Genomic DNA, 144,179 nt, shown 5'->3' with positions numbered 1-144,179 from the left:
ATAATAAAAAAAAAGCTCTATTAAAAAAATAAAAAGAACAAAGAAAAACAAAAAAAAATAACTAAAACAGAAAAAAAAAAAGAGTTTTGGCTAAAATATTACCAAAAGGCCATCTCCTATAAACAAACACAGAAAGAGGGAAACTTAAAACCATGTGCAAATACTTTGGTGCCCGTAAGCATAAGAGCCAGAAAACACATGCCCCTTTCCTGGCCTGGCTGTGAATTAGGCCTGGGATCTGCAGAGGTGGTTAGAGCTGAGTGGAGGTGAAGGAATCCACTGTAGCCTGCACAAAAGTCAAGCTCCAGTTAGAGAAGTGAACATGGCGCGAGGAAGGCAACTGGTGAGAAATCTTGAAGGCTAAGGACGATGGAAGAACCTGCTAGAAGGGCCTCACCCGGTCGAGACCATCTCTCTTGGGCACTGCTGCAGTTTGCAGATCTTTCATAGCCTTCAGTCCTCAGGAACAGCTCCAGAGAGGGTTTGGAGGTGATGAAAAGCTTGGAATAAGGTTCCGAGTGACAAGGACACTGAAAGGGAAGAGAGGAGAGTGGCCTGGAGGAAACATGGGGGCCAGAAGGAAGCTGTGGACGTCTCACAGTGCTGGGAGGAGCTGCCAGAGATAGAGAGTGGGAGAAAAAGACCTTGACCATGAACATTTAAAGCTTGCTGAAATCTTGGAGATGGAGTTCGATTGCTCGCTGAATGCGGTGGCCGGGGTCAATCGTTTTGTTTGCTTTTTTGGCCTCCCAAGGGGCTGAATGCCATCCAGGGTCTAGAATGTTTGCTGTATTATTGCAGAGTTGAGAAAAAGCTGCACCCAAAATGGAAAAGACCCGCAAGGCATCAAGGAAGATGGAAGAAGTCAGAAGAAGTGGCGTACGCTTAGCACTTTGTACTTTGTGGTAGGATGCTGTAGGTCATGGCGGCCCAGCGTTCTCACTGCGGTAACTCAAAGGTCCTTGAAGACTTCAAAAATTGTTTTTAAAGGCAAAATAAGGGATGTGTGCAAGCAAAGACAGTAGATGAGTTGGATTCCAGTTCTGAAGTGAACTGGCAATTACTGGCTATTTTCTTTGCTAGGCTAATTTGCCAGTTTGGCTAAAAAAAATAAACAAACCAACCATATGTTGTTGAGACACACTTTAAATAGAATACTGTTCTATGAAAGAGGCACTGTGCTCACAGGGACACAGGAAGACAGGAAAATAAAAGGAATGAAAGGAATATGCTACATAAATATTAACCACAAGGTAGCTGTGTAGCCATATTAAAATCAAATAAAAGAGCTTAAGGTAAGCAATGTTACTAGAATCAGAGATATGAAGGGTAAAAATGATAGAACAGCCACTTCATCGAGATGACATAACTATTTTTAATTTGTATACATTAGTAACATACAAATAAAATATAAAGCAAAAGTTGATTAATCCAGAAATTGACAATCCGCAATTATAGTTGGAGATTTTAATATACCATTCTCTAAGTGGCAGGAGTAAGGAGAGAAAGAAACATTAATCAAAGCTAGGAAGATCTAAACCTGATATACACAGATAGGACCTCATGCCCAGCAACTGTAGAACACACATTATTTTCAGGTTTCCACAGAACATTGACCAAAACAGACCATATGTTGGGTCATAGAGTAACTCAAAAAACTTTCAAAGCACTAAGAACATATAGAAAATATTATCTGGGCACAGTAGAGTTAAACTTGAAATCAATAACAGACAGATAAGTAGAAAATCCCCAACCTCCATGACACATGCATCAGAAAAATGAAACCACAACAGCAGGTCTGAGATGTTCTGGATTGAATAATAATAAAAATGTGGCATATCAAAACTTATGGAATACGATTCCTGATCAAACAGAAATTTGTACCTTTAAATGAATATGGTAGAAAAAGAAAAGTTGAAACTCAATGATTCTAAGGCTCCCTCTTTAAAAAAAAAAAAGCTACAAAATGAAGAGTAAATTCAACTCAAATAGAAGGAAAGAAGAAATAAAAAGCAGAAATCAGTGACATAGAAAGCAAAGCCATAACAGGAACAAAATCAACAATTGGAAGTACAAACCACTTTAAAGGACTATTTGGCAGTAAATACTAGATCTGAAAAACATTCCATGATCCAGCAACTCCATTCCTGTGATATATATATGAAGAATAAAATGAGCAGTTATGTGATTTGAAAGAGAATATGTACAAAATGGACCAGGTATGTCTACAAATGTTTGTAACAGGGGTGGGCATTTAGCCAGCATCTGCATCTCTTATCAAAGCACCTGAGTTTGATTCCCGGCTCTGGCTCCTGTCTCCAGCTTCCTGCTAACGCAGACCCTGGGAGGCAGTAGTGATGGCTCTGTAATTGGGTTCCTGCCAGCCACATGGGAGACCTGGGTTGAGTTTCCAACTTCTGGCTTTAGTCCCATTCCAGTCCCAGCCATTGCAGGCATTTGAGGAGTGAGCCATAGGATGAGAACTCTCACTGTCTCTGCTTCTCTCTGTCTCACAATTAAGTAAAAACATTTGAAAATGTTTACAGCAACATTAATCATAACAGCCAGAAATGGAAACAACCTAAATGCCATTTCTCCATCCATAGAAGGATGGAGAAATAAATAGTGGCATGTGGTCGTCTTGTTGTAGAATGCTATACAGCGATGGAAAAGAAAGACATCTACAACAACAACGTGATGAACCTCACAACACAATGTTGAACGTCACATCAACTAGAATGTTAACTAGAATATTCTATGTTAACTAGAATGCAAAGGGTCCATACTTGTGTTACTTCATTGAAATGAAATTCATGACCGAGCCAAGCCACCCTATGGTAATAGAAGTCAGAACCATGTTTTCAAAGAAGGATTGCTGCTTCAGCTGCTGGGAGTGCTGTCAGCCAATAGCTTCAGCTGTCAGTCATTTCAGGGATGACACAAAGGGCTGCCTCGAACAGGGTCACACCCTCAGCCACAAAGGCCATGTGGGTCTGAGGCAGGACCATCCAGATCCGTGCCTTCAGCTGTAGAGCTGCCCGAGCCCTCAGCCTCAGCCAAGTCCACCTGGCTCTGCTGCTGATGTACACTCCTTGGAGTGATGGCTCACGTAAGCGGGTGCCCTGCCCTCTCCCTCCACCCTGTCCTGCTTCCTTTTCTGTCTCCCAGAGACTCTGATCCTAAAGCTAGTCCATGAAAAATATATCCTGAACACCAGCTTCTATCACAGAGCCTCCTTCCATGAGAACTCAACTCACAACATGAGGACGGAGGGAGACTTCTGCAGTGCCGGGAGTTTTCCATCATTTCTCTTGGGAGTTTGACACACAAGTGAATGCATATTCCATAATTCATTCAACTGGCATTTAAGGTGTGTCTGCTTTATGTAAATCATACGTCAAAAAATGGCAGAGACTTGGGGCTGGCCCTGTGGCATAGTGGGTAGAGCCGCCGCCTGCAATGCCAGCATCCCATATGAGCACCAGTTCGTGTTCCAGCTACTCCACTTCTGATCCAGCTCCCTGCTAATGGACTGGTAAAAGCAGCAGAAGATGGACCAAACACTTGGTGGGAGACCTGGAAGAAGCTCCTGGCTCCTGGCTTCGGCCTGGCCCAGCCCCAGCTGTTGCAGCCATCAGGGGAGTGAATCAGCAGATGGAAGATCTCTTATTCTGTCTCTTCCTCTCTCGCTGTAGCTCTGACTTTCAAATAAATAGATATTTTTAAAAAATGACAAAGATTCAATTTGAGTTTTAAAAAGGAACTATATACTCTTAAATAGTCACACCTCAATATAAATAAAAATGTTTAAAAAATAATATCAAACACAAGACTTTCTTCACTTTCTCTAGAAGCCCCTGAAAATGGCTAAAAGGATACACAGACAGAGGCCGGAGTTGTGGTGCAGCGGGTTAAGCCACCACCTATGATGGTGATGCCACCACCCATATGAACTCTGGTTCACATCCCAGCCACTCCACCTCAAATCCAGCTCCCTGCTAATGAGCCTGGGAGAGCAGCAGAAGATGGCCCAAGTACCTGGGTCCCTGCTACCTACATGGGAGACGCGGTTGGAGTTCCTGGCTCCTGGCTTTGGCCAGGCCAAGTGCTGGCTGTTGAACCAGCAGATGGAAGACCTCCATCTCTGACTCTCCCTTTCTCTCTGGAACTCTACCTTTCAAATAAATGTCTGTATCTTAAATAAAGAAATAGATAAGTAAACTTTTAAAAAGATACGTTTATGAAAATATGCAAATGGCATACATTCCTGCACATATCAAAAGGAAAAGAGCTGGAAGGGATCACAAGGGTGGGCCTATGGGGCAGCGGCGTAGACATCAGTTGGGACGGCTACATCTCTTATCCAAGTACCTGGGTTCCAGTCCTGGCTCTGCTTCTCATTCTGATTCCTGCTAGTGTACACCCTGGCCGTTACGGCACAAGTAAGCGGGTGCCAGCCACCTATGTAGAAGGCTTGGATTGAATTCCCTGCTCCTGGCTGCAGCCTGGCCCAGCTCTGACTACTGTGGGCACTTGGGGAGTGAATCAATGACTTGGGAGAGCACTATCTATCTCTTTCTCTGTCTTTCAGCCTCACAAATAAATAAAATGATTTTTAAGACAAATGTTTTAATAGGAAACAATAGCAAACAAGTTAGATCACTGACATCGTGGAAGCAGAAAACTGGGATTGGCTTCAAGTAAACAGAAAGCTGAAATCTAATTCCATGGGCAGAGAAACCCCTCGAAAGGAAGCCAGTTTCCACACTGGCTTAGCCCCAGGAAAAGCAGAGACTCTCGCTACCGGGTTAGGAAGCCACGCGCATGGGGTGCACCTGACGTTGGGCAGACTGGTTAGAAGTTCCTACAGATGTGGAGCGGTCATGCTGACCCTGCGCTGTCTCGTCACTGCCTCTCCCCGTTTCCAGCAGTCCGGACTTGGGCACGTCAGGTGCACAGCAAGATAGACCTGAGGTTCCATGTTGAAAAGAGAAAGAACAGATACAAGTTGGGGTCTTTTATGGTGCCTCACTTGGGTCTCAGGACCCTGGCAGCCAGTTCTGTCTAGCTGCAGACACTTGGATTCCTTTCTGAAGAGGAAGACTTCTCGTCCTTTCTCACAGAGACTCTTTGTTCTTGGGACCCCCTGAAACCGGTCCAAGTCCTTCCACCCTGCACATCCCCTGGAAGCCTTCTGCCAACCCTGCAGCCTGGCTTCATGCCTTTCCCTGCACCGAGTCATCTGTTGTTTTCTGGGAGAGGACTAGAGGCAGTTTAATTTGAGTGTCACAAAATTTGCTGAATGCACTTGACATCTAGGTCGTACCCACATGAAAAAAAAAGCAGCAAGGTTTTTGTTTTTTTTTTTTTTTTTTTTTTTTTTTTTTGACAGGCAGAGTGGACAGTGAGAGAGAGAGACAGAGAGAAAGGTCTTCCTTTGCCGTTGGTTCACACTCCAATGGCCGCCGCGGTAGCGTGCTGCGGCCGGCGCACTGCGCTGATCCGATGGCAGGAGCCAGGTGCTTCTCCTGGTCTCCCATGGGGTGCAGGGCCCAAGCACTTGGGCCATCCTCCACTGCACTCCCTGGCCACAGCAGAGAGCTGGCCTGGAAGAGGGGCAACCAGGACAGGATCGGTGCCCCGACCGGGACTAGAACCTGGTGTGCCGGCGCCGCAAGGCGGAGGATTAGCCTAGTGAGCCGCAGCGCCGGCTAGCAAGGTTTTAAAAGAAGGCTATTTTATCTTAAAATTGTATTTATTTGTTTATTTGAAAGGCAGAGGGACAGAGAGAGAGGGAGACACAAAGAGAGAAAGAGATCTTCCATCTGCTGGTTTGCTCTGTGAACACACACAGGATTGGGCCAGGCTGAAGCCAGAGGCTTGGAACTCCATCCGGGTCTCCCACATGGGTGGCAGAAGGCCCAATTCCTTGGGCCATCTTCTGCTGCCTTCCCAGGAACATTAGGAGGAAGCTAGATGGGAAGCAGAGCAGCAGGGACTCAAACCTGTGCTCTCATATGGAATGCTGGCAGCTTAGCCCACTGCTCCACAATGCCAGCCCCCAAAAAGCATTATTTTAAAAATTAATAAACTTGCAATGATGTTCAGTACACCCTTGTGTGTATATATATATATATATATATATATTAAAGATTTATTTATTTATTTGAAAGTCAGAGTTACAGAGGAAAAAACAAGAGGCAGAGAGAGAGAGAGAGAGAGGTCTTCCATCTGCTGGTTCACTTCCCAATTGGCCACAATGGGTGGAGCTGCACCAATCCAAAGCCAAGAGCCAAGAGCTTTTTCTGGGTCTCCCTCATGGGTGCAGGGGCCCAAGGACTTGGGCCATCTTCTACTGCTTTCCCAGGCCACAGCAGAGAGCTGGAGCAGAAGTGGAATAGCTGGGACTTAAACCAGCACCCATATGGGAAGCCAGCACTGCAGGCAGTGGCTTTACCTGCTACACCACAGTGCCAGTCCCCCCCACAGTATATTTTTTATTTTTATTTTTTATTTTTTTTAATTTTTTTTTAAATTTTTTTGACAGGCAGAGTGGACAGTGAAAGAGAGAGACAGAGAGAAAGGTCTTCCTTTGCCATTGGTTCACCCTCCAATGGCCACTGCAGCTGGCGTGCTGTGGCCAGTGCACCGCGCTGATCCGATGGCAGGAGCCAGGTGCTTCTCCTGGTCTCCCATGGGGTGCAGGGCCCAAGCACTTGGGCCATCCTCCACTGCACTCCCTGCCACAGCAGAGAGCTGGCCTGGAAGAGGGGCAACCGGGACAGAATCCGGCGCCCCGACCGGGACTAGAACCTGGTGTGCCGGCGCCACTAGGTGGAGGATTAGCCTAGTGAGCCCCACCATAGTATATTTTTTAAATTTTTTATTTAATTATTTTTAAAATATTTAATTTATTTTATTTGAAAGGCAGAGTTACAGAGAGAGAGGGGGAGAGAGAAGGAGAGAGAGGGATAGAGATACACAGAGAGATTGATCTTCTATCCATTTGTTCACTCCCTGAATGGCCACAATGGTCCGGGGCTGCGCTGGGCTGAAGCCAGGAGGCAGGAGCTTCATCTGGGTCTCCAACGTGGGTACAGGGGCACAAGCCATCTTCCAATGCTTTGCCAGGCACTTTAGCAGGGAGCTGGATCAGAAGTGGAGCAGCTGGGATTGAACTGGCGCCCACATGGGATGGCAGCTTCGCTGGCAGTGGCTTTACATGCCATGCCCCAGCGCTGGCCCCAGCACACCCTATTTTAACACATAAATCTTAGTAGAGGTGTTTAACAAAGTCAAAATCTCCTAAATTTCACCAAAAACGATACATACAAAAGACGATCATTTTGAAAGAATTAGGTGAGTAGACTTATCACATAAAATGTTTAAATCAATCATAAGGCTACAGAAATTAAGAGGAAGTACAGGTCAATTAGTGGAACTAAACACGAGACCCTCCATACATAACACAAGTTGCTTTCCCTATTGGGTGGGGATGATACATTCTCCAATGAACTGTCGACGATCGATCATGGGAAAAAGGAAAGCAACATGATCTTACTTCTTTTGCAATGGTTCAGTGATGGGACCATTGTCGAGAGCTGGGTGCCCCAGGTCAAGTTTGGTCACTTCGAGGGCTCCTGGTTGGCCCTCCGGTTAAACAGAACACGGTGGAATAGGCACCTGCCGAGACCTTTCCTAGCTAGAAAGCTCCACAGCCAATCTCAACCCAGATGCTGCTGCTTCTGCTTGCCTTCCTCAAAGCTCAGTGGAGCGGCGGCGTTCGGTCACTCAAAATAGCAAGACAAAAACACAAATAAACGCGTCTGGCTTTCTCGGTGGGAAGAAAGCGGGGGTGGGAGGGGGTGAGACGACTGAGCTGGGGCCCAGGCTGAGCCGCGAGGGCCTGGGGGAGTCTTGTAGCTCGTTGACATGCACTGTTTGTTTTCAATGGGAAATTACTCAAAATGTAATAAGGAAATATTTTGCTGAGCAAATAGATTCGTTTACATCTTGTGGCATGGCCGGTTAAGAAGAATCCTGGCTGTTTGACTCCCTTGGCTCAAGTCCCCAGGCAAGAGAGAGGGAGTTCTCTTTTCACGGGTATTTCTGTCTGTCCAAGGTGGTCTTCCTCCTCCTTTGGAAATCAGATATTCTAAGACACTTGGAATCCCGAGAGGGAAGAGAGGCTTAATTCCACGGCAATGGGCTTGTCTCGCCTCTGTGTTTTGTGGTCCTAGGTGCTGGCGGCAGTGGTGTGGGGTGAGGGGGAGAGGGAGGGGTGTTCTGTGAGGCAGCGTCGGGGCCACAGTGGGACAGGGCCACAGCTGGACTCACGGGGACCTGGGGTTCACCTTGGAAAGACCACGATTATTTAAGAGAAAGAGAGGCGGACAGGACAAGGAGGGTGCTCGGGGGCAAATGGGTGTCTCGGACCATGCAGATTTCCATGGTGAATGCCAACAGTGCAGGGGACCCTGAGAGAAAGAATTGGGGGCAACTGGCTGGGAATGAAAAGGGCAGGTCTCCCCACGTTTCCCAGCAACTGCCTCCCCAAGTAGAATTTGGAGCTGCTTTCCAACCGCTGTTTCAGGTGGGTGTAGTTCTTTGAATCAAAACTCAGGTGCCGAAGCATCACCAGGGAGGGGCCCTGTATGTGGGGGTTGGATCACACGAGCCAAAGGGGCATCACACCTGGTCCTCTCCTCTCGACCTCTTGGCCTTGACATTTTTGCCTGCCCCAGTGTCCATGGTCTCTCTGCAGCTCACTGCTCTTGGCTGATTCCTTAAGTCCTGACACAGATGAAAAATGCCTTCCCTAAAGTAGCAATTTAAGGGTTGGTGTTATGGTGCAATGGGTAAGTGGATGCTTAGGATGCCCGGATCCCGTATCAAAGTCCCTGAGCTCAAGTGCTGCCTCCCCTTTCAATCCAGCTTCCTGCCCATGCACACCCTGGGAGGCAGCAGGTGAGGCTCATGTACTTGGGTCCCTGCCACCCACCTGAAGACTCAGATGGAGCTCCTGGCACCTGGCTTCAGCCTGGCCCAGCCCTGGCTGGTGCAGTCCAGAGAAAATCCGAGTCTGAAAATGCCTATTTCTTTCAAGACAGCTACCGGATCTCCCACCCCCACCGTCCTTCTAATTCTAGAACCCACGTTCTCTCTCTTTTTAAAGTAAAGTTTATTTGATCATATTTCATATCTCAGCTCTATTTGGTTACTAATGGCATTCTTTCTAATCTTCATTCTTTCATGTTCAACCATTTGTGGTTTGGATCTAAAAGGAGTATCTTGTACGAAGCATATAGTTGAATCAGTTTTGAAAAAATACATTTATTTGCATGAAAGACAGAGAGAAAAAGAGAGAGAGAGGGAAGGAGGGAGGGAGAGAGAGGGAGAGAGAGAGAGTCTATTCTTCCACGCTTGGTTCACTCCTCAAATGCTCATCCCAGCCAGGGCTGGGCCAAGCTGAAGCCAGGAGCCTGGACCTCCTCCCGTGTGAGCAGCAAGAACCCAACCAAGCACCGGGAGCGTCACCTGCTGTCCGCAGGGAGTGTACCGGCAGGACGCTGGGTTGGAATGGAGTACCGTTTGGCATTTGGAAAGCTCCAGGTTTCTGATGAGAAATCTGCTGATAATCTTTGAAAATTCCTTGCATCTGATTCACTTTTCTCCTCCTGCATTCAACAGTGTGTTTTGTCTTTTGACAATGTGATTTCAATAGGTTTCAGTGTGGTTCTCTTTGAGTTACCACATCTGGAATTTGTGGAGCTTCTTGGGTGTGCAGACTCGTATTTCTCATAACATGTGGAAAGTTTTTTGCCATTGTTTCTTTTTTTCTTAAGATTTATTGATTTATTTGAAAGAGTTATACACAGAGAGAAGGAGAGGCAGAGAGAGAGAAAGAGAGAGAGAGAGGTCTTCCATCCGCTGGTTCACTCCCCAATTGGCTGCAACAGCCAGAGCTGTGCCGATCTGAAGCCAGGAGCCAAGAGCTTCCTCCGGGTCTCCCACATGGGTGCAGGGGCCCAAGGACCTAGGCCATCTTGTACTGCTTTCCCAGGCCATAGCAGAGAGCTGGATCAGAAGTGGAGCAGCTGGGACTTGAACTGGCACCCATATGGGATGCTGGCGCCACAGGCAGAGGATTAACCTACTGCACCACAGCACTGGCCCCTCAAATTTCTATCTTTAAGTTTACTAATTTTTTGTTCTGCCTGCTTAAATCTGCATTTGAGCCTCTCCAGTGATTTTCAAAATTTCAGGTATTGTCATTTTCAACTCCACAAGTCTTTTGTGTATTTTTAAAAATGTTTTCTGTCTTTTTATTGATATTTACATTTGGTTCACACATAATTTTCTTTATTTTGTCAGTGTCTTATTTTAGCTCTTTGGAGTTTTTTTTTTTTTTTTTTTTGAGATGTAGTTATTTATTTGACAGGCAGAGCAATAGAGAGGGAGAGCAAAAGAGGAAGAGAGATGGATATATAGATAGATGATAGATAATAGATAGATGTTCCATTCTCTGATTCACTCCCCAGATCTCTCCAACAGCTAGGGCTGAGCCAGGCCCAAGCCAGGAGCCAGGGACTCCATCCTCATCTCTCACGTAGGTGGCAGGTGCCCAAGCACTTGGGCTGTCTTTGCTGCTTTCCTAGGCATATTGGCAGGGAGTTGGGTTGGAAGTAAAGCAGCTGGAACTTGAATCAGCGCTCATATGGGATGCTGGCATCGCAGGCAGCCGCTCTAACCACTAAGCCACAACACTGGCTCCCCAATTTGGTTTTGTCTGATGTTTTCAAAGCTACTGGAAGTAACGCTCACTTTGGACCTGGAAGAGAAACATGTCTGGGGAGGTGCGGAGTATTGTTCTCTCCATATCATTACCATAATACCACATGGTTCTTTTTTTTTCTTTTTTAAGAATTTATTTAATTATTTAAGAGGTAGAGTTACAGACAGTGAGAAGGAGAGACAGAGAGAAAGGTCTTCCTTCCACTGGTTCACTCCCCAAATGGCCACAACAACTGTAGCCGAGTTGATCTGAAGCCAGGAGCCAGGAGCTTCTTCCAGGTCTCCCATGCGGGTGCAGGGGCCCAAGCACTTGGGCCATCTTCTACTGCTTTCCCAGGCCTTAGCAGAGAGCTGGACTGGAAGAGGAGCAACTGGGACTAGAACTGGCACCCATATGAGATGCCAGCACAGCAGGTGGGAGATTAACTTACTGCGCCATGGTGCTGGCCCCACCACATGGTTCTTGCTGTTGGGTTTAATATCGAAGAAATGAGAGTAAATCGAGTTGTTCCCATGACGACGGAGGACACTGGGGCTGCCTCCCCGGGTGCATCAGAAGCAGAGAGCCAGGACCTGATATGGGTCCGGGATTCTGATATGGGGCATCGCTGTCCCAAGTGGTGTCTTAACCTGCTGCAATGCTGACCCCCTCTTTTGAGAAATTCTAAGGCAGTTGTTTCCATGTCTCTGTCCAGACACTTTCAGTTGATTTATTTTTTTCCTTTGACAAAACTGGACTTTAGTATGCCTCGTAATTTTTTTGGTTTTTATATAAAACTGCACATTGAATATAATGTGAAATTCCGGTAATCGGATTCAGAATCTTCCCTGGAGTGTGGTGCTTTTCTGCTTTTGCTTTGTTTTTTTCTAATTGTTATGGGTATCTCTGGTGGGATTGGCCTGAGGTGTGAACTTAGGGGTCCTCTTATATCTTCCCTGTGGCTGTTTCTTTCCCTGGGCATGCACAGGACTGTCTACATGCCTCCACACGCACAGTTGCTGTCAAATGTCTTCTACCTTAAATAGGTAATTGTTTCAAGCAGTGAAAAAAGGAGAAACTAAGGCAGGGAAACAGGCTGTGTTTCTTTATCTTCCACGGAAGCCGTGGCGGCTGGCCGACGGGACCTGCAGCGGCGGCAACCTCTGTCTACACCTTCATAGCCAGAAGTAGCCATCGGTCTACGCTAGCCCCTACAAGTTGCTCCAGAAACACTGGCAGGGTGCTCCCTGGGGAAACGGACCAAAATCAATCACGATTTCCAGGACAAGCCTTCAAACAGGCTGCAGAGTTTCCCAACCAGTTTTATATCAGGGAGATTCTGCCAGTGTCACTGTCGCCTGGTTAGAGAGAGTCCCAGCACTCGCCACCTGCTCTGCCTCCAGCCTGATGTCTTTGCTGTGAGAATCGCATGCAGGCATTCCAATGTGAATGCCAGCAACTTTTTTTTTTTTAGAGGTTTATTTATTTGAAAGGCAAAATGAGAGCAAGAGAGAGAGAGAGAGAGAGAGAGAGAGAGAATCTTCCATCCGCTGGTTTACTCCCACATGGCCCCAACAGCTGGGGCTGGGCCAGCCTGAAACCAGGAGCCACCAGCTCCATCTGGGTCTCCCAATTGGGTGGCAGGGACCCAAATATTTGGACCACCTTCTGCTGCTTTCCCAGGGACATTAGCAGAGAACTGGATCAGAAGTAGAGCAGTTGGGACTCCCATATGAGATGTAGGCATTGCAAGTAGCGACTTCACCTGTGACGTCACAACGCCAGCCCCCTGGAGGCCAACATCTTAATTTAGGCCTTAACCGCTATGCCATGTGCCTGTCCTTGGATAATACTTTTTGAATTCTCAAAGAATATTTCCTCAATTTTCTGTACTATTCATAATGTAATGCTAAAAGACACAATGCCCTTTGAATTTTTATACTAAAGATGCCGAACATTCTTAACATTTTCTTCTCATTTTCTTCAATCTAGACCAGATCAGAAAAATTATTTTTGTAAAGAGTCACACAGTAAATATTTTTACTTTGCAGTCTCTGTGGTCTCTGTTGCAACTGCTTAATCTTGTGATTACATCACATATTAGCAACCAACAACATGTAAACATGTCCATGTTCCAATAGAATTCTATTTATAGATGCTAAAATTTGAATTTCATGTAATTTTCACATGTCTCTCCACCCACTCCTCATACACATACCATTAAAAAAGCATAAAAATGAGTCTTAGCTTGTAGATGCTACAAAAATAAGTAGCAGGCTGCATTTGGGTCATAGATTCTTGATCCCTGATGCAGTCAATAAAAAATAATAATAAGCAAATAAAATAAAAGCAAGTCCTAACTCCTAGCATGTGTCAGCTCCCATGGTCTAAATACCACCACCTGGCCAATTTCAAGTTACCAACGGGACGCAGCTGAACATGAAGTTGCACCCCCGTCAGTGTACCACTAAGCCGCCATTCAGTCTTTTCACCATACAGATGCAATAGACAAAGAGAAACTCAAGGGGCAAGGCATTGTGGCTCCGAGGATTAAGCCACCGTTGGGAGCCTATATCCCAGAGCAGTGTCGGTTCAAGTGCTGCCTGCTCCACTTCTGATCCAGCTCACTGCTTGTTTGCCTGGGAGGCAGCAGGTGATGGCTCATGTACTCGAGTTCCTGCCATCTACATGGGAGACCCAGAAGAAGCTCCTGGCTTCAGTTTGGCCCAGCCCCAGCTGTTGTGGCCATCTGGGGAATGGACCAGTGGACAGAAGATGGTGCTCGCTCGCTCTCTCTCTGTCACTTTGCCTTTTAAATGAATAAATAAACAGCTAAAATAAAAGAAACTTGAGAACATAGCTAATAGTAGCATAATAAAAAATAATTCACAAGTAATGAGTTTTGAGTATTACCTTCATTTTTAACATAATTTTAAATTGTGAATGTGTATAGGTTACTTTTTAAAAAATATTTATTTATTTGAAAGGCAGAGAGACAGAGAGAGAGAGAGAGGTCTTCTATCTGCTGGTTCACTCCCCAGATGGCCACAACAGCTGGAGCTGGGCCAGTCTGAAGCCAGGAGCCAGGAGCTTCTTCCTGGTCTCCCATGGGGGTACAGGAGCCCAAGTATTTGGGCCATCTTCCAGTGCTTTCCCAGGCTCATTAGCAGGGAACTGGATCAGAAATGGAATGGCAGGGACTCGAATATATGAGATGCCGGCACCGCAGGTGGTGGTTATGCCTGCTACGCCCCAGCGCCGGCTTATAGGTTAATTTTAATATCAGATGTGTTTCATAACCGGCTCCCCAAACTCCTGTCAATTTAATACACTGGGTTCCTGCAGGCCAGTGAGAAGCTGCTTCTAACACACACAGGTTCTGGGGCTAGCAGGGGTCCTCAGGGGATGGGAGAGCATCCTACACACAGATGCCCCCATCTTGAGGGCAAAGGCACCGCCTGGGGGCTCAGGAACCCTGCCCCTCCCAACGTCTCCCCTGAGCCCTTTAGTAGATGCCTTTGCTGGGCCCTCGCCAGCCCTTCTGTCGGAATGATCCCCACATCACGTCTATCAAATGCTCTCTCGTGACAACTTGGAATTCAACCTGGAGAGGGCCAGTTATTTTCAGCTGTGGCTGAGATTGTACGATGAAGATTCCAGGATCATCAGACAAGAAACCTGAAGGAAAAAGCAAGCATGAATGAGGAGCGGTTGCCCTTGGGCAGGGGATTTCTTTAGGTTGCTGGTGGCTGTGTCAAGTGCCCTGTGGTGTTCTCTTGCCTGTGAGTTCTCTGGGTATATTTCTAATCTCAGGTCTCTCTTTTTCTCTGAATATAATTTTTTTCACCTGCACCCAAAAGAATCTGAACTAATGAGTCTTTCCAAGCAAGAGTAACTCTGCCTCCTCTTAAATTCCATTTATACTTTACCTGGAACTCAGTCCTTCTTACCTTATGTGACAATTGATGATATGCCTTTTTTTTCTCCTCTGTGGTTGCTGAGGGTAAAAACCCAGTACTGATAATATTGGAGCCTTGGTGACGTGCAGGAAAAATGAAATTTATGGTTCCGTTTGAAGATATTTAAGATATTATCTCTTTCCTGCACAATATTACATGTCTATGAGTATTTGAAGACAGAAGGCACGGCACACACACAGGGAGGCTGTAGAGCGAGGCAACGATACAGTCCATCTAAACACCCAGCCGGAAGCCGGAAGTGAGAACTAGAAAGATTGGGTGCATTGTGAGTTTTCTAGAACCATGTATGGGTGAAGAAAAGAAGCAGGGGTGCCGGTGCTGTGGCGGAGCAGGTAAAGCCCCTGCCTGCAGTGCCAGCATCCCATATGGGCACTGGTTCGAGACCCAGCTGCTCCACTTCTGAGCCAGCTCTCTATTATGGCCTGGGAAAGCAGTACAAGATGGCCCAAGTCCTTGGGCCCCTGCGCCTATGTGGGAGACCCAGAAGAAGCTCCTGGCTCCTGGCTTCAGATTGGCACAGCTCCAGCCATTGTGGCCAATTGGAGAGTGAACCATCGGATGGAAGACCTCTCTCTCTGCCTCTCCTACTCTGTGTAACTCTGCCTTTCAAATGAATAAATCTTTCAAATGAATAACTCTTAAAAAAGGAAGAAGGAAGGAAGGAAGGGAAGGAAGGAAGGAAGGAAGGAAGGAAGGAAGGAAGGAAGGAAGGAAGGAAGGAAGGAAGGGAGGGAGGGAGGGAGGAAGGAAGGAAGGAAGGAAGGAAGAAAGAAAGAAAGAAACGAAGCAGGGGGAGTCAGCGCTGAGGATTTGAAAATGGCTGGGACTCAGCAGCTCGGGTCTCCATCTCACACTGGGGAAACGTACACCTACCCACAGTTATGCCGATACTTACAGAGAACCACACGAAGGTTTCTCAGTGTACACAGGGCAGAGGATTTTAATCCTAACTACAGGCCACTGCTCACTCAGCCTTTTGAAATTCTCTTTTGTGCAGCCCTCACAACTATGATGAGACATGCGCTGTGACTGTTTCTTGATTGAAGACGAAGAAATCAAAGGATCAGGCAGTCGAGGCATCTGCCCGCCAAACCAGGAGCACAGGCAGAGCCCAGGCCGAGAGTGTCCTTATATGCTGTGCTCTGCTGCTCCTCTTGGCTCAGGAGTGCCAGGCTGTCTGGGGGGAAGTGAGACTTGTCACTTCTAGCCCCCGTGCTGCAGGGACCAGGCAGAGAGCATCTCACAGCAGGACTGGGGTGTATGGGGATGGACAGGCCCTGGGGCCATCTGGACTCTCAGGAGACATCAGATCCAAGAAGGACTCTCTCAGGCCATGTCAGCAGTGCCTCTAACACCATCGTGGTGTTTTCTCAGGGTTGCATTTGAAAAATTCCTTATACATTTAGGGCCACTATTGTGGCATAGTGGGTTAAGCCCTCACCTGCAATGCTGGCATCCTACCTGGCACCGGTTCAAGTCCTGGCTGCTCCATTTCCAATCCAACTCCCTGCTGATGCACCTGGGAAAGCAGCGGAAGACAAGGCAGATACTCGGACCCCTGCCACCTGTGTGGGTGACCTGGTGGAGCTCCAGGATTCTGGCTCTCATCTGGCCCAGTGACAGCACTGGGCTACGTGTGCTGGGCTTTCTGTCCCTACTTGAGAAAAGCTATTGCAAATAGCAAACAATGTGGGCCACGCCATTCTCCCTCCTAGACAACCTCTAAATTCTGTCTGCCGAGAGTCCTGGGGCTCCATCAGCTGGCTGCCGTTGGGCTCAGCCGCTGGGATTCCTGGCAGGTGATGAGAATGGTAGCAGAGGGAGGTGGGGTGGTCTTTCCCTCCCCCACAGCCCCTCACCTCTTTAACTGCCACAAGCCGTGCCTGCCCCGAGGACCACGGCTTAGCTCCCACCTCTTCTCTTTCAGGGTGCTTCTTTACTTCTGAGGCTTTGGATCTGGAACAACCCTGTCAATCCTTTATCTTGCTTTCTGTGTGATCCCTCTAGGGGCTGGCAGTGCAGTGTAGTAGGGTGAGACTGTTGCCTGCAAAGCCTGCATTCCCATCTGTGCACCTGTTCGTGTCCAGGCCACTTCAGTTTCAATTCAGCTCCCTGCTCATGAGCCTTGGAAAGCAGTAGAAGATGGCCCAAGTGCTTGAGCCTCTGCTACCCACATGGAAGATCTGGAAGAAGCTCCTGGCTCCTGGCTTTGGCTGGCTCCTCCCTGGTTGTTCCGGCTACTTGGGGAGTCAACCAGATCTCTCTCTCTCTCTCTCTCTCTCTCTCTCTCTCTCTCTCTCTCTTGTGTTTGTGTGTGTGTCTCTCCCTCTCTGTAACTCTGCCCAAATAAATAAATAATTGATTGAGTCCCACCTCTGCTCCCAATCCAACTTCCTGCTAATGCACCTGGGAAGGCTCAAGTGATGGCCCAAGTGCTTGAGTTCCTGCCGCCCTTGTGGGAGACCCTGATGGAGTCCCTGGCTCCTGGCTTCGGTCTGGCCAAGCCTTGGCTGTTGCAGTCATTTGGAGAATAAGCCAATGATCAAAGGTCTCTCTCTCTCCTCCATCTCTGTCACTCTGCCTTTCGTCTAAACAAATCAATGAATCTTTTTTCCTAAAAAAGAGAGGAAGAACAAAATAAGGCAGGCAGGAGGGTGAGGTGAAGGTTTAAGGGGAGTAAGAAAATAAAGCAGAGGAGTGAGCACCGTTGGAGACACCACGTGCCTGTGTAGACTATTTCTGGGGACTACAATGGAGGGAAAGAGTAGAAAATGTGGCCCCCGAGACGTGAGCACTGCTGCACCTGCAGGAAGCAGCCGGCTCTGCCGAAGGCTAAGTCGATCAGGAGCCTGGCCTCCAGGATGCGATGTAGATCTCTCTGGAAAGCCTTCGTAAGCCAGCTCAGAGTGGAGACATTTTCTCCAGTGGTTGATGGCAAAAGCATGGAAAATTCTAGACTGTGGATAAACAAAAACCTTCCGACAAATCTGGCTTTGGGGGTGCATTATACATGATGGCTTGGTTTTCAGAAGCAGATGTCCTGCCTCAAAGGAGGAACTGGCTACTGCTAGTAGCCAGTCCCTCTCTCTGCTGCTGCCTGGCTGTGGCTGTCCCTGCCTAGCTCTCACTGCCACTTGGTTGCTTGCCTATGTCACCTGCTCCTGTGGTGCTGCGCACCCAGCCAAGCAGATAAATCCAATCGCATTCTCTTCCATGGTGCTCCCAGCACACAGCTGTGAAGCCTGGACTGACGTGTCCTGACCACGTACAATGCCACACGTGAGTGACAGCTGCATCGGCCTGACAAATGCCACTTCCTGAGAAATCTGAAAGCAAGCTTTGGAGAAAGGCAGAGAGACCAGAGAGAGATGGCACTCCCATCCGCGAGTTCATTCTTCAAATCCCTGTAACAGCTGGAGCTGGGCCAGGCCAAAGCGGGGACTTAGACACTCAACCCAGGCCTCCCACTTGGGTGGCACGATCCCAACCACTTGAGTCATCCGTTCCCTGCTGCCTTCCAGAGTGCATATCACTAGGAATTTGGAATCAGGAGCAGAACTGGGACTTAAACCCAGGCATTTCTGATAGGGATTGCAGATGTCTTTTTTTTTTTAGATTTATTTATTTATTATTTGAAAGTCAGAGTTACACAGAGAAGGAGATGCAGAGAGACAGAGAGAGACAGAGAGAGAGGTCTTCCATCTGCTGGTTCACTTCCCAATTGGTTGCAACAGCCAGAGCTGCACCGATCTGAAGCCAGGAGCCTCCCCTGGGTCTATCCATGCAGGTACAGGGACCCCAAGGACTTGGCCATCTTCTACTGCTTTCCCAGGCCATTAGAAGAGAGCTGGACTGGAAGTGGAGCAGCCAGGACTCGAACTAGTGCCCATATGGGATGCCGGCACTGTAGGCGGCAGCTTTACCCACTATGCCACAGCAGCACCGGCCCCTGCACCTGCAGCTGATTTTTTTTTAACAGGTAGAGTTACAGATAATGAGAGAGAGATAGAGAGAAAGGTCTTCCTTCCATTGGTTCACTCCCCAGTTGGCCACCATGGCTGGCGCTGCACTGATCCGAAGCCAGGAGCCAGGTGCTTCTTCCTAGTCTCCCATGCGGGGGCAGGGGCCCAAGCACTTGGGCCATCCTCCACTGCCCTCCCAGGCCACAGCAGAGAGCTGGCCTGGAAGAGGAGCAACCGGGACTAGAACCCAGTGCCCATATGGGATGCTGGCGCCGCAGGCGGAGGATTAACCTAGTGAGCCACGGCACCAGCCCCTCCTGCAGCTGTTTTAAGTGACATCTTAACTGCTATGCTGAAAGGTCTGTGTGACATTTCTTTTGTTAACTAGGTTTTTCCTACTTGGGTCACTTTTGCACAAACCAAGGATACTTGATGAGACAGACATACAAAACCATGGAAGTAACTGAAGTGTTTTTTTTTTAAACATTTTAAAATTTATTTGATATTTTGTTTTTGTAAAATTTATTTGAGAGTCCGAGTTACGAAGAAAGATGGAGAACCATGTACTGGTTCACTCCCCAGATGGCTGCAACAGCCAGAGCTGGCCCAGGGAACCTCAACCGGGTCTCCCACATGGGTAGCGGGGGCCCAAACACTTGGGCCATCTTTTGCTGCTTTTCCCAGGCCATTAGCAGGGAGCTGGATTGGAAGTGGATCAGCTGGGACACCAACTGATGCCGATATGGGATGCTGGCATTGCAGGCGGTGGCTTTACCCGCTATGCCACAATGCTGGCTTCTGAAATCTTTATCTCAGACTCTTCACATCTCAGGCTGGGGTGCAAAACATCGCTCCCTTAAGGGATCCAATCTTTCTTTCCAACAAGGTCCCCAGCCCCTGCAGAACTGACCACACCTGAGCTTGGGCTTAAGCAAACTTGGAAGAATGGTATGGAAGGGAGTGAACTGTATGGGGAGAGATGGCCCCAAGTCCATTTTGATGTCTGCCCATACCTTAAAGGAAAAGAAATTTTCCTAATTTGTGGTTATTTACAGCACTGTAAATCAAGCAAATGCCATGAAGTGCCAATAATTTTTTTTTTTTTAAATCAGCCTTAAATAGCTAAACTCTTAACAGCAGCTCATAAAGTGAGGCTTGGCAGTTGTTAGGTAGTTATGGTTAAATTGACAGTCCTTTGGGGAGTTAAGATATCCAAGAAGCAGAGGTAGTTAAGACTATAGTGATAAATGGTTGGGCTTGTTGGTTGAAGAGATTTTATAGTGCACATTTAAGCTCATGGCCTGTGAGAAGGTGAACAGGAAATAGAGGCCATCCCTTCTTCTTAGCTACTCCATTCATTACCGACCCCAGGGGGTCTCGTGACACACCAGGAAAGTGGAGACCGGCCTATTGGAACAAGGAACTCATTCCTAGGTAACATGATCTTGTCAGGCAACGCAAGAAATAGCAACATTGTTAGAGAGCTGTGCAGATCCAACAAAGGTGAAGGTTAAAAAAAAAAATGAGCTATGAGAACAAGAATTTTTAAGACCATAGTAAAGAAAACTAATAAGAATGTAATTTCCCCGGAGACTTCTGATGGACGACGGAGGTGCGGAGCTGTACTAACTCTACTGCTGGAGACTGCCACTAACACGAGAGACAAGGAAAACAGAGGGCGGAGCTCTGTCCTTAATAAAACTTGGCTTGGATTCAAGTGTAGAATATGAAACATATCTCTCCCCGGCAGTGAGATGCTGATCAACTCGAGGGATAATATAAGAGCTGATGTATGCTCCTCTATGTCTCATGAAGATATAAATTGCTCTGGGAGTCAGCGAAACAGGACCCTGAATCATCCAATGAATGCTCCCTTACTAAGGAAGACAAGGACTTGAGTCACGAGCTGACCACAAAAAAGGGGAAAGCCCACCGGGAGTTTAGCTTCAGAATCTAGTAGTCAAAGAGAAGCAGGACTCAGACTGATTTTTTTTTTCCTACTGAGAAATGGACTAGAAGTCAGACAGGCTTGAAAAAAGGAGAGAAAACAGTAATCTGTTTTGTGGTCATTGACTTGAATCACATGAGCCAAGAAGGACTCTGTGAAATCCACCGTAATTCACTGCGCACCCCCTGGATTCCTGCCTGGGAGCCGCGCCCAGCCCGAGAGCGAGGGTTCTGGCCTCCCCCGGTCACAGAGCAGATCTGGTGAAAAATTCGTGCCTGCCTGGGCTTGTCCTGGAACGCACACCTGCACTGGAGCTGCCAGGAACACCGTGCCCCTCTGGTTCCCACCACGATTCCTTTATAGCAACTAACTTGCTTGGGAGGCAGAGAGATGGAGACAGACAGACATCTCCCATCTGCTGGTTCACTCTCCAAGCTGGGGCTGGACCAGGCTGAAGCCAGGAGCCTGGAACTCAGTCTGGGTCTCCCTTAAGGGTAGTGGGGGCCCAACCACTTGTGCCATCATCCGCTGCTTCCCAGGGAGCTGGAATCCAGAATGGAGCCAGGAGTCAAATGCAGGCATTCTGATATGGGACTTCGACATTCCAAGACGCATCTTAACCACTGCACCAAATGCCTCCCTCCCTCCCACACACTATTCTTGAGCAAATTGTAGCAAGTTAGGACAAAGGACAGTAAGCAGAACTTGAACGTGATCCTTGGAAAGGAGAAAGCAAATGTTAACAGGCGAGAAGCAATGAAGAACCTGCAGGGAATGTAACTTTCTAAGAAGATAGAATATCAGACAATATCATCAAACAATGTTAGAGAGGAACTAGATTTTGAAAAGCGAGTTCAGAGGGGATACATATAATTAGCAGGGAGGGCCGTGAATCAGAAGTGAGACTTGGTGAGGACAGGAAGGACACAGAAGAGAGTTAAACAAATACAAAACCCCAGTGATGGGAGAACAACCCAAAGAAAACTGGGGATTGCCAAAAGGTACGTCTGAGAGATGGAGATGGATAATATCATTAGAATTCTATTAACTGCATTGCTGAAGGCCCAACACCCAGCTAAGTGCCTGGTAAGTACAGGTACAGAACAAGTGAGAGTGGAATCAGCAAATAACACACATTAATAATGTTGAGAGAGAGAACAGAAAAAAGCAAACGAGGGAATAATTTATGTGAACAAACTTGCTCCAGAACCACATTTCAATCTGCAGGTCCAGGATACAGACTCTTCCTGAGACGTAGCACAGACAAGTTACTGGCCTGTCCATGTGAATAAAGAATTGTATGAGAGCCTTCAGGAAGAATGAAAGCCTGGCAGATAAAGGGTGAGGGCGGAATAAAGAACAGAAGGCTGGCATCAGAGTTCCCCACGGGTACTGGAACAGTCCAACCAATGGTATTAAGTAGAAAAAAATTAAAATAATAAAAAAAAACTTCCTCGACAGTCAGGACAAGGGCTGTTCAAGTCATTGCTTCTCATAGTGTCAATTTCACTTCTACACGTTTCCTTTTAGGTGTTATTACTTATCACAGGTCAGGGAGAACATGTGGTATTTGTCCCTTTATTTTATTTATCATTTATCTTATTTATTTTATTTATTGACTTGCATCTTTTACTAGGTATAATGTTTTCCAGATTCATCCATTTTGTTGCAAATTACAGGATTTCATTTTTTACTGCTGTGTAGTATTCCATAGAGTACATATCCCATAATTTCTTTATTCAGTCTTCATTTGATGGGCATTTAGATTGATTCCATGTCTTAGCTATTGTGAATTGAGCTGCAATAAACATGAGGGTGCAGATAGCTCTTTGATTGATTGATTTCATTTCCCTTGGGTAAATTCCCAGGAGTGGGATGGCCGGGTCATGTGGTAGGTAAGTCTATATTCAGATTTCTGAGGTATCTCCATACTGTCTTCTATAGTACCAGTTTACACTCCCACCAATAGTGGATTAGGGTACCTTTTTCCCCACATCCTTGCCAGCATTCATTGTTAGTTGATTTCTGAATGTGAGCCATTCTAACCGAGGTGAGGTGAAACCTCATTGTGGTTTTGATTTGCATTTCCCTGATTGCTAGTGATCCTGATCATTTTTTCATGTGCCTGTTGGCCTTTTGGATTTCCTCTTTTGAAAAATGTCTATTGAGGTCCTTGGCCCATCTCTTAACTGGGTTGTTTGTTTTGTTGTTGTGAAGTTTCTTGATCTCTTTGTATATTCTGATTATTAATCTTTTTATTCCATTTTCCACACATTGTTTGAATTACTCTTACACACATATCTATTTATCTATCTATCTATCTATCATCTCCATCTCTATATCACACATTTGATAAAGAAGTCAAATCTAGAACATATTAAAGAGCACTTTCAGATCCATAAGAAAAGAACAGACAACCCAGTACAAAAGTGAGCAAAAAGCTTGAACAGGCACTGCCACAATATCCAAATAGTACATAACAGAATGACAGCTTACAGGTGGGTATTTGGACTAGCAGTGAAGGTGCCCCCCATACTGGAGAGCCTGTGTTTGATTCACGACTCCAGCTCTTGACTCAGCTTCCTGCTAATGCAGACTTTGCAAGGCAGTAGGCAATGACTCAAATAAGTGGGTTCCTGTCACCCACATGGGAGACCCAGATTGAGTTTCTGGCTTCTGGCTTCAGCCCCTGTCATTGCAAGCATTTGAGGAGTGAACCAACAGATAGTAGCTCTCTTTTCTGTGTCTCTCTTATGTACATAAATGCATTTTTTTTGACAGTTAGAGTGGACAGTGAGAGAGAGAGAGACAGAGAGAAAGGTCTTCCTTTACCATTGGTTCACCCTCCAATGGCCGCCGCGGCCGGCGCACTGTGCTGATCCGAAGGCAGGAGCCAGGTGCTTCTCCTGGTCTCCCATGGGGTGCAGGGCCCAAGCACTTGGGCCATCCTCCACTGCACTCCCGGGCCACAGCAGAGAGCTGGCCTGAAAGAGGGGCAACCGGGACAGAATCCGGTGCCCTGACCAGGACTAGAACCCGGTGTGCCAGCGCCGCAGGTGGAGGATTAGCCTATTGAGCCACGGCACCGGCCCATAAATACATTTTAAAGACACAAATGAAATATTAAATGTTTGTATTAAATAATATTGGGATATTTGATAAATATTAGTTTTAATATTAAAAACACAAATTCAAGCCACAAGGTACCTCTGCAAATCTACCATTAATGGATAAGACATGAAAAGCTGAAAATATCAAAAACCTGAACATTTGTAGATAAAACAGAACTTTCATACCCTTGCTTGTGGAAAAGTACCCCAGTGCTATACCATGGAAAACTGATAATATGCAGTAAAATGCACATGACTCTAAAAGCCAACTCCTACCTAGCAGAAAATGCTTAGGGGAATTTAGCAAAAGAAATATATAGGAACATTTATAGAGGCATTCATCATATTTCCCAAAAGAAAAGCAGCAGGGGAAAGTATAAATAATTTGTGGTATATTCACAAAATGATGCAATAATATCAATAGCAAAACAATGGCTACTATATACAATAAGATGAATAAATCCTACAAACATAATGTTGAACAAAGAAGATAAAAATATGAATGGAACTCCGGTGATCCTACTTACTTAATTTTTTATAAAGATATTTATTTGAAAGGCTGAATGACAGAGAGAGAGAGAGCACTTCCATTCACTCCTCAGATGGCCACAATGGCTGGAGCTGGGCCTGGACAAAGCCAGAAGCCAGGAGCTCCATCCTGGTCTCTCATGTGGGTGGCAGGGGCCCAAGCACTTGGGCCATCTTTTTCTATTTTCCTAGTGCACATTAGCAGGGAGCTGGATAGGAAGTGGAGCAGCTGGGAGACCAGCCCTCTGCTTACTTAAATTTCAAAAAGAGGCAGAAGTCATTCAAAGGGTGCTCCTGAATACTTGTGTTTTTTTTTTTTAAAGATTTATGTGGGGGGGCTGGCACTGTGGCACAGTAGGTTAATCCTCCGCCTGCGGCACCAGCATCCCATATAGGCGTCGGTTCTAGTCCTGGCTGTTCCTCTTCCAATTCCACTCTCTGCAGTGGCCTGGGAAAGCAGTGGAAGATGGCTCAAGTGCTTGGGCCCCTGAACCTGCATGGGAGACCTGGAATAAGCTTCTGGCTCCTGGCTTCGGATCGGTGCAGCTTGGGCCATTGCGGCCATTTGGGGAGTGGACCAACGGAAGGAAGACCTTTCTCTCTGTCTTACCCTCTCACTGTCTGGGACTCTACCTTTCTTTCTTTTTTTTTTTTTTTAATTTTTGACAGGCAGAGTGGACAGTGAGAGAGAGAGACAGAGAGAAAGGTCTTCCTTGGCCGTTGGTTCACCCTCCAATGGCCGCCGCGGTAGGCGTGCTGCTGCCGGCGCACCGCGCTGTTCTGATGGCAGGAGCCAGGTGCTTCTCCTGGTCTCCCATGGGGTGCAGGGCCCAAGCACTTGGGCCATCCTCCACTGCACTCCCTGGCCAGAGCAGAGAGCTGGCCTGGAAGAGGGGCAACCGGGACAGGATTGGTGCCCCGACCGGGACTAGAACCCGGTGTGCCGGCGCCGCAAGGCGGAGGATTAGCCTACTGAGCCACAGCGCCGGCCAACTCTACCTTTCAAATAAATAAATAATCTTTTAAAAAGATTTATTTGAGAGGCAGAGTTATAGACAGAGAGAAAGGTCTTCCATTGACTGGGTCACTCCCCAGGTGGCCACAATGGCTGAAGCCGCGCCAATCCAAAGCCAGGAGCCAAGAGCTTCTTCCAAGTCTCCCACATAAGTCATCTTCTACTGCTTTCCCAGGCCACAGCAGAGAGCTGAATCGGAAGTGGAGAAGCCAGAACTCAAACCTGCGCCCATATGGGATGCTGGCACCACACACAAGGCTTAGCCTACTACACCACAGTGCAGCCACTTATTACGTTCTTAATCTTGGCCTGGGTATTGGTTATGCAGTTCTACTCTCTGTAAAGATTTCTTGAATTGTGCACTATGGTTTGTGAATTCTTCTGTTATGATTTAATTATAATGCTTGGAAAAAGTCAGTATCTATTCATAATAAAATCTTTGTAAACTCAGAAAGAAAATAATCTTAAAATATGAAAAAGATTGGCTCTTAAATGACATCCATTATCATATAAATAGTTAAACATTATAAGTGGTCCCATTAATGTAAGGGAATACACAAGAGGGTCCACTATCATATCTGTCATTAAAAATTATTCTGGAAATATTATTCAATACCACAAGGTAAAAGAGAGAGATAAGAGAATTGGGGTCAGTGCTGTGGCATAGTGGGTAAAGCCACTGCCTGCAGTGCCAGCATCCCATATGGGTGCTGGTTCAAGTCCTGGCTGCTCTACTTCTGATCCAGCTCTCTGCTGTGGCCTGGGAAAGCAGTAGAAGATGGCCCAAGTCCTTGGGCTCCTGCATCTGTGTGTGAGACCTGGAAGAAGCTCCTGGCTTCAGATTAGCTCAGCTTCAGCTGTTGTGGCCATTTGGGGAGTGAACCAGCGGGTAGAAGACATTTGTCTCTCTCTCAGCCTCTGATTCTCTGTAATTCTGCCTTTCAAACAAATAAATCAATCTTTAAAAATAAAAAAGAAAGAAAGAGGAGAATTGATATTAATGTTGGGGATCAATAAATCTTCATTACTGGGAAATATATGGTTATATACCAGGAAATCTCTGGAAAACCAATCTAAAAAGGATCCTAATTGGATGATTTGTTAGCAAAAGTAATGCTAAAAATTAGTAGAAGGGCTGGTGCTGTGGCATAGCTGGTAAAGCTGTCGCCTGCAAAGCCAGCATCCCATATGGGCACCGGTTTGAGTTCCGGCTGCTCCTCTTCTGATCCAGCTCTCTGCTATGGCCTGGGAAAGCAGTAGAAGATGGCCCAAGTTCTAGGGCCCCTGCATCCACATGGGAGACCTGGAAGAAGCTCCAAGCTCCTGGCTTTGGATCAACCCAGGCCATTTGGGGAGTGAACCAATGGATAGATGATCTGTCTGTCTGTCTCTCTCTCTCTCTTTCTCTCTCTCTCCAACTTTGCCTTTCAAATAAATAAAAAATCTTTAAAAAATAAAAACAATGAGATGTTGCGAGCATAGAATCTGCACAAGATTGTGAAGACAGGACAGAAAAAAACGCAACCTGTCTCATTAATCATTAAAAAAAACCAGTAGCTTGCCTGCAAACAAATGAAAACAGATGATAATGAAGACAATAGGAAAAATGGAAAAAAGTATAAAGACAAATGCAACCCACAAATGGACACCAAAGTAGCAAATGAATAGGAACCATGAAAGAAACAAAAACTCTTGTGAGCATCCAGTGGAGAAAGAAAATTGGATAATAAAACTCAGGCCTGCAAAGTGTAAACGAATCTATATATTCATGCCATCTGCAAATCGCAGTCTGGTTGTGGGGTGAGTAGGGATGGCCAACATCGTGTATTGTGTATGTCTTTCAAAGTTCAGATGAGAAAAGAGCCAGGAAAATTCTGAGGAATACCAATGAAGGCCTTTATACTCCCTACTGCGGAGTAAGAGCCTGAATGAAGAGTTTAGATGCAAATATTTAGACTAGCGGTTTACGGGGTAGACAGTTTAGAGACAGCCAGGTACGCTTTCTTCTGTGGGCAGTGGGGTGGGGTAGAATATTGTGGTGGGGAGCCAGACATTGTATCTAAGGTACTTTTTAAGCCAAAATACATTTACAATGGACGCAAGATTTAAACATACAACGATAAGCCACAGGGGCTGGTGTTGTGGTACAGCGGGTTAAGCCGCCGCTTGCAACGCTGGCATTCCACATCAGAGTGCTGGTTTGGGTGCCAGCTGCTTTGCTTCCAATCAGTTTGCTGCTAATGTTCTTGGGAAAGCAGCCGAGGATGGCTCAAATACTGGGGCCCCTGCCACCCAAGTGGGAGACCTGAATGGGATTCCAAGCTCCTGGTTTCAGTCTGGCCCAGTTCTGGCTATTGAGGGCACTTAGAGAGTGAACCAGCAGATGGAAGATCTCTGTCATTCTGTCTCTCGAACAAACAAACAAACAAACAAACAAGCAAATTGAGGCTGGCGTTGTGGCATAGTGGGTAAAGCTGCTGCCTCTGACGCCGGCATCTCATATGGGCACCAGTTCAAGTCCCAGCTACTCCACTTCCAATCCAGCTCTCTGCTACGACCTGGGAAAGCAGTGGAAGATGGCCCAAGTCCTTGGGCCTCTGCACCCACTTGGGAGACCCGGAAGAAGCTCCTGGCTCCTGGCTCCTGGCTTCGGCTTGGCCCAATCCCAGCCATTGGGGGCAGGGTAAACCAACTCAGTGCAAGTCAACTGGGAGTTCAACCTTTTTCTTTCACAAAGACTTCCTTCATAAAGCACCACATTTGGGCCGGCACTGTAGCCCAGTAGGTTAATCCACTTCCTGGAGTGCCAGCTTCCCATATGGGCGCCGGTTCTAGTCCCGGCTACTCCTCTTCTGATCCAGCTCTCTGCTGTGGCCTGGGAAAGCAGGAGAAGATGGCCCAAGTCCTTGGGCCTCTGCTCCCGCCTGGGAGACCTGGAAGACGCTCCTAGCTCCTGGCTTCAGATTGGCTCAGCTCAGCTCTGGCTGTTGTGGCCATTTAGGGAGTGAACCAGAAGATGGAAGACCTTTCTCTCCATCTCTCCCTCTCACTGTCTGTAACTCTACCACTCAAGTAAATAAAATCTTTTTTTTTTTAATTTTTTAAATTTTTTTTTTTCTTGACAGGCAGAGTGGACAGTGAGAGAGAGAGACAGAGAGAAAGGTCTTCCTTTGCCGTTGGTTCACCCTCCAATGGCCGCCGCGGCTGGCGTGCTGTGGCCGGCACACCGCGCTGATCCGATGGCAGGAGCCAGGTGCTTATCCTGGTCTCCCATGGGGTGCAGGGCCCAAGCACTTGAGCCATCCTCCACTGCTCTCCCTGGCCACGGCAGAGAGCTGGCCTGGAAGAGGGGCAGCCGGGACAGAACCGGCGCCCCGACCGGGACTAGAACCCGGTGTGCTGGTGCCGCAAGGCGGAGGATTAGCCTATTGAGCCACCGCGCCGGCCCAATAAAATGTTTTTTTTTTTTTAAAAAAAATAGAGTACTGCATTGATTTACATTGTGGTGCAAGTTCCTTATCTTGCTGTGAAATAGCACTTTGAGAGCCCCCAGTTTATGATAACTAAAACTGAAAATAACCCAAGTGTCCATCAATGGAGTATTTGCTAAATAAATTGCAGTAGATCCCAAAATAAAATCGTATGTATTCATTTAAAATAATGAAACCTACATATATTGATATACATGTGATAGATGGGGGAAAACTGCAGAGGGGAATGGATACAATAATTAGTGCAAGATGGAAAAGCACGCAATTTCAAGCTCCTGGGAGCACGCGAGACATTGCTGAGCTCGATTCTCTTTGGGATGTGAGACAGAGTGTGGAGAGACATGGAAGGTGGTTGTTGTTTATTTTATTGTTCTTACCTTGTGCCCTTCTACACTGTTTAAATTTTTCTGTAACTAACATAAGTGGTACTTATAATTCTTTAAAATACTAACTACATTTTATAATTTTGCTTACATATCAAGCATTCCAGCCAGATTAGACTTATTTCCAGAAACTGATTTTGGACTGAAATTTGTTTTTGAACATTTATCGAGGCCATCTTTACTTGGGGTGGATTTCTATAGCACCATTTGTGTTAGATGTAAATATATATCAGCTTGTTTTTCCAAACTCGGAAATCTGTTTTTTGCACCTTAAAAATAAAAATTTTTTGAGGCCAGCATTGTGAAGTAGCAGCTATAGCTGCCGCCTGCAACACTGACATCCCATATGGGTGCCAGTTCAAGTATTGGCTGCTCCACTTTGGATCCAACTCCCTGCTAGTGTACCTGGGAAGGCAGCGGAAGATGGCCGAAGTGCTTGGGCCCCTGCACCCATGTGGGAGACCTGGATGAAGCTCCTGGCTCCTGGCTTTGGCCTGGCTCAGGCCTGGTCACTGCGGCCATTTGGGGAGTGAATCAGTGGATGGAAGACTGATTCTCTCTTTCTCTCTAACTCTGCCTTTCAAATAAATAAAAATAAATTTTTAATTGATTTTAAAATTTTTTAAAGAAAAGTTTACGGGGGCCAGCGTTGTGGCACAGAGGGTTAACCTGCCACCCACAACACCAGCACCTCATATGAGCACGGGGTCGAGTCCTGGCTGCTCCACTTTGGACCCAGCTCCCTGCTAATGACACTGGGAAAGCAACAGAAAATGGCCTAAAGTGCTTGGGTCCCTGTCACCCACATGAGAGAACTGGATGGAGTTCCAGTCCAGGCTCTTGGCTTCTACATAGCCCAGCCTGGGTCACTGTGGTCATCTGGGGAGAGAAGCAGCAGATCGCTCAATCTCTCTAATTCTGCCTTTCAAATAAATAAATAAATAAATCTTTTAAAAAATTCATTATGACTAATGCACACATCCCCCAAACCAAATTTTCAGTTGATCTGAAAAATGGGTCTCAGAAGCTCAAAGAGGGGTATTTGAAATTCTGTCCATGGGGTGTGACAATCAGTCATCAAATTCTGATCATATTTGTTGCAAGGAAATATAGGACAAGAAACTGTTGGTGCTCAGAAGGTCCAAAATCGGGGAAACTAGGACAAGTGCTATGACAATACTGGACAATTGAAGGCTCCATGTGCTTTCATGGAAACCCCAACTCAGAGTGCCGAAAGGTGTGGGCTGCGAGCCGTCTCGGGGCGGGTGTGGAACATTCATCGTCCTCACCACCGGCTCAGTGCCGAACTACGTGCAAAGCACTTTTACATCTCACCGCAAACTCGAGACAGACCTTTGGAGAAAGTCCACTTCATGGATCTAATTTTATTGATGCAAACACTGGGCAGAGATGACTTGTTTTTTTTTTTTTTTTTTTTTTTCCCTCAAAGTCTCTAAAGAGGAAAGTGGCAGAGGTGCCAGGACAAGTTCTTAGCTACACTCCACACTGCCTGTCACACGGCCCATCTCCACCACCCAGCCAGAAGGGTCTGGTCCGCTTGCTCTTAGGCGCTGCGTTTATTTGCACGACACGAGATGCCATGGAGCTGGATGAGTTCAAAAGCAGACCAGGGCTATTGCCACTGTTTGTTCAACCCTGCTACTTGGAGCAGGCAGAAGCCAGAAGTTGGAGATTCTTCACAGGCATCTACAGCCCCAAGCAGGACAAGCAGAGGGAAAAGAAATTGTTTATCCAAAAGAAGGACGTTACGGCACACAATGTCTTTTCTTTTCTTGTTTTAAAGATTTATTTATTTATCTGAAAGAGTTACAGAGAGAAAGAGAGAGAGAGAGAGAGAGAGAGAGGTATTCCATTCGCTGGTTCACTCTTCAATTGGCTGCTTCAATTGGCTGCAATGGCTGGAGCTGCACTGATCCAAAGCCAGGAGCCAGTGGCCTCCTCTGGGTCTCCCATGCAGGTGCAGGGGCCCAAGGACTTGGACCATCTTCTACTGCTTTCCAAGGCCACAGCAGAGAGCTGGATCGGAAGTGGAGCAGCCGGGACTTGAACCAGCGCCCATATGGGATGCTGGCGCTACAGGTAGTAGCTTTACCTGCTAAGCCACAGCGCTGGCCCCATGCTGTTTTCTGTCTGTCTGTCCTTCCTAACATTTGCTCTGCTTTATGCTTCCTCCAGGAAGTTCAAAGTGATGCTAATAAACTGGTCATCTCTGAAGTTCTTTATAACAAATTTCATGGCAGCCTTTCATGTCTGACACCGTTGCCTTCCAGAGCTCTCCATTAAGAGACTCATGGCTGGGGTGGACACTGTGGTACAGTGGGTTAAGCCACCACTTGGGACACCTGCATCCTTTATCAGAGTGTCTGGTTCAAGTCCCAGCTACTCTGTTTCCAAGCCAGCTCCCTAGTAACATGCCTGGGAAAACACCAGTTGATGGCTCAAGTATTTGAGTCCCTGCCACCCACGTGGGAGACCCATATGGAGTTCATGGCTCCTGGCTTTGGCCTGGCCCAAATCTGGTTGTTGTGGCTAGTAGGTGAGTGAACCAATGGATGGAATATCTTTCTCTCTCTCTCTCACCTTCTCTGTCACTCTGTCTTCCAACTAAATAAATCTTTTCAAAAAAGACTAACATAAATCACTCATGTCTCATATTCCATTTATATTTTTACTTTCTTGTATATAACTCATATATGCAGGAGTTATTATTATGTGATAATACCAAGCAATTACTAAACACCTCTTGTCTGCCAGGACACTGTGGTAGATGCTTTATAAATCCTTATGTTATCTCAAGCTTCTAGCAGGCTCCACTAGGTGGACTGTCTAGTTCATGGCCAAGGATTTCTCTCCAGTACCGAGTGCTCTGGTGAGGATGCTAATTGTATTAGCTACTGAAAGGTATTTAGTGAATGTGTTCATTTGAAAGTTGTGTATTTTAATAGTCACATCACACTCTCTTTTCGTCGGCTCTCCAAGGTGGTTGGTGGTCTGCGGTGATGAAATTCAAAACCCAGTAGAGACCCAGGGGCCCCCGCATCACACCCCTCACCCACCAAGCAGAATCCCGGCACATAATGCACCCCCTGTGTCCTATGGCTTTCTCCACCTGCTCACCTCCCAAAGGAAAACAAAACCCAGAGGATCGTTGAGGTCTAGAAATTAACTTTATTTTAAATCTGTCAAGAACTCCTGGCACGTCTTAATTTTATTAAAATGATTACATCTGGCAAAACAAAGGAGAGAGGTCACTCTCTTTCTCTACAACATAAATAACGAGTTAGAGCCTCAGCTGCTGACTCAGCATCGTGCGAGAGTCTTTGAAAGAACTTTAATTTCCAGAAAATGTTTAAAGCAGCAAAAGAAAAAATAAATTAAAAGTAATTGCAATGGCAACTATTGCCAAGGATGTGCTAATTATAAAATCTTGATGTGTTTATATGCCAGACGGCATGCTTTGGTATTTAAAAACAAAAATCATTTGAATTGTGGTCCTATACTGGCTTGTCATTTATAGTTCATAACACAAAACACATTTTTGCTTTTTTTTCCAAAAAAAAGATGACAAAAATGAATCATGACTAATTCAAACAAAATACAACCAGCAGTCACTCATCTAACAGAAAAATGTTAAAACAAAAACACTTTTATTATAATAATTCATACCGGAATAACTTACAATAGTATGAAAAAGAGTGAAGTATTTGTCCTTAGTTTTCATTGACGTACTCACATTTTTGCAAAAATTGTTTTGTAAAGATTCCCAAGTGTTTTTTTTAACCATGAACTTCGAACTAGTTAAGGATCTAAACCAAAAACGCATACTTCATCTGTTCATACAGTCATAACTTACATATCTTGCTTTGCATTTACTGTCACTGCAAACAGCGAATTAGAAAACAAAGTAAAAATATATATGTACAAAATATTTTATATCAAATTATCTTCATTACACTAAATAAACCCAAGCCCCCAAAGGCTATGATACATGAAAAAGTGACCTACACTTTATATCAAGACTGATGCTGTCCATACATCAACTGGAGCAACCTTTGGTTTTAAAAACATTTTGCAAAATAAAGAAAAATGCTACCACAGGGCTGCACTACCAGTTCTTATTCACACTCACAAAAATGCTTTCCAGTTTAAAAAAAAAAAAACAATTTAAAAATAGATGACATATCCAGAAAAAAAATCTGACCATAAAAAAGCCCAATCCTTTTTATGTTTCTGTAGCACACGCACTCCGGTACAGTTGGCATTTCCACTGCTTATTCAAGTTTCAAGTCTTCCCAAGTTGATCAGAATATTATTGTTTTATTGGAAAAGATCTTCTTCTTCTGAGATTGATTATTCTCCCTGAATGGTAGTCTAACTTAGAAACAGAACTCTCTTTCTCTGAATGCATGATTTCACTTAATTTTTACTTAAATATCCTCGTTGGCAAAACTCAGAGACTGCTCCAGGTTTTGCTTTCCATATGTTTTAAATTTAAAAATCAATTTTATGCATGTATATGTACTATTCGCATAGATACATTTCTTTCATTGTCTTGTTCTCATTGCAATACAAATCGTCCACCAGCAATTATAATTTGAAATGAACCAAACAAAAAAAGTTTTTAGTCATTCCATATGAAAAACAGCTTTCTCTTCTCAGAAAAAAATACTGAACTCTTAATGCAAACAACATTACAAGTTTTAAAAGTAAACTCTTTTTCTAATGAAAACTTTTGAGTTTTTGTTTTTTTTTTTTTTTTTTTAAACTTCAGCCAAACTTGAGAAAGTGAAAATCCAAATCAATTCTACTGGACATTGTGCTTAAAAACAGGGTTGCTGGTCACCACATATTCACTGCAGTTTTAAATTCATTTGAAGGAATCAACTTTTAAATACACACATTATGCGGCTCGCAGTGCCCCCGCACTGTGGAAGTTTGCGATAGATCAGATCTGCAGGCTAAGGACGTGTGCATAAAATTCTCACTGTCACTGTGAAAGACGCAGTGTCGAAATCTTCTGGAAAGAGCATTTCATGTGGGCTGCACCGATTTCCAAGTTCCAACGTGGGCACTACTGAATATGCTTGCAGGGCTTCTAGCAACTCTGGTTCCAGTCCTGGAAGAGTTAGGTCCGTCTCGGCTTGATGCATGCAGCCTAACGACCATCTGGGGCTGGCATGTGAGACACAACCGCCCCACTCTGCCCACGTTGGTGCTGACTTTCGGGAAATAAGGCACTTACTGTAATGGTAAGACAGGCGTTTTATGCATAGTTTGAGTAACATAAAATAAGTTAATACTTTCGATTAAAATGAGGTTTTTTTTATAATTTATATGTCTTTTATAGAAGCAACTAAATGATATACTTAGGGTAATTAAAAAGAGGAAGAGGTTTGCAAGAGAGTCATTTGCACCCCAGCTTCGGCTCTTAAGGACAAGGACGGCAGAGAAGGCAGGGATAGGATCTGAGAGTGACAAGCCCTTAGAACTGCGGCACCAGGGGGACCCTGACCGTCTTGACTTCCGCTATATGGGATGACTTCTGGATGATGCAGCTGGCGGTCCCTTGCAGAGTGTCCTTCCCTTGGGCCAGGTTTGTGAGAGCCATGGCTGCATTGATCTCCTTCCAATACGTGTCGTCCTTGCTCGGCCGCGTTTTGTTAGCTGCGCTGGATTTAAGCAGAACGGAGAGAAAACCATCAGATTCCCTGCGGCTGGCACCAAGAATGTCATCCTTGCAAAGCACAAATGGCAAAGGAAAACAATTTGTCTCACCCGTCACCCTTGTTGGATCCATTTTCTGGAGTGTCTGTGAAGGGAAGCAAATATTCAATTACTTTTTTGTTTTTTATTTTCTTGGTTTTCATCTCAATAGTTGCACTAGTAATGACCAGGAATAAATGCGCATTAGGACAAACGGTGGATAACTGCTTTTTTTTTTTTTTAAACAAAGAGAAGGCATTTTATATTGACAGATTTTTTTCTGCTAAGAAGCAGGAGGAAGACAAGAATGGACAACAGAGAATGGCGCGTAGCTTTCGTAGACAGTCAAAAACCTGAGGTTCGTTTGCTATGAGAAATCCTGCTGTTGTAAACAAGAGGCGAACAGTACAAGGAAAAGATGCTGGGCTCTGCCTTGTGGGACCACTCACCTGCTGCGTGGTTCTGGGCAGATGGCGAAGCTCCCCGGGGTCTGGGACTCCAGTTTGCTCTACTACAAAGCAATTGCGTTTCTAGAACATCTCGGGTGGCTCTGGCTCCAGATGCCATGGGAACTATCCCTTCGTTTCAGAGAAAGCACTGGCAAACCGCTCCACTGGGTCAGTTAGCAGGTGGAGCAGGTGGCCCTGTCTGCCAGCAATGCAGGGTTCCTGGGGTAGGAGAGAGCTGGGGAGCAGTCTTCAGGCTCCCCAGCTCCCCACTGCTTCCCCTACCCCAGCCCCGCCCGCAACTCGCTGCTGCAACAGGTGCAGTGGAAGACGCATTACCAACTCCTTCTACACCCTGAAGACAAACCTCTCCCAAAGCCACATAAAGAGAAAGATGAAAACAGGTTCTCTTTTTTCTTTTACAACCAAAAAAAAAAAAAAAAAAAAAAAAAAAAACAAAAACAAAAAAAAACCTATATTTCCAAAGATTTCCTTGAAATGCAAAGAGAAAGAGATAGAGAGAGATCTCCCATCTGCTGCTCACTCCCCAAATGCCTGCCAACAACTAGGGCTGAGCCAGGCCATAGCTGAGAGCTGGATGGGAAGAGGAGCAGCCGGGACTCAAACTGGAGCCCATATGGGATGCCACCACTGCAGGCGGCAACTTTACCTGCTATGCCACAGTGTCGGCCCCTAGGGTGCACACTATTAGCAGGAAGCTGGAATCCAGAGCCACACCAGGACTTGAACCAGGCACCCCAACGTGGGACATAGGCATCCCAAGAGGAGTCTTAAACACTGGGCTGAACTCCAGCCAGCCCTGGAAGCAAGATCTTAATCTGTGTTAGATTCCTTTGGGTAGCTCTTTCGTCCTAGAGAATTTGATGGGAGAAACAGCTAGGGACACACCGGAAAGAAAGATGTGTAGGGGTGAGAGGGACTGACTACCCATGTAATCCAAGAAGGGGTAGGGCTGGCAGACTCCAAAGCCAGCCAGGGGTTAGGTCCCTGCCACCATCACTGTGATCATCCACACAGCAGTGACCTTTGGCGAGGAGTGAAGGAGGCACTGTGCCTCCCCTGGGGAAGCACAGAAAATACCACGTCTCCAGTCATGCCCTTTGGAAAAATTATCTTTTCCTCCCTCACTCCTTCCGCCTTCCTTTTGCTCTCCCAACCCAAGCTTTTCCTCCGCTGTGCACAGGGCTAGCCAAGCAGCATAGACAGCACCTTCTGAGCTGGGCTCCAAGAGTCACAGAATGATCAAACCAGGAGGAGAGAAATGTCAGTGTGATCACAGGCCCAGAGCACTCGAGAAGGTTCCAGTCAAATCTGTGCAGCTCGGGGTGGGGGTGGAGGTGGAATCTATGCAGGACTTTTTTTTTCTTTTTTGCACCAGAATAAACTTATCTTCTGATTCCAGGCTTCCAGGGTCTTTCTGAAGACCCTCTCATACAATGCAACCAGGGTCCTGTCTTCCAGGGAAGAGATAGTCATTACAGAGAAAATCGTTACAGGCCCGTGTAGACGAGGACAGGAAAGCCTGCTAAGCTATCCCGAGTGGAGGCTTGCAGTGTAGACCGTGAGACAATAACCGGGCACTGCGAGCTCTTTCCACAATCTTTTCTTCGAGGGATCCAGGGAACTTTAGGAAAAACACGGAGAACCAGTGAGTGTTTGCATCAGTGTTTACTGATGCCCACTCTGGCCCCTTCCGGACCAGCGTGCGTGGTTACCTCCGCTGCTTCTGGTGATTATGGAAATATAAAAGTACTCTGTCAGAGGATAAGGCGATAACTTTGTTCCCAGAACTCTGGCAGCCCTTACAAAGCACTTCCTCTATGCCCGGCTGTGTGCTAAGTACTTTTGCGTTTTAACTTATTGTGTATCCATGGCCTTGACCGTGGCTAGCTAAGTCATTCCTTGTTGAGTACTGTCATCTATATCAGTCTTTACACCCAGGAATGACAGGGACAAGGTGCTACCAGGACAGAGAACAAGTTGGGAAGCAAAGCCAGCATCATTGGACACTTTACAGAGAAAGAGAGGGGGGAAAAAAAAGTTGCCTGCAAATTGCAACAATTCCATTGCCAAAGTGAAGCAATAGGCTATGGAGATATTTGCCCAATGGAAAGGCTTGGCAAAAAGAGAGCCAAGTTTCTTTTTTTTTTTTTTTTAGATTTATTTATTTATTTGAAAGAGGTACACACAGAGAGAAGGAGAGGTAGAGAGAGACAGAGAGAGAGGTCTTCCATCCGCTGGTTCACTCCCCAATTGGCTGCAACGGCCGGAGCAGTGCCGGTCCAAAGCAGGCGCCAGGAGCTTCCTCCGGGTCTTCCCTTGTGGGTGCAGGGGCCCAAGGACTTGGGCCACCTTCTACTGCTTTCCTAGGCCACAGCAGAGAGCTGGATTGGAAGTGGAGCAGCCGGGACTCGAACTGGCACCCATACGGGATGCTGGCACTGCAGACAGCAGCTTTACCCACTATGCCACAGCGCCAGCCCCAGCCAAGTTTTATACACATTAAATGACATTAAGGAAATCACGTAACACAATGTAGGGGGAAAAAAAAAACATATAAACTGACGCTCAACCTCAGAGGGGTAACTGCACTGAAGGGAGCCCCCCGAACACACAGTGCATGCAACCAGCTCCAGGGACACAGCAATGCCAACAGCGCCTGCCTGCAGTCCCTGTGTACACTCACGGGGCGGGAGGGCTTGTCAAGTGCATGTGAGAAGTGACCTTGCACGCCTTGCAGCCCCAGCAAGGCCTGGATGGGGCTGACTGTGCCTGTGGTTGACTCCTTGAACTTGTTCCACGGGGAGAGAAACCCGTTTACTGCAGCCAACTGGGAAATTAAAGGTTCTGCTTGCTTCTGGGTGGAGGTGATTCCCATTCTGGTGCCCAGGAAAATACCTTTGAAGTGTAAAAGCCCAACTCCGGCTTGGGTGGGTATTCCTCAGTTTTGTGACTTGTAACAATGTACGCGGCGGGGTCATTCCTTACTGCTGGAGGATGGGCGCCTCCTTTGTCCTTAGATACAAGTTAGGTTCCTTGCCAGGAACAAGAGGAAAAGCTTCCCAAAAAAGTAACCCGAAGCAACATTTTACTCCCTTATGAATAGTCATTGCTGAAGGGGCAAGTAACAAAACGCCATGTCAGAGACTTCAGACCCACAAGGAAAAGCTGACTCCAATTCCATATTTTCTGGGTAGTCTGTCTGCTAGCCCCCATACTGGTGGGCTGCTGGTGTCACTCCAGGATATCACCCATCGGAGAGTCACCTCCTGCCGTGCTGTCACTTCCCAGAGGCAGCAGCAAAAGGCAGACAGCACAGAGGAGCCCTTGTGTGTGTGTGCGATTTGTAGGAAAGCGAGCGCTCCAAAGATCTGATAGTTTGGGGCACTGTTTTCCTGTGATGCTCAAAGGACATCTGGGAAAATGTCCCAGTTATTTTAGAGAATTGATACTGTTCGCAGAGAACTCGGAAAAAACTGACAATATACTCATTTTACGAAATGGTTGCATAGAATGCTGCCATGCCTTCTTCCTGTGCTGTTTTTCTTCTTAGTAACAACTCACTGGCTCTTAACCTGCTTCCACTGTGCTGTTTCTTTGCAGGCCACGCTCAATATTTAAGGATCAGGTGTGTTTATCATTCTCCATCACCCAGCAGTCATGGGGCTCATGCCTCTGGCTACTCATGGCCAACAGGAGGTCTGCAGCCTGCTCCCCTCCAGATGTGGCACCCAGTGGCACCACAATGTGACAGCAGAAGGATTCTGAATGCTGTGCACAAGAGGGCACCGGGCAGCCAGCGCTGGCTCCTGCGTGCAGTTCATAGCACACACAGGGCTCAACCCGACTGCCCCCTACGTGGCTGCAAAGTAGCTTGGCTGGGCTGCCATACGTTTTTAGATTCTAAGCTTCCAAAAACCAGCTCCTCTGGCAATTACCATAAAAAGCAACTGGTTGGCAGGAACAAAGCACTGAACCAGCCAACAGAGTGTGTTTTAAGATCCCCCCCCCCCAAAAAAAAGTGCGGAGTTAGGGAAATCTTGGACACTGTAAAAACCCAAACCATGTTGAAACTGACAATGGGGCTACCCTCAGTTTGGACATGTGTTTTCTTATAAAGTTAAGTGGAGAAACAATTATACTGAAAACCCAGTTCTGTTGCAACTTGCAAAGAGAGCAGCCCAGAGCTGTGTGGATGAAATGTTCTTCCAATTTTGATAAATGCAATTCAGGAGCACACAACATCTGATATATAATATCTGTGGCCTAAAGAGAGACCAAAATAGGGCCAAATTCCATTCTCTGAGAGCTTTTTTCTTTTCAAATTTAATCAATAAACCCGAAAATTAGAAATGTTTTAAGCCTTTCTCTAAAAACTACTCGCATCACATGAAATGTAAACACAGTTAAGTAAGATTAAGAGTACGAGTAATTTTTTTAAGCGAAATAATCTGAAAATCATGTTGTGTATATTTTTTTAAATTAAAATAGAAAGAGGACAAGGGATGGAGGTCCCTCAGGCACCGTAGCCCCAGGAGGAAAAAGAGAGGTACAGTCTGCCTCTGCATTCACAGCTCTGATTCGACCACCTGCAGACTGGAAACATTAGGGGAAAACCAGGGGCCCCGGGTTAAGCCACCACCTGTGATGCCAGCAGCCCATATGGGCACCGGTTCAAGTCCCGGCTGCTCCACTTCCAATCCAGCTCCCTGCTATGGCCTGGGAAAGCAGCAGTAGATGGCCCAAGTGCTTGGGCTCTTGTACCCACATGGGAGACCCGGATGGAATTCCAGGCTCCCGGCTTCGGCCTGGCCTGGCCCTACCAACTCAACCATCTGAGGAGTGAACCAGTGGATGTAGCAGACTGGAGGATGCGTGGAGATGCTGTACAAACCATGGAGACACGGAGGCTGACGGTATTCATCCCAGCCACCAGACTGGCCTACTGCCTATGCAAAGAAATGAAAAACCTGTGAGCTGTGACAGTGATCAAGGTAGGCCAGGACCCAATGCCTGGACACTGCTCCGCGGGTGGCTTCCAGGTGACGGCCGGCGTGCACAGTCGAGCGCAGTGGGCTTCAGATCTTAGAAGGCAAGGCCGGTGCCTAGAGTCATTCACATACATGAGACGGCTAAGGCAAAGACAGGGACTCCGCTGAGTGGGGTGGCACAAAACCTCACTGCAGAACCAGGCCATTGCCACTCTCACTGTCGCCTTCCCCAAGAGGGGACTTGGAAAAGTTTGTGGGAAATGAAATGAAAAGAGAAATTTATTTTGGTGCAAAAAAACAAACAAACAAACAAACAAACAAACAAAACCAAATTGAAATCCATGCCTTATTTTCTCCTAGGAAGTGTTTCCCATGAACATGGGCAATCACAGACACACCTGCTTAGACGGCCCCAACAGAGGAGGCCCGGCTTTGTTTCCCCTCCCCCAGCCCCCTAGACTGGTTCCAGTGTGACCTCACGTTTCTTCCCTTTTCAACAGAGCATCTGTTTTTCTCTAGTAAGAGAACAACACAGATGCACTGCAGAAAATGATCAGAAACGTGTGTAATAGAAAGTGAAAGGAATTTAGGGATAACTAAGATTATCCTTGGATTTAGGGCCTTTGGAACAAGCATTGCACATATTTAGGGTGGGTGTTACGGTGCAGCTGGTTAAGCAGCGGCTTGGGATGCTTGCGACCCATATAGGAGCGCCTGACTGGAGTCCTGCCCACTCCACTTCAGATCCAGCTTCCTGCTAATGTGCTTGGAAAGCAACAAATCATGGATCAAGTCCTTGGGCCCCTGCCACTCACATGGGAGACCCAGTTGGAATTCTAGCTTCCTGGCTTTGGCCCTGGCTCCACCCTGACTGCTGTTGTCATTTGGGGAGTGAACCAGTGGATAGATGCTCTGGTTCTCTCTCTTTCTCTCCCTCTCTCCCCGTCTTTCAAATAAATAAATAAACGTTAATGTTTTAATGGTGTTTCCTCTGCACACGTATAACATACTTTTTCACTGAATTTCATCACCGGTCATATCCTCTGACGGAGGTAAGATAATCATCTACTGTTTGGCCTTCCCTGGTGTGACATGGGTTTTGTCTATGAGATAGAAGCAGCTTCAAAGAATTCAAAATCCAGCTCCATCCAATTTAAACCTGCCTATTGAGGAAGGTAAGTGTTCTGGAGGGACTGCCTTTAAAAATAGCAATTGCTAACATTTATTGAATGCTTATTCTTGTGCCAGGCGCTATGCCAAGAAGTCTGCAAATGTTATCTGGTTAAATGCACACAGTAACTCTGTCAGCCAGCTCACAGATATCTACCAGTGACACTGTCACTTAGGCCCAGGAAGTCGCAAGGGATGCAGGGGAAGGACCTATGAGACTGAGCTCCAGGTCAGCTCACAGCCAAAGGCTGTTTTGTTTTTTTCCAATGTTTATTTAATTTTCCTTGTTTGAAAGACGGGGCGGGTGCTGCAGTACAGTGGGTTAAACCACTGCTTGCAATGCCGGCATTCTAGATGGACACTGGTTCAAGTCCTGGCTGCTCCATTTCTAATCCAGCTCCCTACTAATGTGACTGGGAGAAGCAGTGTTCCAAGAGCTTGGGCCCCTGCCACCTACATGGGGGCCTAAAGTGAAGCTCCTGGATCCTGGTCCTTGTGGCTCTTTGGGGAGTGAACCAGGGATGGAAGACATCTCTGTGTCTCTCCCTCTCTCCCTATGTCACCATGCCTTTCAAATAAATAAATAAATAAATCATAAAAAGAAAGAGAGAGAGAGAGAGATCCTCCACCTTTGGCTCTCTCCCCTAATGGCCACAAGAGCCAGGGCTGTGCCAGGAGCCTGGAACTCCAGCTCCTATGTGAAGTGGTAAGGACTCAAGGACTTGAGCCAGCACCTGCTGCCTCCCAGGATATGCATCAGCAGGGAGCTGGACTGGAAGTGGAGTAGCAAAGGCTTGAACCCAGGGAGTTGGGTATGGGATTCTGGCATCCCAAGCAGCAGCTTAACTCATTGCACCACCATGCCTGGTCCAAAGGTGCTACTTTTAACCACTGCATTCCGTACTTAAGAGTTCTGCGCTGACAGAGCCACGCAATGACTATGCCGAGACCTGGTTCACGATTCACTTTGGAAGCCTGTGCAATGATAACTGTTTTTCTTTCTAAATATTTATTTATTTATTTATTTGAGAGGTAGAGTTAAAGACAGAGAGAGGGAGAGACAGAAAGAAAGGTCTCCCATTCACTGGTTCACTCCCCAATTGGCCACAAGGGCCGGAGCTGGGCTTATCTGAAGCCAGGGCCCAGGAGCTTCTTCCAGATCTCTCACGTGGGTGCAGGGGCCCAAGGACTTGGGCCATCTTCTACTGCTTTCCCAGGCACATTAGCAGGGAGCTGGATCAGAAGTGGAGCAGCTGGGACTCAAACTTGTGCATGGGATGCTGGCATTGCAAGGGGTGGCTTTACCCACCGCATCACAATACCAGCCCTTTTGGTAGAATTTTCAAACCCAGGGATAAAAACAAATACAAAACAAAAAAACCATTTTGCTTGATATGATTTAATCTATAATGCGAAGGAACCTGTCCAAACTGCAGAACAGGGCCCCTAAGAAGCAAGCTCTTGTGCTCTCCCTCACACTTTGATTTAGAGGGGCCACTTACCTAGCAGCTGTGATCTCCCAATATTTACTCCTGATGGCCATAGCAGGGAGCTAGGAAACAGTCCTAGGGAGCTGTTGCCAAGTGGGCCCCTCAAGGAAAGGTGTGTGACCACCCCCTCTTTGGGATGCCCAAGAGAAATCATCCTAAGTGGCAGGTGCTCAATGCCCTGTGACACTCATGTGCTGACATCCGCCCACCACAGAGAGTTGCACTTGACAGCCAGGGCTGCAAGGTGAGCTCGGGGGGACTGTGCAGTGCACAAGAGTACAGGCCTGGGCGTGGGACATTTTCTCAAGAAGTATTTTATTTATTTGAAAGAGAGATAGACAGAAACCTTCCATCGGCTGGTTGACTCCCCGAGTGCCTACAACTTCTGGGGCCGGGCCAGGCCAAAGCCAGAAGCCAGGACTCCATCCAGGCCTCCTACATGGGAGGCAGGGGCCCAAGCACTTGGGCCATCGCCGAGACAGGGAGCTGGGGCGGGCAAAGGAGCTGAGAGTCTGTTAGCAGTCTCCGTGCTGCAGCCCTGCACTGCTAAAACCCCACCCCCTTCCATGCTGACCCAACATGGCTGCGGGCTAGCACCTCCCCATCATGCACTGAGGCCACGACACCACTGCACTGAAGCCCCGCCCCCAAATCAGCCTCATCTGTAGGTTCCATCAGGGCACCACCCTTGACAGATAAGGGGACGACCCTAACACTGGCTAAGACTGCAGCGTCCCGGTCTGAATGTGTGCTCTCTTTAAGTCCTGTCCTCCTTCTGGTACCTTATCTGTGTCTGCTCCGAATTCTCCCGAGGCAAGACAAGAACTGCAATTAACTCAGCTAAGGACTCCATCTGGTACGCATTAGCAGGAAGCTAGACTCAGGAGCGGAGGTGGGACTTGAACCCGTGCACTCAGAAATGGGAATGCAGGCATCCCAAGCAGTGTCTTAGCCGCTATGCCAAACGTGCACCTGGGAAGATTTGTAAATAGTGAGAACTATAAGCTGCAACCCATGTTGTCTTCATGGATGGATCTAATTGCTTTCTCTTTTGCAAAATACCAGCTAAATTACTTATCCTGGGGTTTGCAAAGTTATTTCAGAGCTGGAAGAAAAACCAAAGCTGGTGTTTCCTGCAGCCATTGTTTCCCCATCTGGCCAAGGACTAACTCCTGCTCCCTGCAACCTCTCCGGGTGGGCTCCCAGCCACCCCATGATGGCTGGTGCCGCCCACCTGTCCTAGGTCCACAGCAGCCCCACCCGCAGCTGCCTGTCAGTGCCTCGTGTCCATGAGGTCCTGCAAAATAATAACTAGATGCTGCATGCCTCTGCTTTGCACCATGAGTGACTCCCTGGTCAGGACGGGCATGTGCCGGCATCTCAGAGCTTCCAAAGCGGGGCATATTTCCACGAATGACAACAACAGAACAACACCTAACCAATGCCACTTGTAGATCTGTCTATGGGCACTTAAAAAAAAAAAAACAAACTCATGGAGAACTGGAAAGAAAAGTTAATTTAGTGCAAAAATTTTGAAACCCATACATAATTTTTTTTCTTTGTACATATTTTCTGCGAATGTTTTGGAGACCACTTGCATGCAGGAATTTAAAAAAAAAATTTGCATCAAAATTAACCGAAATTATAATTCTGTTTTCCGTGAACTCTTTAAAGTTCCCTGTAACAGTGCTACTGGGCTCTTATCCTATAGGGAGCCTAAGCCTTTTTAGCTTTTCCTTCTGATGCAGAGCACAGGGGCTTCAGGCTGGTGGCTCCTGATGGATTCCCTGTTGTGTCTGGGTTCTGGTAGAAGGCATAGCTACTCCGCCCTCCTCTGTCTGGGCCTGGTGGGCCAGAGGTGCAGGAAGTGGGATTTGCAAGTTAAAAGTAACTTCTCAGAACAAACAGAATACCACCCAGTGATACTGTTTCAATTCGCGTCCAACCTTTTTCTGGAAGCAAATGAAATATTCTGGATGCCAAATTAATTCTGCTGGGTCCTCTCTGCCATGATTGCTCCTCTGTGATCTCCAAGGCTCCACGGTCCCCTTCGCCTTAAGTTTTCCATCTGAAATCTCACTTTGAAGATCAAAATGCAGTCACACTCTATGGAGAAGACAGCGGCGGCGGGTGACCAGCCGGGGGGGTCTGGAAACACTCGGTACTCTAGTGGCTGCTCCTGGCTCCTTGCCTGACTACCTCGGTGGTCTGCAGGGAGTCACAGAGGCAGCACAGTGCAAGAACTGGACACCTGCTCTCCCACCTACTACATGCGTGCCCAAGGCACTGGCCCCTGCTGCACTTCTGTGCGCTGTGATGCGTGCAAACAAGGGGATAAGAGCAGCAGACTCCTGGGCCAGTAATCAGGACCACACATCTCAGTGTCTCATACACGCTTACCTGACAGCCCGGGCACACATAACCAAGACTTTACGAGGGCACTTGTAAGTGCACGGGGCCGGGTGTTTGGTGCAGTGGTTAAGATGCTTCTTGGAATGCCTGGGTTTGCGTCCTGACTCTGCTTCTGACTCCAGCTCCCTGGTGACGCACACCCTGTGGGGCAGTAGGTGATGGCTCAAGTACTTGAGTCCCTGCCACCCCGTGGGAGAGCCAGGTAGACTTCCTGGCTCCTGGCTTCAGCCTGGCCCGGCCCTTCGCTATTGCAATCACTTGGGGAGTGAACCAGAACACACAAATACATAAATAAGGCCGATAAGTTCATGGAAATGCATATTAGAAGAAAACTACACATGGATTCAAACATTTTTGAAAAAACTAAATTTATCTTTTAATTATATCCTTTCACTAATTTACTGAAGTGGCCTCATAGAAGTCCTTGTTCAAGAACAGAAAAACAGAAAAAAATTAGCCTCCTCTCTCACTATGTTTCTACATGTAGAAAATGGGCTGGAATGCAGTCACCAGAGAAGTTAGCACTGTTCAGGGATCGGAGCTATAACATGATAACCAAGAGGTAGCGACCAAATATTTTAACTCTGGGCAAAGCTCATCGGCTCCGATGAATGGATGAAGTGTGCCAAATCTATCACCTTCAAAAGCAAAACTGCGTTTCTGGTGACTCTCTGGTTAAAGTTCCGCCACCACCTGCAGAGAGAGAGTTCTGGAACAGCAGGAAGGACTGTCCGCCCGCCCGAAGGGTCCCCTGGATTTCGTTACTCGTTTTCTCAAGGGGAACACTGGAGACATCTCTTCCATGAACGCCATGTCCAGACAATAGCTCAGAAAATGACTTCCTAGCTATGCACAGGTAACTGTTGTGAGTGCCTGTGTGTAGCAAGAAATAGTCACCCTAAAAGCGACTCCCTCAGGTGCCGGTGATGTGGTATATAGCCAGTAAGGCTGCCGCCTGCAACACTGGCATCCCATATGGGTGCCGGTTAGAGTCCCGGCTGCTCCACTTCTCACCCAGCTCTCTGCTAATGGCCTGGGAAAGTACCGGAGGATGGCTCAAGTGCTCAGGCCCCTGCATCCACGTGAGAGACCCGGATGGAGCTCTTGTCTCCTGGCTTCGGCCTGACCCAGCCCTGGCTGTAGTGGTTGATTGGGAAGTGAACCAGCAGATGGAAGATTCTCTCTCTCTCTCCCCCTCCCTCTCTCCCTGTAACTCTGCATTTCAAATGAATAAACTAAAAATCTTTCTTTATAAAAAGTCAATCTACAAAAAGACAAAAAAGCAACTTTTTCAGAGGCCTACATTGTGCCATAGCAGGAAAAGCCAATGCCTGTGACACTGGCTTCCCTTATGGGGCTCAGTTTGTGTTCAGGCTGCTGTGCTTCTGATCCAGCTCCCTGCTTATGGCCTGGGAAAAGCAGTGGAAGATGGTTCAAATGCTTGGGCCCCTGCTACACACGTGGGAGACCCGGATGAAGCACCTGGTTTGTGACCATCTAGGGAGTGAACCAGTGGATAAAAGATATCTCTGGGCCAGCGCCGCGGCTCAATAGGCTAATCCTCCACCTGCGGTGCCGGCACACTGGGTTCTAGTCCTGGTCGGGGTGCCGGATTCTGTCCCCTCTTCCAGGCCAGCTCAAGCACCTGGCTCCTGCCTTCGGATCAGCACGGTGCGCCGGCCGCAGTGCGCCAGCGGTGGCGGCCATTGGAGGGTGAACCAACGGCAAAAGGAAGACCTTTCTCTCTGTCTCTCTCTCTCTCACTGTCCACTCTGCCTGTCCAAAAAAAAAGATATCTCTGACTCTCTCCCTTTCTGTAGCTCTTTCAAATAAATAGATCTTTGGAAAAAAGAACAACTCCTTCCTCTTATTTATTTATTTTCATTTTATTTGAAAGGCAGACAGATGAGAGAGAGAGATAGAGAGATAGAGAGGAATCTCCCCTCCACTGGTTCACTGCCTCAGTGCCTGCAATAGCCCAGGCTGGGCCAGGCTGAAGCCAGGAGCCCAGAACTCCATCCAGGTCTCCCACGTGGGTGGCAGGGGCCCAATGACCGGAGCATTGTCTGCTGCCTCCCAAGGTTTGGGATTTTTAGACATTTGTATTTCTTCATTTTCATTTCATTTGAGACACAGAGAGAGGGGTCAAAGCAGTCCTTTTTAAACGCAAGTTGGTCCACCGGGTTCTAATGCCTGGATGCATTTATAAAGTCTGCTTTTTAGCAAAACCTTAATCGTGTCCTCACCCCCTGCAATTGATGTTCGCCCTCCAAGCTCTCCAACAGCTCGAAGGCCGGTCCTCCGGGGATCTATTCTACAGCTGCTACACTGCCTTTCTCCAAGCTGACTTGTTTAATAAATATGCAGCCGACGGGTTAGGCTGCAGAGTACTGATAGGACTCGCTCAGCAGAAAGGCCTTTCAAATGGAAAAAAACTGTGCATTTATAATCATCAAGGAGTTGGCTGGGAAGTCTGGCTCCATCCCTGTAGTTTCAGACTCCTCAGTATCTCTGAACTTCCCTTTGATACATGAACTGCAGTGTATCTTTGCATTGGCTCGAGGTAGTGCCACGCTGTTCAGATGCCTTGAATTACCATCAATGACCCTGCAGACTAGGAGGGGCTCTTGGTGTTAAACCTGTCTGGATGCATTACCACCCGATATGACATGATAGAAAGAGAGGGCCTCCACAAGCTCTTGGCTGTTTCTGAACAGCAAGTGGCGGTTTCTCTACTCACGGTTCACTGCAAGTCTTGATTTAAGCATTTTACACAGACAATGAACACTATCGCCGCATCTTCCACATTTCAGATACACTCCAGTGTTTCTTTTTTTTTTTTTTTAAAGATTTATTTATTTATTTAAAAGACAGTCACAGAGGACTAGAGGCAGAGAGAGACAGACAGAGAGAGAGGTCTTCCATCCGCTGGTTCACTACCCAGATGGCCGCAATGGCCGAAGCTGGGTCGATCCGAAGCTAGGAGCCAGGAGCCTCTTCCGGGTCCCCCACGTGGGTACAGGGGCCCAGGAACTCGGGCCATCTTCCACTGCTTTCCCAGGCCATAGCAGAGAGCTGGATCGGAAGTGGAGCAGCTGGGACTTGAACCAGTGCCCATATGGGATGCTGGCACTGGAGGCGGCTTTATCCTCTGTGCCACCACAGTGCAAGTCCCTCCAGTGTTCTTAATAAACTGGAACCTTGAATCTGCACTTGGGAGAAGTGGCATTGTGGCACAGCCGCTGCCTGTGACATCTGCATCTTATATGAGCACCATTGGAGTCCAGCTGCTCCACTTCCGATCCAGCTCCCTGCTAATGCACCTAGGAAAGCAGCAGAAGATGGCCCAAGTGCTTGGGCCTCTGCCACCCACATGGGAGACCCAAGATGAAGCTCCTGGCTCCTAGCTTTGGCCTGGCAGAGCCCCTGCCATTGTAGCCAATTAAACCAGGGGTCAGAATCTCTCTGTGTCTCTCCCAGACATCTCTCTGTAACTCTGCCTTTCAAATGAACAAACACATCTTCAAAAGCAAAGAAATCCACACTGTTTGGCATAGCAGCATTCCATCTTCAGGGGTTCTGTAATTTTGAACTCAGTAGCAGTACCACGAGCCTAACAGGGAGGAGGGTGAACTTAAGGATTCCTGCTGAGGGGAGGAGGAGTTAGGAGAAAATGCACACAGAGGCGAGGGGGCACCCTGCCCGTGCAAAGAAGGCTGGGTCTGCAGGTCCCAAGGTAGCCTGATCTGCAGGGTCTCTCCTGATGCCTTCCGAACAAAGCACGTGAAGTAACTGCTCCCCAACCAGAAATACTGCTAGAAAGATGCACTCTTTGGAATGTACCCCCAGAACAAGCAGACGCAAGGCGTCCAGAGAAAGAAAAGCCAAGTCCCCTGGCTGAAATTAGGCCCGTGCCCCTGCTCCCAGAGGTAGAGTTCCTGCCTCCAAGAACGGGTTCCAGCCGAGAAGCCACAGGTGGGTGACAGGACAGCATTTGATTACGTTTCTTTGCTAGTTACTTATTACACATGCGTTTATTAGATTCTGATGGCATACAGACCCGATTCCTGTCTTTTCATCTGAATTTGGAACATGATGGTTCTTATAGTGGTGTCGCCAGGTAAGCCACCACCCGTAATGCTGGCACCTCATGTGGATGCCGGATTGAGTTCTGGCTGCTCCACTTCCCATCCAGCTCCCTGCTAATGTGCCTGGGAAAGCAGAATAAGGTGGTCCAAGTGCTTGGGGCCCTGCCATCCACATGGGAGACCCCAATGGAGTTTCAGGTTCCTCGCTTGGGCTTGACCTAGCCCCGGCCGTTGCAGCCATTTGAGGAGTGAACCAGCAGATGGAAGACCTCTGTTTCTGTCTCTCTCTGTAGCTGTCAACCTGAGGTCTCTGACCCAGATCTGTAGGACCTACAGGAAATAGGGCTGTTTCTTGGGGGGAGCCTCCCAAAGTGCAGGCTGCAGGATCCTCCTTGGAAGCTGTGATTATTTAGGTTCCAGACACAATGGAGCAACCCGCACGGGAGCAAGCTGCTAGGGTGTTCTGGTGCAGGTGGTAAAGAGACACCCATGGGAGAAAACTGTCCTGGGTATCGGAGCCGAGCTTGTAATAAAGAAGCAAGTGGGAATTCTGGCATGAAAAAATTCACTACTACGTTCCTAGTACTGCAACACGGGTCACATGGCAGTCTTTTTTTTTTTTTTTTTTTAAGATTTATCTATTTGAAAGGCAGAGATACAGAGAGAGTAGAAGAGAGAAAGATCTTCCATCCGCTGGTTCACTCCCCAAATGGCCACAATGGCTACAATGGCTACAGCTGGGCCAGGACGAAGCTAGGAGCCAGGAGCTTCTTCCAGGTCTCCCATATGGGTGCAGGGATCCAAACACTTGGGCCATCTTCTGCTGTTTTCCCAGGAGCATCAGCAGGGTGCTGGATGGGAAGTGGAGCAGACAGGACTCGAACCAGTGCCCATATGGGGTGCCGGCACTGCAGACAGAGGGTTAACCTTCTATGCCACAGCACCAGCCCCCAAATATATATATATATATATATATACATATATATATATGTATAATTCTAATACATCTAATTCTTGATTTGCATCTAGTACATCTAATGCATCTAATATATCTAATTCTTTATTTTGCATTCGTGCAAATACTGACAAACATTTCCCCAAGAAAATACTGAAGATACTGCTTGGGAGACCTGCGTTCCATGACCAGAATGCTTGCTTTTAAATCCCAGCTCTGCTCATGTAATTGGGTCCCTGCCATGTACATGGGAGACCTGGACTGAGTTCTGGCTCCTCACTCTGGCCTGGCCCAGCCCCAGAATATAAAATCTCTCTCGCTTTCTCTCTCTTTCAAATGAAGTTTTTCTAAAAGAGAAAATATTGTTTAGAAATGACTGACAAATGGTTGCCTCCACTTTAAAAACTTTTTCATTATCTGTCTTTACTTAATGTTGGATAGGATACAACTAAAAATGCTTTTTGGAGGGAAAAAAATACCTCACTTGATCTGTATTACTTCTGCCAACTTGTTAGAATTTACTGGGCTTTGACCTATCACTCAGCGCTATGACACCTAGTTCAGGGACAGTCATTATTAGCATAAACTTGAGAATAGAAGAACCCAAGAGTTTCAGTATACTCTACCACAGAATAGTTCAGAATCGTCAACTCACTCTCCTCCTTCTAACTGCACTAGCTCTGTCACAATACACCGTTGTACGATCCATGTTTTCTGCTTTGAAAACGAGCCTGCTGGCCCAGCTTACTGCTGCTGTGATGGAAGGCTTTATATTTTTGTAAATCTTCAATTTTTTTTTAAATCTTTCCTTTGGGAAAACAAGGTCACAAGGTGCAATCCCCATGAGGTCATCAAAAGCTAATTACCCAACTGAACACAGTATTTCTTTCTAGGGTAGGAAAACAAGTTTTTACTTTCGGTAGAAAAATAAATAAATAAATGGAGGTGAACTTAAGTTTCTGGTGCCTGTAGCAGAATATTTTATTCAGGGCTGCCTTGGAAAGAGCAGAGCACGTTTTACTGTCCACTGACCTAGCGATCAGGCTGTACAAACAAAGTATTTGGTTCTTTTTGGTCTGTTTTCTTTTCCATCCCCCTTAGGCTATCTCAGGTGCAAGCAGAACAGACTACCAACAGACACCACCAAAACTCCAGACTGTGGCAGAACACTGGGTGGGGGATGCAGTGTTGGACCCAACGGTGGAGGCGCAGGCGCACAGAGAGGATCCTGTAGGGACCTGCTGGGGGCTTTGCCTTTGAACCTCGGAATGTCACAGCACCTGGAATCCAAATTCATGGCTTTGAACCTGAGTTCCCAGGGCAACGCAGGAATGAGTGAGTTTTTGCAACAGCAGGTCCCCTTCCCTCTCACGCTCTTGTTTTTTGCTTCTTTTTTTGTTTGTTAAGGTGTATACTATTTATTTGAAAGACAGAGTTACAGAGAGAAGTGGAGCCAGAGAGAGAGAGAAGTCTTCCATCCACTGGTTCACTCCCCAGATGACCACATCGACCAGAGCTAAGCTGATCTGAAGCCAGGAGCCAGGAGATTCTTCTGGGTCTCCCAGGCGGGTGCAGGGGCCCAAGGACTTGGGCCATCTTCTACTGCTTTCCCAGGCCATAGCAGAGAGCTGGATTGGAAAGGGGGCACCTGGGTCTTGAACCAGCATCTATATGGGATGCGGGCACTGCAGGCCAGGGCTTTAACCCACTGAGCCACAGCACCAGCCTCATCCCTCTCTCTCTTGTGCTCTCTGCCCCTTCTGTCTTCTGCCATGGGGGGCCGGGGCACCTGTAGATGGGACTCCACAGCCTTTGGAATGGGGAGACAGAAATTTCTCTTCTTTACACATCACCTAGTCTGTGGTATCCTGCTGTAGCAGCACAAGGCGGGCTGAGGCAAGGACCAAACTGTTCAAGGTGCCACCTCAAAGCCACCTAACAGGTCCAGGGACAGCTCTTGGAAGGGTGTCCTCGGAAAAGTGGGCTAAGATTACTCCTCTTCCAGACCACAAGGGTCCTGCTATGCTGGGACCATCACACTCAGTGGATGGCCAAGATTAGACACAGGGGCTGGTGCAGTGGTTAAGCCACTGCTTGGGACTACTGGTATCCCTTATTACAGTGCCAGTTTGAGTCCTGGCTTCCAATCCAGCTCCCTGCTACTGCACCTGGGAAAGCAACAGAAGATAGTCCAAGTGCTTGGGCCCCTGCCACCCACGTGGGAGACCCAGATGGAGTTGCAGACTCCTGGCTTCTGCCTGGCCCAGCCCTGGCTGTCGCAGTCATTTGAGGATTGAAACAGTGGATGGAAGCTCACTTGCTCACTCTCTCTCTCTTTCGCTTTCTTTCTCTGCCATTCAGATAAGTAAATCTTTTTTTAAAAATCAGATGCAGCAAGTTTAAAACAGTAAGGCTCCATACCACAGCCTTAAGAAATGGAAATATTCTGTGGGCATTACAAAAGTTTGCAAATATAGTACTTGAACACAAATAAAAGCATTATGAAGAAAGAAAGAGATGGCATCAATGAATGCAGGAAAAAAAAATCCAATGCCAACAAGAAGGATGATTAGAAAGAGAAAAGTACTTGCAAAGCTATTTCGTGGAAATGCAAATAGTTATTTGAAAGGCATAGTGGCAGAGAAGGGAGGCGTGGAGAAAGAGAGAGTGTGCTTCTATTCTCTGGTTCACTCCCCAAATAGCTGCAATGGCCAGGGCAGGGCCAGGGGCCAGGAGCTCTAATGAAGTCCCCCACATGAGTGCAGGGGCCCCAGTACTCAGGGCCATCATCTGCTTCCTTTCTAGGAGCTAATGCAGGGAGCTGGATTGAACGCAGAGCAGCTGGGACTCGAACTGGTGCTCTGACATGGGACGCCAGCTTTGCAAGCAGTGGCTTAACCTGCTGTAACAAAAAGCCAGTGGCTTCATAGAAATTTAAATACCAAGGAATGGCATGTTGGTGTGAGAGGTGTCACAGGCTGTTATAAATAACCAAGATATCTTAAGAAAGGACAGATTCGTTTTAGTCATTACAAGGTATTGATGTCGAGAAAGGGACAATGAACAGAACACATTTTTTGGAACAAAAGCTGTGCTCTGTTCTTGCTTATCTTTCCTACCCTTTGTCATATCTTTGGATGACTTTAAGGAAAAATGCATTTTAATAATGACTAAGAGTATACAATCTTACCAATTTTCAAATAAATGGAAGAAGAAAGAGAGAGAGAGAGAGAGAAAGGGAGAGAAAGAGGCAGAAGGTTGTGGGGAAAAAAAAAAAAGCAAGCAAGTAAAAGAAGAAAAAAAAAAGGTATTTCCAGAATAAGCCACATCCACCTAGCCACACTTTTGGGGTTTGGTGATAGAACATGTTCTAAAATACTCATACTCAAAAGTGATTTAAGAATTAGACCTCCCAATTCTAAGCTTTCTCCAGACAGACACCCAGAAGGCGATGGTGAATGACAAGCAGAACCAGAGAGTAGTTCCGGCCTTGAATCAGTGTGTTCTACAAAACAGCCTGGCTCGCATACACGGGAGTAAGCAGAGTACACATATTTTCATCATAGAAGCACAAACAAATTGCTTTTTTTTCTTCGGTAGTAACAGCCAGGAAAATCATGAGTTCCGTGCAGGACTCCTAGGCTCTTGCAAGCATGTGGCTTTCTCCCCTCCCTGCTAGCACATGGAGGTTCTAGCTAGATTTGCACCACTCTGCGGGAGGAAGCAAGATGGGCTGGAATAGGCCAGCAATGGATTCAAGGGCAGGGAGGGCCCAGAAGCTGGAGACGCACCCCAGCTCCATGGTTCACGTCGGCTTCCACTGTTTCAGAGTCTCTCCAGTCAGATGTACCCCGCGTAATGGCCAGGAGAGCTGTGCCACCCTGTCGTACGCACAGTCCCCACATGGGTCCCAACCCAAGGCACTTGAAGGCATCTACTGCACAGGCAAAGAGAGACGCCAGGCCACTCACAATGGGAGCTGGACGTGTGGCACCCTAACCCTCACACCAACAAGGACGCCACTGTTTCAGGCCCAGGGTGCTGCTTGGTTCCACAGTCCTGAGCCTAGGCAAGAAGAGGAGATGGGAGAGGAGACACAGTTATTAACAAAAGCCTCCCGGTGTGTGTGGGGGGGATTCTCTTATTTTCCAACCTCAGCTTATTTGGTGTTTATAAAAACTCACCCTGTAAGACAGACATTTAACATATAGACTCCTGGCTAGACAGGGAGAGGCACCAAGATACAAAATATTTTCAGACCGAAAGGAGCAAGGACTCTGTATTTTCGTTGAGTTACCAGGGAAGACTTAAAACATGAAGGCTGAGTGAGGATGAAGGGGCCCAGAGGTGAAAGGCTGTCTCTGAATGAATTATTCACATAGCTAATTAGAGTCACAATGAAAATGACCTGCAGGCCTAGGGAAAGGAGCATGTGGGCCAGGACTGGGAAAAGATCACTGCTTTCACTCCAAAAAAGGAAGGAAGGAAAGAGATTCTGGTGGACCAGGCTGTGGCAGCATCTAGGTCACGTCAGGGGCTGGCACTGTGGCTTAGGTTACGCCTCCGCCCACAGCGCCAGCATCCCAATGTGGGCGCTGCTTCGAGTCCCGGCTGCTCCACTTCCCATCCAGCTCTCTGCTATGGCCTGGGAAAGCAGTGGAAGATGTCCAAGTGCTTGGGCCTCTGCACCCACGTGGGAGACCCCTAAGAAGCTCCTGGCTTCAGATGGGTCCAGCTCTGGCTGTTGCGGCCATTTGGGGAGTGAACCAGAAGATGGAAGATCTCTCTCTGTCTCTGTAGCTCTGCCTCTCAAATAAATAAATCTTTTTTTTTTTTTTTTTTTTTTGACAGGCAGAGAGGACAGTGAGAGAGAGAGACAGAGAGAAAGGTCTTCCTTTGCCGTTGGTTCACCCTCCAATGGCCGCCGCGGCTGGCACGCTGCGGCCGGCGCACTGCGCCGATCTGATGGCAGGAGCCAGGTGCTTATCCTGGTCTCCCATGGGGTGCAGGACCCAAGTACTTGGGCCATCCTCCACTGCACTCCCGGGCCACAGCAGAGAGCTGGCCTGGAAGAGGGGCAACCAGGACAGAATCCGGTGCCCTGACCGGGACTAGAACCCGGTGTGCCGGCGCCGCTAGACAGAGGATTAGCCTATTGAGCCGCGGCGCCGGCCAAATAATTTTTTTTTTTTAAAAAAGGTCATTTCAGAATGGGGAGTCAGAGTTTAGGATGAGTGGAACAATTAATTACTGCAAAGGAAATCCAGGCAAACTGTAGTTGTTATTAAGGCACAGAGCCAGAGAATAACCAGTTAGTCTTTCAGAGTTCTAAAGCTGCTTCCTAGTGGCATGCATGCCTTTTTTTGGATTACTTTGAGTTGAATGTTCCTGTTTACTACTAACCAGAGTGAACTGTTGACAGGTGTCATTTATGTAGCCACACCAAATTATTCTGATAGTCAGGTACACCCAAAAGAGAATGGATTTGGAACCAGGGTCAGAGTCAGCTCTAATTGAATATGGTTTGAGACAGCTTACATAACTTCTGGATCCCTTTTTTTCCTCATCTGTTGAAATAGATTTAATAGTGAATGAGGCTAGTGTTGTGAAGTAGGGGGTTAAACCGTCACCTGCAATGCCACCATGCCATAGAAGCGCTGGACTGAGCCTAGACTGCTCCACTTCTGATCCATCTCTCTCTTAATGTCCTGGGAAAGCTGCAGAAGATGGCCCAAGTAGTTGGGCCCCAGTCACCCACATGGGAGACGTGCGTGAAGTTCCAGGCTCCTGGCTTCAGTCTGGCCCAGCTCCAGCCATTGCAGCCACTGGGGAATGAACCAGCTGATGGAAGATCTCTCTCTCTCTCTCTCTCTCTCTCTCTCTCACTCAAGGAATCAGCATTATCAAGTCCACAAGTGCCAAGGCTGTGTTGCTGTGGCGACAAATGTTTGGTGCATGTGGAAGACTTACCTTGGAGTGGGACAGATAACAAGCAACAAACACAACAACTGTGGATGGCTTGCCACTTGAGTTGTCCAGCTAGGTCAAGTCACATGTCTGATGTTCACGACCAACACTTTTCAAAAGAGCAAGACTGCACGCTGTGCAGGTGTCAGTTTTGCCAAGGCTTGGAGAAGGGCACTGGGTTGGTTCGTTGTGCTGCTACAGGAGCAGTAACCCAACATCTTCAGTGACAGCGAGGGTGATCGCCCCAGAACTACATCAGTACTCTTCACTGTGCAACTGGTGCATGCGACAGCTGTGGGGCCAAGGGGCTTACCCGTGTCCCCACTCAGTCGCCCGGGCAGGGTAGAGTCTTTTACTTGCTTCAGAAAATGTTAAATGTGGAAGTCCTTCCTCAAGATTCAGTTTGTGGGAGAATGTTCTGGGAAGTTCCCAAATTTTAAAAGCTCTTTCTCTGATTTGCCAGTATGGGACATGCATCCTCAATTTGAAAATCCAACATCCTCAAAGCTCCAAAATCTATAAACTTTTGAGCACTGATCTGGTGCCACAAGTAGAAAATTCTACACCAGGACACTTTGTTTTATGCATAGACTTATTTAAAATACTGCATACAACTTCCCCAGGCTTTATGCATAACAAATATGAATGAATTTGGTGATTAGATTCGGTTCCCATTTCCAAGATAGCTCATTAGGTCTACGCAAATGTTCCCAAATCCAAAACCTCGGACACTTTTGGTCCCAAAAGTTTCTAATAAAAGATATGCAGGCCGCAAGAATCCTCTATGAAGGTCATCTGGTACACCTGTCCTTACAAAGGAAAAAGAAGCTACTTACAGAATACCCTACCTTAAAGACTTCCACTGTACCACTGTTGCATCCTAAACCAGTGTCTGTCACCCTTCAATTCTCAGACTGACAGGTGCAAGAACATACAGATTACCCCAAATAGGCCTGAGGTTTTACAGACAGACTGACAATCACAAAAGCTCTTCCCACGGCCTCACCGAATGGGACAGACACAGAATTTCCCTTAGAAGTTGTGTTTTGCTTGTCATCTTTGGATGCTTTGGTGGAGAAAGTGCAACCACATGACTCTGCATCTGAACTTATCCAAGAGAAAACCAAATTGTCGTTTTTTGTGTGTCATATGGGAATGACACAGAATCTTGCCTCTCACTCCTTTTTTTTTTTTCTTCTTCTTCTTTTTTTGGTAGAATTGAGGCCCAAGTCGCCTTTAGGGAATTCGTGGTGAGAGGGACGGTATTTACACCAAGCCTTTTGCAAGTCATGCATGTGCTGTTTATCTCCCTTTCTCCTGAGCACTTAAAGTTATTTACAATGTGGAAACAGATTCAGGAAGGCCGACTGACAGCTCCAGGGTCAGTCTGTTAGCAAACGTGGGGGCTGGTACTAGAAGTCCATCGTCGCATTTCAAGTGCATCAGAATTTTCCCTGTATGTTGCCTTCCTGTATTCGCAGGTTCACTGGTTCACTCTGCAAGCATTGACTGAGTGCACGCCATGCACCAGCCACCATGACAGGCCCTAGAGATGCAAATGGCAAATGGATCTCCTCCCTGAAGAAGCTCACAGTCAACTAATGACAACAGCTCATGACTGCTGGAGAGAGGAGTGTCGGGCAAGATGCCCTTCGGGGCAGGTGCCTCCAGCAGTCAGCAGCTTCCTCCATTGGTGCCAGTGCCCTGGCCAACGTGACTATTCTGAGCGCTTCCATACAGCCAAGACAGGAAGCACAGGCCAAGGGAAGAGAAGAGCTGTGCAACACTGGCTTTCTTTGCTAACCTTCCCTATGCTGGTGTAGCTGCAATGGTCTCCAGGTGGGACCACGGCAGGTGGCAAAGGGGTGTAAGTGCAGAGTTCAGATGGAGGAAGCAGCCATGGGGGTGTCAAGGCAGGACTCTCCAACACAGGTGTGTAAGAGTTGGGCAAGCATGAGAGTCTTACAGGCATGGAAAGCCATGACACGGTGGCAAAAACAACCTAAATGAAAGATCCTGGTGAACAAGACCCCAGCAGAAGGAACAGGCCATCAAGGAAGGAGGCGCCTTTCTCCGAAGGGAGGAAGGAACCTCCACTGTGATATGGCCTTGACTAAACAAGTTCAGAGTTGGTGAACTCAAGGGGCTTCCATAGCCTAGACAGCTCATGGCAAGAGCCTCGGGGGATTGCTGACGTCATAAATAAGAGTGCCAATTGTTAAATCAACAATGGGAGTCACTGGGTACATGCTCCCCACGTAGGATCTCCATCCTTAATGTGTTTTACTATGAAACTTAAAGACAACACTACTAGTCGAACAATACCCTATACCTTGAGCGGTTTGTGAGTGCAGCCTGTTGAAATCCTTGCTTAGTATATATTAAGTTGAACTTCAGTATATGAAGGTAATTGAAAATGAAACTCGATGAAGGGCGGGGTGGGAGAGGGAGTGGGAAAGGGGAGGGCTGTGGGAGGGAGGGAGGTTTGGGGGGGGAAGCCACAATAATACAAAAGTTGCACTTTGTAAATTCACATTTATTAAATGAAAAAAAAAAAAGAGTTGGGCAAAAACCAGGCACAGGAAAGAGGCAGAGAACTGCAGCCCTGCACCACCTGAGTTTGTTTTTAGAGAGAGCCAGTCTATCCGTCAACCAATGAAGCTGCAAGATGTCACTGCAAGTCACAGCCATGAGCGTACAATGGATGGAGACGGATGCTGCTTGATCAAGGAGCGTCCTCCTGCTCTCCTACATCCTGGATACTCCCCCAAGCCTTACCATGAAAGCCCTAAAAGTTTCTATACCTTTCTATGAAGCTCTGCTCTTGAGCAGCTCCCAGTTGAGGCTGCTGAGGCGGTGACGCCCCGACTGAATGGACCTTGTGTCCGCTAAGCATTTGAGGGGTCTGAAGGTGATACATTTGCTGGATGACTCCATGGGGTTGGGAAGCAGCCGGTGGGACAGACTGGGTGATTGGCAACGGTGTTTTTTGAGTTAGGGATGAAGGAAGAAGGGCAAGTTTCATGGGCGAGGCAGCAGGACGTACTGAGCAGGTACTGATATGCTGTTAAGAGCCAGTTCTGACCAAGAACGCACTGCAAAACTGGATTATTTCACAACAGATTCAGAACCTTCTCCTCAAAGCATTCCTTTTCAGCTGAAACTTCGGTAGCAGATAGAAAAAAAGAGGCCTATGGATAAACAGCTGTATCTGCATCTAACTACAGACTAACATCTTAACACATGGATCTAAATAGTCTCCCCTATGCTCAGCTAATGTTATCCAACACAGGGTTAAAAAAAATGTAAAATACCAAAGTCTTGCAGGATGACTTATTTGAAAAGCTTTTTATTAGTCACATGCTCTTAGTACATAGTGCACTTGTGCTCAGAAGGAAATACAAGCCCAAAAGGTGAAAGGGAAAGAGAACAGTTTCTTTAAGTAAAGAAGCAGAGAGAGAAGCCTTGGAGGCTGAGGGCCAGCCAGGGGAGACGGAAAAGGGAGAAGTTTCAAGGCAAATCTCTGTTGATCCATCTTTTAGCCAACGTTCTCACTTTAAGTCCCGTATTTTGACATGAAATATTTAAGAGGAACGTTAGCCACAGAGTGCTCTTAAATTTTGTTTTTAATATTGGACTCACTCCTCCACCAAAGAAGGTACCAGGTAAATGAAATGAAGCGGAATTTCTTTTGAGAAACTGGAAGCTAATGGTGACACTCGGTTCCTCTCCTGTTGAGCACAGATGTCATTTGTGACGTTCATCGCTCAGTGGCTTAGGGAACTATAGTCTCAGTCAATTGCAGTGGCGCTAAGAAAAAATAAGCTTACAAAACAAAAATGCCGCTCCCCTCACTTTTTTTTTTTTTTTTTTTTTGAGAAAGCAATTCTGTTTAGTTGGCTTCCCTGTCCTGTTCCAACCCCGGCTGCTCCCCGAGGACGGTGGCCTCGTGTTGGGGTGCGTGCATCATTTTCATTTGTCTTGCCTTTAAAAATTAGAACGTTAACAAGCCCCTAATCATCACTCATTAATTCGAAATAAGAAGAATTCTTTTTTCCATTGAAAGCAGATTGTAGTAAAAAAAAAAAAAAAATCAGCATCCTCCAAGGTCATATGCTGTTGGCAAGGCTCAAAAAAAAAAAAAAAAAAACAACCCTTGTAGTCCAAGTTGCTTATGTTCAGCTGTGTTTACTTAGACTGAACTTGACAAAGTCTGCCTCTGATTACGCACAGCCAACAAATCGATATCACACACACGTTTGGCGGGAATGATACTCGGTCTCCATGTTGCAAGAACTCTCTGTGCACCCTCAGTTTATAACACCGAAATGATTCCCAATACGTTTTTGGGGCCATAAATACTTCTTTTTTTTTTCCACCCAGGGAGGCATCGCCATGACCTGGATGGATTTGGGGTGATCTGCCAACTAAGGATGGTGTGGCTTTGAAAGGTGCGGTGTGGCCTTGAGACAGGCGGTCTCAGGCAACGTTTACTTCAGTCTTTTTAATAACCATCAAGATTTCCAGGAACTTCTGTAAACAAACTGTCACGTAAAGAAAATAACTTTCCATCAAAATTTTTTTTTTTTGCAACAAGTCTCCAGAACAGAACACGCATATAAAAATAACAGTTAAGTAAATTATTTCCAGAGACGACATGCTGGAGTCATGTTTACACTATCGGTAGAAACCAAAGGCTCCGCGTTGCACCACTGTGCCTTATCCTAAATGCAAAACTGTGCTTTTGCAGTAACGTAAACCATTTCCACAGCAGGGAGTCTGTTCCTAATTACCTAAGAATCGACTCTGGCCCCTCGTGTTTGCTCTGTTTGCCGTTCTATTTACATAACAAGACGTAACACACGTTTCTCCAGACTGAGACCCTTTGGAAGTGGAAGTACTTCTGTTCCCCAGTGTTTGATCCACAGACCAATCAGCAGGTTCTCACTGAACTTTGCTAACAACTAATAACACAGTAGTGAGCTACGGGGAGATGGTTTGTGTCATCTGACATTTGTCTAATGAGAAAAAACACCAACGGAACACATACTGGCACGCCCTACGGTGCTCATTTTAATTTCCATTATTCAAGAGATTTCTCCCACCCAACCTAACACATTGTCTTCCCGGACTCCCTTCTTGTTACTGAATTCACATAGGGATAAAACCCTTCATCTGGAATGGTGATCATAAATACTGCGAGGGTCACAGAACCTTCTAGAAGTTCGGGCTGTGCTGTGAAGCGGTTGGTTTTGGGCAGATTCGTTGAGTGCTTTCTACTTTGGCTTTGAGCCTGGTTCACTAAATTTGCTTTGTTAAGTACTCTATAAATGAAGCTGATGTAAATGATGACACTGCTACTGTGGGGACAACTGCCACTTAAGAGTGTAGCAAGCCAGGGGCTGCAAGATTCTTCCTGTAAAGAGATGTAGCATTGTACTTTGCAGTAACTCTCTCATTGTTTCCTCTCATCTCTGAAATCTATCGAGATGATTTTAGATATAGGCTTATTTATATGATTATTAAATATAAGGAAAGATTTTACATATACTAGGATGCTTACAAATCTCATGGAGAAAATGGAATTTAAAATATAAGTGCAGAAAGATTTTGCAAATCCATGCACAGTTTCTGCATAATAGGCAATCACCATGGACTTCTAGGAGACCCTACAAGTTTCAAATTTTTTGGACCACACCCATCTTATCTTTTAATTCCATTCTCCACAAAGTTTTTGCAGTGCCCCCGTATTTCTAAAAGAAGGACCGTGCTTTAAAATGCGTGTGTCTTTAACGACAGTAAGCAAATCTGTAGCATGTGCCAGGGACTGGAGTGTCTGTCTCCTACCGATCTCCACGAGAGAGAACACACCGAGGCCTCATTAGCCCTTAATGCAAAACCGATCCGCGACCATTCCAGAAAGCACGGATTCCTCAGATTCACGGAGTAGTCATGGAACCACGTCCAGGAAAATGAGAGAGTACGAAATTCTCTTCGAAGGCCCCAGAGCCACGGATAGAGAGCCAGACGAGGGAAGAAAGGGGTTTCTGGCCCAGAGCACACTTTCACAGCTTCAGGCTGGGTCCCAGAAGAACTATCTGGAAGGAAGGCAGGGGGGATCAGAGAGCACAGGACCACCCAGAGGGACACACAGCCCACCCGCCCTCATAGGTGACTGCATCGGCCCCCAGGCCCCCAGACGGGCCTGGTCGGGGAGAGCCAGCTGAAACTCACAACTCAAACCGCTTGCTGCGTGGTCTCTTTCAAAGGAAAAAGGCAATTCCCAAATCTAATCAAGATTGGCCCAAGACACTGCACCCTGTACAGGGAACTCATTCGGAAGCTCGTTTTTAAAGAGGGATGCAAAAATCCTACTGTTGCAGCCGGTGTTTTTTTTTTTCCCCCCTTCCTTTCACAGTGGGGGGCTGCCAGGGAGAGAGGTGAAATTGAGCGGCAAGCTCTAGACCCTGCAGCTCCTTCTCCCTCCCAAACTGCTAACTGAGCAGGAGACGAAATCCAAGTGGCAGACCCCTGGCCAGAATCAGTGTGTAGAAGATCTGCTGTTGACTCAAACTTACATGACCTTCTTAACATTCACCAAAGCAGGAGGAGGAAAAAGGAAAAAAAAAAAAAAAAAAAGGCGAGCTCTCAACCAAAAATCTTGAAAATTTTCCTGTATTTTCTGGTTTCGTTTTTCCCAGAACTGAAACACCACAAAATAACACCCTCCACCCCTCCTTCCCCACCCCCACCCCCTGGTACCCTCACTTCCAACTCAGCCAGGAAGTGCTGGGGTACATAAACATTTTTTATTTCACTTTTTTACAAGGAGGTAACCAACATTTTCTTAGCCTTCCAAAAAGCTTCAGGTTTGGAATATATTTTGGTTAAATGTCAGCGAAGGAATTTGCTCATCGTTCAAAAAACACTTTGCCTTTCCAAGCTTGGAATATATGTAGAGACTGTGTTGTGAATGGAATTACAAAAAGGCTTGGAGCCACAGAGGGAAATCCAGTTTTAGACATTCCAAAAAGAGTGTGGCAGGGGAACGTTCCACGAGGAAGGCTCTCAGAGAAGGCACCGGGAACACGTTTAGACAGTCAGTCGGCCACTTCCACCATCACCATCAGGCGATGCTCACAGCAGCCCCAGGGGCCAGGTACTATTCCCGGGCTTTACAGACAGGGAAATCGATCAGAGAAGTTACAAGATCCACCTACCGATCCTCAGTTAGCAAGTGCTAGAGAAAAAACCCTGGAAGTCAGATCTCCACGCTCTGAGTAGCCATTGATTGAAACCCCATGGCCAGCATCTTACATAACAAGGGAAAACACTGGAAGAATTGCTCCAGAGGCGACTCAATGCAATAAGCCATTTGCAAGCAACAGGACTGAACAACTAGACAAAATGAAAAGACTACAGAAATGACACACTTATGGTAGAAGCACACTATTAATACACAGAGGCTTTCATATCTATATCTACTATATGTATATGTATATGTATATGTGTATGTGTATGTGTATGTATATGTATATAGCTATGTACTGGGACAGAGGGCCTGGCTTATAACAGCAGAACAACAAAATAATGGAAGTCCAGTAATAATTTACCTAAAATTAGAACAATTTAGAACAGAAGACTAGTAAGCCACAAAAAAAGATAGGAACTTACATCATACCCAGTTGTTGGATTAGATAATTCTACATCCTCAAAAATACAGATTTTTCTAGAATTTGTAAACATAACACACAGTCTCATTAAGAATAACAAAAGGGCTTTATTTTGTGTGTGCGGATGAGAGGATCCTAAAGTTTATATGGCAAAAAAAAAAAAAAAAGAAAAAAGAAAAAGAAAAGCAAGAACAGCTAGGAAAGCCATGAAAGATGAACATGAGTGAGGGAAGTTAAGTATAACCACTATTAAACATAGGGTAAAGCCTCAACAATTAAAGCAGTGTACTAGTGGCTGCAGCATGATAGAAAAAATCAGCCGAGGACAGAAAGACAAGAGAGACTCGGTTTCAGCTACGGTGTTTCCAACCAGAGAGGGAGAAGAAAGACGGATAGGTAGATGGTGTTAGGATAACTAAATGGAAAAATAGTTGTACAGCTTCAATCATAGAATACTCTTCCACACCTCAAACTAAGACACAATCCAAACACAGAAGATAAAAATTGAGACCATAGAAATACTAGGAGAAAACACGAAACATCCTTTCTAAGTTTTGAAATGAGGAATTTTTCTCTATCATTTAAAATCCAGAAGTCAAAAAAATTTTAAAACATTTTATGTTCTTTAAATATATTTATCTGAGAGCTGGGGAGAGTGGGTACAAAGAGAAAGAGCTCTACTATGCTGGTTCACTCCCCAATTGCCAGCAAAGGCTGGGTCTGGGCCATGGTTGAAGCCAGGAGCCAGGAACTCAATGCAGATCTCCCACAGGGGTGACAGGGTCCTAATGCCATCACTGCAGCTTTCCAGGGTCTGCACTAGCAGGAGGCTGGAGTCAGGAGCTGCAGCTAGGACTCAAACCCAGGCACTCCAACAGGGGACAGCTAACACAGGCATCTTAACTGGCATTGTAACCACCAGCGCGAAGGCAGATCACAGCATCAGAAAATTACTAAGTGCAAATACACTTTAAGAAAGGCTACATGGGAGTGAGGGTGGAGAGAATCCCGGTTTAAATAAACAAGAGTATATATAACTAACTGGAACTAAGTATCTGTTACAAACCCTGCAGGCTAATCTCCCTCTACAAACTGCTCTTCACATTAATAAAACAAGAGTCCATGGCAAAAAGAATATGAAAAATGGGATGAAGGATGGCTCTTAAATACTTAGAGATGCTGATCCTTCACCCATCAGAGGAATAAAATAATTTCTCATTTAAAACACTTAGTACTACTAGTGGATGTGAGAAAACAGAGAGTGTTAGTATGGAAGCAAACTGATGTGAAATCTGTTAAGAGTGAAATGGAATTGTGGGCTTGAACGCTATACAGCTATGCAAAAGGAGAACAAGGGGCTGGTGTTATGGCACAGCGGTGTAGGCTGCTGCCTGAATGCCAGCATCCCATGTGAGCGCTGGTTCAAGTTCACTTGCTCCACTTCCAATCCAGGTCTTTGCTAATGCACCTGGGAGAGCTGTGGAGGATGGTCCAAGGGTTTGGACCTCTGCCACCCACGTGGGAGACCTGGATGAAGCTCCTGACTTCTGGCTTCAGCCTGGCCCAGTCTCAGCCATTCAGGCCATTTAGGAGTGAAACAATGGTTGGAAGAACTCTCTCTCCAGTTTCTGTTTCTCTCTCTCTCTCTCTCTCTCACTCGCTCTCTCTGCCTTTCAAATAATTAAATAAATCTTTTTGTAAAAAATCTTTTGTAAAAAGTGAAGACTTTCCATGTGCTCTTATGTAAAAATCTCCAACATACGCTATTAAGTGAAAAAATTCAGAGTGAAGCATGTGATAAAACAGGCTGCATTTTCAATGTGAAACAAAGTTTGGTTTCCTATCCAGACAGAATACAAATTGTTACTATCAGTATTCTTTTTTTTCCCCCCCTGGTCATGAAATAAATACACTGGTCACCACATTCTTAGTCAAAGGCATACATAACTCTAGCTCAGTAGCAGACAGTAGTTTCTATGAAGTCTTTAAAAAAATGTGGCAAAATGTAGATAACATGAAACTTCCCACTGCAGCCATTTTCAAGCGTACAGTTCAGTGGCATTAAAATTCATGTGCAATCACCACAGAAGCTGCTCCATCCTCCCCAACTGAAACTAGGTCCTTGTTAAACAAGAACTTCCCATTCCTTCCCACTCCCAATGCCCTGCAGCCAACATTTTTTGAATCTATGAGTCTGACTATTCTAGACAGCTCACGTAAGTGGAATCATACAGTATCTGTTCTTTTTTTAGACTGGCTTACTTCACTTAGCACAGTCCCTTCAAGATTCATTCATGCTATAGCATGTGTCAGTATTTCCTTTAAAAAAAAAAAAAGATTGATTTATTTGAAAGGCAGAGTTACAGAGAGAGAGGGAGAGACAGAGAGAGGGAGAGAGATCTTCCATCTGGTGGTTCACTCCCCAAATGGCCTGAACTGTGATGATCTGAAGCCAGGAGCCAGGAGATTCTTCTAGGTCTCCCAAGAGAGTGCAGGGGCCCAAGCACTTGGGCCATCTTCCACTGCTTTCCCAGGCCATTGCAGAGAGCTGGATTGGAAGTGGAGCAGCTGGGACTCGAACCAGCACCATATGTGACATTGGGCGCTGCAGCCAGAAGTTTTACCCTCTATGCTGCAGTGCTGGCCCCAAATTTCCTTTCTTTTTAAGGTGGAATGATGTTCTATCGCACGTATATGCATCTACCACATTTTGTTGGTCATCTGTTGATGGACATTTGGGTTGCTTCCACCTTTTGGCTGTTGTTACGAATAACGCCGCCAGGAGCATGAGTGCGTCTCTGCTTCCAATCCTCCCAGGGTACATAAGGAGAAGTGGAATGACTATACCACCTAGAGATTCTATTTGTCACTCTTTGGGGAACCACCACACTCTTTGCACAGCCACTCCATTATTCAATTTCATCAGCATAGGCACAGGGTTCTGATTTTTCCATACCATTGCTAACACTTGTTAATTTCTGAAAAACATAATGGCCATCTTAATGGGTCTGACATGGTATCTCACTGCGTTTTTTATTTGAATTTCTCTAACAGTGAGTAATCTTAGCATCTGCTCATTCACCATTCGCGTCTCTTTGGAGAAAATGCTTCATTCAAGTCCTTTGTCCATTTTAATTGCATTGCAAACTACACTCATATTTTCTCTTAGCTATACTAAGAATCTCTATAAGTATACATGAAAAGTTACCGTCTCTATCATGGGCTCACAAGCAGGCCACCTGCTGTATGTGGTGTAGCATCTGGCATACTTCTTTATCCAACGTTTGTCTTCCACTGTTTACTGCCTGTCATAGTCACCACTATTACCTCCAACATATAGCAGAAGGGATTCTCCACGCTTCTCTGTTAACAGATCGACTAATTGACGGAGTGAGGGTAATTCAGGTGCTAAACTGCCAGATGACAAAATAATCACGCTGCAAAGAGAAAGGAAGGGGTCCCAGGGATCAAGGCGTGGAGTTTCGGATGTTTTCTGACTTTCATGGGTTCTAGATTCTTGTGCCTCTGTGGGTCCTCTCATTCATAGAGAATAAAAATAAAAGTTGCCAGGGCTGGCACTGTGGCACAGTGGGGCTAAGCCGCTGCCTGCAGCACCAGCATCCCACACAAGTGCTGGTTCAATCTCTGGCTGCTCCGCTTCCAGTCTAGCTAGTTATAAGCTGATGCACCTGGGAAAGCAATGGAAGATGGCCCAAGTGCTTGGGCCCCTGCACCCATGAAGGGAGACCAGGAAGAAGCTCTGGCCCCAGCCTTTCAAGCCATTTGGGAAATGAACCAGCAGATGGAAAACTCTCTCTCTCTCTCTCTCTCTCTCTCTCTCTCTCTCTCTCTCTCCATCTATCTTTGTGTGAATGTGTGTCTGCCTGCCTTTCAAATAAATAATAAAAATTGCATTTATACATCAGTATGTAAAGGTATATAATCCAGACTTACTATGCATTCATTATTATTATGTTCCTTTTTCTTTAGATTTTGAGAAATTAAAATGGAAACATTTCCATGAGCCCTAGGCTGTGCTGCTGTGGCTAAAGAAGAGTCAGCCAGGAAGAAAGTAATGTTGTGTGGGGTCTCTCCGAGAAAACGGACCCCTTGCCCCGAAGCCCTGGGTGATGACAAGGCAGTTGAAGACACAACAATCCATAGGCATATAGGAAGGAGATGTAAAAGCAACTTAAAACCCCAACTACTTCTGCTTTGTGTAGCCAGTATAGTCACTGCCTGGGACATCCCTTATCAAAGGGCTTGGGTTCAAGTCCAAGCTGTGATCCTGATTCCAGCTTCCTGGTAATGCACACCCTGGGTGGCAGCAAGGGATGGTTCAAGTATCTGAGTCCCTGCCACCCACGTGGGAGACCCAGATGGAACTCCAGGCGCCTGGCTTCGACCAGGCTCAGAAACCTGGGGGAGCGAACCAGTGGATGGAATATATCTCTCCTGTTGTCTGTCTCTATCTCTCAAACAAGAGGAAATGCAACCATTTCCAGGCTTGCCTCAGCTGCTTCCACCCCACTGTATACTTAGCCTATTACTGGTCACATCACTTGTCATCAGCATGGCAGGGAGTATGGGCTAATTCTGTGAAGCAAACTGAAATTCTGAGTTTCAAAGAACAACACAGAACTTTCCTTCCTCCCTGCCTGCAATGTTCCTCTAGTTAATTCACTTGCATTTTCATGGGAAGTTTGTTTTTAAAAAGCATGCTTGTCTAAATAGAAGCTTTCCTCCTGTAAACACACTCATTCTATTTGAAAGCAAAGTGCATCATGTCCCACACAGGCAGATTAAATTAAACTGGCCTCTGCATCATGCTATAAGAAATGCACAATTTAAACCACAGGCAACTTCAGACTTTTATGGGAGAGCAGCTGATGCTAGGCTGTATGATTTTTTTTTTAAACTTTATTTATTTAAAAGACTGAGCAATGGGTGGGGAGAGACAGAAACAGAGATCTTCCATCTGCGGGTGCACCCGACCCCTACTCCCCAGTACCTACAACAGCTGAGGCTGGGCCAGGTCAAAGTTAGGAACCAGGAACTCCATCTGGATCTCCCACACGGGTGTCAGGAACCCAAGCACTTTATCATCTACTGCTTCCCAGCGTGCACATCAGCAGAGATGGGACCCGATCCCAGGCACTCCAATATGGGACGTGGGTGTCTCAAGCGGTGGCTTTACCTGCTGGGCCACAATGCCCACTCCTCCAAGCCTTCATAGTTTTTTTTTTTTTTTTTTTTTTTTTTTAAAAAAAACTACATCCTGTACCTAGAGACAGAAACTCTTACCTCTCTTCATTGATTTTAAGACACTGTTTTTAAAAACGAAGAGCCCCCCCCCCACCAATATGGAAATATTTAGTAGCCATTAAGGCTCGTGCACCGAGCAGCCAGACGAGATGCCGAGATGCCGGCTGTAAGGAACTGATAGGGATCCCTGGAGCACACGGCAGGTCCCTAACCTTTGCAGCAAGGACCTGTTTCTGTGCTTTCTGCTGTCTTCTCTCGACTGATCTCGCTGACCACAACCCGGCCCTCAGCCATAAACCTGAACCCACAGAAATCTCCAATGGGTTCCTGTGTGCCATTAATTTATTGACCCATTCATTCGTCTATGCATTTCCGATCCCTTTAATACACACACACACACACACAAAACCAAAGATACTTGCATATCAGATACTACGTGAGAGATGAATGATATAATCTATAGGGTATGGCAGTCACCATTTAAGGAGAACACCAAGCTGGTTCTCTTCTTCCATCATCTTCCCGTGGGTCTCGTAACAAAACAAGAGTGAGCTGATATGGGGACGTGGCAGTATCCATCTGCATGAATGACCACAAAGGTAACAGAGCTTCTGTAAGACCAGGAATCTGTGGCACTTGGGACTGGGGGTAACGGGATGCCAGCCAACTTGCAGCCAGATACAACTCTGACTCTTTCTCTCGATGCGTCTTCTTCCACACGCAGAGCTGGGAGGAGCAGCTCTTCTGTAACTGACCTCACTATCACTGTCACTTGGGGAGCTTCCTGATTCTAAGGTGGTGCTGTCCAGCAATATTACAACGTGAGCCACACGCGTAGCTTACAATTTTCTAGTGCATGCATCTAAAGTAGGAAGAAAAAGTTTAAATTATCTGTAATAAAATATTTTCCATCCCAGATATCCAAGATAGTCTAACTTCGACACGTAATCAGCGTAAATGTTATCAGTGAGATATTTTACATGCTTCTCTTGTCCCATGTGTTTTAGCACATCTCAGTCAGGCCTGTACACATTCCACGGCTGCCATAACGGATAGCACAGTTCTAAGGGATCTCTCTAGGACATGTGAATCACTCTGGGGGGCCATTCCTTAGACCTCAGACAGACCAAGTGAGCCCAGGGAAAGTTTCAAAAGTACAGCAATGCAAAATCAGCACTCGTGTAAAATCAGAGATTTCTAGAAGCGGAGAAGTCAAGGATGAGCTGGGGCTTGATTTGTGACCATGACTTTCAGCGTCCTATTTCTAATCCTGGCTTCAAGGGTTCTCTTATTCCAGATTCACGACTCCCTGGTCACAATGACCAGATTGCCCTCCCACCAGCTCCCCTATCCTAACTACATTAGCACGAGAAAGAAACAGCCCCTGATGTTGCCAACTCAACACTAGGCTTCTCCTCCTCCGTAGATGTGTTCCTACCTTGGTCATGAGCCTCAGGAAACGCCTGGACGAGGCTCATCCACAGGACCACAGAACTCAGTAAGCACTATGGGCACCGTGCTGAAAACTCATCCAGAACTACTCAACGCGCAATCCACAGATCCCTTCAGGATCCCCGTTCAGACCCCAGCATGTCAATCATGGCTCACTGGCATTGAAGGAGTCTCTGATCTTTAGCACGTGGAACCCGATCCTGATGCTGTGCATAGCAGATAAGTGGTAGCTTTACAGCTGCCCCCTGCGACACCAGCATCCCATACAGGTGCCAGTTTGAGCCCCGGCTTTTCCACTTCTGATCCAGCTCCCTGTTAATGTGCCTGGGAAAGCTGTGGAAGATGGCCCAAGTGTTTGGGCCCTTGCCCACTTGTGGGAGACTTGGATCAAGCTCCTGGCTCCTGGCATGGGCCTGGCTCAACTCTGGCTGTTGCAGCCATTTGGGGAGTGAACTAGTGGATGGAAGACCTTTCTCTCTGTCTCTCTCTTTCTGTCTCTCTCTCTGGGTGTGTGTATGTGTCCTTGTCTCTCTCTCTCTCTGTAACTCTGCCTTGCAAATCAACAAATATTTTAAAAAGTGTCATTCCCTCTTATATTCTGATATTTCCTGCTTCCTGTAGCTCTCTTTCCTTCTCAATCAAATCAACTCTTTAAATGTTCTTTTCTCTACATCCCTATGAGTTGTTTCTGGATCTTTCTCCTTCAGATTTTCTTTCCTATTACTCCTGGCTTCTTCTTTCTAGCTCTGACTTATCATTATAGATTATACCCAATGTGTAATCATACTCACAGGATGGCCAACACTCTCAAAATCAGATCCTCCAAATTCTTTTATCAAGACAGATTTACCTCATACATACAAGAGTATGCAAAAGTAAGACATGAAAGAAATCTATATATACCTTGCTTCAAGTACCCACATTTAAATATTCAGTGGGTAAAACCAAGAGGTCAGGGGTTGATACTGTAGCACAGCAGGCTAAACTCTGGTCTATGGCACTGGCATCCCATATCAGAGCCTCGGATCAAGTCCGAGCTGCTCTATTTCCAATCCAGCTCCCTCCTAATCACCTGAGAAGGCCTGGAATGATAGTCCAAGTCCTTGAACCCCTGCCACCCATGTGGGAGACCAAGATGGAGTTTTGGGATCCTGGCTTCTGCCTAGCCCAACCCTAGCTGCTGTGGCCATTTGGGGAGTGATGCAGCGGATGGAAGATCTCTCTTTCTCTCTCTCTCTGTGCGTGTGTGTGTGTGTGTCTATTTTGCTTTGGCTTTCAAATAAATGAATAAATCTTAAAACAAACAAATAACTCGAAAAGTTCGATCGGATGCTTCTGAACTTGGCTGAGTCTGCATAGAAAGGCAAAAAGGTCTTGAAGAAAATAATGCAATCAAGACAAAGCGTGTCCAAGGTTGCTCCGTCGATCCTGCACTCTGGACTCAGCCCTCTGGCCTTCCTTCAACTGTATCAGGGCCCAGGGAAGAGACTGAGCAGCGCGGGAGACCTGGCCGGACCCACTGTGTAGTTCAGGGTTTCTACCCTTTTTATTACCCACATGTTTTATTCATATAAAGAGAACACACTTACTGTAGTTCATAGATACAATTCTTCCCTTCCTCCCTCTCTTTCCTTTCCTTCTTTCTTTAATTGTCCTGATGCCATTTTTCATTTATAATCAAAGGATTCACACTCCACTACATAAAGAGTTCAACAAGTAAAAAGCAGAAAGACCACTGTGTAGCCCAGTTATAGACAAGAGCTATAAACAATAACCGAATCCAAAGGTGTCAGTTTCATTCCTATAGATTGATTTTTTTATATTCTCTCTGTATGTTAACTACTACACTTCAGAGGAAACATGTCCCACACAACTTCAGAGCTGAGAGGGACTGTCGTAGCATTTCTGGTTGTCCCTAACTCCACATCTCTGGCACCAGGAGCTGTACTCCCATTACTATTCGGTCCCTAACTCTGTATCTCTGTCATAACTACATCAGTGCTCATCCCTAAAATGTTGCACTGACCAGAATTCCACCAGGAATGTGGTCAGTTGCAGCCCAATCCTATCACATCATTTCAGGTAGGATGCTAATAATCTTTTTTGTACTGCCCAGAGATCAGAACCAAACTACAGATGCTAGAGTACCTTGGAAACAGTGGCAGAGCCTGTCACCATGGAGACAGGCTATGTCCCTAGGAAAAAAACACCTCTCATAGAATAACATGTTTTAAAATCTGAACCAAATTGAATAAATTATTTAAAAGACTCCTTTCCTAAAATTGCTATCTGCTCTTTTTAGACTATTTTATAGCATTTCCTATTCCCATATCATTTTTGCCACTTTTTTTTTTGACAGGCAGAGTGGCCACTGTGGCCGGCGTGCTGTGACTGGTGCGCTGTGACCGGCGCACCGCACTGATCCAAAGTCGGGAGCCAGGTGCTTCTCCTGGTCTCCCATGCTGGTGTAGGGCCCAAGCACTTGGGCCATCCTCCAGTGCCTTCCGGGCCACAGCAGAGAGCTGGACTGGAAGAGGAGTAACCAGAACAGACTCCGGTGCCCCAACCGGGACTAGAACCCGGTGTGCTGGCGCCGCAGGTGGAGGATTAGTCAAGTGAGCAGCAGCGCCGGCAGTCACTTTTTCTTAAAATGCATGTGTCATTTTCTTTTTTTTAATTATTTTTAATTTATTTGAAAGGCAGAGAGACAGACACAGACACAGAGCTATCTCTCCCATCTGTTGGTTCATTCCCCAGGCTAAAGCCAGGAACCCACAGCACAATCCTTGTCTCCCATGTGGGTGGCAGGGATCCAACTACTTATAGCATCATCTGCTGCTCCCTAGAGTTTGCATTAGCAGGAAGCTATAATTGGGAGTGGAGCTAGGATTTGACCCCAGAGACGCTCATATGGGATGCAGGCACCCCAAGCACCATCTTAACCACTGCACCCGACACTCACCCTGCATGTGCCATTCTCTAGAAGCGATGAGAAGTGGCTACAGTGGTAAGCAGGAACCAAAGCCATTTCTGTTGCATTGACTGGCTTTCTTGTTCTTTCTCTAGAAGCTTCCACACTACCAACATGGGCTCCCCATGGGCCCCCACATCAGCCATCCTGCCTGGGACCCAACTCTGAAGTGGTCAGGACAACGCTCTGTGCCTAATCACCAACTCTGCTCCAAAGAGAAGCCCCTTCCAGGAAGGCAGTAACCCCAAGCAGACCCAGAAGGCCCAGACCCCAAAGCACTCCCTCCTAGTGGGGCTCCAAACCTAGCAGGAACTGCAAGGGAGCGGGTGCAAATGATGGTTAGGTTTTAGGAAATTCTCAAAATCCTGAGAACTAGAAGCAGGTGTGAGCGGAGAAGATAAACAGCCATGTACCCTCACAGGAACCTTCTAAGGAAGCCCCTTAGGATGGCTCACCATCTCAGAGGATGACGGTCCAAGCCTGCAGAGGTGGGGGTGGGGTGGGGGTTAAGAGGTGAGCAGGAAAGGGAGGAAGCGAAAGGGTGGGGTGCAGCAGGTCTGGAGAGTCCCCTGTGGGGTGGCCAATGACCACTTAAGAACCAGGGCAAGCAGTGTGCAGGGGGAGCCACTTCATTGCTGTGATGTAAGGTCCTCCGCTGTGTCCATCGAAGTGTCCCAGGTAATCCCATTTGGACCTGGAGGGTTGGATCCAGCCGCCTTCCAGGGCACACTTTGGAGCAGGGGAGGGTACCTGCATTTTTCTGGGAAAGGACCCCATTTCAAAGCAGCCCATGTACCAAACAGGTACTGCTCCAAAGAACCGACGAGTCACCATTTAAGACAAAGTTCTGTTCTGTAAATGCTTTTTTTTTTTTTTTAACACCATAAAAATCGAGTGGAAAGAGCCTGAAACAGGAGCTGGGAGACTTGAGCTTTTTTTTTCTGACTCTGTCATCAAGGAGCGAGGGTGACAGCAGGTGACTCCCCAACTTCCTCCTGCCCTGGGTGGAAGCGGGAATAATTGCCCTCATTTTTAACCTCACCGACCGGTAATGAGGTTCAACTGCAATAACAGATGTTCATGCATTTTCTACAGGACCCGGAGCAACGCCATCTGAGACACTGTTACAGTCAGTCTGGCCTAGCCTTTCTAATTTGATAGCAGAACAGTAAGGACCAACGTGAACTTAGTAAAAATAGTTTTACAATGCGGTCACGGTATGATCTGTTCCTTAAGTGATATTTTTATTGCACATCCAACCTGGGGAGTTTCACTGTGTTCTAAACTTCCTAGGTGACTTCTGTTGCGCGACTTTTTCCAACCTACAGCCTTCCCTTTGGGAAGTGAGCCCATCAGATCGGTGCGATGGCAGGAGCAGCTCTCGGATCCTGGACATCTGATCCTACGTAGGGCTTAAGTCATTCGTGAGCGGAGCCCAAGGGGAGGATCAACTCCAAGCAAACAGCCAGCCTCGCTGGTCCTATGACATTTGAACTGCAGTCTCTGTAGTTCAAAGAAAATGTAGGCACAGCAGCTCAGAGCCGGGTTTTAAAAACGCTCCGTGTTATTTTAGTTCAAGGACAAGCTCTTAAAATGAAAAGAAAACGCTGGCTTTAATTGTCGATTCAGAGTGAAAGTTGTTTTTAAAGGTGTGCTCCGGGAGTGGCCTCTTTGGAGAATGCCTGTGAGAGCATTTTCTAAAAAGTTAATTCTTCTCTGAAAGTAATGATCCTCATTAGTACAGGAAGATCAAAAACCCGGAGGACGCGCTCACACAGAAAGAAACATGTCTGTGGTTTGCAGACTGTAACAGTCACACTCCCGGCTTGATTTTCCACTGATTTCAGTAATACTGTGACCAGGATGCAGGATTTTCAAAAGCGTTCCTGCTCACACAATGACAGACCTAACAAAAGGCAGATGACATCGCTGGTTAACCTTAAACTTCAGGGGAGGGGAGAAAAGCCAGTATCTCAGACCCTAAGCTTTGGAAAACACAGCAGGGGCATTGCACTGAGCATTCATACTGCAGGAGTATCATAAAGCACCAGGTGTACACACTATTCCTAGAGAAGACTCAACTGAAAACTTACACTTGGGAAATATATCTATTCTGAAGACCAAGCAACGACTTTATTTTCGCTGGATTTATTACAGCAGTATGAAGAAGGCAGAGCGACAAGCATAAGCAGTGAGCAAAGACAGACCCCAGATGCCATGCCTACCCTCTCCTCCCCTCCTGCCCTGGGCATTATGGACACTCCTGAGGCCTGGGTCCCAGGAAGGAATCTGACTGCAGAGAGAGAACATGCGAGATGGCATTTCCATTTGATGGTATGCCCAAAACAGCCAAGGTGGGGCCAGGTGGAAGTCAAGAGCCAGGAACTCAATCCAGGTCTCTCACATGGGTGGCAGTGCCCCAAGCACTTGGGCCATCATTTGCTACGTCCCAGGAGCGCAAGAGCAGGAAGTTAGACTCAGAATCAGAGCTGGGACTTGAACCCAGGCGCGGTCGTCTCACACATCAGGTATCTTAACCACTGCACCAACCCCTCCCTCCCGACTCTACCCTGTCCCCTTCCTGGGATTCTCAGGCCAGAAGGCCACTGGCCTGTCCCACCTACCAGGCAGTTCTGCCCTGAAGTCGTCACCTGCAACCTCCAATGCCCACGCTGTGACTCTGAAGAAGATCAACTCCAAGAGCAAGATCCTAGCGCAGAAGCCCGAGACTGAGGTCTCTATGAAACACCAGAGCTTTCTGTAGCTGACTCTCGCCTTCTGGAATGAGGAAGGACTGGCATGGCCCAGAGCAGCCTTGCCGTCTCCCTTCAAACTCCCCCACTGTCAACCCCTTCGGGACTTAGAAATTCCACTTGCAAAGCACCCTGCGGGAATGAGGATATCAATAGCCTCTACTTCCCAGGGCGCTGTGGGTCTGAGCCAGAACACACACAGAGTGTGTGCCTGGCACCTGAGAAGCCTCCATAATGATCAGCTCTTTGGCCCGTAACTGCGCTCTCTTGTAAGCGAATACCATCGTGCCATTTGCACACCTTGCTGGTATCAGCTGTGCTAAGAGGAAGGCCTGCAGTTTTCTTTCTTTCTTCTTCTTCTTCTTTTTTAACATTTATGTTAATGGGGCCAGCGCTGTCATGCGGGGGTAAAGCAAAATTGCCATCTGCAGTGCCAGCATCCTATATAGGCGCTGGTTCAAGTCCTGGCTGCTCCACTTCTGATCCACCTCCCTGCTAATGGCCTTGAAAAAACAATGGAAGATGGCCCCAAATGTTTGGGTCCCTGCTACCCATGTGGGAGACCTGGATGAAGCTCCTGGCTCCTGGCTTCAGTGTGGCCCAGTCTGGGCTGTTTTTTTTTTTTTTTTAAGATTGATTTTATTTATTTCAAAGACAGCATTACAGAGAGAGGTAGAGAGGTCTTCCATCCACTGGTTCCTTCCCCAAACGGCTGCAATGGCCGGAGTTCAGCTGATCCAAAACCAGGAGCCAGAAGCCAGGAGCCAGGAGATTCCTCTGGGTCCCCCACGTGGGTACAGGGGCCCAAGCATGTGGGCCATCTTCTACTGCTTTCTCGGGCCATAACAGAGAGCTGGATTGGAAGAGGAGCAGCTGAGACTTGAACCGGTGCCCATATGGGATGCTGGCACTGCAGGTGGTGGCTTTACCCACAGGCAAGAGCCGGCCCCAGTACATTTAACTTTAAGGAAAGCAGACTCAACTGGATGTATAAAGAGAATACATATGGGGGCAGGCTTCACAATGCAGGTGAAACTGCCGCTGGGATGTCCACACCCCAAACAGGGAAACTGGTCTGCACTTCCACTTGGGAGGCAGTGGACAACAGCCCAAGTACTTGGCTCCCTGCACCCACATGGGAGACCTGGAGTGGGTTCCTGGCTCCTGGCTTTGGTCTGGTCTAACCCTGACTATTGTGGCTTATTCGGGGAAGCGAACCAGTGGGTGGAAGATCTCTCTGCCTGTCTCTCTGACTTTCAAATCAATGAATGAATGAATATTTTTAAAAAGAGAATACATATGTTTGGTGTACCCATATGTAAATAACTGTCTAAGTTTCAGCTAACTTATTTAGATAGGATTTGATTATTTGGTGTGTAGATGATGCATAGCAAAAGGATTGAAAGGAGCGCATTTTTTATACTTTATAATTAAAAGACTACAGTAATGATCATGCTTATTGTCTGCACATTTGAGGCTGAATGGGTGAAAGGTGACTGAAGTCCCCCGGCTACACACTGTGTGCCAGACTGGACAGGACTCATGCTGGTGTCACACCTGTCACTTTTACGTCACGTTCAGAATCTCTGCAGATGGATCAAGGGCTGACAATCACTGGGCCGGCATCACGGCATGGTGGGTAAAGCCGCTACCTACAATGCCGGTATCATGGCATGGTGGGTAAAGCCGCTACCTGCAATGCCGGCATCCCATATGGGCACTGCTGGAATTCCAACCCAGCTCCCTGCTAATGACCTGGGAAGGCAGTGGAAGATGGCCCAAGTGCTTGGGCCCCTGCACCCGTGTGGGAGGCCTGGATGAAGCTCCTGGCTCCTGGCTTTGTCCTGGCTCACTGCTGGCTGTTGTGGCCATCTGAGGAATGAGCCAGCAGACAGAAGGCCTCTCTCTCTCTCTCTCTCCTCTCTCTCTCTCTTTCTGTGTGTGTGTGTAGCTCTGACTTTCAAAATAAATCTTAAAAAAAAAGATGGCAACCACTGGCCTTTACAATAGGGCAGTTATGCTATATTATGCAGCGGACTCAGTTTAAGTCCAGGAGCCCTTAAACACTGACCTCGCGTCTAGTGACAGGCAGAGGGGACAGTCAGCAAGATCCAAGCACAAGCACGACTCAGCATCCTGCTGCTGGTGTGAAAACACCAAGGGCCAGAGAAAGAAATGGCAGCGACTTCTAGAAGCTAAAAGGCAAGACACGAAGCCTGCCACCAGAAGGAAAGGAAGATGCCGGCGGCCTGGGTTAGCTTCCGAGTGGGCTGTTCACCAATGCCATCTGACAGGCCTGCCCAATGTCATCTCAGCCCGGAGACGCCCTGAGCAGAGAACTCTGCCACGTTCCCACGTGACTGCCGACCTACAGAACCGTGAGATACTAAATGGCTGTTGTCCTAGAATGTGTGGGTCATGTGAAGCACAGCACGCAGAAGATGAACACCGCGAAAATTCTTGGTCCTCATCAGTTTTGAACCTGACACTGTTAATGAACTGAAAAACACTAACTGGGCATTTCTGCTGCTGAATCCAAACTGGCCGTTCCCAGGATCAGGTGTGCCACCAAGGGCATCTCCTCTGCCCTTCTTAACTTGCAGGAGCTGCGTTTAATTCTTCCAACAAACCATGTACAGGAAGCAACTGGAAAAGACACCCTTTGGGATTAAAGATTGAAATATAATAGGATCTGGGGCCAGCGTGGTGGCATAGTAGGGTAAGTCTCCACCTGCAGCACCAGCATCCCATGTGAGCCCCACTTGGGAGTCCTGGCTGCTCCTCTTCCCATCCAGCTCTCTGCTTATGGCTGGGAAAGTAGCAGAAGATGGCCCAAGTGCTTGGGCCCCTGCACCCACGTGGGAGACCAAGAAGAAGCTCCTGGCTCCTGGCTTCGGATCAGCTCAGTTCCAGCCATTGAGGTCATTTGGGGAGTGAACCAGAGGATGGAAGACCTCTCTATCCCTCCCTCTCTCTGTCTGTAATTCTACCTCTCAAATAAATAAATAAAAATTCTTTTAAAAAATGCACATAAGCAGCCTGTAAAAAAAAGAATATAATAGGATCTGAAACTATAAAACTGCTAGAAAAAAAAAAAAAACATAGCTGGTGTGGAGGGCTCCTACACACCGTACAGCCCAGCGTTTGGGACTTAGCCAAGAGGTGGGTACAGGAACAGGGCTTCGGAACCTCGGTTCACTCCGTGGATCTTGTTTTTCAGACAGTGTTCCAGGAAAGCTTATTTTACAGTATTATCCCCAGAAGGGGCCAGACCACCACAAAGCTGCAAGAGGCCGGCCTGAGTTAGGGGTGTGCACGCCTAAAGTATGATGATGCTCTAAAAGCCTAGCAAACTGTTTCTCAGGGAGGGGCAGTTTCTTTAGTGACTATAGCTTGTCGCTGTCTCCTTGCCTGGTCAAGAGTAAATAAAGGCCGGCGCCGTGGCTCAACAGGCTAATCCTCCGCCTAGCGGCGCCGGCACACCGGGTTCTAGTCCTGGTCGGGGCGCCGGATTCTGTCCCGGTTGCCCCTCTTCCAGACCAGCTCTCTGCTGTGGCCCAGGAGTGCAGTGGAAGATGGCCCAAGTGCTTGGGCCCTGCACCCCATGGGAGACCAGGAGAAGCACCTGGCTCCTGCCATCGGAACAGCGCGGTACGCTGGCCGCAGCACGCCGGCCGCGGCAGCCATTGGAGGGTGAACCAACGGCAAAGGAAGACCTTTCTCTCTGTCTCTCTCTCTCACTATCCACTCTGCCTGTCAAAAAAAAAAAAAAAAAAAAAAAAAAAAAAAAAAAAAAGAGTAAATAAAGCTGTCCTTTGAGCAGCTGCTGCTTGAGGCCGATTATTGGGTGACACTCCGAGTGAATGGACCCCTTGTGCCTGCTAATCACGGTATCTCGGCAGTGACTTCTTGGCTGTGATCCCCCAAACACAAATAATGAAAGCAAATGGGATTGCATCAAATAAAACGCTTGTGCACAGCACACAGAACAATTAGGAGGGAAGAGAACAGTCAAGCTCACAGGCACAGAGAATGGAACAGTGGTTACCACAAAGTGAGAGGCTGGGGGGAAAGGAAGATGTTGGGTCAATGGGTACACAAGAGGAGTCAGTTCTAGAATATTCTGGTAAGTTCTGGTAAGCTCTGGAATATTCTGGTAAGTTCTGCATATTTCAGACTAGCTAAAAGTGACTCTCAAATGTTCTCATCAACTACTTGTGATGAATCTGCTAGTTGGTTTGATCTGACCATTCCACAAAGCATGCGAGTACCAGAACATCAGTCTGCCATAAATATATGGAGTTACTGTGTGTCAATTAAAAATGAAAGAAAATAGAAAAAAAAAAAGAAAGAAACCATTCAAACTTCCATCTGCCCAAGGAAAATCCCCATTTCCCCTGGTGATGCAGTGTGCTAAAATTATGTTGCTAATGCTAATGGGGCCAGCGCCGTGGCGCAGTGGTTAATCTTGCGCCTGCGGCACTGGCATCCCATATGGGCGCTGGTTCTGGTCCCGGCTGCTCCTCTTCCCATCCAGCTCTCTGCTGTGGCCTGGGAAAGCAGTAGAAGATGGACCAGGTCTTTGGGCCCCTGCACCCACCTAGGAGACCCAGAGGAAGCTCCTGGTTCCTGGCTTTGGACCAGCACAGCTCTGGCCATTGCGGCCATCTGCAGAGTGAACCATCGGAAGAAAGACCTTTCTCTCTGTCTCTTCCTCTCACTGTCTGTAACTCTACCTCTCAAATAAATAAATAAAATCTTAAAAAAAAATTATGTTGCTAAGAACCAGGCCTGGACACTTGTTGTCTATGCTCTGCCCAGTGATGAGATGGACCAGTGACAGGAAGTCAGGACCTTGTACTTTTAAGGATGTAGCAAAGCATTTGCTGTGGAATCCAGGCAAAGACCCACCCAGTGCGACGGGGCCTGCCAAATACAGTGACAGCAAGTCCATTGCAAGCAGAAGATCCCAGAAATACCAGGTGCACGCATCAGAGGTTGTGCTCGTGGCAAAGTCTTGGGAACAGTGGCCCGCCTCAAACTCATCACTATACAGGCAGCCCAGCTCCTGTGTGTTCACAGATGTACATCCACGTGTATTAGGAAAACTCACAGAAAAATGGTCTGTGGTCATGCTACCACTGACCAGAAACACACAAGAGTACATCAAAAATGTGTGGAAAAATGGAATTCATTTTTGTTCTAGAATTAGTCTATTTTGGTGCAAAGATTTTAAAAATCTGTAAGTAGGTTTTTTTCTTTTAATAATATGCTTTTCCTGTCAACTTTTTAAAGATTTCTTGTATGCACGAATTTCAAAAAATTTTTTTTGCACCGAAATAAAAGTATGTTTTTATTTTATTTTCCATCAATGTTTCAAAGCACCCTTCTTGGAAGCGCGTTGAAATACTCGGTCAGCTCAGTCACAGGTAATAAACGAGGTGAGAATTCAAGAACAAAAGTGTCCAGGGCACAGAACACGCACAGTGCTGTGAAAGAGAAGGAAGTAAGGGAGGGGTAAAGGAAGAAACGCATTAAGAGGAAGCAAAGACACCTGGTCATTTTTCAAAATAAATTAGAGATGCAAATTGTAATGTGCAACTTATTAACTCAAGGTTTTACGAAATGTGATAATCCATTCCCTCCCAGTTTCTTTCTATTTTAAAGCACGACTTTAATCAACTATATTTGCAGCACCAGCTAAAAATTATGAAGGCAACCCAAGTACAAAAGGGTAAAAAAACAACATGAAACATATGATATTTAATGCTCTATTAATTGATAATTCTGCTCGTAGGAAAGATTGGCAAAAAGAGTGGAATTCTTAGCTCCTTGTTTTTACTTAAAATTCCCAGCAGTACTCACTCAAACAAAGAACGTAAGTTTTCCACTGGAAAAGACAAAAAGAAAAGTGAGTTCAGGCGGGCCCTTTCCATGCCTAGCTGCTGAGTAAAACAGTATCCATGTGGATTCCAGTTAGATTTCAAGAGTGTAGTATTTATTACCTGCACTACTGCCAAGCAAAGCTGTATCGTATTATCATAATTGCGGGTGTATTTTTATTTAACTAAATTATATTGAGCTTTTTATTTCAAACAAGCACTGTAGTTTACAAAGCCTCACTTATCACCAGGTGTCATAGTCAAGAACAAAAATAAGCTGTCAGGAATTCCCGCAAGAATCTTCTCTGTTCCATTCTGTACACAGTGAGCCTGTATGTAGTATTCCTTGATACTCGAAATCTATGCGTAACTTTGAATAGGTGCAAACTCTTGCTGAAACAAAAGAAACATCTTTTGTGCTGAAATCATTTACTAGAAGCCACTGGATTAGAGTTTCCCTTTACAGTGGTGCCCAGAATAAGCTCTGTTTATTTCTCCCTCAAAAGCCCAAGAGAATTACAGCACGTAAATTTAAAAGCAGATACACACCGACCTTGAAAACAACAAAGGATACTGGCCAAATCAGAAAAGTGAAGAAATTCACGAAAGATGAAATGCAGATGGCATCAAGCTGGTAGGGAAATGTCAACAGGGAACCACAACTCAAACCAGGCCAGTGTGGGGCCATCCTCCCCAGCAGGGACGGGAGAACTGGGCCAGTCAGTATCTCAGGGCCAGGGACTCAGTGGGCCCAGAGAATACTGGAGAGTTCAGGTTCAGAAGAGCCAGCAGAAGAGCCAGGCCACGCCTTTCCTCCCTCCCTCAGTCTGCAGGTTACAAAGCATTCTTTAAATAAGTTAGGGGCCCTTGGGGCCCGGTGCTGTGGCACAGCAGGTTAAACCCTGGCCTGAAGCGCTGGCATCCCATATGGGCGCTGGTTCAAGACCCGGCTGCTCCACTTCCAATCCAGCTCTCTGCTGTGGCCTGGGAAAGCAGTAGAAGATGGCCCAAGTCCCTGGGTCCCTACACCTGCATGGGAGACTGGGAAGAAGCTCCTGGCTCCTGGCTTTGAACCAGCGCAGCTCCAACCATTGTGGCCATCTGGGGAGTGAACCAGCAGATGGAAGACCTCTCTCTCTCTCTCTCTCTCTCTCTCTCTCTCTCTCTGCCTCTCCTCTCTCTGTGTAACTCTGACTTTCAACTAAACGAATAAATATTAAAAAAAAAAAACAATTTAGGGGTCCTAGCAAAGCTATAAAAAAAAAACCCAAAAAACCAATTTAGGGGTCCTAGCAAAGCTATAAAAAAAAACCCAAGAGCAGAACAGGGACCCAGGTAACTTCTGCTCTCTACCCAGGCAGACAGGGAAAAGCAGCAATCGGATAAGAACAAGATACAAAGACTGAAAGGCTGCAGGGGTGGGAATCTGGGGCTCAAGTTGCTGCTTGAGACATCTGCAGCCCCTATTAAAGTGCCTGGTTTAAGTCTCAGCTCCTCTGCTTCCGATCTGGCTTCCTGCTGACCTACACCCAGGGAGGCAGCTGGTGATGGGTCAACACTTGGGTTCCTCTCATTTGTATGTGGGAGACCTGGAAGGAGCACCTGGCTCCTGGCTTCAGCCTGGCCCAGCCCTGACTGTTGCAGGCATATGGCGAGTGAACCATGGAAGATCTCCATCTGCCTCTGCCTTGCAAATAAAAATGAACATAAATACATAGAAATTTAAAAGCAGAGAGACAGGCATTGTGGCGCAGCAGGTTAAGCCACCACTTAGAAGAAGCCATCCCATATCACAGCGACTGGTTTAAGTCCTGGTTCCTCTGCGCTCTCATCCAGCTCCCTGCTAATCATCCTGGGAGGCAGCAGGTGATGGCTCCTATGTGTGAGTCCTTGCCACTCACGTGGGTGACCCTGAGGGAGTTCCTCCATCCTGGCTTTGGCTGCCCACCCTCAGCTACTGCAGGCATTTGGGGAATGAGCCACCAGCTGGAAGAACTCTGCCACTCTGCCTTGGAAGGAAGGAAGGAAGGAAAGAACTAGAACCGATGATTAACAGAAAAGATGAGGAAAGGTTGAAGACCAAACCAGTAATCTAGAAGATGAAGTCGAGGAAACCATTTGCAACACAGAGGACAGAGGTGAAAAATGCTGAGTGGAAAAACAGCCAAGAAATCCCAGGTCAAGGCCATCCTGACCTTCCAACTTTCACAACACTGGCAGGGCTAACCCTTACTTCATTTAAATTCTTCCCAGCAGAAAAAGATGGAGAACTTTCTAGATCATTCCAGAAGGTCAGCAGAACTCTAATACGGAAATTATGCAAGGGGCAGTATTAGAAAATGAGAGGCAAAGCTCACCTGAGAGTTTTGACTTAAAACTACTAAATAAAATGTTAGTGAGTGGAATCCAGAAATGCAGATGGAACAAAATTTTCCCAAGAATTCCAAGGACAGGGAAGCACTAGGACATTTACTTATGTAAGTAACTACATAAACAGATGATGATCTCAAAACCTGTGGAAGTAGCATCTTATAAATGCGGTAACCTGCTCAGTTAACTGTGTGTCTGGGGGAAGATCCCACTCTAAACAATGTAGGAATGGGAAGCGAATCCCTGAACTTGATAAAGTAAGATTCTTCTGGAAGCCTTCTGGTAAAATACAACAAAAATCCCCTCTAACGCCCCCTTTCCCTGCTGTCATCCAACATTATTTTGTAGAACTTGGCCAAGCGGATGTCATCCATGGGAGAGGAGGGCTGGGGAGAGTGAGCAAAAACCAATACTCTTTGAAGATGATGAACTTGAGCACTTGGACAATCTAACCAGATAGAAGACAACTATACAAAATGCAACTGCTGTCAGATGTTATCACTCCTAACTGTTAGAGTATGAACTGGACAAGAACTCATCCACAGTAGAAATAATAACAACAAAAAAATGACCTAATGAGAAATATGCAAGTGTTACATAAACTATAAAAAGTATGGATATCATGAAAGATGACCAGAATATATGGAGAAGTGTACTACGCTCCTGATGCAGAAGACTTGATACACAAACAAAAATATTCCCAAACTAACATATTAATTTAATGCAATCCCAAATTCATTTCCAACAGGATTTTTAAAAATATGTGTTTATTTTGGAATCCAAGAGTTTCAGAGAAAAAGGGAGAGACAAAGAGAGATTGATCTTCCATCCACTGGTTGAACTCCCACAGATGGCTGCATAGGCCAGGGCTGGAGCTTCTTCTGGGTCTCCCATGCAGGTGGCAGGGAGAACTCTTGGGTCATCTTCTGTTGCTTTTCCCAGGCCGTTAGCAGGGAGCTGGATCAGAAATGGTGCAGCTGGGACATGAACCAGTGCTCACGTGAGTTCTGGCACTACAGGTAGAGGCTTAACTTACTATGCCCAACACCAGCCCCTCTGACAAGATTTTTAAAAAAATAAAACTTGGGGACCAGCACTATGGCGTAGTGGGTAATGCCACTGCCTACAGTGCCAGCATCCCACATGGGCACCGGTTTGGGTCCCGGCTCATCTTCTGATCCAGCTCTCTGCTGTGGCCTGGGAAAGCAGTAGGAAATGGCCCAAGTCCTTGGGCCCCTGCACCCACATGGGAGACCTGGAAGAAGCTCCTGACTCCTGGCTTTGGCCTGGCTCAGTACTGGTCATTGTGACCATCTGGGGAGTGAACCAGTGGATAGAAGATCCCTCTCTCCCAATCTGTCCCTCTTTCTCTGTAACTCTTTCAAAATAAATGAATAAATCTTTAAAAAAACCTTTTTATTGGAAAACATTGAAGTCCAGAAACAGATGTACATGTAAAAGGAATTACTACAGAATAAAGGTAGCATTTCAAGTCAATAAGAAAAATATTCAATAAATTATGTCAGCACAAGTGACTATTTATTTGGGTAAAAGCCAAAGTCATAGATCCTTACTCCATATGACTTACAAAAATAAATTGTAAGATTGGAAGTACAGGGGCCAGCTCTGTGTGGTGGGTTAAGCCGAGGCCTGCCGTGCCAGCGTCCCATATGGGTGCTGGTTCTAGTCTTGGTAACTCCACTTCCAATGCAGCTCCCTGCTAATGCACCTGGGAAAGTAGAAGATGGCCCAAGTTCCTGGGCCCCTGCATCCATGTGGGAGACTTGAAGAAGCTCCTGGTTCCTGGCTTCAGCCTGGCCCAGCCTTGGCTATTGCGGCCATTTGGGGAGTGAACCAGCGGATGGAAGATCTCTCTGTCTCTCCCTCTCTCTGCCTTTCAAATAAATAAATCTTAAAAAAAAAAAAAAAAAGAAAGAAACCTAAAATCAGACTTTTTACAAAAAGAGGTATGTAACATACAACTGAAAGAAATTGTAGGAAAAATCTAGAGGCATACTTCTGTAATCTTGGTGTGGATCCTCCTCAAAAACACAAATGACACAGGTGTCACGGACAGGTTGAACCACACGCAATCTCACTTGGCTCCCGAGTCAACTGGCTCCCTGGGCAGGCTCCACTATCTGTCACCAGTGGGGTTGGCTCAGAATCCCTGTTCTGTTTCTAACAGAGATAACGGGATACATGCGAGTCTATGGCTTTCTGGAAACCGCGGGTTTCCTTTGCTTCCTAAGCATCTTGGCGTAATCACCAAGCATCCACGGTGTTAAGCAAACTCATGGGTTATCCCGTCACACACCTCCAGGGTCACAGCTGCCAGAGCCGAGGCCCTGGTTCACAGGGGGCCCCTTGCCCAACTGCTGGCTTAGGCGGCTGCGGAGGGAGCTCCCGGTTTCTAAGGCACTGCTCTCTCTGCTCTAATCTTCCGGGCGCCTAATCTTCAAAGCAGTCATTTCATGCCAGGTACGGATGGAGGGGCTGCCTGCTGAGAAAAGAGCGGCGGGGGGGGGGGGGGGGGCAGCCAAGTCATTTTTCCAAGCAGGGCTGAAGCGGCAGGAATGTAATTACAGTCAACACGCAGATGAAACCTGCATTGCTTCACCGAGCCTTGGCCATCAGGAATGCAGCTGAGAGGCAAGGTGAGCTCAAAGAATGCAAACGTAGCAGGGTCGTCCGCGCCTCTGGCTCTTGCTTCATGTTTTGCAGAGCCTGTGTGTTAGGGGCTGGGAGTTAGGAATGGTACTCGGGGACTGGTAATATGTCATGCAATCATAAAGTTGAGCTTTTTTTTATATATTTTCCTAATGAGAGGAAAGTTATTGTAACTGTAAACTAAATTTTACTGCTTCAATCATAGTAGCCATGAAAATGGTCCTTCAGCATCTTTTAAGATAGTCGAGAACTGCTATTCCAGATGATTTACGTTTCTACTTTTCCAAACACGGTTTAAGGAAAGAAAAATACATATATACATTTTAAAAATGTTTTAAAAGAGAAAAGCACACAGGTTAGATAAATGGGAGGCCTCCTGGGCTAGTGAGTAAATCTGAATCGGAGCCGTATTTCTGGAAAAGTCTACAATCCAGGAACCCAGGAGACACAATAAAAACTAAAACAAGACCAATTGTACTACCAACAAGGTTGTGAAAAAAACGCCTTGATGGAGCCGGATAGTTTTAGCAGCCCAGAGGAAAACTGTGTGAGGAAAAAAAGGGAAGCAGCAGCAAGAAGAGACGCGACCGGAGCAGCATGAGGCGTCGGCGGCAAACAAGCCTGCCACGCAACCTTGACCGTGCGTTGCTAAAGCAAGCAGCTTCAGTATCGCAACCATCCGGCCTCGCGCGAGCCTACGACATCACAGCCCAGGCCCTTGGCATCCCACAACTTCTGGCCAGGGCTTTCACGCTTAGAAATGGAAGACCCAGTGACATTTAAGGAATTCTCGCTCGTGCCAGCTAGCCATCCTCCTGCCCCGAAACCATGTGACAAACGATCCCGAAAACCGCTCTGCCTTTTTAACGCATCTGCTGTCTAAATCAGCGTCAGAACTGGGACGACAGCCTCCGAATTCTGGCCCTAAGAGAAAGGGTACGTTTGAGTGTCATAATGACAGTCTTGGCAGAACAAGGCATTCCTCCTCGAAGCGTCTCTGCCGCACGGAGCGCTCCATGCACCATGGCCTGGGTCTGGCTGCCTTGAAGGGACAACCAGTTCTTCAGACCCGGGCAGCGAAGCGAAAGCTCAAAGGGCAAACCGTTTCTTGGAAATCTCACTCCACGAATGGCTGCCTCTGCCCGCCTATGAGCGTTTTAAAGGGTTTCATTTTCATCTGAGCTCTTTCTTTTTCCATTTTAATTTTATATCACCAAGAGATGCCTCTCCAAAAAAAGTTGTCCTCTTTATTTAAATGAAAATTGATCAATGATGACATTTGTCTTACGCATATATACCGTACTTCAAAAAGTTCATGGAATAGGCGATCAAGAAGTAAGTTTATTTGGGTACAAAATAAGTTGAAATCTATGCACGCAAGGGATCTTCAAGATATTTTTTAAAAATGCACATTATGAAACAACTATGCTTGGGTTTCAAAATATGTGCACCAAATTAAGTTTTTCATTGAATTCCATTTTTCCATGAACTTTAAAATTTTTATATTTATTTAACCTATTTTAAAGTCAAGAGAGACAGAATTCTCCTATCCACTGGTTTATTCCCCAAATGCCCACAGCGGCCATGGCTAACCCAGGCCAAAGCAAAGCCAGGAGCTGGGAACTCAAACGTGGGCAGCGAGGATCAGCTACTTGAGCTGTTATCTGCTGCCTCCCAGAGAGCACCTGACCAGGGAGCTGGGACTCAAACCCAGGCACTTTGAACCGGAAATGGTGTCCCAAGTGCTGTCTTAACTGCTTTGCCAGACGCCTGCCCCTATTTTGACGCAAACTGTTTCAAGTAATCGTGTGTGTGTGTGCGTGTGTAGGTGTGTGTTACAGAACCAAATGGAGACACAGTCATTCTGTCAGAATCGAAGTCCAGATCGCTGTATTACAGGCGCTCCCAACTGTGGTCAGTGGGCAAATGGCAGTTTTCAGCCCTGTCTGTATCCGCCGATTCTGGAGAACGCAAGGTGCACTTGTGTGCACCACGGCCAGAGTGCAGTCACCACGGTGCTGCTGTCCATGTCTGCGAGACAGTGAAGTCTCAAGGTCAAGTTTGACTTCTCCAGTGCCAGACTGGCCCGAGGAAATGCTCCAGCGAGATTCCACTCCCTCCACACCAGGTATCCCGCACGGCGGCGTCCTGCTGGGCTGGGGAAAAAGCTCATGGTGCAGTGCTGGAAGCAGAGGCGTGCTGCTGTTGCTCAAAGCTGAGAAGCGGCTCTCTCTCCCAACTACGGTCCACTCGGGTTCTTGTTATCATTTCTGACCACTTGGTAGGAACAGCTCCCAGGTCTCCAGGGATACACAAGGCAGAAGGAAGATACCACTGGTCTCTTTCAAAAACTGTTCTATGTTCCCAAGTATGCGCAATTTCTACTACTACTACTACTACCCCTGACACCCACCCCCACTCCCACCCTACAGGGACCTCTGGCCTCCAGCACTGACAGCCAGGAATCTTCTGCAAACCTTGTCTATCTCTCTTAATAATCAGTGAATGATGCTTGGGTTGATGCTTGGGTACTGGGTGGCTATTTGTCATATCAGCTTGTGCAAAGATCTCTCTATGCAACTATTAAAATAGAGAAAAATTTTAAAAATGTACACACTCCTATGCCAAGGTCTGAAAAGTTCAACACTGCTGATCTAAGTCATTTTTTAAGTCACTGACGTCAACTGGCATTGCCCAAAGTGCTATGTGTGGTGATACCACCAGTGCCATGTTTCTAAGCCATGGGGCAATGTATGGCCGAAAGACGAAAAAGAGAACTTAGCGCAATTGGATTGCTGAGGCCAGCACTGTGGTGCAGCAGGTTAAAGCCCTGGCCTGCAGTGCTGGTATCCCATATGGGCGCTGGTTCAAGTCCCGGCTACTCCACTTCTGATTCAGCTCCCTGCTAATGGCCTGGGAAAGCAGTGGAAAATGGCCCAAGTGCTTGGGGCCCTGCAGCCACGTGCCACGTGGGAGACCCAGAAGAAGCTCCTGGCTCCTGGCTTGGGATCGGCTCAGGTCTGGCCATTGTGGCCATCTGGGGAGTGAAGTAGTGGATGGATGGAAGACCTCTTTCTCTGTCTATCTCTCTCTGTAACTCTATCTTTCAAATAAATAAATATTAAAAAAAAAAGTGGATTGCTGGATATTTTTTTAAACCCCTGGGTATTTACCTGCTTATTACCAGGAAACTGACAGAAATCAGGCAAGAAAGCTGAGAGGAAGGGGAGGGACATTTCCTTACACAGCTGTCAAACATGCTACCATTCCTTTAAACACAAAACCCAGAAAAAAAATTCAAATTCCGTAGAAGCAATGGGGCAAAACGGACAAGTGCACTTGAGACCTATTTTGCTTCCTCAAAGCTCACAATTATAAATTATGTCACTTGTACTAGAAAATAAGAACACGAGCCTCTAAAATGTCAAAGGACCCAAACTGCCGACTGGAAAGAAACACATACTTATCCTGAGTGCAAATACTGTTCCAACAGGAAGACACATTGTGACACAGGAAAAAAAAAGACACGTTTCATTTTAGAAACAAAGTGAGGAGACACAACCGGCCAAGAGCTGCACTGAACAAACAGAAAGAGAAGCAATTTCTACGTGCATTCAACAGAGTATCTTGTTATTTTCACAAACTTTCTGACATTCTCCAGCATCGGTGGATCGTGTGTGGTCACGGCAGTGTGTAAGAAGTTTACCAATCTCACCAAATTTAGCATCAATGGAGATTACGCACTTCTATTCCTCATACGTAGCAGAAGCTTAAAAAGGCCCTTTCACACCAGCTTTGAGCTTGCATTTCTGCAAGGTATTTACAAGGTCCTCGTAAAACGTCTTAGTGGAAATACTGATCCAGTATTTAAATATAGTGACATGAGCGAGCACTTCCGTGACACCGTCCCAGGACAAGGCTGCAGCTGTAGGAAGTGGGAACGGCACTGAGCATCAGAAAACCAATCAGGATGAGTGTGCTGGTAAATGTTGATGGATTGCTGTTGCCAAAGCAGAAGGCCTCTGCCAAACCCAGATTTCACGCTGGTGAGCCTGCTTCTAACAGGGAAATACACGGAGGGTAGGGGGTCTCTCCCCGCTGCTTAGAGTGGACAGAGTTGCAGTTCGGAAAGATGGACACGTGGAGGACAGAGAAAAGGGCTGTCTGCGTGGACTTTCCCCTCCTGGGGCATGTGATCCAAAATCATTCTTAAAAGGCCAAAGCTTTGACTCAGGGATCTGGTCAACCCTGACTGTGAATGTGGCATGGGTGGATCCAAATGTGGTTTGCTTCTCAAGTTTCACCTACAAGGCTCTGGACCAGGTAGCCATCAACAACAAACATCATCACTTAGTGAAGCCAAATTTGTAAGAGCTTCTTGTGGGGATGTTTTTATGTTTAGTTTAATCTACTATAGTTTTTGCCCTCTGGTGGACTTTCTTTTTCTTTTTTGATTTGTTATTGTTTTTATTATATAATCACTTATCATGTAATTGTGATATTATTGTTTTAATTTTAATTTTTAATTATATTTTAAGATTCCGTTTAATTTGCAGATACGAGTCTAAGAACATAATGCTATACCCTTCCGCCCTCCTACTAAGCTTTTCCTTTATTACCCTTGCATCTCCCTGAAAGTTACTCTTCCACTTGAAAATCAGTTTAGTTTCATTTTATACTGTTTATTTTTAATTCCTTAAAGCTATCATTGTTTCGAGCTTCATTTTGTTTGATTTTTTCCTGTTTTTGTGAATTTTATCTTTCTCTTTCTTTTATAATCTTTTTTTAAAATCCAGCACCTTTTTCTTTCTCTTCTTGTGCTCACAGACAGAAATCAACACATACATGTGTGCATTAAAATGTCTCTTATGATTTAAGGACCAGACAGACTGAATCGGCAAAACACTAACTCATTCATTTAAGAAACACTGAGGGAGCTAACATGGGAAAGACACTGTATTGAGAGCTAGCTGGACTATAAAAATTAAGGTCACACTGTCTCAGGACCTCCAGTAGCTTTGAATTTGCACAAAACCACGAGACTGAGAGAAAGAGGCAGACTGTAGCTGCATTTCAGAGGACACCGCGTCTCCAGCCAGGCAGACGGGAAACCAGTGTCGTTACCTGTCCTTGGGACACCACGGAACAGCCCAAAGCTTTCAGGATTGGTCACGGTCCCCACAAACCTGTTCCAGGCGAAGCTGCCTCCCACTTCCGACTGGTTTGCCAGCCACACTGCTGGAAATGCTGCAAACCTCAGCACCTCGCGGACCCGACAACGCCAAGGAACAGCAACCTGTGCAAGCTGCTCATAGGTATTCCCAATGGGGAGATTTCACGCATCCTAGCCAAGTAAGTCTACAGAGAACATGTAATTTGCAAAAACCAGATTCGCCCGAATCTCAGGGATCGCCCAGGCGAACGGGATGTGCTGTCACCATCAGGGATAAAGGTTTAGTAAGAATCCATGGCATTCAGAAGAGTGTCCAAGTCTGTTCACTCCTGTAGCATCCAGCATACATCCAAACGTCAGCATTTCTAATAGCATTTAAAGGACCATCGCTTTGAACCAAGGAATGAGGAAGGGTTTCCTTTAAGAAAGGCATCCTCCTTTACTCAGAAGAGTGAGGGGTATGTTTGGGACTGGGGCGGGGGCTGCCCACAAGGTTTTAGGTGCACAAGGGCAGAGGAAAAAGGCTGTCAGGGCACATCCCCAAAGCTATGCTTCAGCTCATACATTAAGGGACAGCAACACACGTTCCCATTTTTCAAATGACAACTTAAATTTCTGCTATCCAGAAATTTCTCTGATGTGGAATATTCTCACTCCCAAATGGAGTTTGAAAGGTGACAGACAGAGACAAGAAACTGGAGGCCCTGTGAGAGCATCCTTACAGTGAATGGTACCTGCTGGCCTGGCCACCCAGGGTTTTACTGTTCTCTGCTGGAGTCTATCACCAGTCACCCGCATGTCTGGAAAAAGAATGGGACAGCGCAGAGAGAGAACTAAAACGCAGGAAAAGTGTTCAGAGCAGATGCACTGATCAACCACATCCTAAAGAGCTACATGTGCACACAGCCGCCTCTCCCATCTGCCTTTTTGGAACAATGAGCAGCCTGGCAGGGTGCAGGGGACTCCCAGTGGATGAGCGTCTGGAGTTCGCTCTTCCCAGGCTCACTCATTTCCTCTAAGCGTGCCTTTAAGGCCCAGCTGGTCTACTGAACACCTGAGCATACCTGCATTTTATTACTGATAGCAGCTTAAACCGGAAAAGCACACCGTTGGGCAGGAAGACAGAGAAACAAGAGCCAGTCCCCAGGATGGTCATCCTGTGCCCAGGAGAGAGCTCTGGAAGTGGCAGCTGGCGCGGTCATCCCCCCAAACTCCCTCTTCCTCGGGGGTATGCAGCTGCATCAAACAGCGGGGACGCTCACCAGGGTAATTCACAGTGACACCAAAGACAGTCCTGTCTACTGAGATGGTTTAGCTATGCCAGATGCGTGATTTCAGGCACACTCAAGCCCTTGGGAGCAGATTCAACTGATAAGTTATAGCCCAACAGAGCAGTGGGCCTCGGAGAGTAACTTCTTGACCAAACCAGCCATTTGTGAACTGTGAAAAGTGCAAATGCTGTTGTAGCACTGTGGGTTAAGTCGCTGACTAAGGCACCAACATCCTATCGAGTGCTGGTTTGAGTCCCAGCTGCCCAGCTTCAGATCCAACTCCCTACTAATGTGCCTGGGAAAGCAGTGGATGATGGCCCAAGGGCGTGGAACCCTACCACCCACTTGGGAGGCCCGGGTGGAGTTCTCTGCTTCCCCTGTGCAGCCCAGAGAGGACTGGCTGTGAGAGGGGACACTGATGATCCCAGGTGGAAAACACGAACACTAATCCCGAAGAACGGAAGTGGACACTGTGGCCAGAGCCCTTATTCTGACACCCGGAGGGAAGACACACCTGTCATGTGAGTTCAAATTCAATCAACTCAAAATTACCATCATTCACCTGTCATTCAACAGAGGCGACACTGACTGCATTTCCTTGAGTGTGACTTAATTGTCACTGGAACCAATGACCTTAATAAATCAGATGAATTGTAATACCCTAACTATTGCTGTCAGAAAATGTTTCAACCAATCCTTATTGAAAATCAATTACACCCCAGGCTCCATATACCAACTTTCACTTGGTTTTTTGATTCCATATCTTCACAGCGTGGATACATGAATACAATTTCTTAGCAAAGACAAAGAAGTACATTCTTGGAGAAAGAAAAATAAAATCTGAACATTAAAAATCTTTGTGCTGGAGTAGCATTGGGCTGGGTTGGAAGGGGGGGTGTTGATAGTTGACTTAGAAAAATTTCTATTTAGGTGAAGAAAGAAAGATGTAACCAGATGGAATTGAAGGAATTCAGAATACGCCTTTTTGCCAAAAAAAACCACAGCAGTCGCTCAGAAAGTGTTTCTTGCAGTCTCCTATTCCACTGTTTATCCACGCATAGCAACCCAGCTACAAGCGCAGAGCCAGTGTCACTTGGGTCCTATGGAAGACAGCCATGGATCTTTTTCATCTCAGATTCAGCAGGATCAGGCTTGGGCCAGTAGTCCTTAACTCTCCACCCATAAAGCACAAAACATGTAGTCTATTCCTTTTAAGTGTACACACATGCATGAAAACCAGAAGTTTATACATGTATAGGTTGTTTTCTCACTGCTTGCATAACTTAAAAAAAAAATGGGCTTATATTTAAAAATAGAACTTGGCAAATGAAGAGTCCATAATACGGACCAAGTGCATTTGGAATACTTTAATAAGAAGAAACGGCCAAAATATTTCACTTTGGAAAGCGTCCACGGTCCAGGCACGCCATTCCTTCGGACCTCATAGTCTGCCACCTTCGACTAGGCTAGCATACATTTTCAGAAGGCCTTGTTTCAACTGGGCACCATCAATATGTAAAAAAAAGTGATTTTTGAACAACAGATTACCAATCCCCAGTTACCCCACCTGATTAAAATTAATTTCCTTTTTACCAAGACTCCTGATTTTCCCAATGCATACCTGCATTGCTATAACCGTATTCAGTGTCTCACAATTCTGAACTGCTTTTCTCTTAATACTACATTCTGAACACTTCTCATGTCGTTCCATATTCCCAGCGTCCGTATTTCACACAACATTTTTTACTTTCATGCTGTCTCCCTTTGGTCTGGGATTAGGACAACATTTACACTTTGAAAACCTGAGACACTCTCCATATTTTCTTATGCTCAGGGAAAAAATGTATGAAACATGGGAATTCATTATTTGTTCAAAGTTTTGGGGAAAAACTCACAGTGGAACTACGAAGCCACATGTTTTGGGTAGCGGATTTACTAAAAACTGAAATTGTTCCTGAAGAACTGACCTTTTAAAATGTTCTTGTTTATGAATTTATAATTTAATTTCTGTGGATAAGACCAATTCAAGCCATATACTGAAATGCATCATGACCTAGCAACTCTCTATTTATAGCATATGTTCAAATAATTGTGCATAGTTCTTTTTCATAATTTTTTGACAATCTCTTTTATTTAACAACAGTACCAGGTGCTATGTCTCCTTTGTCATTTCCATCTTTAATCTGTGCTGATTTTTGTTTGTTTTTTTTTTACTGCTTTCAATGAGTCAACTTTTGATTGATTTCTGGCTTCCCATTTTACCTTCCTATGTGTCATTTTTAAAAATTTCAGTTACCTACTTTTGAACAACTTGATATATTTTCCTTTCTTGAAAACTAAGTATTCTGAAAGCTCCAAATTATCTCCAACTTCTCTGGTCACATTAGGTAGCTGGCAACATGTAGGTCCCTCATTTTCATCATTGGTTAAATAAACTTGGGCTTTGTCCTAGACCAAATTATCACTTAGATTACTTCTGTATTTCCGAGTGCTTGGAATTATTTTGTTGGAGATGCAAACAGAAAATGTTATAATCTTTTCTCTGAATCCTTACAGATAATATGTCTCGTACAAATCTATAAACACTTGAATATCAGATTTCTAGCTGACTATTAAACAGTATATTAACCAGACCAAGTTTAGATGCCTTTATAAAGCCTATTGCTAACAATAAAGGGCCTCTGGATTACAAGGACTGCACACAGTAACATCTGTGTGGTGTTTGTCAGACTGCAGTAAACGGTGATGGTGGGTGGAGCCATAGCAGGGACAGTAGTCTCCAGTAGCGACACTCTTGTGTGTCATGTGCAGGCTCAGGTGCACAGTGGGTTAGGAGAACTGTGCCTACTGTATGTTCCTGGGCTGGGTTTCCTTATCTGTGACATTTTTTTGAAATTGCTTCCAGCTCTTTGTTCCAAATCTCACTTGTTGGCATTCTCGGGCCCAGATTCTGTCTACACCAGATGGGGTCACGTGCACCCCCTTTCTTGCAAAGCAATCTGTGGCAACACCTTCAGAGCAGTTCTCTCTGGAAGCTAAAATCCAGGACAGACGTTCTACTACACCTCCTGTGACTACACCTGAAAGCGCTGGACAGGTACAAATGCAGTCAGTATTTTGGGAATGGAAGCAAACATTTCCAAGCTATTGATCAGCTTACTTGTGCTTTCCAGGAATGAGAGTGAAATTTCCAAAGGAACTGAAGCCAGACCTGCCCTTTTCCTTCACAAAAGCTTGGCGCTCGGGTTAATTTGTGTTCATTTCCCATCGCTATTAGCAATCACAGCAGCTCAGAGGAAAGACGGAATTCCAAGTATTTGCACGACTGGCTACCATGCAGCAGGTTCCTTCCTCACAAGTTATTCAGAAAGGCCAAGATAGGAAACTTCTTCATGATTCATGTAAAAAGCATCACTGGCAATGACAATTCTTACTCTTATTATGAAAACTGAAAATTTCTTAGCACCTGCACGACCACCATCTCCTCCTAAATCCCTCAAATGACGGCTACCAAAACGAAAGCTTGAGGCTGAATTATGAGCACGACACGAACCATCTCATGTCTTTGTACCGCGTCGCCATCTAGCCCTCGGCTGAGGGTTTAGTTAGGGCTTAAGCAAGGTCTCGCGCAACGACAGCCGGAAGCGCGCACTCACCTGTGCGGTAGACAAAGTTGCCCTCTGTTTCTGACGATGACGATGGAGACACCAGCTCTTCCTCAAATTCGTTGGAGCTAAAAGATCCTGAGTGGTTCCTCTGCCTTGTTTTCCCCACCCTGGTGGTGTTCGTGGCCATAACGTGTCTCAAAGAGTCGTTAAGGTAGCGGTTCAACAAGCTGCTCTTGTATTTTGGGGGTGACACGTAGTCCTCGCTGGCCCCTGACTCTGGCCTCACCCCAGCTTTTACGGCTGAGCTCTCGCTTTTGGCCGCAGTGTGATGAACTGGAGCAGGATACACGCCTTCGTTCATGTGGTCTCTGGGAGGATTTTCCCCATCTAGGGGAGAAAAAGACCGTCAGGTAGTCCTCTGTCTACCCACTTTCCCCTCGACTGCTTTACTGTTCTAGTTAACCAGAAAACATACACGGGGACCATATATAAAGTGTATAACATTATCTTTGATATTCAAGAATAACTTTTAGGCCAAAGAGTTCAGGAATAGGGGTGCAGTGAGTTAAGCCATCGCCTGTGATGCCTGCATCTCATATGGGCAGCAGTTCCAGTCCCAGCTGCTCCACTTCCGATCCAGCTCCCTGCTAATGTGCCTGGGAAAACAGCGGAAGATGGCCTGAGTCTTGGGCCCCTGCCACCCATGTGGGAGACTCAAATGGAGCTCTAGGCTCCTGGCTTTGCGCTGGCCCAACCCCAACCATTGCAGTCATCTGGGGAGTGAACCAGTGGATGGAAAATCTCTCTCTCTTTCTCTATAATCATGACTTTCAAATAAATTAATAAATCTTTAAAAAAAAAAAAACAAAGCAGGAATGCATTTAATGTTAATGAATTTCACAGAAAATCTTATTCCCACACAGAATAAATCAATAAACAAGAGGGACCAGTCAATATCCTGTACTGTTAAAATGACATCAGCTCAGGCAGAAAAACAGGGGCTGTTACAGCGCTGTTTTATTTTGTGGGGTTCACCTTTAAAAACAGCCATTGAGGTGGAGAAGGAATTGCAGAGGCAAAGCAAAGAAAGTGCAGTAAAAAGAGGAACCAACCTTCAGAACACGAATCATCGCTGCTCACGCTGAGCCGCTCGGCGTTCCCTTGCACGTACTTGTTGTACAGCTTTATTCTTAAAGCCCAGCTCAGATCGGGCTGCCGAACAGTGTTCTTAAGGCGACGTCTTGCGTTTGCAAACCAATTTGACACCTGCAACGGTATTGCGTTTCGATGACCAACACAGAAGAACATGCCCGATCATGTAATGGGGACTGGGGAAGGAACTAAGGCTCTGTCAGCATCCCAATGAATAAGAGAATTGCACACTCCCACCCGTTCATCCATTCACTCAGCAAACATGTCCAGGGGTCGTCACAGAGGTTGGAGCTCTCTGGATTCAGGGAATAAGAAAAAGGAAGAGGTCTTGCCATCCAAAGTGGTATCACCACTTCTGATACCAGCAACCCATATCAGCAGCAGGGCAAGTCCCAGCTGCTCCACTTCTGATCCAGCTCCCTCCTAATGCACCTGGGAAGGCAGCAGAAGATGGTCCAGGTGCTTGGGCCCCTGCCACCCACATGGGAGACCCCACGGAGTTCCTGGCCTTTGGAGAATGAACCAGCAGCACGAAGAGCTCTCTTTATTTCTGTCTCTCTCTCTCTCTCTTTGTGTCATTCTGCCTTTCAAATAATACAATTTTTTTTAAGCAAGACAACAGCCAACACAACAAAGAATACGGTGACAGGCAATGCAAAAGGAACAGGGGTGACTCTCACAGGTGACTGGACGCTTCTTGAGGAACCTAAGCCTGTTTTGGAGAAAGGCCAGGCTATGTCAGGCAGGCAGAATGGGCAGGAAGTGGACCCCAAGGAAGAGGACTCCTGCAAGGTAGGCGGAGGGGGAAAATGCAGACCAACACCCTGCTTTAAGCTGAAAGTAAAGCGTTTCCCAAGCACACGGGTGAAGGACAGGAAAGAACACTCCAAAACAAAGAAATGCAATTTCCGATCTCCTTTTTAAGGTACCACTGTTTTCCAGAGGCTAAAATGATACTTGAGGTTTCCTCTAAAACACCAAGCTCTCATCACTACGTAGGTTTTTCTTTAAAAAAAAAAAAAAACAAAAAACACAACCTGAAACAGCAATATTTGCTTTTATAAAAATGAAACGGGAGGAGAATGAAGTCTTTCTGCCAACTGCTTCCAGAACATGACCTTGTATTACTATAATGGTTTGTGCGGCAATGTTTGCCCTGGAGTTTCTCTTCTTTCTTTGTTTTTAAGAGTCTACTATAAATATGCAATTTTCACACATTGCTCAAGCCCTAATTATTGGATGGAACTGTGGTGAATTCTACTCTAAATACAAAATTACATTTCCCCCTTCTTGTTCCCATGAGTAAGACATGGTAATTTTCCCACATCTATTCAATATACTCAATACTACCTCCTTGGTGCCTTAACCACCGGTAACCATCTTTCCAAGTTCAGGTCCAATGGTGCAACATCCCGCCTTGGCAGGCCTCACTTCACAGCCTCAGTCTGCCCCATCCTCTATACATAGACAACTTCTGGCACTATTCACTAACACCTACTATTCACTAGTACACTTTGGCTGTGGCGCCAAGTGCTAGGAACAGGTAACATTGGGGTAATGTTGGTCTCTGGAAGAACCAGCCGTGAAGAATTAGACACAATTAACTGGGATGCGTGGGTTAACACCACGGTGAGCGTTTGCCATGGAAGCACCTCTTTTCTTTCTCCCATTTCTCAAACCTCCTCCTTCCCATTCTCCAATTCACTGCCAAAATTTTCATCCAACTCCTCGCTACTCCGAGCCGGGAATTCTAGAACATTCTTCTTTCTAAATTTCCTGCCTCCCATTCTCTTTTATCCTTGTCAATGGATCATAACCAGCCACCATCAAATTCCAATGTTGATGCACCCTTCTGATTGAATCTAGTTTCCTGTTCTGAATTTGCCAAAGACATGCTGTGTGAACTCAGTAAGTCATTCAGCTTTTCCCTATCTCAAACCCTTCATCTACTATAAAATGCATTCAATGATCCTTGCCAGCTCTAAAAACAAAGTTCTGTGAATGCAGCCCAAACTCTCCTGGGGCAGAGTCAACTTCCCCTGTAGTGGGTCTGGATCTCCCTTCTGCCCTCCACCGCTGCTCTCTCTAGCTTCTGTCCCACCCACAGGACAGCTGCCTCAACTTCCCCTCTCACTCACACTGATTAGACTCCAACTCCAAATCGTTTGTTATATCAGCAGCACAGAAGTCAGACTAACCTTAAATCTTAGCACAACCCTGCAGAGTACTCATGTAGTGTAAAATGCAAGTCTTAGGATGACATTCGTTCTACAAGGAAAACGCAAGGGGCTGTTGCTGCTGCTTTTTGTGGCCACTGACTGAAACACATGTCTTGAGTCTTAGCCCCAGAGACTGTTTTTTTAAAACAAGCACCCATCGTCTGTGATATGTATTCTTTGCTTTGCTTGCTTGCTTGCTTGCTTTTCTAGATTTACTTATTTACTTGAAAGTCAGAGTTACAGAGAGATCTTCCATCCACTGGCTCACTCCCCAGATGGCCACAACAGCGAGGGCTGGGCCAGGCCAAAGCCAAGAGCTTCATTTGGGTCTCCCACTGAGGTGGCGGCGGCCCAAGCACTTGGGCCATCTTCCAGTGCTTTTCCCAGGCCATTAGCAGGGGGCTGGATCGGAGGTGGAGCAGCCAGGACTCAAACCAACACCCACATGGGATGCTGGCTTTGCAAGCATGAGCTTTGCTTGCTACACCACAACACCAGCCCCCTGGTAGACTTCTAATCTACAAAAATTAACAAAAAAATTACAACATACAGCAACATGGAGTTTGTAAGTGTCATGAGGATTGGCTAGTTCTTCACATATGGGGGGACTTACCCTTTTTTTCCTTTTTGATACACTCACGCACAGTGCTAACCATATTACAATCATTACACATGAGACTTTCCAGAAGGCCTTGCCACTAACATAACTGTTTCTCAATTGATTGCATAAGTTTGAATGGCGCCCATTCTGCTAATATATTTACTCCCCCAGAACTTCACAGTCCAGCCTAGCCACTGGATACAGTCTGACTTGTTTAATATCTATTTGCAGTAAGGCCCACAAGTAGCAAATGGCAAGCAAACAAATCGGCATAAATTCTGTTTTGCAAATTTTTCCTGACGACTTAAGGCAAATTCCCTGTTCCACTGAAGGTAAAAATACCAGTTCAGATTTCCTACATTTTACATACTACAGATTCCTTCAAGTTGTCAGTTGTATTCTCTTTAAATCGTGTTCTACATGAACTAGGCCAAGGGTAGGTTCTGGAACAATATTTGAATGTCAAACTCCGTGCTTTTAAAAACCCTGTATTTTATAGTGAAAGTTGAGAGAGCCAAAATAGCTAGAAGTTGGAAGAGAAAATGGAGTAATTTCCATCCTACTCTAACAGAGGTGTTTACGTTTAGTGTATTGACAGAGCAATCATTACAGGGAAGCCAAAGGAATTTAATTGGCCTCTGTCCATCACCGAATGTACTGAATTAACAAATTTATTCTGAGTTATTAAATGGCGATACTGAGTCCCTCAGTTCCACACTGTGTAGTGTTAACACTAGGGATAATGTGTAAGAACCAGTCTGAGGTCTTGTTGGCTCCTGCATAGTTGGTATGAGCCCTGTAGTAGACAACGACAATACACGTCTGCAGAAAAGTTAAACACCAAGCAAAAACACAGCTATGTCAACAGAGCGGGGTACCATCCTGCAACAGAGCAATTTTAACCAAATGGTTAAGTGGATCCATCACAGGAAATTGAAACTTCTGTTTTAAGAGGAGGAAGTACTAAGATACAAATATTATTACTCGGTAAGCTCCACTTCCTACAAAATACAAAACCCTAGTCACTTATCACTTACTTACTTTTTGTTCCACAGTAAAGCTGTATATATTTTGAGAGTACACAGTAAATTTTTATAATGTTTGAACACTGCTCCTTCACAGGGACCAGGGACAGTGGAATGTTTTGATGGGTCAAAGTGAAAGCACACACACACACACACACAAGTAATCATCTCCCTATTAATGTCATAAAAATGCTTATGGATCATTAAGAAATAAGATGCCAGATTAATAGTGCAAATGGCATCAAACACAGCTACAGTAAATTATGATAAGCTAACAAGCCCATTGAGTAGAAATACATGAAAGTTGCATAAATAGTTCTTCCTGCTTCATTTTTCAAGGATGAAGAAATGTACGTGCCATGAATAGCCTCAGATCTATTTATTGGAATATTTGGTGTTCCAGAATATTTCTTCACTAAGATTTAAGCTCTTTATTTCTAGGCTGCAACAGAGATTGCTGACCAATCCTTATACCTTTCCTTATTGAGAGTGGAAAAATAAATTGAAATTATTCTGAATGAAAAGTCTGGCACACAAACCAAACAAAAACATTAAGTGCAATTGCAATAGAAATTCTCAAAACATAAGGTTTTGGGAGCTTAAGGAACACAAGTTATGCTGACAGCTTGTTAATCAGGTAAGAAAAGGAGACAGGAGATGCTGCAGTAAACAAGAAATACCCATTTGAATAGAAACAAGGGAGACGCTCCATCTTTGTCTATAGACATAAACGCATTTATGCTTGTCTGCAGAACATCTTACGGATTCAAGACAGTGAGCTGCCTTCTGCAAGCTCCCTTCAGTGGGACAGAGTTTAAAACTAGACTACCTTAACTCAACTTTCAAGACTGTCTTTAGTTGTCACAAAGGTGCCTCAGAACGTCCTAAGGTGATTACAGTGTTATGAAAAGCACCATGCTTGGGTGGTACAGCATACAAAGGAGAGAGAGTCATGGTCACTCTTCCCAAGGAAGGAGCTGGACTCCACAGGGAACATTTACTCACCAGGAGAATATGACTCATTACATAAGGGTCTAATTTGCAGGGATCAAAAGCTTTATTCAGATCACAGCTTTATGTTTTTTCCCTAAAAGTGTAAAGTATTTATGTAATCTATGTAGAACTCCACAGTCAGAATTTAATCTGAATGTGTAATTTATGTCTGACTTATACATATCCCCATGTATGTACTTATTTGTATTTATATATTTGTATGTTGTGTTTACATATTTGTGCATATATTTACATACATTATATATGTGCGTGTGTGTGTGTGTCTTCTTATTACATAGATATCTCATTGTGCCTAACTGAATGCAGTGAACTTTTGGCACGGTGGTTAAGACTCCCACATCCCACTTCAGAGTGTCTGGGTTCGAGTCCCAGCACTGCTTCTGATCCAGCTTCCTGTTACTGCACAGCCTGGGAGACAGCAGGTGGTGGCTCAAGAAGTTGGGTTCCTGACCACCATGTGCAAGACCCAGATGGAGTTCCTGGCTCCTGGCTTTGGCCTGGCCCAGCCTGGCTATTGTGGGCATCTGGGAAGTAAATCAGTGGGTGGAAAATCTCTCTCTCTCTCTCTCTCTCTCTCTCTCTCTCTCTTTCTCTCTCTCTCTCTGTCTTTCAGATAAATGAAAATAAATAAATAAAAACTAAAAGAACTGGGTTATGTATAGGGTCATTGTAAATTTTATTATTTAGATTTTTTTCACTTAGCTTTTTAAAGTTCCATAATTCCACTTCATTTATGGTAAAATTGAAAATCATCAGATTAGAGATCTTCAAAAATTTCATGGAAAATGCACGTTCGGAAAAAACTTTGTCAAAAGCCTTTTTTTTTTAACCAAAATTTACTTATCTTTTACATTTTCCACAAATTTACCAAGTGTCTTGGACAGCTGTAACTTATTATAAACAGTTTAGTCAATCTAAAAATCACATAGTTTGTGCATTTTTATTTTCAGGTGAGTAATGTAAGAAAAATAAAGAGGTTTTGAATGAAAATTTCATATAAATTAGAAACACTGTCTTTCCAAGATCTAAATGCAAAAAGATTTATGATTTGCATTTGAAATATCATTACAGACACTTTGGTTTTATATTAAAATTGCAACTACTTGTACTTCAGCTCAACAAAATAGCTGCATAAGAAAACTTAAAAGTCTCTCCTAATGACTTTTCCTAACTAAAAATGTTCTAAAATATGTGATAAATATTTTTTGCAGTGGCACGCATTCAGTATGGAGCTATACAATCAGCTAAAACAATCTGCTTTATTGCTGACACCACTGTGAAATACTCCAATAGCTATAAAGATTCATGAATTTCCAAAAGAAATAGCCTACCTGTTTAAATTGAAATCTGAGCATACACATTTATTTTCCTAAGTCAAGTTTTTCGGGCTCGAATAATCCATTTAGAAACTACTTCTATAAATCACCACAAAATTCACAGTTTTATGTCAGACAGATATCATGCCAAGAACACTAAATAGTCCCCTCCAGTGCTGGAGCAAATTACTACTAATACAACCCCCGGAAACTTGGTTTTCTCTACAACCGTATTCTGAGAATCAGCGGACAAATATGTCTCAGAGTTCTGATAAGTCTGACTACAAGTCTTCATTCTTTGTCCAACTTTTCAGCAGTTCCTAAAGGACTATGTAAAATACTTTGGAAAATTTCAATCAAGATTCGGGGTGTGTGTGTGTGTGTGTTTCCCCTTGATGTAAATTTAACACGATGGTAGAAAATTATTCACAAAAGCAGCCAGGTAGTGTACGGCAATGCATTAAGCACCTCAGCTCACCGGATTCTCCCCCGCCTCCCTTTCTGAATCAACGTGCTGTGTGTGCAGATACCCAAGCTCACACCACTTGATTTCTGCAGGAACAGACACAGCACCGGCTCTGGGGTGAGCAGATTCCCGGGCCTACCTCTGCTTCTCCCGGCCTTGGCTACTTCCTCCCCGCCAGGTTGGTACCCAGTGCTGCACATCACCATGTTTGGGTGAACAGTCAATAAGATGTGTGGGAAAGCGAACCCCACGTGCGGCAAGCAGCCTTGCTCATCAGAGAATAAACACAGGGCAGGGCTAGTTCCCTACGCCCGCCCATCTGAAGCTGCCTCCTCTCCCTAAGTCATGCCAATTTTAAAAAGGACCATCGAAAAAGTGCTGTGGGTTCCAACTAATGTCACGATGCTTCAAGTCTATTAAAAAAAAAAAAAAGAGGAGTGAGGGACCCACAAGCCACTTCTTGCCTTTCAATCCACGCCCCTGCCTCTGTCTGCAATGTCGTTTTCAAAGTAATTCTGCTCTTAAAAGCTTCGCTACCAGGCCCTGACACGGGGCGCCAGGGCGGCCGCGTGGCTCTTAAAAGCGGGGTCCAGGGCCGGCAGCCCCAGCACCCCGGACTTACCGCATCACAAACTCCAAGGTGCGACCCAGGAATTCGTGTCTTAATCTTGGGGGACGCTCAAGTCTTACCAACCCCTGCGCAACTTGGCAAGCGACTGCTCCCTTCCCCGGCCCCAGGGCACATCCCGTCGGACCACGCACACCAGCACCGCACCCTCAGACGCTCGACACCCAGGAAACTCCGTGCGGGAAGCACTCCGCCGAAGCACCTGCGCTGCGCCCGGGACGTCTCGGGCCGCCCCATTCTAGTCCCGGGGAGGAGGTGCCATGTGGGGGCCCGCGCGAACCGCACCCGGCGCGCAGGCTTGTCCGGCCCCGGGGGCCCGGCGACTGCTCGGAGGGGCGTGTGTGTGTGGGGGGGTGCTCCATTCCTTACCTGCACCAGTGTCATCTGAGAACCGAGGGCCAGGAGAATCTTCTCGGTCTTGGTGGGGTACGGGTTGTCGCGGTGCTTGTAAAGCCACTGCTTCAGGGGCCGCGCCATGTCTTGCAGGGCTTGCCGCTTGTGTCTCACCTTCCCGCCATTCTGCCGGGACCTGGGGGTGGGGGTGGGAGTAGGGGAGGGAAAGAGGAGTCCGGGTGAGCTGCGCCGGCAGGGGGCGGCGGGTCCAGCCCCTCCAAGCCGCCGGGCTTCCCAAGGCGGGCTGCGCCACCGCGCGCCCCGAGGTGGGGACGAGGCAAGGGATGCAGGCCACGCCGCTTCTGCGCGGGGACATCACGGCCTCGGGTTCTGCGTCCTGCTTGTGGCGGAGATGCCAAGTGGGCAGCGCAGGGCGCTCGCTAGGTTTAGCTCTCAAAGAGGAGGGCGATGTCCCGAGTGCGGCAGCCCACGGGTCATTCAAGTAGCACTGGGGGCAGTAGGGTCCTGCCCCCTCGCCTGCTGGCTTTGTACGGCCCCGAGCCGGAAGGCGGGCGCATACAGGAGGCAGGCGGTCCCCCCCGCCTCCCAGCTCTCTACCAGCCCCTCACCTACTCCTCTGGATTAGCACCAAAAACGGGGACCCTTTTCCCAGGGAGTCTGGATGCAGAGCGAGGCCGTTTCCCAAGTCGGGGCGCATGGTCATCCGTCCGCCGCCGCCGTGTCCCCCCATGTCAAGGTAGCAAAGGTCTCAAGGAAAGCACGTTCCAAGGAGAAGCGGGCAGGGAGACACTAGGAGCCAGGCGCTGGACGCGACGTGCGCTCCCCGGGCGCTCCGGGAGGTGTCGCCGCCCGCCGCCCGGGGAGCAACGCGCGCCTGCGCCGCAGCCTCCTGGGCCGCTTCCCTCACTCCACGCTTGGAAAAGTGGCTCCGTCCCAACCGACCATTGGTCACGTTGAACGAACCCTAGAGCCTCCTTCGCTGACCGGCAGCGCCGCGGGACAAGCAGCTGATGCAATCTTTCAGGTGCGGGCAACCTGAATGGCCGCCCCTGTGCGCGCGTAGGGGGCGCGCCCGGAGTCTCCAGGACCTGGCCCGGCCGGCGCTGCGTTCCACGCCCCTGCAGCCGCAGGGCAGCTGGCCCACCCCGTCCCTTCCCTCTCCCTGCTAAACCGAAAGCTGCGGGAGTTCCCCTCCGAGCTCGCTGAGGGCCCCGCCGAGCTGCGTGCGTCCCCCGCACGCCCCGCAGGAAGCAGACCTTCCAAACACCTTGTCCGAGGCCCGCGGCGGGGCCTCTCGGGCCCTGCCCTGTTCCTACGCAGCTGGCGCAGCGCCTTCTGCGCCCGTGGTCCTTAGAGGGGCAGGGAACCCACCCACCCACCCTGGTGTCTAGGGAATGGAGGACCACCTTGGGGGTAGCTCCTGGAGTGGAGTTCCCATCGCGCCTCTGCCGAACTGGCCTGGCCAACCAATCCCTCCTAATTCGAGACACTAACCCCCGTACAATGGGAAATGCGAGCGCAAAAGGCGCAGAGCCTGGCTTCCGAGGGAACCCCGGACCCCTGGCCCGCGCTCCCACTCGACCCCACCCCCGCCGCCGCGCCCACCAGCCTCAAGCCCAGGGCCGGCAGGACCCCCGGTATGGTGCTCATACCCGGTCCTCCGGTGTCGCAGGCCAAGGTTGTCCTTGAGGGGCGGGCCGTCGGGAAGGCCCACCTCGGGGCGGTCGTGGGGACTGTCCAGGACGCCGCCGCCTCCGTAGGGCCGGCCGCCCCGCTCCCGCTCCGGAGCGCCTCGCTCCTCGAACAGCACGGCGCCGCCGAGTTTATTGAAGACGATGGTGTTCATGGTGCGGGCTGGCGGGGGCGCGCGGTGCGGCCGCAGCGCCTCGGGGCCGGGCCGCCCGGAGCTCGGCAACAGGGCTGGGGTTCTAGGACACGAAGGTGCATCGTTACTCGCCGACCGCGCTCAGGCCCCGCACGCAGCCCCCCGGACCCCGAACCCCGCCGTGTCTGCGCCGGCGAGCCCCCGCCTCCCCGCACCTGGAGCAGGCGCAGGGCGGCGCGCAGTTGGAAAAGGAACGGGAGCCTTGGAGTAAAAGGAATAACCGCACCCCCAAGTCGCAATTAATGAGGCCCAGGCCATAACCCGGGGTCTCTGTATAACAGCCTTTTTGCTAAAGTCTCTCGGGATGGGGAGGGGGGGGGGGCGAGGACAGGGAAGTTAGGAGCAGGCTCCCGGAGCTGGAAAGCCAAGTGGCATCAGGGACAGACGCGACATTCTCATCTCTCTCTACCCCCACCCCCAACTTTTGCTAGTATCCCCCCAGCCTAGCCAGGTCGCTCCAGGGGTCCAGGCAGATCCTAGGTTCCGGGCCCCAGAGCCTTGGGCGGGTGGCTCACTTCCCCCGCGGCTCGGAGTCCCTCCTCACCCGCCCCTCCGTGGAGTCTCGGAGACCGTCTAGGGGTCAGAAGAGGCGAGGGGCAAGCAGCGCCGTCCCCGCACGTCGGAGAGAGCCCGCAGCTCACCTGTGCTGCGGCGGCGACCCGGAGCCTCTCCCCCGGGGCGCTCAGCAGCCCGCGCCCGCACCCCCATCTGCCCGCTTGGCGCTTCGGGGCAGCACCCGTTTGCTCTGATCGGCCTCCGCCTCGCTGCCCGCGCCCCCTCCGCCCCAAACGCGTACGCACACGGGCGCACACACGCCCCCCTGTGCCTCACCAACGCCCCCCCGCCCCGCCCTCCGGCCGCAGAGGTGGGGGCATGGCTATCCCTCGACGGCTCCCGCCAGTGTGCGTGGGGGAGGTGAAGTCCGACCCCGCGCGAGCTGCGCGCAGACAGGTACGTGCCCGGGCAGCGCGCACAGCCCCGGAGACCCGCATCCGAGCCGATTTCCACGCTCGCAGCCCCTTGTGTCTCGGAGCCTTGTGTCCCGGATTTAAAGCAGTGCGCTCAGGGATGTGCGTGCACGCCGCTTCCTTCGGACAGGACAGCCTGTCGCACCAGTCCCCTCCGTCCGCTTTCACCGCAGCCCTGTCCCCACCACGCGCAACGGCGGCTCCTCCCAGAGAGATCGGCTGTCCAAAACCCATGGCAAAGTCGCAGCCGCAGACACCGCGCGCCGAGGCCCAGGCCCGAGAGCGCGGTCCTGTTGCCTGGGGTCCCCGGGGCGTGTGAACGCACGCTCCCGGTCCCCAGCGCCGCCTCTCGGCTCGCGCGCTCCCCACTTACCCCGATCCTCTCCCGAATCGTGGCTGGGGAGCTCACTCCTCGCGCACTGCCCCGCCCGGATCCCGCCAAGGCAATATTAAAGCAAAGGAGGGCTCCTGGCAGATCCGCGGGGCCAGCCTCGGCCGCCACCGGGGCGCGTCCCCACCCCGGACCTCGGAGACAGTTGGGGGGGAGGGCGGGGCGCGCCCGGGAGCCCAAAAGCGACGCGGGGGCCGCACCTTACCTGGGGCTGCGGGGCCGGCAAGCAGCGGCTGGGCGGCTGGCTCTCCCGCCCCGAGGCTAGGCGCACTCCCATCCCCGCCGCATGTTCCCCGCGCCGGCTCCAGCGCGCTCACCGCCGCCACCGCCGTCGTCTCGGCTTTATTTACCCAGACGGGCGCGCACGGCCCGGGAACCGGAATACCGAGGCCTTCTCATGTTTCCTGACTGCCCGGCCCAGCCGGCGAACATCCTGCGGGCGCGGTATCCACGTTCCCGGGCCGCGGGAGAGGAAGCGCCCGCGCCCGCCGCCCGGCCGCGGGGGCTGCTGCTACTGTTAACCCCTCGCAGCGGAGCCGCCGCTGGGGAAGCCCCGCGGCCCGCCGAGATCTCTCCAGGCCAGGGCGTGGCTCCAGACCCGCCGGCCGAAGGGGAACTTCTTTCCCTTCGCACTTTGGGGAAGACAGTGGAAAAGCCGCCAGGAGGTCTGGGCTCCAGCTGCGGAAGCTGGGCGCTTGCGGAGGCAGATCCGTTGCCTGGAGCTGGCCCGAGCGCCCTAGGCGGGCGAGGCGGCTGGGGCGCGCCATGAGTTGTCCTTAGCGGGAGGGAAGTTCGGGAGAGCTCGGGTTTGCGCAGCGCAGGAGTGCTCCGAGAGCCTCTCCTGCTGTCCCCGGGCAGCTACTGAGAGCCTGCCTCTCTCTATCTCTCGGGCAAGGCCAGGCACAGGTCCACCTCCCGGGGCCAGCGCTGCAGAGGCTGCACCCGCTGGCGGCTTGTGAGGTTGGGGGAAAGGCAAGGATGCAGCGAGGTGAGCCCAGGTGACCCACCGCGGTGACCCAGGTATGGAAGAGATGGCGCACCCGGAGCCAGGGATCTGTGCGCAGCCAAGGGGCTGGAGCTGGGGAAAATCCCGAGGTGGGACAGAGAGCAAGGAGAGAGAATGGCCATGAGGCTGTGCTACTGTCCCAGACGCACCAGAGGAGGGAAGGCGGCGGTTCAGCTTGGAAAGACCCTCAATGGCGCCAAAGCCGTCTGCGCGCTCGCCGGTCCCTGGCCCTGCTACCCCAAGAGCCCTTACTGTTTTGTTTTTTCCTTTCTTGAGAGCGAAAGTCGATTTCCCCAAAACTTCAGAAGTAGAGCATCACGTGTCTTTTTCTTCTCTAAAGGTGGACTAGCCAGTGCTGGGGCAGAGGCCACCTAAGCTAAGCATCTTCCTTTGTATGCGGGCTGGAAGAGGTTAAAACACAGAGCAGAGCGACGTGCCGGTGTGCCGGCTACCCCAGTACAGGACAGCAAGTCCCGCAGGGACAGCGGCCGAAGCCCAAAGGGATGCGGGCGTGCATTTCTGCGCACCGGGGGACCTCAGGGTGCTGTCCTCTGATCCCGTCGCCCGCTGTCCCCGGGTTTCTTGCGTCGGGTTAACTTGCCGGTGTAGAGCGCTCTTCTTGTCCCTGGTCGGTGCGTGGGGACTTCAGGACAAGCTTCAGGCCCAAAAGACAGGGACTCATCCCGCGGTTTCCAATCCCGATATTCAGCAAATGCCGAATTTAATAGTAGCAGCAGTAGCAGCAGGTCTGACGGGTAATCCGTGGCGGCAAGAGCGTCGCGTTCTCTTTTAGGGTCTCTGTGAGTGATGGGGGTCAGCAAATATTGTAAAGAATTCAGCAGTAGCCCAGCCAGTCTGACATCTTTGCTGCTCAGCTCTGGCAGCTAAAGCGACAAGCAGTTGCTTGCAATTTCACAATTTTCTACTGATTTATTGAACTCTCTGCTCTAGGAGATGCCACATAGGACAAATGGATTTTGTGATTTCAGTGTCTAACTGCATTTACACAATTTAAAGCATGCGCCGAGAAGAATGATTGAAGGTATGTTTACATGTGAGATTCGTGTCCGTTTTGTCGGAAGTGGAATAGACAGCCAAAAATCTTTCTGTGACAGTATTTTTAAATTCGGTATTGGAATAATAGTCACCTTAGTAAATCACGGGTTTAGTCACTGAAAACATTAATATATGAGAGTTTCATTAGACTATAGTCTAATCTTGAGAATCCATTTTAAAATGAAAGAATCATGGTAAAAATGAAATGATGTGAATTCCTCTGTAATAGACAAGTGAGCATTTGTTTTGTGATTGGCTAAAATTTTATTTTTGTAAGTTTCATCCTCCATGAAAGAGGGAAGTCTCTCCATTGGAATGCACAGTTCGAATGCATCGATCATTTTGTTAAATTTTACCTTATGAAAAATGGATTTCACCCAGCTTCTTAGGGTATATTCCATCCTTAATATACAAAATGCTGTATTGCAACCCCCAGAAATATGCAGTTGTAGAAGGCACTGTTAGAATATTTAAGAAAGTGTAAGTAGTTTGCGGAAGACGGCCATGTGTAGGAGGAAAAGAAAAACTCAGAGCAGTCAGCAGATCAGCCCTGATCTTAGTTCTGGGTAATTTGATGTTGGTTTAGACAAGAATTTCCTAAAGTGTCAATTGAAGATCAGTTTTCCATAAACTTGCCTTACACGATTGTTACAGTATTTTTTTTAAATGTGAAAGTAATGTACTGCTGTTGCTAAAGCTAAAAAGATGGTAAGAGCACTGGCTGGTGTATTAACCCATTGTGCTGGACTTAAAGTTACAAATATAGGTGATGTTTTCTTCCTAGTAAAGAAAAGACAAAGACACCTTCAGTTATAGAATTTTGGTGTTTTCATCATGGTACCCTGACATTGCAGAATAAATACTGGCCAAAGTGTTTGAGAAATAAAGAGTGTTTTGAAACTCTCTTTTCCAATGACTGCTGGCTCGACTGGTGTAAAATAGTAAGTTTATGAACAAAGGCTTGCCTCACCCGTGGGCAGTTTGCCTTGTATATGTATATACAAGGGGTCTTCAAAAAAGGACAGGAAAAATAAGTACTAAGGAAAAAAACTACAATGCATGGATTGCACCTTGTGGGAGTGAGGCATACGAAAATAAACTTATGGAATTCATTTTTTTTTCTGGGAACACTTGGAAGCCCCTCCTGGGTATCTACACCCATCCACCCCACAGGAGCCCATAAGTGGAATAATGTAACAAGTGACTAGGTGCAGACACATTGGGGGTGAACTGGTAGAGGGGGTGGCAAGGCACTTTTTGCTTTGCTTATAATTTAAATTGCATAAGGAGCACCCTTTCTTAGAGAAAGTCTTTTCCCTAAGTTCACTCTTGACCTATCAATGACTGGGCATGAGTGGGAATTCCTCTTCAGCATCTCCACCCACCAAGAGGAGCCACCGAGATGACCACCCCGCCCCTGAGGTCCCAACTCAGACCTTTTCCCACGCATTCACATACATGAATACAAACAGAAAATGATGGCTTTATTTTCTGGGTGTTTAAAATAAATGAAGCCACACTGTATGAGTGTGTGTAAATACACACACCGTTTTCAGCTAAGTCTTGCCTTTTGATCTGTGATTGCACAGAGAACTTTCATATTAGCACACAGAACTCTAGCTGCTGCTTTATGTTACATAATACTGCACAATCTATTTCATCATCCCCCCATGCACAGTTCTGTCTTTTCAGCTTTAATTGTTGTAAAATTATTATATAGTGCTTCCTGTCCGTGCTAAGTATTTCTCTAGAAGTAGCTACACAGACGTAGAATTACTGAGTTTCTAAGTTTTGGTGCATACTTTTTAAATTTTCCTGCAACCCACACTGATATGTACAGTCCTTACATGCTACACAGAATTCCATATGTCCAGTCTTTGTAGGGTTTTCCTGGATGATGGGTAAAATAATACCTCATTGTTCCAGAACCTTTCCCTTCATAAGCTATTTGTGTTTCTTAATCGAGTCGCTGTTGATTAGATCCTCATTAGAAGATTTACTGATTTCTAAAGCTCATGTGTAAACCAATTTCCCCTGAGATGTGAGCTTAAATAATGCAGCTATGTTACCTGGTCTGGTCAGTGACCTGCCTTTTGCTGATTTTGTGTTGGTCTCATGGAAGGTTTAAATGTGAAGAGAGACACATATGTGGTCTTTTCCTTTGTGGATGCTGAGTTTTGTGTCTTGGTCTGGACGACTTTTTCTACATTTTCTAATAATACTTTCAAAAAATCATTTTCCCTGGGTTTTCTAATCAGTCAGGAATTCATTTTTGTAAGTTTGGAGGTAGGAATCTCATTTGATAGTTTTTTGTTTTCCAATATGAAAGCTAATCATTCCTGCTAGAATTGTTAGAGTTCCTCCCCCACTGATTTGAATCATACATATATGGTGCATTCTTGTCTAACAAGGCTTTGGGAGTCATTGCAGAATGGCCAATATCCTCCAGTACATTTCAGCTTCAGTTTTTGGAAACCATCTCGCACTCCAAAGAGTTCCAGGGTTTCCGTATCTGTAATACCAGCATGTCTCCCGATGGTGTGGCCTGGGGATGGTTCTACCACACACAGCTGGTTCAGCAGCCGTCTGGGTTAAGATTGTCCTTTATCAGCTCAAAAGCAGGTGAGCAGCTTTCCACAGCTGTCTTCTCGCGGGTTCCGTGTGGCTGCACCTGGCTTTTGGAACACATCATGCCACAAAGAGGTTAAAAGCATAGGGTTATTTGGAAAAGTGATGAATCCCTGCACCATGGCTTGTAAGAATTAAACATGTCTTTCTCCATTTTTCGGGGGAATTGAATGATTTTTTTTTTTTCTCACAAAGCAGCTACTAAGGAACCACTGACAAGGATTATACAGGAGTCAAATTCACTGGAGACAAAAAAATGCAAGTTTTTTGTCACCAAATTTTTTTTAAGTTATCTATGTGGGGGCTGGCACTGTGGCATAGCAAGTAAAGCTGCCGCCTGCAGTGCCAGCATCCCCTATGGGTGCTGGTTCGAGTCCTGGCTACTCCACTTCTCATCCAGCTCCCTGCTATGGCCTGGGAAAGCAGTAAAAGATGGCCCAAGTCCTTGGGCCCTTGCACCCACGTGGGAGACCTGGAAGAAGCTCCTGGCTCCTGGCTTTGGATTGGTTCAGCTCTGGCTGTTGCGGCCATTTGAGCAGTGAACCAGCAGATGGAAGACCTCTCTCTCTGTCTCTGCCTCTGTGTCTCTGTAACTCTGCCTTTCAGATAAATAATAAATAAATCTTTTTTTAAAAAAAAAAAGTTGTCTAATTGTAAGTACAAGTATAAATAATAAACAAGAGGACTTGAGTCAAGGTGGATTAGCATCTCATTGTACTCCACAGGCTTTGAGATGGGATCTGAAGTACCCTGGAACTTCCAACACCCCATCTTCTCTCTTGATCCCAAAGTATGTTTAGTAACCTCCGACAATGACCCAGCCTTACAGGAAGACACACTTCACAATGGGGCACCAAGGGCACCTGCAGAACATGCATTTAAAGACTAAAACTGTTTTCAGAAGACTCACCTGGCCTCCGAGTCAGTTTGCCTTTATGTCAGAGCTGTCCACTGAAAACTTTGGACTATCGCCAAGGAAGCCTTGATATGTGGAACCTAGTGGATGTCAGGCTATCTTTTAAAGATTTTATTGACTCTCCCCAAAGCCTGCTTTAGTTTTTAATCTGGGTGTGGGACCTCTGAGTAAGTTCACTGCAGGAATGAATGGGAACAGAAGTGACAGACACAACTGTCACGTAGAAGGATACAGTAGGGCTGGCACTGTAGCATCGGAGGTTAGGCCTCCGCCTGAGGCACCAGCATCCCACATGGGTGCTGGTTCATGTCCTGGCTGCTCCTCTCCCCTTCTGGCTCTTTGCTTACAACCTGGACCCTTGCACCCACGTGGGAGACCCAGAAGAAGCTCCTGACTCCTGGCTTGATCGGCCCAGCTCAATGGCCATTGCAGCCATTTGGGGAGTGAGCCTGCAGATGGAAGATCTGTCTCTCCCTCTCTCTGTCTGTAACTCTGCCTTTCAAATAAATAAATAAATCTTAAAAAAAAAAAAAGAAGGACATTGGCTTCTACTATCCTTTTAAAATATTTATTTATTTGTGAGACAGAGAAAGAGAGACAGACAGAGATCCCCTCACCTAGCTCAGACCCTAGATGCCTGCAACAGCTGGGGCTGGACCAGACTGGACTCCAGAGCCAGACATTCACTGCAGGTCTCCCACACGGACGGCAGGGACCCAAGTACTTGAACCTTTACCTGTTGCCTTCCAGGGTCTGTATTGGCAGGAAGCTGGAATTGGAGCAGAACCAGGGCTCAAGCCAGGAGCTCCATGTATGGAATGTAGTGTCTATTTCTCTTCCCTTTTTAACTCTTCGCAAGGATTGGAGCATAGTGGTGGCAGTCTACTCATCTACACCACCTTCTACAGTAGAACAACACAGACTGGCCGGCTTGAACCTCAGACGTGCGTTTTCTCCCTGAAAGGATCAGGGCACAGGCTGGCAGAGCTGGTCTCTGATGCATGCTGTTCTCCCAGCTTGCACAGCGCCTGCCCTCTCTCTGTCCGCTCAGGGCTTTTGCCCTCCGTGCTCCCGCTGGGTGATGGCGAGTGAGAGATACACCCTAATGAATCGCTTCATTCTAATCACCTCTTTGAAGGCTCTATCTCTGAAGTCAGTCGCATTGCTGGGGTAGGGTGGGGGAAGGTTAAGGCTTCAACGTAGGAATTAGGAGGGGAACTCAGTTTTCTCTTTCACAGCCAGAGACCCCAAGTTGATGTAAGAACCGCAGATGGAGGGAACCGGGACATGCAGTGAACAGCAAGGGTCAAAGGGCCAGACCGCAAAGGTTTGCGGCTTTGTGGGTGGTTGATCCCACTCTGCTGCCGCAGGGCACAAGCGAGCATGCGTGATACCGACTGGATGAGCCGAAGCAGGAGTCTTGATGGCTGCCAATAAAACCATGACGGACCCTGAAGATTGAGTTTTATGTAATTTTCCAGTGCCACCGGCTATTACTCTTCCTTTGATTTTTTTCCCCAGTCATTGTAAGATGTAAAAATGGTGCTCATCGCAAAACCAGAAACACCCAGCAGGGAGCTAGATCTGGCCTGAGGGAGGGTTGTGTTTGCCACCCCGATTTTGACCCCTCAGGGGTACACAAGCATCCCTAGTGAAGTCACTCTGTCTAAAGGAACTTAGCCTGCACCCTAGGTAATACACACCTGTACAGGAGAGCCGAACCAGCGGTATGCACACCTGTACAGGCGAGCCGAAACAGCGGTATGCACACCTGTACAGGTGAGCTGAAACACAGTGGTTTCTAGATGACCTGAGCCCTCCAACACAGGGCGATCTGGAAGGAGTTGGGCAGGAACGGCTTTCTCCCCTCCCCTCCTGCGGCTGGGCTGCATGTATGTAGAACCTCAGTCTAGACACATCCACATGGCTTTGGGTGCTGTGTTCTTTGTTTTTCATCTTAAGCAAGCTCTCTTCCTCCTTGCTCGCTCCCTCCCTTCCCCACTTCCTTTTCTCCCTTCCTTCCTACTTATTGATTCGCCTTTAGGCACAGTATTCCCACTTGGGTTCTGATGCTTATGTTTTTTGTAGTCATGGAAAATGGTGATTAATTTTCAAGGATAACTACATTCTGGCTGACCCCCTCCCTTCCCTTCCCTCCCCCTCAAAAAAAAAAAAAACCCTCCCACAAGATTGGAACTTTTTTTTCATTGTTTTCTTTTTAATAACAACAATAAATAGTTATGGGGCACCTGCAGGCAAAAGCTGGTGCCAAGAACAGCAATGAATTTGATGTAAAAGACATGACCCTTGCTTTGTTAAGAAAGCACAGGAAAACAAATAACCTCCACCTAAGACTTTTTAGGGTGTCTGATAGAAAGATTGCTTGATTCCAGTGAATCTATAAATCATCTGTGGAAATACAGGAGGGAAGCCGAAGACGGTAGAATGACCATTTTATGTGTCTGCTAAAAATTTTGTAACCATCTTACCAACATCCTGCCTGAAAACATGCAAAAAGAAAGCATCATTTTCAGAAATTTGAGCCTGATCGAAAAACAGTACATTTTACCTCTTACATCAGGTTTTTTCAAGTTTTATGCCAGAAACCTCTGGGTTTCAAGAGAGCTTTTAGGGCTTCCGTTGAAAAAGAGAGAGAGACGGAGAGAGAGAGAAACCGTGGCAACAGTAAACACACTGAGGTTAGCTTGTGGTCTTTCTTTCCTACCTTCCTTGTCCACGCCTGCTTCTAACCTGCCTTGCACCCTCACCCTCCACATCTACGCCTCTCTTTGAGAAAATGCAGCTGGGAAAGCGAGGTTGGAGGAGAGCCGTGTTGTGGGTGAATTTGTTGTGTGTGGCAAGGAAGTAGAGGGGCTCATACACACGCCAAAAGACTGGTTGTTTCCCAGCTGCTTGGATCACAGAACCACAAGCCAGGCAGCAGGTGCACTGGGTGCTGTGGGGTGTACAGTGAGCCTAATTGGCTACACTTTTGTCTGGACTGTCCTTACCCTTCCTCAGTGTGCTTAGTTGTTGTAATTGGGCTAGGAGGAAAGGCAAAAGAAAACGAAGTGTTGCTCCAGTTAAGTGTATGGTTGAAATAGCCTGAAGTCTAGAATCAGGGGCGCGTTTGCAATACCCAAATAGCACAGTTGCTTCTTGGACTTACAGTAGCAGCTCAAGACATACTGTTTTTCTAGAAGGGGACATAGTTAAGGATGTTTTTAAAATGTACACGTTCTTTAACGTACAAAGCACTTTCTCTGCACCCGTGTACGCTCCCAAGCGTGTAACTGCTGTAATTCCCACTGGCACATTTTGGAGTAAGTACTCTCTACTACTCATTTTGTAGAAGAGAATACGTGGGCACAGAATGGGCTGGGATTCGATCCCAGGCACAGTGGGCAGAGAGCTTGCATGCTGAACTACTTTACTATGTCACTTTTTAAAAAGAAGACTTAATAGGAAGGCTAGAAAGACCTGAAAGTCTTTGACTTCCATAATTGCAGGCACAGCTAAGCACGTAGTTGACTTCTTCTTAAACAGCAGGAAATTCAATATCACTGTGTATGTTTTTCTTTTTAAAAATATTGATTTATTTATTTGCATGGTAGGGTGGGGATTGGCAGTATCTTCCATCTGTTCGTTCTCTCCCCGGATGCCCACAATTGCCTGGCCAGCTAATGCTGGGAGGCAGGAGCTCAATCCAGGTCTTCCACATGGGTGCCAGGAACCCAATCACTCCTGCCTCTCGGGGTTGGCATTCGCAGGAAACTGGAGTCAGGAGTCAGAAGCCAGAGCCAGGGGCTCTGTCATGGCGCAGCCGGTATCCCATACGAGCCATGGCTGGAGTCTTGGCTGCTCTCCTTCTGATCCAGCTCCCTGCTAATGTGCCAGGGAAAGCAGCAGCAGATGGCCCACGTGCTTGGTCCCCTGCACCCATGTAGATTGCACCCTGCACCCAGAGGAGACTCTGATGGTGTTCCTGGCTTTTGGCTTTGGTCCAGCCCAGTCCTGATCATTGCAGCCATCTGGGGAGTGAACCAGCAGATGGAAGATCTCTCTCTCTCTCTCCCTGTCTCTCTCTCTCTCTCTCTCTCTCTCACTCTGCCTTTCAAATAAAATAAATCTTACAAAACTAAAGGGACTGGCATTGTGATGCAGTGGGTAAAGCTGCCGCCTGTGACACTGGCATCCCATATGGGTACCAGTTCATGTGCCAGCTGCCCCACTTCCAATCCAACTCCCTGCTAATGGCCTGGGGAGGCAGCAGAGGATGGCCCAAGTGCTTGGGCCCCTGCCACCCACTTAGGAGACCCAGATGAAGCTCCTGGCTCCTGGTTTCAGCCTGGCCCAGCTCTGGCCATTGCACCATCTTGGGGAGTGAACCAGCAGATACAGGATCTCTATCTCTGCCTCTCCCTCTATCTCTGTAGAGTCTCTAAAAATAAGTAAACAAATACATAAATAAAATTTTAAAAATAAAAGGAGCCAGAGCCGGACATGAAACCCAGGCAGGCACTGCAATATGTTATGTAGGCATCCCAGCTGGCACCTTCACTGGTGAACTCTCAGGGCCACCTGGTCCAGGGTGACCTTGCACGGCTATAACCTTGGTAAAAAGGCTGAATTTCACGTTCATCTCACAGGTGAGCTCACACTCCAATCCTGTGGGTTCTGTCAATCTAGAGAACATGCTGTCTACCCTACAGCGAGGACCAACTGCTTTGGAACAGCCTTGGCGACCTTGACGAGTTGTTCTGTGGGCAGCCCGGAGCCTGGCTGTAAAGGGCTTATCTCCAGAGAGGGAGCACCGGAGGCATTGATGAAGAGATCCAAGGGGGTGGATGATGGCAGCGCCCATGGCCTCACGGTGCCCTTCTTGATACTTGTCTGCTTGGTTTCGTTTGGTCTTGTTCACCTTTGTCATAGGTGTCAAACCTGCACTGGATGTTTCTGGAGCCCGAGGGGAGAGTCCAACTAAACGCCCATATATAGTATGTCTGAGTAGTTAAAAGTTATCAATCAAGAAAGCACTGCCAGCTAAAATGTTCCCTGTGCCTCTATCATGACACAGAAACCATCACGCTGATAAGTCAAAGACAACACGTGAAGGTAGGATTTCTGTTGGGAAGACAGCAAAGACAAATCTTAATTGTTACTGCACAGGGCAGCATGTATTTTGTTGTTGGACTTCCGGTGTGTAGATGAATAATAAAACAAAATGGGTAGAAGTCACAGTCTGTTACGTATTCCATTTAGTTTATTTTTCTTGTCTTCATTTCAGCAGCAATCAGATTGCATTATCTCTGTCAATATTCTCTCCTAACTCATTTCGTAAAGGCTTACAAAGGAAATGGTATTCTATTAAAAGTGTCCAAAATTTGAATACATTTTCATTAGGAAGATACTTTAAAACAATATAGAGAAATTATAATTAAATTTATTTTATATGTTATTGATAAAATACTATTTTCATTCTAAAATGCTTAAATCATATGTGACATTAAGACAAGAAAAATTACAATTAATGAGCATAAAACTCTAAATAAAACAAATCTCATGGAAAATTTATTTAAAATATTTTTTGCAAATGTGATTATTTGCTGGTGTTCAGTACATAGCTGGTTTCTTTCCTGTTTTCCTTTTTAAAGATTCATTCATTTACTTAAAAGTCAAAGGTATAGAGAGGGGGAGAGAGAGAGAGAGAGGTCTTCCATCTGCTGGTTCACTCCCCAAGTGCCTGCCACAGCTAGGGCTGAGCCACTCTGAAGCCAGGAGCTTCATCTGGGTCTCCCATGTGGGTGGCAGGAGCTCAGACACTTGGCCCACCTTCCTCTGCTTTCCCAGGTGCATTAGCAGGGAGCTGGGTTATAAGTGGAGCAGCTGGGACTCCAACCTGCACTCCCATATGGGATGCTGGCATCTCAAGCAGCATCTTAATCCACTGCATCGCAACAGACCAGTCCCTCTTTATTTATTTCCATTTTTACAAATCTAGTAAACTGGCCATGAGGATGTCTTCACTGAGGGTCAGAGGTCATCCCTCCCTCCCCCCAGGAAGGCTGGTGCTGCTACTTCTTTGGCTCAATAAGACGAGGAAGGGGACGGCTGCCTATGGGCACTGTGTGTGCTGTGTGTGTGAGTGGATGCTGCTTCCATGCCTGTCTGACCTCCTCAGAATGCCTCTGTTCCCTGCGACACCATGCTTTCCGATATCCAGCCATGCCCTCCTCAAGCAAGGGGTACTTGGTAGAAACACAGGCTCTTCACTGGTGCTGTGGCGCAACCGGTTAATGCCGGCATTCCATATGGGCGCCGGTTCGAGTTTCAGTTGCTCCACTTCCGATCCAGCTCTCTGCTATGGCCTGGGAAAGCAGTAGAAGATGGCCCAAGTGCTCGGGCCCCTGCACCTGCGTGGGAGACCTGGAAGAAGCTCCTGGTTCCTGGCTTCAGATTGGTGCAGCTCTGGCTGTTGTGGCTAATTGGAGAGTGAACCAGCAGATGGAAGACCTCTCTCTTGCTTTCGCTCTCGCTCTTGCTCTAGCTCTCTCTCTCTCTCTCTGCCTCTCCTCTCTCTGTGTAACTCTTTTAAATAAATAAATAAATATTTAAAAAATTTATTTGAAAAGTCCAAATAGAAAGTTTTTGGGTTGGATGTTGTGGTTCAGTTGCTTAAGCGACTGTGTGGGATGCGTGCGTACCATATTGGTGTGCAGCTTAAGACCCAGCTCCTCTGCTCCCCATCCAGCTCCTGGCTAATGTGCCTGGGAAGGCAGCAGATGATGGCCCAAGTCGTGGGTTCTGCCACTCAAGTGGGAGACCCACATGGAGTTCTGGGCTCTTGGCTTTGGCGTGGCCTGTCCCTGGCTGTTGTAGGCATTTGGGGAGTGATCCAGGAATGAAAGATTGACTCTCTCGCTCTCTCTCTCTTCGTCTCTGCCATTCTGCCTGTCAAATGAATGAATAAATATTTTTAAAAATAGAAAGTCTTTAAAAGACAGAGATGAAATAAACAGTATTTTTAAATAGCTTTTTATTTTTTAAAAAATATTTATTTAGACAGAGTTATAGAGAGAGGTGGAGATCAGAGAGAGGTCTTCCATCCGCTGGTTCACTCCCCAGATGGCTGTAACGGCCGGAGCTGTGCTGATCCGAAGCCAGGATCCAGGAGCTTCTTCTGCATCTCCCATGCAAGTGCAGTGGCCCAAGGACTTGAGCCATCTTCCGCTGCTTTCCCAGGCCATAGCAGAGAGCTGGAGCGGAAGAGGAGCAACTGAAACTCGAACCGGCACCCATATGGGATACCGGCATTTCAGGCCAGGGTTTTAACCCACTGTGCCACAGCACCAAAACCCTAAAATAGCTTTTTATCTATTAATGGTTCTTTTTGCCCCTACCAAAATCTTTTCAATGAATAATTATTAATTGTATCATCAAGGCCATTTTCAGTGAGATCAATGTAACTTGAATCACCTTATTTTTAAAAAATCTTGATTTAACAATGGGTAAATTAAAATATTTTAAAACTTGCAACGATTTAAATATGGAAAATCAAGGTCAGGCGTTTGGGGTAGCAGTTAAGGCACCACTTGGGATGCATACACCCCGTAATGCAGTGCCTAGGTTCGCGTCCCGCTTCTGTTGTCCGTTCCAACTTCCCGTTAATACACACCCTGGGAGGCAGTAGAAATGGCTCAAGTGGTTGAGTCCCTGCTACCCATATGGGAGATCTATGTTGAGTTGCTGGTTCTTAGCCTGGCCCAGCTCTGACTGTTGTTATCATTTAGGGAGTGAACATAGGCGATTTCTTTCTCTCTCTCTTTGCGCCTCTGAAATTCAAAATTTTTTAGTATTAAAAAATAGAAGCAAATATGGAGAGCATGCTTAGCATATAGAGGCTTGTTTTCAATGCTGTCATCTGTTTTGTATATTCACTCTACTGTTTTGCTTTCTGTTCATTGTAAGGTTTACATAAGAACCGTAAAAATGGCTGATAGTTGTAACAGACCAAGAGTTAAGCTGATAAATAGTTTTAAAAAAAACCTCTAACTCCCCCTCCCATATTTTATGGTTTTTTCTTTTTTTTTAAAGTTTTTTTTTTTTTTTCCCCGACAGGCAGAGTTAGACAGTGAGAGAGAGAGAGACAGAGAGGAGAAAGGTCTTCCTTCCATTGGTTCATCCCCCAAAATGGCCGCTATGGCCAGCGCACTGTGCCGATCCGAAGCCAAGAGCTAGGTGCTTCCTCCTGGTCTCCCATGCGGGTGCAGGGCCCAAGCACTTGGGCCATCCTCCACTGCCTTCCCAGGCCACAGCAGAGAGCTGGCCTGGAAGAGGGGCAACCGGGACAGAATCCGACGCCCCGACAACCCTGACTGGGACTAGAACCCAGGGTGCCGGCGCCACAGGTGGAGGATTAGCTTAGTGAGCTGTGGTGCCAGCCTGTTTTTTTTTTTTTTTCCAAAGATTTATTTTGTTTAATTGAAAGGCAGAGTTACAGAAAGAGAGAGAAAAAGAGACAGAGACAGAGAGAGAGATGTCTTCCATTCTCTAGTTCACTCCCCAAATGGCTACAACAACCAGGGCTGAAGTCAGGAGTCTGGAAATCCCTTGGGGTCTCCCACATGAGTGGCAGGGCCCAAGCACTCAGAGCATCTTCTGCTGCTTTCCCAGGCTTACTAGCTGGGCTCTGGATGAGAAGTGGAGCAGCTGGCACCCTGGTACCCTGGTTGGGTTGCCGGCATGACAGGTAGCAGCTTAACCTGCTGCGCCACAATGCTGGCCCCAATTTACATCTTTTTCTATTGTGCACGTCTTTTCAAAGTACTGTGCTCATTATTTTAATAGTTTTTTCTTAGACTAAAGATATAAGCAATTTCCACACGATCATCAATAGTATCATTTTTCTGAATGTGTCTGTGTACTTTTGTCAATGAGTTTTGTATTTTCACATCTGTTACTAATTCAGATCTCTTCATAATGTTTTCATCTTTGAAAGAGATATTCCAGGACAAGCCACAGATTTGTGCACCTACTGCTTACTCATTTCAGCCCCAGCCACAAAGCACGCTCCGGGTTTCTTGAAATGGTGCTTTTAATTCTTCCTGGACAGCAGTCCATGTTTATAACTTAGAAGGTATCACTTTGTTTTCTTTTTACTTTTTTTTGAAGTAAAACTGTTTATTTTTTTAACTTTTATTTAATAAATATAAATTTCCAAAGTATAGCTTTTGGATTACAATGGCTTTTCCCCCCCATAACTTCCCTTCCACCCGCACCCCTCCTATCTCCCACTCCCTCTCCCATCCCATTCGCATCAAGATTCATTTTCAATTCTCTTTTTCTACAGAAGATCAATTTAGTATATATTAAGTAAAGATTTCAACAGTTTGCACTCACACAGAAACACAAAGTGTAAAGTACTGTTTGATTACTAGTTATACCATTAATTCACATTGTACAACACATTAAGGACAGAGATCCTACATGAGGAATAAGTGCACAGTGACTCCTGTTGTTGACTTAACAAATTGACACTCTTGTTTATGGCGTCAGTAATCACCCTAGGCTCTTGTCATGAACTGCCAAGACCATGGAAGCCTTTTGAGTTCGCCAACTCCGATCTTATTTAGACAAGGTCATATTCAAAGTGGAAGTTCTCTCCTCCCTTCAGAGAAAGGTACCTCCTTCCTTGATGGCCCGACTTTCATAATTCGCAGTGACTCTTTGAGAGATTTTAAAACAGACCTGAAAATTTCATTTCCACATTTTTAAGGTGCGATAAGAGCCTCAATGGGAAATACAAGTTGCTTTCAGAAACGAAAGTCACAGGGGGAAGAGTACATTGAATCAGCTGCTTCCTCAAGTGTTGTTACTTGTTTCTCTGAAGGGGGCAGACGATGAATGTTTTATATGCTGTGTGTGTGATTACATAACTGTAGGATCTGTAGGATGCATTTCTTTTTTTTTTCAAAGATTTATATATATATATATTTACATATATATATATATATATATTTGAAAGGCAGAGTTACACAGAAAGAGAAGGAGAGGCAGACAGAGAGAGAGAGAGAGAGAGAGAGAGGAAAAAGCCTTCCATCCGCTGGTTCACTCCCCAGTTGGCTGCAACTGCCGGAGCTGTGCCGATCCTAAGCCAGGAGCCCCTTCTGGGTCTCCCCCGTGGGTTCAGGGGCCTAAAGACTTGGGCCATCTTCTACTGCTTTCCCAGGCCATAGTAGAAAGCTGTATTGGAAGTGGAACAGTCAGGACTCGAACTGGTGCCCATATGGGATATGGGTGGCGGCTTTACCTGCTACACCACCGCACCGGCTCCAAGGATGCATTTCCAAAGGAGTCAGATTCTCTGGAAGATGAACCAGGTTTTGTGACTTCAGCGCGAAGCTTAAGGGGTATTTATTAAGGAAGTGTGCGGACTCTGAGACTGTCTACAAGGGACAAAGCTTGGAGGATGGGAGCTGTGTGTCCTACACCCGCTGCCTTGGTGTTCATCCGATAAGAATGGGACAATCGTAGATGTCATTCGTGAGCATCCTGTGGCTGGGAAGACTTTGGGCTCTCAGCTGGTGGGTGGACAATGGATCCTGTCCTGTGACAAGAGCTGACGGGCACGGAGTGTTCAGATGCCCCGCACTGATGGTCAGCCTTCTACACGGAGGAGCTAAGCCTGAGTTCCCGTAGCCAGGGAGCAAAGGAGCCGGGAGCCCAGTGGGTTTGAGCCGTGAGAGTGACTTCCGTGGCAGGGGTGAGGAGTGGAAGCGCTGGTCTGGCTCTGGAGTACTGTATCAATAATCTGATCTGAGTTGTTACTCGCCTCTGCTTGGACCGTTGAATGCTACCCGCATAGGAAGCGCTCCTCCTTCCCGTGGAAGCTGCAACCCTCTGTCGTCTTCAACCTGCGGACAGACCTGAAGCAGAACTCGCTGAAGCCATCCACTGACCCTGCAGGGCGCTGGTTCCCCGAAGTCTGCAGGCTTCCTGGCAAGAATGACCTGTGTCTGTGTTTCTGTGTCTTTTCCTTCAGCGTTTGTTTCTTTGATTCCTGTGTCACATGGAGATGTGGCAGTAGTGTCTGGAATGTTTCCTTGGATGGTCATAAATATTAGTTTGCGTTCTCCTGGAAGGCTCAATATGGACACGTTCCAGGCATGGGCTAGGTTCAAAGACCTGTCCACTTCTCCCAAGAAAAAAGCTGCAATCTGGAGAGACACAGAAAGTGGACAGAGAGACCCTGGGCAGCTGATGGACTCACCCGTGCAACAGATGGAGGTGGATAGAGAAGGAATGCTTTGGAGCTAGCTAGGGGCAGTGATGTGGCATGAAGACACATCATGGGGAGATTTCCTTTATTGATTTCTCATGCAACCATGACTCATACGCATATGTAGATATATCAAAATTTTATCTATATAAACTAGGTGATACCTTGCAAGTTGTTTTGTTACTTGCTTTTCTAAGTTAATGATCTTTATCGGTCAGTACATTTTTATCTTACCTTATGGGTCAATCCGTATACAAAATCCTGTTTTCCCCCCAAACACCCTTCAGAATTAATTTGTCCAAACTAGAGCCACATGCAGGCCCACATACTGAGTTGTTATGTCTCTCCGTTTTTTTGCCGTTACTCACTAAGTTGAGGGGGAGACAGGAGCAGCGGCCTCCACACAAGGGTCCACCCTCCTGGCCCAGTGGTTGAGTCAGTGCTTGGAACAGCTGCATCCCATAGCAGAGTAGGAGTCCAGCTGCCCCACTTCTGATCCAGCTTCCTGCCCGTGTGCACCCTGGGAAACAGCAGATGATGGTTCAAGTACTTGGAATCCAGCCACGCAAGTGAGTGACTCGGATGGAATTCCAGGTTCCTGACTTTGGCTTGGTGCTGCCCCAGCTGTGTGGGCAGCTGGGTGGGAATCAGCAGATGAAAGACCTGACAGCCTCTCTGTATCTCTGCCTTTCAGATAAAATTAAATAAATAAAAAGCAAATTTTTAAAAAGGGGGAAAATTCACCTTTCTAATTTTTCTAGGTGCTTTCTGGTGCTGCTGCTTGTCTTCCTCTGTGTGCTCCATCTTCTCTACACTGAGAGTGTACCTCTAACCCTTGCTGCATCTACATTGAACATTTTAGTGGAGTATGTTACAAGTGATGGATGATTGGCATTTTATTGGATGTCACAAAAGGAGATACCCAAGCTGCTAGTTCCATAATAGGATAATGAAGCTCTGTTCTCTGCATTGCATATGGACATGTTTCTCTTGTGACTAGAAAGAAATCTTTGGGGTCAGCACTTCAGGCATAGCTGGAAAGCCAATGCCTGTGGTGCCGGCATCCCAGATGAGTGCCAATTCAAGCCCCGGCTGCTCCACTTCCAATCCAGCTCCCTGCTAATGCGCTTGGGAAAGCAGTGGAGAATGGCCCAAGTGCGTGGGCCCCTGCACCCATGTGGGAGTCTTGGATGAAACTACTGGCTTTGGCCTGGCCCAGCCTTGGTCTTTGTGGCTATTTAAGGAGTGAACCAATGGATGAAAGATCTATCTCTCTCTCTCTTTCTCTGCCTTTCTGTAGCTCTGCCTTTCAAATAAATCTTTAAAAAAAGAAAGAAATCTTTGGTCTGAGGCTGGTGTCCTGTGAATGTCTATCTCCCCATTATTCACACACTTGGTGCTCTTAACACGGGTTAATAACTCTCACCTGGACCAGCAGTCACATTAGGAATCACTAATGACTATAATCCAAGTCAAATCTTTCCTCAAAGGTGACATTTTTTGTCGGGGCTAGTGGCCATGGCCCGACATGAGATGCAGCAGGCTGAGGCTGTCCCTTATCTAATCCTGTTTCCTGTGCTTGGTGTTCTGAAGGCACAAGACACATTCCTGCAGGCAGGATGTGACTTCTGATGAAGGTGTATGATGTTCTTTGCTCTATCAGCAGAGCTTGTACCCTGATCTTTGCTACCTTGTAAACTTGTTTCGTTCCTGTGCTATGCATGATTGCACACAATGAATGTTATCTGTATGGGGCCTGGGGTATATATCCCTGTGTTTCTTGGTGCTCCCTGCTGGAGACTGAAGGGTTTCCTTAGGGAGACTGCCTCCAGTTCCTCATCGCCGGGCCCCCTACTTTGGCTTGGAACGCGATGAGGCAATAAACGTGGTGATGAATTGACTGAGTGCTGCGTGTCTCCATGTGGTTTGTCGGGTGGCCTCCGACAATTTTTCTATAAGATAAAGCATTCTCTCATCATGTAGGAATTTTTGACTATATTAAAGATATTATATTACTATATAACAATTATTTTACATACCATAAATACTGCATATTTATGCACAATAAATATATTATATACCATAATATATTTGATATTATAGATATAATGACATAATATTATATATGATTATATATTATAACATAGCATTATATAGTCAATTATATTACAGATATAACCGTACTGGTTAGGTAGGATGAATGTTTATTTATTCCCATTGGATGTAGGAGCTTACTTAATAAGTGCCTAAAATGATGCCATATGAGTGTGTGTGTGTGTATGTTTGTGTGTGTGTGTGTGTGTGTGTAGGGCAGCTCTCTCTCTCTCTTTTGATATCTTTATCTAGTCATGGATTCTCATTGCTTCAATCTAAGAAATCACAGAGGTGATGGCTTTGTAACAACTGCCCCTACATCCCCAGGACACTTTTGGTGGAGGAAGTTGAACAAGTCATCATCAGTTGCTTTACACCGAAGAATTCCTTAGAAAACAAGCTGTGGTCCACTCTATGAGCGTTTATGAAAATGAGTTGACACAAGGGTGGAAATGCCTTTCATTGCACCACAGCCCAGAGCACACCTTCCAGCCGTCGTGTGCAGGGTCTGTCTGTCTGTCTGTCGGCCTCACGTGATTAAAGGTGAATTCACTCCTGAAAAGTGGGCTCACTACACCTGAAAGAGAAGGGTCGTTTCTTAAGAACTGTTGACTTATACCATCATTAAGACAAGGTTGTCTATATTTGGGGAACATTGTTTTTAAAAGATTTATTTATTTCTTTAAAAGGCGGGGGGGGGGGCGGGGAGAGAGAGAGAGAGAGAGAGAGGAGACTGCATGAAAGCACCACTACCCACTGGCTCATTTCCCTGCAAAGGCAGCCATGGGCTGAGACCATGGAACTTGATCCAGGTCTCCTGTGTGAGTGACAGGGGCCCACGTATCTGAGCCATCACCTGCTACCTCCCAGGGTGTACAACTGCAGGAAGCTGGAATTAGGAACTAATCAGGATTGGAACCCTGGTGCTCCCGTATGGGATGGGGTTGTCCCAACCAGTCGCCTAACCACTGCCCTAAATGTCCACATTTCTCTCCTTTTTTCAAAGTAAGTTGATAAAGAGGTCAATGCTGGCTTACTCGTACAGTTTATTACACAGCCCATACACTGGAAAATTCTATTTATGTGATCATTCCTCTGTTCCCTAAAAGGAATTTAAGCCCAGAATGACAGTTGTGTCTGAACACAGCTGTGCTCATACACACACACACACACACGCACACAGAGAAATGCGTATCATGGAAACGTAGGGTGACCAGCTGTCTGGATTTCAGCACTGAAAGTCACATGTTCCATTAAGCTCTTTAGCCCCAGCCAGATGGAACGGTGGGTCACCTGGAAGCTGCCAGGTATGAAGCAGCACGCACGGATCCCTGATGCATCTCCTGTTCTTGATCCAGCCCCTTAATTTGATCTTTAATTCAGATACGAGTTGATAGGTCGAGCTGGCAGGGAAATAACTTTGAAAACACACAGAGATACGAATTCTAAGAAGTTAGCAAGAATGCACAGAATTCTCTAAAACTGCCAGTATAAAATGGACCGAGAATCTCACCACCTTCTTTATTTCCAGATAAATAATATAGTTGCCAGTATTTGTAGTTCAACCAAAGCTTACAAAATGGAACAGAATAAAGTTTAATGTGCTTGAGTTGATTTTCACTATGAAATTTGGTTTAGAATGGGTACTGTTTATACAGAGACTATTTATTGAATGTCAAGTTGAAAGGATATTGAGAAGTTATAGAATTCATCTTTCCACATCTAGCCAAGACCACTGTTTACCAGGATGGGATTCTACCCGATATATTTTAACATTTTTTAAAAAATTTTACCCGAGGAGCCGGCACTGTGGTGCAGCGGGTTAACACCCTGGCCTGAAGCGCCCAGCATCCCATATGGGCATCGGTTCGAGTTTCGGCTGCTCCACTTCCAATCCAGCTCTCTGCTATGGCCTGAGAAAGCAGTAGAAGATGGCACAGATCCTTGGGCCCCTGCACCCGCGTGGGAGACTCAGAAGAAGGTCCTGGCTCCTGGCTTCAGATCAGCTCAGCTCCAGCCGTTGTGGCCAACTGGGGAGTGAGCCATCGGATGAAGACCTCTCTCTCTCTCTCTCTCTCTCTCTCTCTCTCTCTCTCTGCCTCTCCTCCCTCTGTGTAACTCTGACTTTCAAATAAATAAATAAAATATTAAAAAAACCCAACAAATAAAATTTTACCCGAAAGGCAGAGAGAGAAGGAGAACCAGAAAGTTCTTCCATCTATTAGTTCGTTCCTCAAATGTCCACAAAGCCAGGAGCCTGGAAATATATCTGGGTCTCTCATGTGGGTGGCAGGGACCCAAGTACCTGAGCCATCATCCGCTGTGTCTCAGGAACTGCATTAGCAGGAAACTGGATCAGAAAAAAGAGGAGCTGAGACTGGAACCAGGCATTCAGATATGGGGTGCAGGGGTCCCAAGGGGTGCCAAATGCTCACCCCCACATATTTTTAAATACCCTTGAAGGATATACTTCATGATTAATATGTCTCACCTAAAATTCTCATAATTTATGTAGGACTCTTTTTTTTATTTCTATTTGATGCTAGAAATTGTGAATAGCTTGGAATTATTCTCTAGCAAGTATTAGAGATTGTTTTTACATTTCCTGTTAGGACTCTAATGCTGGATGCTTTTAACTTTTCTTGAAAGTTTAGATGGTCACACTTGGAGTAACATTTGTGGCTCTGCTCCCAATACTGAGTAAATGAACCAAGTGGGGTCGTGAGCAGAGGTTCTTCTTTGGAGGAAAATAATTTCTACTTTGTAACGTTAAGTTTTTTATATTCTTTGAATTACAGCAGTCATGAAATTGACATATATGTAGTGAAGATAATATTAAATAACAAGCTGTTTTGCAGATCCTTAGTGAAATTGTCTCAAGGAATAAAACCAAGGGATTTATTTATCAGAGTTTAACGGACACTGTGAGATCTACAAATTCTACATGGATGACAACTTATTTTTTTGGATTTATCACTGAAAATTTCATTCTACATCCTCGGGTCCAGAGATGGTCCTAAATCCCAGATGCTTTCTATTAAAAAGAAGTGTTTTGAACCCATAAAAGGGAAAGAAGTTGATGCTATGAGACACATATTTCAATTTTAGTCCTTCTGCTGGTTTGGGGTTTGGTGGATGGTTTAGGATTACAGAAGCGTTTTATTTAGATGGTTCGTGTTTTTTGAGATGGAAAGAAGTACGAGCACTTACAGGACATTTGCCACTTGCTGTCAGTGCAGCGTTGAAAAGCAATATTCCCTGATTGCAGTGTGCAAGGTCTCACCTGGGGACCTTCTTAACATCAGACTCAGATGCTGTGGGCACAAGGTCCTGCATTTCTCACAAGCTCTTAGAGGACGGTCCAACGACCGCAAGATTGAAAAGAATCCAGTGGAAGCTTAATTCAGCCTTTCTTATCTTATTCTAGAAAAACAAATAGCACCCAATGATATATTCTTATTATACAGAGTGTCGGGGACATGGGTAAGGATGAAAAGAACTACCCTAAATTCATTGAGAAATCTATTTTATGGGGCTGGCACTGTGGCATAGCAGGTGAAGCAGTCACCTGCAGGGCCGGCATCCTGTATGGGCACCGGTTCGAGTCCCGGCTGCTCCACTTCCCATCCAGCTCCATGCTACAGCCCGGGAAAGCTGTGGAAGGTGGCCCATGTGTTTGAGCCCCTGCACCCACGTGGGAGAACTTCAAGAAGCTCCTGGCTTTGTTCTGACCCGATTCTGGCTGTCGCAGCTGTCTGGGGAGGGAACCAGCTGGTGGAAGACACCCCCCCACACACACTACCTCTCTCTAACTCTGCCTTTCAAACAAATAAAGTGAATTAAAAAAAGAAAAAGAAAAAAAAATCTATTTTCTATCACACAATCACTGCAGTATGGTTATAAATACAAAAACTACCTACAGTGGCAGTTTAGTGTATAATTGTTGAATGTTTTAGAGATGAATTGTAATCTAACTTTTATAACTACATTTAGACATTTTCACTCCTCTTTCGTGCAATTTATTTTTCTCTATTTCATATCATGAAACTACCAAATAACTTTCTACAAAAAAAAAAAAAAAAACAAACCTCTGAAATTTGGTATGACAAATACTGTAAACCAAATAAACTTAAATATTGTGTACCTGAAGTTGACATTTAGGTCTTTTGAGCTAAGTTCCAGTGGCCTGATGTCATGCTACACAGGTGTCAATTCCTGTTCTTAAACTGATTGGGCAAACATTATTTATTGAGCAGTCCTTTCGTTTTCTACACTTCTTGAACTTATAATTGATTTTTTGGGATTGTGTGGTTACAACAGGAAACTCCAAATTAAAATGTTTTAAACAAGGGTTGACTTCTTTGCCATATTCTAGAAGTGTACTTACATTCTTAGCTGTGGAGCAGGCTGGTGGTGCTGTTTCCCCAGTGGATGGCTTTTGATCCATCCCCTCTGATGTGGTGGCTGGAGTTTCATCCATTACACACACATTCCCACTAATAGAAAGGGACAACAGGATTTAGACAAGCATGCTTCCTCCCATGCTTTCCATAGGTCACAATGAATCACATGACCAGGCCTAGCTGCAAGCGAGGCTGGGAAATGTAGTCTTTTTTCCCCAGGTGCTCACATGCCCATCTACTGAACTACAGATACTATCATAGTGGTAGCGTGGAAGGGAGATGAGCAAACTACGATCTGCCAGCCCAATATGACCCACTGCCTCTTTTTATAAATAAAGTTGTATTAGGACGTAGCCACCACCTTCATTTATATAGTGTCTATGGCTGCTTTCACACTACAAGTGAAAGGCTAAGTAATTGCAAAAGAGATCACATGGCCCTCAAAGCCTAAAATAACTTTCCATCTGGGCCTTTATAACAAGTTCTTGCTGACCCTTGCTGTGGGGAAAAGAGAGAGAGAGAGGGAGAAGAGCCAGCCTGCAGCCTCTGCTGATTTGGGGGCTATTTTCTTCCACTTTCTCTCTCAGCTTCAGCCACATTGAGCTTGCTTTATAACGCTCAGCACTTCTTCAAAATGCTAAGATGTGCAAGATAAGTCTGTGCAAGATTTCGCATTTACCCTGGGACAGACAGTAAGGGAGATCATTTACGTCGCCAAATTGTTCCCCTACTATCTTCCTAATCTTACCGAGGTGAAATTGGTTAATTGTCCACCATCTGAGCCTTGTGTCAGTCAGGGCTTAATGGATGCAAACAGAATCCAGTCTGGCTAGTTGACTCACGAAGGGATTGTTCATAGGACGTGAGATGATGTACAAAACCACTAAGAGCTTAAGAGTAGGTGCAAAGGAAGTGCTGCCTAAGTGAATTTTATGCAAGCACAGCCGTCACGAGAGCTCTCATCTCTTCCCTGACACCAGCCCCGGATTGCCCCTCCCACACTGTGCCACAGCCGGCACGTGCGGCCATTAAGTAGCCACAACTGCTGCAGGCTCCAGAACTCACATGGGCAGTGACAGCGGCCAGCACCCACGGAACTTGTGGGTGGCCACTGGAACACCTGCTAATGTTGGCACCAAAAAAAGAAAAAAGACAAAACTGCGAATGTCTCCATGAGGAGCTGTGCCAGAAAAAAAAACCAAACGGCAGGATTGCCAGATTTCACACGGAGAGCAGCTGATTTGTCAGGTCTAAATTGCGTTCAGAATCCAGGTGGCAAGGGAATTTGGGAAATGTCACTCTGAGCTTGGCAGCCCCTGTGTTCCAAGAAGGCGGACCAGGAAAGGAGGGAATGGATGGAGGGAGCCAGTGCCCTCTGAGTGGCAGCCACAGGGACACCCACACGTGGTCTCTGGGACACCCACACTTCATCCCCTCATGGACACAAGGACATCACGTCTGGACTCAACATCTATGTACTGATGCTGTCTCTTTCATTTTCTTCTTTCTTAAGGTTTATTAATTTATTTTAATCTCAGCGTGACAGATAAAGCGAGAAAGACAGAGAGAGACAGACAGAGCTCCCATCTACTCATTAAATTTTTAAATGCCCCCCCGCCCCCCAACAGCCAGGGCTGGGCCAAGTCAAAGCCAGGAGCCAGGGGCCAGCACCGTGGCTCAATAAGCTAATCCTCTGCCTGCAGCGCAAGCATCCCAGGTTCTAGTCCCTGTTGGGGCGCCGGATTCTGTACCTGTTGCCCCTCTTCCAATCCAGCTCTCTGCTGTGGCCCGGGAGTGCAGTGGAGGATGGCCCAAGTGCTTGGGCCCTGCACCCGCATGGGAGACCAGGAGAGGCACCTGGCTCCTGGCTTCGGATCAGCACGGTGCGCCAGCCACAGCGCACCGGCCACAGCGGCCATTAGAGGGTGAACCAATGGAAAAGGAAGACCTTTCTCTCTGTCTCTCTCTCTCACTGTCCACTCTGCCTGTCAAAAAAAAAAAAAAAAAAAAAAAAAAAAAAAGCCAGGAGCCAGGAACTCCATCCCAGTCTCTCACATAGGTGGCAGGGACCCAGTACTTGGGTCATCATCTCCTGCCTTGCCAGCAGCATTAGAAGAAGCCGGGAGCGAATTGGAGGAGATGGGCGGGACTTGAACCAGCGCTCTGGTATGGGATGCCAGCATTCTAAGTAGCATCTTAACCTGGTGCCCCACAGCGCCTATCCCAAAGTCTTCTTTTCTGGATTCTGACAAGCCAGTATATCACCCTGTTATCAATATTCTTCCTCAACTTGGTCAAACCATGAAAGCACAAGCATTTTATATACGGCGCCATGGCTTAACAGGCTAATCCTCCGCCTTGCGGCGCCGGCACACCGGGTTCTAGTCCCAGTTGGGGCGCCGGATTCTGTTCCAGTTGCCCCTCTTCCAGGCCAGCTCTCTGCTATGGCCCGGGAAGGCAGTGGAGGATGGCCCAAGTCCTTGGGCCCTGCACCCACATTGGAGACCAGGAGAAGCACCTGGCTCCTGGCTTCGGATGAGCGCGATGCGCCGGCCGCAGCGGCCATTGGAGGGTGAACCAACGGCAAAAAGGAAGATCTTTCTCTCTGTCTCTCTCTCACTATCCACTCTTATCCACTCTGCCTGTCAAAAAAAAAAAAAAAAAAAGAAAAGAAATATACCCAAATCCACCACTCTCGGACTTGAAATAATCAGTTTTTATCATGGGGTCAGTGCCTTCACACCTTTTTGTGTGTGTGTGTGTGTGTTTTTTTTAAAGATTTATTTATTTATTTAAAAGAGTTGCAGAGAGAGAGAGAGAGAGAGAGGTCTTCCATCCTCTGGTTCACTCCCCTATTGGCCACAACGGCCAGAGCTGTGCTGATCCAAAGCTAGGAGCCAGGAACTTCTTTCAGGTCTCCCAAGTGGGCTCAGGGGCCCAAGGACCTGGGCCATCTTCCACTGCTTTCCCAGGCCACAGCAGAGAGCGGGACACTGCTTCTCTGGGTCTCTCTGCTCTCTGCCTGCCTCCTAAGGCAGTCCCCAGACACCAGTGTCAAAGGAGCACAGTTTGGAAGTCATTGCAATAAGCCTTTAACGTACCCTCCCTTTCCGGTTTGGGAATGCTGGAAACAGTGTGAAAAAAAATGAATATAGGATTCCACATAAATTCAGGAATGACGGAAATTCATTCTGTCGCCAGGGTGGGGGTGGTGGGGGAAGGGACTGACCTCCCATCGCACCTCACTGAAGATTGTTCTGGATTTCTGTTTTACAAATAGAACGTTCGCTGCTCAGAAAAGAGCATGAAAACAACTATTTTCAGACTTTTAAATTATTATGCAAGCCTGCTTCCAAAAGCTCATGGAAAAAGTGAAACAAACTAATCCTTTTATTTTTTGGTACCCAAAAAAATTGTACAGTTTTTTTAAAAATCACATTAGTTTTCCATGAAATTTTTAAACTTCATCCTATATACAATTTCAAAAATTTTTTTGCAGCAAAATAAACTTTTTAAAAAAGATTTATTTATTCATTTGAAAGGCAGAGTTACAGAGAGGCAGAGGCAAAGAGAGAGAGAAAGGTCTTCCATCCATTGGTTCACTCCTCAAATGGCTGCAACGTCCTGAGCTGGGCCCATCTGAAGACAGGATCCAGCAGCTTCCTCCAGGTCTCCCATGGTGGTTCAGGGGCCCAAGGACTTGGTCCATCTTCCACTGCTTTCCCAGGCCACAGGAGAGAGCTGAATTGGAAGTGGAGCAGCCGGGACTTGAACTGGTGCCTATATGGGATGCTGGCACTGTAGGCGGCAGCTTTACCTGCTACGCCACAGCACTAGTCCCATAAACTTATTTTTTATTCAAATTTTCCATGAAGTTTTGGAAGTACCTTCATCCATAGAATCCAGTTTCTCTTTTTGTGATCACAGTTGGTCAGAGTGATATAATTTGAATCTGATTTTTCCATAGAAACAATGTTAAAATACAGACTAAGCGTGTTGACCAAAAACCCAACTTTTCTGAAATGAAAAATTACTATAGATGCCATATTTAATCAGCCAGAAATAGAATATCACATTATATCATAAAGTCATATTGTTCAGACAAATAGGAAGATGTGTTAACAAGCCATAGCAGATTTTATTTCATCAGTACTGAATCACACATGTTCTGAAGTGCAGACTTCTCTGGGAGAAAATTGACAAGATTCCAAGGCGAAACCTCAGCCAATGATTGTGGGCACAGCTCACCCATGGCCCACCCATCCACAAAGGAGCTGGATGATGGCTCCAACCGATTCGTGGGGCTCACACCTGCCTATGCACATCTCCCAGATCAGGAGAAGGATGGTGATGGACTGAAAATGGTTTCTGCTTCTGCCGTGGAAGCCTCAGATCCATCCAGGTCTCGGTGTAGACGGTGCCCCCCACCCCCACCCCCATCGACGGCCTCATCTCTGACAGCTGAGCCCCCTTTCTCGTCACTTTCCAGGCCTTGCCTGGTCATTTCCTTCTTGCTACTTTGTGTAGTGTCCCTTACCCAGCGTAACTCCAACAAGTCAGACACTGCCTGCCATGTGGTAAGTTTCCCTGGGGACTGCTTCTTGAAATGTTGTGTGAGATGTTCACTTCCTTGAGTTACATCTCCCGGTGTTGTGCTGGAGCCCCTGGGGAGGGGGTAATGTCGGGGCCAGTGGCCCTGGCCCGACATGAGATGCAGCAGGCTGAGGCTGTCCCTTATCTAATCCTGTTTCCAAGACTTTTCGTCCCATATTCCTGCAGGCAGGATGTGACTTCTGATGAAGGTTTATGATGTTCTTTGCTCTATCTGCAGAGCTTGTACCCTGATCATTGCTACTTTGTAAACTTGCTCTATTCCTGTGCTATGCATGATTGCACACAATGAATGTTATCTGTATGGGGTCTGGGGTATATATCCTTGTCTTTCTGTGTGCTCGGGGCTGGAGACTGAAGGGTTTCCCTAGGGAGACGGCCTCCAGTCCCTCATCGCCGGGCCCCCTACTTTGGCTTGGAACGCGATGAGGCAATAAACGTGGTGATGAATTGACTGAGTGCTGCGTGTCTCCATGTGGTTTGTCGGGTGGCCTCCGACTGGGTAAGGCATGGGCAGGGGAAACTCTTGCCAGTGCTTGCAGTCATAGGTTTCCTACACCTATGACCTTCACCTGTGACCTTCAGAAATACTTCTCAGATTCTCCCCAACACCACCCCCTGCTGTGAGAGCTGGAGGCTGGATGGAATGGGCTTTGGGTCCCTGAGGTTCTGCTGAGATGCCAGGTTAGCCTCTTCTTTTTCTTTCTTTCTTTCTTTCTTTTTTTTTTCTTTTTTCTTTTTTCTTTTTTTTTTTTTTGAGAGAGGAGAGGCAGAGGATCAGAGAGAGAGACAGAGATCTCGTATCTTTTATTCAAACCTGCTCCCCCAAATGCCCACATTGAAAGCAAGATGCTTGAAACTCAACCCTGGACTCCCAAGTGGATGGCAGGGGCACCTGCTACCTCCATGGGTGCATGTTAGCAGGAAACTGGAATCCAAAGCTGGGAGTTGAACTAAGGCACTCTGACATGGGATGCAGGTGTCGCAGGCGGGGTCAAATGCTTGCCTACCCCTCTTGCAGTTTCTGATTTTCAAACCTCACACTGAGCCTCCAGCAATTTGCCCAATACACGTTTCCTGCCCTGCAATTGGTGGCACAGAGCCTTCGGTTCGTGGGTGTATTCGCTGGTGTGTGGTTCCATATCCACCTGCCTGTCTCTCCCATTTGGGAGGCAGTGGTTTGCCCTGGGACGACTCAGCTCTCTGATGGGCCTAGGAAGAATTGTTGTTTTCCAGGTTTTTTTTTCCCCTTTTTTATGAGGATGGGAGAGATGACATCCAAACTCTGTATATGCTGCCTGGAAACCAAAACTCTTCCACTATTTTTTATGAAGAAGGCAATAAATGCAGTAAGAATGTGTAACCATCAGCACATTCACCACTCACTATCAGCTGGCTCACTAGAATTGCTTCCATTTTGAAGATCTGAACTTTCCTTTTTTTTTTTTTTTTACTTTTTTTCATTTGATTTGAAAGACAGGATGGGAGGGAGATAGAGAAGGAGATAGAAGTACATCTTCCAAACACTCATTCCCAAATGCCTACACTGATGGGGCCGGGCCAGGTTTATGCCAAGAGCTAGGAACTCAATCCAGGTCTCCCACATGGGTGGCAGGGCCCCAGGGATGGAAATTTTTTGCTGCAACACTTGCACAATACAGGGTAGTAGAGATTAGTAATTTGCAGGGACTTCAGAAACCTTGTGGGAAATGAACTCAAAGGATCTGTTTATTTTGGTGCACAAAAATTTTGAAATCCATGATTTATGGGGGTTCTTCAGCAAGTTCATAGAAAACGCATATTATGAAAATCCTATGCATGGATTTCAAAAATTTTGAGCATCAAAATAAACTCATCATTTAATTCAATATTTTAAGAAAGATTTATTTATTTGAAAGGCAGCGAGCGTGACAGAGAAAAAGAGAGAGAGAGAGAGGGATCTTCCCTCCATTGCTTCACTCCCCAAAGGCCCACGATAGCCAGGGCTGGGCCAGGCTGAAGCCAGGAGCCTAGACCTCCATTTGGGTCTCCCATATGGGTGGCAAGGGCCATCAACTGCTGCTTTCCCAGGTGTATTAGCAGGGAGCTGGATCAGAAGCAGAGCAGATGGGACTTGAACTGGCACTCTGATATGAGATGCCAGCATTGCAAGTGGCGACTTAACCCACAATGCTGGCCTCAATTTAATTCAGTTTTTGAGTTAACCTCATATTACCCATTGATCAATAATGCCCCAAACAGAAAGCAACATTTTCTAAGTGCACTGGTTATGGTGTAGGCTAAATCACAATAACAAAAACTTCCAAGCATCATTAGTTCAAACATAACAGAACTGTACTTCTCTCGCATGCCAACAGTCTGGAGGGGAAGTCCTTGTTCCAGCTGAGTGGGCCAAAGATCCCCTGGGGACCAGGGCTCCTCCTGCGTTGTTGCCTCTGTGATGTTCTTCTCATACGAATGGTGGAAAGTCACTCGGATCCATGTGCACATGGACCTAGTCCTAGTCTTTTGATACGGAATTTGCACAATCACCTCTGTTCACTTTCTAATGGCACATAGTCCACTGGCCAGCTAGCTCCAAGGGAGGCTGGAAAGTTAGTCTTGAGCTGTGTGGCCGGGTAAGGGAAGATGCACTGGGCATCAGTTAGCTCTCTTGAGCACAGTATGACTCTGACATTTTGAAATCTGACAAAATGCAAACCACAGGGGATCTCAGTAGGAGTAACTCCATATTCTTGAAAAGTTTATTCAAATGAAAATCAAAATCTTATTCTAAAGACATAGCTGATAATCCAGCAAGTGAACATTACTGCTTTTGTTAAACCTTAAAAGATAATCAACTTGCAATCTTGATACTTTGTGTATGATCTACATATTTGTATTTGGGGTATGTGTGTGTGCACCCCTGTTCTTATGAACCTGTTTTAGCATAGAGTCTCATTTAAAGAAATGCATGCTTCGGCAGCCAGAAGCATCTTAAAAGGAATTTTGATATTTCATGAGCATTTTTCAAGACATGTTACAGCTACAACCACAACCATGCTCTTAAAAATACCTGTCTTCTACACTTTTCTCAAGTTCCATATTTGTTCCAGAGCCTCTCCAAATGCCTCCAAATTCTCCCGACATCCACCTAGCCTGGCTTTTCTCACTTCTGCCTCCTGCCCCCACCTTAAGCTCTTTCTCCTTTATATCAATTTAGAATTGGACTTCCTTTTATAGTTCCAGTTCTGCTTTGCTCATCACCTGGATTCTCCACAAGACAGAACCCAGGGATGACCCAGAAAATGCAAACTCTCTCGTTTTTCTTCATGCATCCCTGGCCTGGTGGCTCATCTTGGGTCTCCTCACGGTGCATTAGGAAAATACCAAGAACTAGACTGGCAGGAAAAGAATCCCTGAGCCAGTGGAGGAGGGGCGGCCCAGAGCAGACTGGAAGGAGGGAGACTTTGCACACTTCCATATTAAAACGTCTTGTTTCCATCACACATATATCATTAAGAGCTCAAGTGAGGATAGTGTGGGCTGCTGTAACTCCGAAACAGATGGAAAATCTCTCAGTTTAAAAATACTCGCAAAGCTGGATTTAGACAGATGTTCCACCTGAAGGCAGAACAGAACAAATTAACGCTCACAGCGGACTGCGCACCGCTAATCTATAAAATGGAAAGGGAAGTGGAGGGAGCTGAAAAGTACTGAGCTGTGGCTCCAGTGCTGCGTTAAACACCCTCCTGTCACCCCAGGCCCCCTGCGACCCTCGGATCACTGTGCTCAGTGCATGTGAGTGAGGAGATTAAAAACAAACATCATGCTTTGTGTAAACAGAGACGGTTAAGTGGTTCACTCAAGCATAGTCTGCATCACCGTGAAGAGGAGCCTAGACTCAAAGACTTAGAAGCAAAGAATCTCACAGAATAGCCCACCATGTTGCTTTAATTGCAGCTAACGAGATAGGAACAGAGGCAGACACGGACGCCCCAAGGAACAGCCAGGGGACTTCACAGTGTAGGAAATGAGTGGAGGAGAGTCATGCCGGAGTTCAAATTCAGCACACAGCTGCGAGTTCCCATTGTCAGACTTTGAGCCACAATTTGTTATAGGCAAGACATCACTTTTTTGTGGTTTTTGTTTTTGTTGTTGCTGTTGTTAAAAAGGATGTTTTTACAAATTTGCTTTGATTTGCATCAGTTGATAAAATATTATTCTTCCCAGTTTGTCCCCTCTCGTGGAACTGAGACAGCCACACATCTTGGTAGTGTGACATTGCAGTACCTCTCATGAGAGAGGGTGGAATGTTTTAGGAGGCTGAAAAGGCCACCTCAGAAGGCCAGTGTCTGCGGTCTTGGCCAAGGACGGTCTCCACCCTCGTGTTGGTCATATGAACAGGCTGTCATCCACCGCCCCTACAGTTGAAGAGGCCTGGCAGGAAATAAGTTCAGAAAAGAACCTGCCTTCTCGAAAGCAATGTTGACAGGGGATGTGGAGCATGCCTAGAAATTCCAGAAGCTCCTGGATCTGCTTCTCATTTCCAATCAGTACAAGATAACATTGAGAAATGCCTTGCCTTTGAAAGACCTTCGAAACCAGACTCAGGAAAATGACACAATCCAGACTCCACCTCATTAAGATAAAGCCAAACAGTAGATATATTTTTTTAAAAGGGACCAAGCGACTCTGAAAAGAGTGGCTAAGTGGTTTTCCGCTGCCCGATGCGCCCAAAGCACTTGTAACAAAGTGTGCAGAGACGCGGCTCCAAAGAAGCACAAGTGTGGGTTTTGGCAAGTTGCCTGTGATTAGCGGTGTTCATGACCAACAGGTGTTTGGAGAGCTGGGTTTGCAACAGCACTGCTGTGTGAGACGCAGAGACTGACATTGAGATGCAAAAGGGGGCTCCAGGCTCCCAGATCCCTACAGATAGGAAAGAGAGCTGCTTTTGCGTTCCCCAAAGCTCTCTGCTGCAGCCAGGAAGGTACTGCTGAGACAGGGTGTGGCCCTGGAGAACAATGGGCTGGGACTTACTCCCAGTCTCCCAGCCAGCGGCTATTAAAGGACCATTCCTTCCTCCAGCTGCCCAATACTTAGTAGGGTTTTAGAATTCTTCCAGCCCAGTGGCTACCACATGTCTCCCAGGCCTCCATGGGAATGAAGTGAATGAATGAATGAATGTTCACGGCTATTCCTTGGCCTCGCTTCCTGGTTGCGTGTTGGCTGCACAGGGTGATGGGGTCCTTGTCTTTCTGGCTTCAGATGCACAAGATTTGAGCTGTGAACCCCAAAGCATGACTGCATGAGGCTTTGTGTATGTTGGGGGAACAGGAAGAAGACATCACAGACAGGGACACAGTGAACAGTCAGCAGCAAAGGGAAACGGGTGGATTGAGCTATTGTTTTTCTTCTCTTTCTCTGTGTTATGGTTTTACCTGCTTGTCTCTATGCCATGAGACTTGGCAGGACCTCCAGCAGCGTAAGCATTGTGTTTCCTGGAGCCACCGAGGCTGGGCTTGGCTGGAACATTAGCAAACAGGACCCAAAAGAGAACTTAAATGTGTATTATGATTTGACTTGACCTCTGCCGTCCGTCACCCATCGCTGAAAACCAAACCAGACCAAACCAAACCAAAACAGCCATGCCTCCTGTGGCTTCCGATCCCAGAAGGAAGACACAGAAGGCAGAAGAGAGTCTACTTGGAGCTCATCCTCACCTCGCCCGGCTGTGGGGTCCACCCAGTCCCACTGTGAATGCAGAATCTGAATATTTGAACTTGTAATTGACCCACATTTCTGAGATTGCCAAGTGTGTACTATTATTTTCATGGTAATTGGCTAACAGAATTGGTTTCGTAAGTGCGAACATAAAGAATTCATAGTTTCATATTTATACATAGACCAGCAACATTAAGTTAGAAAAACATTTTGAGTCAAAAGGTTCTTTCTTTCTTTTTTTCTCTTTCTTTCTTTCTCTCTCTCTCTCTTTCTTTCTTTCTTACTACCTACCTTTCTCTCTCTCTCTCTCTCTTTCTTTCTGTTTTCATACATGAAGGGTCTTCAGACAGTTCATAGAAATGCATATTGGTCGGCGCCATGGCTCAACAGGCTAATCCTCCGCCTTGCGGCGCCGGCACACCGGGTTCTAGTCCCAGTTGGGGCGCTGGATTCTATCCCGGTTGCCTCTCTTCCAGGCCAGCTCTCTGCTATGGCCCGGGAAGGCAGTGGAGGATGGCCCAAGTCCTTGGGCCCTGCACCCACATTGGAGACCAGGAGAAGCACCTGGCTCCTGGCTTCGGATCAGCATGATGCGCTGGCCGCAGCGGCCATTGGAGGGTGAACCAATGGCAAAAAGGAAGACCTTTCTCTCTGTCTCTCTCTCTCATTATCCACTCTGCCTGTAAAAAAAAAATGCATATTAAGGGGGCCAGTGATGTGGCATAGCAGGTAAAAACATTGCCTGTGACACCAGGCAACCATGTGGGCGCTGGTGCACGTCCCTTCTGCTCCACTTCTGATCCAGCTCCCTGCTAAGGGCCTAGGGAAAGCAGTGGAAGATGGCCCAAGTGCTTGGGCCTCTGCTACCCATGTGGGAAACACAGATAAAGCTCTTGGCTCCTGGCTTTGGCCCGGCCCACCA

At 46.8% G+C, this 144,179-nt stretch overlaps 1 protein-coding gene across 1 annotated transcript; it reads right to left on the bottom strand.

The window, feature by feature from the left end:
* Positions 1–34,632: 34,632 nt before the first annotated feature.
* Positions 34,633–108,164, bottom strand: MKX (mohawk homeobox). The gene is made up of 6 exons (XM_062211452.1): positions 107,971–108,164; positions 106,334–106,493; positions 98,656–98,809; positions 97,592–97,930; positions 34,988–35,021; positions 34,633–34,881 (listed from the first exon to the last, which is right to left on the bottom strand). The coding sequence occupies exons 1-6, from the start codon at positions 108,162–108,164 to the stop codon at positions 34,695–34,697; spliced, it is 1,068 nt and encodes a 355-aa protein (XP_062067436.1). The 3' UTR covers positions 34,633–34,694.
* Positions 108,165–144,179: the final 36,015 nt, after the last annotated feature.

The sequence above is a fragment of the Lepus europaeus genome, chromosome 14 (assembly GCF_033115175.1).
Source record: "Lepus europaeus isolate LE1 chromosome 14, mLepTim1.pri, whole genome shotgun sequence".
Taxonomy (NCBI): domain Eukaryota; kingdom Metazoa; phylum Chordata; class Mammalia; order Lagomorpha; family Leporidae; genus Lepus; species Lepus europaeus.
The sequence above is the reverse complement of the archived record's forward strand: the minus strand, read 5'-3'. Positions and strand labels throughout refer to the sequence as shown.

What these genes read in the sequence shown, in the direction of transcription:
- MKX (XM_062211452.1), bottom strand. Translation starts at nt 108,164, where the DNA reads ATGAACACCATCGTCTTCAATAAACTCGGCGGCGCCGTGCTGTTCGAG. An exon ending in CGATGATTCGTGTTCTGAAG is followed by an intron (nt 97,931 to 98,655) that starts GTTGGTTCCTCT and finishes TTTCTCCCCTAG; the next exon opens with ATGGGGAAAATCCTCCCAGA. An exon ending in GGATCCAACAAGGGTGACGG is followed by an intron (nt 34,882 to 34,987) that starts GTGAGACAAATT and finishes GCTTAAATCCAG; the next exon opens with CGCAGCTAACAAAACGCGGC.